The following is a 144,179-nucleotide window of genomic DNA, read 5'->3' on the forward strand; positions in this document are numbered from 1 at the left end:
TAATAGATCCTAATATGTAGAAGGGTTAACTCTTAAACTCATTAATCCTTAAGAACATAAAGATAGATATAACTGAATGTGTTACCCATCCTAACGTTTATTTCATTATAATAGTAAACAACAGCCTTTTGTCCAACTGAAAACATATACTTTATGAGTTCTTAGAATTCATTGAGTTGGATGGCAAAGATCCCTCTCTGGGGACCATAAAATGAATGAACTTACCAAAGGTGCTGGACTTTGATTTATTTCTCACGGAATTCCAGAATCCCAGTGGATCCTCTCATCTGTGTCTATTTACCCTACTCATTCTTAGATCTTGCTTTTTTTCTGTGAATGTCCATATTCCACCTTTATATCATTGTCTACAGCTATTTACTTGCTGTACTTTCAGTCAAGAATCCTTGTTAAGGTGGCACATTGACCCCACTTTATTTGCAGGTCTGTACAGAATTTTGGCCTTTGATTCCCATTTCCTCTTCAGGATTGTTTAAAATCTGACAACCAAAGTCATCCTCTTTTATCTTACAAAACAAGCTTAGAGAAAGTAAAACATATATTTGCTATGTATCTTCTTTCTTGTGAATATAAGCTTTGAAGAACAAAAAAGTTAATCATTTTCTCTGTGCAGTAAAATACTTATAGGGCTAAGCTTGTCAAGAGTTTAGGTGTTGTCCTTTTTGGAAATAACTTCATGAACAATCTGTGACATTAAGTAACTCCTGCCATATCAATAAATAAGAAATGTCACAGACATCAGCTATTTTGGAACATAATGCCTTCTGTCCAGCAGATGCTGCCATGCCCCTTCCTTACCCGCCACCCCCAGGATTGCTGAGAAGCTAGGGGAAGCAGCCATCTGCCACATTTGCCACTCCTTAAGGTGAACAAGGATTAAGGATGTAAACAATCAGGAAACAGGATTTGGCCCCCGAGAGTTGAGGTTCATATGAAAGGAATGAATTCAGTGAGCCCAGAGACTTGCATCTTCCCATACATAGAATGCTAAATTCCTTAACTTGATAACTTATTTCCCTTCTTCAGTTCAGTTGCGTCTGACTCTGTGACCCCGTGGTCTGCAGCATGCCAGGCCTCCCTGTCCATCACCAACTCCTGGAGTTAACTCAAACTTGTGTCCATTCAGTCGGTGATGCGATCCAACCATCACATTCTCTGTTGTCCCCTTCTCCTGCCTTCAATCTTTCCCAGCATCAGGGTCTTTTCAAATGAGCCAGTTCTTCGCATCAGGTGGCCAAAGTATGGGAATTTCAGCTTCAGCATCAGTTCTTCCAATGAACATTCAGGAGTGATTTCCTTTAGGAAGGACTGTTGGATCTACTTGCAGTCCAAGGGACTCTCAAGAGTCTTCAACACCACAGTTCAAAAGCATCAGTTCTTCAACAGTCAGCTTTCTTTATAGTTCAACTCTCACATCCATACATGACTACTGGAAAAACCATAGTTTTAACTAGATGGACCTTTGTTGGCCAAGTAATGTCTCTGCGTTTTGATATGCTGTCTAGGTTGGTCATAACTTTCCTTCCAAGAAGTAAGTGTCTTTTAATTTCATGGGTGCAGTCATCATCTGCAGTGATTTTGGAGCCCCCCAAAATAAAGTCAGCCACTGTTTCCACTGTTTCCCCATCTATTTGCCATGAAGTGATGGGACCAGATGCCATGATCTTAGTTTTCTGAATGTTGATTTCCCTTACCTCACGATGATCTTTGATGGTCAGACTGCCTACTCCACTTTGTTGTAAACTTGTATGACTTCCCCTCTTGCCTCCTCGGAGCAGTTTTCTCAGGTCTAGTGAATGATGCTGCTTCTGGGCTCAAAGTCCTTAACATTCCCACCAAATAAAATACCTCTCTACTTTAAGGTTGTGACTATATTATTTTTTTAGTCAACAAACTCCTCACTGAAGGGTGGGGTTGTCTCAGACCATCAAGCTCCAGTGTCTTTCCAGCCAGTTTCTGTCTTCCCCATTTTGCTCAATTCTTTTCTTGGAAAGAGACATCAAGGTTAATCAACCAAAGATTGTACAGGGGTGTGTGTGTGTGTGTATTTGTATGTGTTTAGGGGGGAGAGGTGGCAGAGGCAGTGTGGGAGGGGAGGTAAACTGACGAGGAATACATCAATAGTGTATAAATAGTATGTAAGTTCTTCCAGACCGAATATTTGGCCCTTTTTGCCTACGCGGTATCACAGCATCGCTGCTGTGCCTAGCACAAAGCAGACAAAAGTTCAGTAAGTGTTTGTTGTACTAGGCGAAAGAACGAACTTCTCACTTTGCTTTTCAGGGGAGATGCGGCTTGTTCTTGGAATCAGCCAGGGTCCTAGAGGAGAGGATGTCCTAGGGAACACCTCCGTTTCTCTCAACGAGGTGAAGAGTCTGGCGACAGAAGGTCCCACATCGTGGAGGCCCACGGGGAATGGGATCCGCCGTGACTCCCGGGAGAAGAGACCGCATCGCCACGACGCAGCCCCACCCTGGCATTTTAGTTCCAGCAGGTTTCTGCGCCTCTCCCGGGTATCCGTGTCAGATTTGTCACTGTCGCCCCGCCCCTCAAGCTCCGTCTCCGCCTATTCCCCCTCCCTTCTCTCCTCCCCTTCTCCAACCTCCGGGCTCCGCCGCGCCCCCGCCGGCCCCGCTGCGGTTCTGCGGCTCGGTCGCCCCGCCCTCAGAGTGGCCCCGCCCTCCAGCCCCGCCCCTCCCCTCCTCTCCTATCCTCTCCCTCCCGCCCCGCCCCTCTCCCTCCCGCCCCGCCCCTCTCCCTCCCGCCCCGCCCCTCCCCCTCCCTTTGACGTGGCAGAGGCGGCACCAGCCATGTTGGTCCAGCAGAGTTCTGTGCGCAGGCCGGGGGCGGGGCTGCGCGGTCCCGGATTGCGGTCCCACGGCCGCTCCCGCTCGGCGGAGAGGACGGATTTGTAAGGCAGAGGCTGCGACAGGCGCGGATCTCCTACGTGGTGGCACTGTGGTAAGGATCGACTTCGGGGCCGCGAGCGCTCACTAGGAAGCGGGGGAGGGGCGGCGGCGGGTCCGCTGGGCCGGGGTCTCGAGGGTGGTGCCCACTCTGCCCTCTGGGTGCCCCGGGCCAGGTGGGGGTGCGCTGGGGCTGCGACCCGGCCCAGTGGGGGCTGCCTTGAGCCTTGAACTTGTCACCTTCTCACCCACCACCTCTGCTTAGTTCTGTCAAGGCCTGGGAACCGGCCCCCTCACCCACCTCCCCCGGATCAGGGGTGAAAGATGGAGAGTCGAGTGAAAAACAGCAGTTGGGGCATCTCTCGCAGCACCCCACCCTCCGCTCTTGGCCGATCTGCCTTCCCCACCGCACCTCACCCCACCCCATCACGGCTTCTGGGTTCTTTGGCTTCCTGGGTCATTCCTTGCCTCATCCGAAGAGCCCTAGACTTTGACCTAAGGTGACTTCGTCACTCGTAGTTTGGCCTTGGAAGTTAAAGGGGAGAAGGAGAAAAGTGCCGGCTAGAACTCACACCTTGGGCCTTGATTACAAATAGACTTCAATTTTCAGATTGGACCCATTTTCCGTACTTCCATTCGGCCCTAAGTATTTTCCCGTTTTGGTGGTAAGGGAAAAGTCATCGTAAATCCGCTTGGAATCACTGGAGTGAGTTTATGTTGAATCCGTGTTTTCACGGGAGCTTCCCCAAGGTCCACGCCTCAATGTCGTGAATAACCAGCCAAGTGAACTTGGTTAAAAGAAGTTTTTGATTTAAACATAGATGTATGTTAAGTCTTCCTTTTCTGCCTTCTCCAGTAGTCTAACAGACATCATTTTAGAAGTTCAGTCATTTTTAATTGGCTCAGAATTTTAGATTTGGAAGGGGCCTTGTAGTTTTCCAACCCAAAACTCTCATCTTACCGATGAGAATTTGAGGATCTGAGAGGTTAAGCTATTTGTGCAGTATAATAAATCTAGTCGTGGGAAGTAGTTGAAGATACTTCAACTGAGGATTTTAGGACAGAAAAGTGGGAAAGCCACATTTAATTGTCTGAGAACAGATACATCTGTTTGGAAGGAACTCAAATTTTACTTGCAATTTACAGTTTTTTCACTTAGCTATCTATAAAATGGCTAATGGGCATATATCTGATGTGCTTGGTTACAGTGACTTAAAGTTTCTTTACTTTTAGTTATACCGTGAGAAAGTATTTAAAGTAATTCCCAATGATTATAAGTTGTGCTAAAAAGGAGACATTTCTTTAGAATGGTCTTTTATGTTTTGTACCACTTAATAAAATGTAATGACTAGTCTATTTTCTGCATCCTAGTTTAGTGTTTGAATTAAATTTTTTTAGTTTTATTCTTTTATAGAGACAGTACTAGGGGAGAGAATGCTTATCAAATAATGCCATTTCATAAAGAGCTGGTTTGCAAAAGGACTTTATTTCAGATATGATGTTGTTGAATATGGGACCAAGCCTGGCAGGATTTGTTCTAGAGTGAGTGATTTTAAGATTAATTTCTCCCTTGGAAAGGTGAGGGAATTTGGGGAGGTGTTTTGCATGTCTTTGTAATCAGACCAGTTAAGAAGAAAAACGTGGGACATTTTTCAGACTACTGTTGAAAAGTGATAATGAATAAATAGATGTGATTTAGAGAACAAATATGATCTTAGAGCAGAGCGATTGAGAGGACAAACAGTGAGGAAGAGGAGGGGAATTGTACTCAAATATCAGTCAGGTGATACTCAGTATGTCTCAATAAAAAGTAAGGATGTGGAGTTACAATCCAGGCTGGTTACCTCTTGTAGAAACTTAAACCTGGCCATTGCCTGTGTGTGGATGTCTTCATGATAAGTTTCATAGAGCCTTTCTCTACCAGCTTCCGTGCTTTTAAATTAAGCCCTAGAGTCCTAAGGAGGTGATTCTCAGGACCTGTTTATACTCTTAAACATTATTGAGGATCCAGAAGAAAAGAAGAAAAAAATAAGTTGCTCAGTCACGTCCTACTCTTTGCAACTCCATGGACTATACAGTACATGGGATTCTCCAGGCCAGAATACTGAAGTGGATAGCCTTTCCCTTCTCCAGGGGATCGTCCCAACCCAGGGATTGAACCCAGCTCTCCTGCATTGCAGGAGGATTCTTTACCAGCTGAGCTAGGCTTAATAGAAGACAGGTGGATTTTCAGATCTGCTTGCTGCTGTCTGTTTTGATATGTTGTCTGGTTGAATTGTATGAAGGAAATCTGGCCTCACATAAACACATAGTTGGAAAACTCTTACTGTTTCCTATGCTAAAACTGAGGTTGGCATCTTCTAACTCCCCTCTGATTATCCCTTTCAATAGCCATTTTTTCTTGAATGCTTATATTTTTCTCAAAGCTGTCTCCTATATTTAGCTTTAAAATAATCTTTTCTAAACAAATCTAGTTATCTTAGGATTTCTCTCTACCCTTTGTCAATCTTTGAAAAATCCATGATTGCTTTTGCTTAGTATAAAATTCCCCAATTGTCTCTGAAATTCTGATAGGAGGAATTACAGTGTCTAATTTTTATTTTCTTATTATATTTTCAATTAGGATATAATTGACTAATAACATTCTTATTTCCTTTAAAGAAGGGAAAGTTCTTAGCTGTTTAAGATACTTAGATTTGTTAAGCATCAGTTTCTGTAATTTGTATTATCAAAATATATTTGAGCATTTTTCTGAAAACTGTTATATCTAATAATACCTTGTCTTCCCTCACTTATATTTTAGTATCAGTTCTTCATCCCATCATTGTTCTTAGCAACTTCAGCATCCATGCTGGCTCTGTTGGTACCCTACCTTCATAATTCTTCAATTCTTGATGCCATTCATCGCTCCCACAAATCTTTTAGCCAGCCAGATCGTACTTGAGATTCCATCTTCTTAGACCTTTAAACTTTATAATTTCCCTCCATCACTAACCACTGTTGCAGTTTGAGAGCATGAGATAGACCTGTTTCCTAGGTAGGAGAGCTGGCATCCTAGTCAAGCAGTTAAAGAATAACAAGATGAAGATATCTTTTGATACCGGGCCCTAACCAGAATGGCATCTCCCTCTTCTGGTAGTGAGTTTAAATGATTATATTGAAATTATATATCTCAGATTAGAGTTTAAAATGCTCTCATAAGTTGGAATGTTAGAAGTATTCTGAATTGTTTCTGCAAAAGAAGTAAATGATGTATACATCACATGGAACACTTATCATGTATTTTACTACTTATCATGTATTTATATCTTGTGCCTCAAATGTCCTGTATTAGTATGATAAAAAATTGCCTGTCTAAAATAGAAGTACCTCTTTTAGAAAAATCTTTTTGTTGTGTACTCTTAAGCATTATCTTTAGCAAATTTAGTGGAAGCTTACTACCTTCTGGGTAGAAAAGCATGTGAGTTTTAGAATTTAATGTTTTTGGCAATCTGTTTATTAGAACGATGTAACTCATAAGGCTGATATAGAAAACTTAGGACTTGGATTTTCCCCATTTTTGACTTAAATCAATAGGACATCAATTTTATCATTTATTATTTTTTCTGTAGTTTTTTTCAAGAGTGAACGAAAAAAGGATAAAATACCTCATTTGGGGCTTAATGAGCTTTGGGTTCTGTAGAGCCATTCATTATTTTATTATAATTGAGGTCATTGTTCATTACTAATTTTTTTCTGAAATAATTATTTTCTTTCGTTTATGATTTCTAATGAATGAGTATCAGTGGAACTTGGAAAAACATACTTATTTTGAATTTTCTTAATAAGATTTAAAAATATCTTTAAATTTTGTTACAGAAATAAGAATCAAGCTCTACAATGACAACCTATTTGGAATTCATCCAACAAAATGAAGAACGAGATGGAGTCCGATTTAGTTGGAATGTTTGGCCATCGAGTCGATTGGAAGCTACAAGAATGGTCGTTCCAGTAGCAGCCTTATTTACACCACTGAAGGAGAGACCAGATTTGCCACCCATTCAATATGAACCTGTTCTCTGTAGTAGGACCACTTGCCGTGCAGTCTTGAATCCTTTATGGTAATTAAAGTATATGGAAAACACTAAAGTGTCCCTATGATTTAAAAATGTAGTTTCTTTCTTGTTCATTTATATAAAATGTTTTTGTTTATAGCTGTTTTTTCTTTTTTTTTTTCAAATATATACTTTATTTTTTTTTTCCATTTATTTTTATTAGTTGGAGGCTAATTACTTTACATCATTACAGTAGTTTTTGTCATACATTGAAATGAATTAGCCATGGATTTACATGTATTCCCCATCCCAGTCCCCCTATAGCTGTTTTTTCAAGTTAAAGTAGAACCAAAGAGCTATAAAATTTTAGACTCATACTAGTTGTAGTGAGTTAAAAAGAAACCAAATGCAAAACTGTCAGTATGTAAACTGTTAGATTCTATCAGTATTCTTTAGATACTGATGCTGGCTATCACCTCATTTTGTGTCATTTGAAAAGTCTTAAATGAGTGGTATGGTGTTTCAAAAATGTTATGATTTCTTGTTATATAAGCCAGACTCTGAAGAATCACCTTTTATTCCTCTTTCTACTCCTTCTCTTTCCACTCAATCCACTGGCAAATCTGGTGGATTCTGTCTCAAGAACATTACTGATCCTGTCTCTTACTCTCATTCTCTGCTAGTACATGGTGTTTCAAAAGATGGTGATCTTTTCTTGGGTGGCTTTGTTATCCTCCTAACTGTTCTTCTTGTTTCCATTCTTGCCTTTCAATAGTCTCTTCTCCACCCAGAAGAGTGGAAAATTACACTTATAATGAAAAATCCAAACCCCTTATCAAGACCTGTAAAGCTCTATATAATCTAGCTTGTGTATATTTCTGCCTTCATCTGTATCATCCATTTTCTTCATTTTCACCTACATTACACCTTATCATCTTTCTATTCTTGGATATACCTAACTTATTTCTACCACAAACTTTGTGCAGTAGCTATACATGCTGCCTGGATTGCTCTGCCCCCAGATTTTCCTATAACTGGTTTCTTTTCATTTCAGTTACATTTTAGTTGTTTATTAATGAAGGCTTTCCTTTAAAGTTGCCCTCCCAAATAACATTCTCATGTCTTGCTTTGGTATCTTTAGTTTTTATTACCACTATCTAAAAGTATCTTCTGCATTTATGCATTTATTGTTTATGGTCTTTCACTTCTAGAATATAAGCGTTAAGATATTAGGACCTTTGATCTCATTTACTTATCATCAGCACCTAGGATAATGGCATTCAATAACTGTATATATTTGTATTGAATATGTGTTTTCTAGAGCTGAGTTTAGAAGTTACTGAGTCACTTGGAGGAAAAAAATAGTATTATCTTAATTTATTGTTGGTATTTGCTGTATATTAAAAGTTACAATATATTCATTTTGGTGAGCTTGTATGTGTTAAAAGTATGCATTAAATATTGGCAACACCTAAAAATACATGGCTTTTAAAGATTGCTTTCACTGTCAATTTGAATTAATTCATTTTCAGAAAGAAGTTAATTTTATTGAAATTGGAATTACTGCACAGTTTAGCTGAATCATGAGCTATTGTATCTTTTCTTAAAACAGTCAAGTGGATTATCGAGCAAAACTCTGGGCTTGCAACTTTTGTTATCAAAGGAATCAGGTAAGAAAGCCCCCAATGTAGATGTTAATGTTGTAATACTAATGCTGATCTATATATGCATGAAAATACATATTTAAAAATAAAGATTAATTTTTTATAGCCTTAAATAATAAGTGATTAAAGTATCTTTTTAAGTAATTAAGTGATCAGGAAATAATTCTTTACAGTTTAAAATTTCATTACTTGGTAATAATTTCTTAAAATATTTTGCTTTTTTCTACCTGTAGTTTCCACCGACTTACGCTGGTATATCTGAACTGAATCAGCCTGCTGAACTTTTACCTCAGTTTTCTAGCATTGAATATGTAGTTCTGGTAAGAACATAAGAGTAACTCTTTAAGAAAGTTTAAAATATCCAGTAATTTAGCAGTACTACCAAAATTATTATTCAGTTGAGCTGACTTAAAAGGTTCATTCTTCATTCTCACATTGAATTGATTGAGCATTTCAAAGGTAAGAACTGTCAAGGTCAGTTTGAGCAAGGTAATTTCTATTGTAGTTATTTGAAAGGTGGTCAGGATTTTGGGTGGGGAGGTTTGATTTGCTGTATCGAGTAGGTCAATATATAGTAAGGAATCAATTTTGCTTTGTAGTTGGAAGGTTAGTTACAGATACTTGGTCAATATGATACTGGAGCTTAATGATATATCCCCAAATCTAATGATGAAACTACTCTTGAATTGGTTCTTGTTAGGAAAATAATTTTTCTTCCCTTTCTGAACAGCTTTACATAGTTTATTTTAATACTTAAGTATTAAGGTAATATCTTTTATGAATGTTGTAGAGAAAGCAGAATATGACTCACTTGAGTCTGTCAGTAATTTGTCCACCTGACTAGTTTCTAGTTCCTTTACAATGCAATTCAGATTAGATAATTATTTTATAAAAATAACATAATTTTGCTGTTAAGCTTTAAAGTTACTGTTTTCTTATTTTAAAAGAAATGTTTGTTGTAAGAAATGAAACTTCATGCAGTTAAGTAAAACTGAAAGTGAAAGTCCCCTTCGTGTAACATAACTAATGTTCATAAACTTAATTTTTCACTTGATATATTAGATATAGAATCTGTTTCATTTGTACAATGGCTTTATTAGAATTCCATTGTTAAACATATAATACATTATTTAATTAGTCCTCTATTGATTATCCTATGTATTGAGCTGAAGTGTTATACTTTTAAAACATTTTTTTATCACAATATTTTTTAAAAGCGTGGTCCTCAGATGCCTTTGATATTCCTCTATGTGGTTGATACTTGCATGGAAGATGAAGATTTACAAGCCCTGAAAGAATCTATGCAGATGTCACTAAGCCTTTTACCACCTACAGCTTTGGTTGGCTTAATTACTTTTGGGAGAATGGTGCAGGTTCATGAACTTGGATGTGAGGGCATTTCAAAAAGCTATGTCTTCAGAGGAACAAAAGATCTGTCTGCCAAACAACTGCAGGTAAACAACAAGAATGGTAGTTTGCCTGTCTCTGCATATCTTTCTATGTATGTCTAAAAATGCCTTCTAGATACATGTTTCCAGAAAATGTTATGAATGACTAATATAGTTGTCTTATAACAAAGCCTTTAAATTGAGTGTTGGCCTCAGCTTTCTTTTGTTTGCCTTACGCTGTAATCATAGAGATTGAAGACCCTTCACCTCTGAAGTATCCGTAAAACTTGGAGTGAAACTGAAGCTATTTTGCTAGAGATTTGAAGGCTTGTAGAAGAGTTATGCTGAGGACTGAGAGGAGGCAGCCACACAGTGTTAGCTCTTGTTTCTTTGCATGTCACTTAGGAGCTGAACACGTTGTGTTTGGCAAGGGAAGATATTTTAAGGCTTGAGAGTTAATAGGTGAACCGTGAATATATATATATTTTTATACACTGGGATATTTTTGTTTTTGGAGCAAATTAAAGCCTTGTCTTCCAAGGCAGGGAATTATGTGCAACATACTAGGATTATCTTGGTATATTTTTCAAAATCTTTTTCTGTCTAGATATTTTGATAGATCATGAGAGATATTCATATTACTTTAAATGAATATGTTCATCAATTGGAAGATAGTTGACAGGGCAGAGAATGTTCATATAAGTCAGAGAATTAAAAATCATAGGCATGCAAGATGTTTATTACATTATAACCCCCCTTTATACAATTCCTTATGGTCTATCCATCATATTTATTATTACACTTATTTAGCTAATGCTTTAACTTTTGTTGGTTTCACCAGGTTTAAATTTCCTTATAGTCAGGGACTATTTATATTTTTCACCATTACATACCTGGCCCATAACAGATACTTGAACTGTATAGCTGCTGAAAGGAATAAATGAATACAAGTTAAGAATACAGACATTCAAGTTACACAGTAGTTTATTTTGACTATTAATTAGAAATGAAGTATTCTGAGCCAGTTTCCCCCTTCTTTGCTCACATGGCACTTTGTACTTTGCTCTCTTATGATGTTTATTTCATTGTATCACTGTTTACCTGACAGTGTCCCCATTTGGAACTTTTGCTTTCAAGGGAAGAGATTTTGCGTTCTTTATTTTTGTGTTTCTAATGCCTATGGAAGCACCTTCCATGCCATAAATAGTTAGTACATCTTTGTAGGAGTAATTAAATGGACATCACAGAAATTATCTCTTTACAGGAAATGCTGGGGCTCTCTAAGGTACCAGTTACTCAAGCAACACGTGGTCCTCAGGTGCAGCAGCCACCTCCTTCCAACAGGTAATAAATACGGCAAAAAGAACCTCACAGTTTTACAGTTAATGCATCTGTCTTCACCCTTAACTTGAACACAGGCCTTCAGTGATACAATACTGTTAAATATTTTTAGAAAAATACTGAATTAGTATACTTTTTAAAGAGTTGAGGTAACATCACATCGCTGAAATGGTTGGTTTTTCTTCATTACAATGTAAGGAGTTACTTTAGTTTTGATACAGTCTTTAAAAATTTTTTTTAGTGTTGGAGTATATTTGTTTTTTTTTGATTTATGTGGGGCATTTTATTTACTTACTTGTTTGGATGGCACTGGGTCTTTGTTGTTGCGCGGACTTTTCTCTGGTTGCTGTGAGCAGGGGTTGCTCTTCAGTCTCAGTGCAAGGGCTTCTCACTGAAGCGGCCTCTGCCATTGCGGAGCACAGGCTCTCACGTGGACGGGCTCAGGAGTCGCGGCTCCCAGGCTCCAGGGCCCAGGCTCTCGCGTGCGCGGGCTCGGGAGTCGCGGCGCCCAGGCTCCAGGGCCCAGGCTCTCGCGTGCGCGGGCTCGGGAGTCGCGGCGCCCAGGCTCCAGGGCCCAGGCTCAGTAGTTGTGGCACAGGGGTTTAGTTGCAGCTTTTTCTGTTAAACTTACTAATCAGAGGTGGTATTAGTAAAATAGAGTTGATGCATCTTCTCATAATTAATTCAGTAACTTTAAAACTTACTAGATTGGTAAACAGAAGATTCAGCCTCAAAGTAATACTTGGTTTGAGTGTTTTCTTTACAGTAGTTGTACACACGCAGTTCCTCAGCGGTAGACAGCATCACTTGGGAGCTTACTTGAAATGCAAATTCTTGGTCACCACCCCAAACCTACTGAAACAAAACCCTGGAACCAGCAGTCTGTCAGTACAAACCCTCTCACTGATTCTGATATACACAAAAGTTTGAGAACCATTTGGTCTGCCATGTATTCAGCTGCTTTTTCTGTTTTTAAGAAGTGTTTGTTTCTTAAACCTTCACCCACAGACATTTATCAATAGCTTTTTATTTTATTTTGTTCTGTAGATTCTTGCAGCCAGTACAGAAGATAGACATGAATCTCACAGACCTTCTGGGAGAACTTCAGCGAGACCCCTGGCCTGTACCACAGGGAAAGAGACCTCTGCGTTCCTCTGGGGTGGCACTTTCCATAGCTGTAGGACTCCTTGAGGTAGTGACAGTAGCTTTATTTTGGAGTGAAATATGTACGTGTGTGTGTGGACTAATATGCACAAGATGATGCTGGGTGGAAAAATTAGGTCACGGGACAGCACATACATGATTTTATTTAAAGTTTGATCTGTGGTATATCCTTTTGTGTGTAGAGAAACTTCTGGAATGATGTTTTCCCAAATATTAAGAGTGGCAGGATAAGGAGAATTTTACTAAATACAATTTGAAAATTTTAAACTTGATATATCTTAGCTTTATATTAATAATTAGAAGAGTTTTTGTTAAAAAAAGTTTTTTTAAATTTGAAATGTTAACTAGAAAAGTTGCAAAGGACTTTTTTCTCTGAACTATTTGTGATTAAGTAATGTTCCCAACTCCATGAATACTTTAGCTGTATTTTCTATAAACTGAGATATTCTCCTATATAACCACAATACAGCTTTTAAAATCAGGTTTTAAAATATGTGATATATATATCAGTATATATATATATATATGCTGATGTTTTATACAATACATGACACTGATGTATTGTTGTGTTGTTGTTGTTCAGTTGTTAGTTGCATCTGACTCTTTGCGACCCCATGGACTGCAGCACACCAGGCTTCCCTGTCCTTCACGATCTCCCAAGAGTTTGCTCAAATTCATATCCATTGAATTATACAATACATAGCACAGATATATTACTGCCATCTAATTCTCAGAACTCATTCAAGTTTCATTGATTATCTCAATAATTTTTTTTGCTTAAAAGATTTAATTCAGAGGCATGTAGTGATTGGGCTTCCCAGGTGACACTAGTGGTAAAGAACCTGCTTGCCAATGCACAAGACATAAGAGACGTAGGTTTGATCCCTGGGTCAGGCAGATCCCCTGGAGAAGGGCATGGCAACCTACTCCAGTGTTTGTGCTTGGAGAATTCCATGGATAGAGGAGCCTGGTGGGCTACAATCCATGGGGTCATAAAGAGTTGGACACGACTGAAGCAACTCAGCATGCATGCACGCACATGTAGTGATTATGTCTGTTTAGTCTCTACTTGAGTACATTTCCTCAGCCTTCCTTTACTTTCATGACCTTGGCATGTTGGAAGATTCAGGCCAGTATATAGAATGTCTCTCAAATTAGGTTTGCCTTGATGGTAGCCTTACAATTAGATTGAGGTCTTGCATCTTTGGCAGGAAGATCACAGAAGTGATCTGTTCTTTTTATAGCTTATCAGGTGACACATGATTTTCATTTGCCCCATTATTGATGATGATCACTTTGATCATTCACTAAAATGTGTCTGGCAGAAGTCTCCACTGTAAAATTATTCTCATTTCTCTTCCCTTTATGATTAATAAACATTAGATGGTGAGGATCTTTAAAACCATGAAAATATCCCATTCCTCATCAAACTTTCAATTTATTCATTTATTTATTAATATCATTGTGGATTGATAGTTTCCTGTTTTATACGAGTTATAATCTGTTACTTTGAGTTTTTTTTTCTTTTAACTTTCTAGTTTGACATAATTCCAAACATGTGGAAAAGTCACAAAAATCGTTTAAAGAATTCCTTTATATCTTTTAACCAGATTCCTCAAATGTTAACATTTATTACATTTGATTTGTCCTTCTCTTTCTAGATACTTATATAGATAGTAAAACCATTTGAAAGTAAGTTACAAATATGTCCTTTTACTTCTAAGTACTTTAGTGTGTACTTCTTAATTACACAAGAACATTGCTTTTGTAATGCAGTTCATGTAACAGTCATGAGATAACATTGATAGAACACTATTTTCCAAATCTTTAAACTTTATTCAGATTTCACCAGTTATCCTAATAATACTCTATTGTATTCAGTTGTCATGTCTCTTTAGTGTCCTGTATTCTAATAGTTCCTCAGTTTTTCTTTGTGTTTCGTGACATTAATATTTTTTAAGAGTACAGCCTAGTTATTTTTTTATTTTAATTTTGAAATTTTTAATTGTAGGACAATGGCTTTGTAATGTTGTGTTAGTTTAGGCTAGTTATTCTGTAGATTGACTTTCAATTTGGGTTTATCTGATCTTTTCTCATAAGTAGATTGAGCTTTTGCACTTTTGGCAGGAATATTGCAAAAAAATGCAAATACTGATTTGCGATCTGCTTAGTGGAGCATCTCAGAAAGTCCATGATGTGACATTAACTTATTTTATTTCTGCTGGTTTACTTAGCTTTGTTCACTTGATCAAAGTAGTTTCTACCAGGTTTCTTCACTGTAGCATTATATTTTTCCCATTGTAAGTATCTAATGGGTAAATTCCTTGTGTACTCATCAAACTTTTACCCCTTTAGCATCCATTCTTGATTCTTGCTTGATCAATTATTATTGTGCGGGGGGGTAAATAGTGACTAATTCCATCATTTCTTCTACATTTATTGACTTTCTACTTGAGGAAGAGTGTTCTATTCTTCATTTATATGATTATATCAATGTGAATTCTTATTTCATCCAATGGAATATATTCCTTTACTGTCATTATTTATTTTGAAAATCAAATTGTCCAGATTTGGCCAATGGGAACCCTTTCAAGCTGGCTTCTGGGTCCTTATTATATGTCCTCATCATTGTTTGAACATTTACTTGCTTTCTAGTATAGTAAGATGTTCAAGGCTCATTTTACATGTTCCTTGCCCTTGACCTGAAATCAGCCATTTAAAAGCCCTGGTTTCTTTTAGCTCTGTTTGTTTTTGAACATAACCATGCTTCTACTTCTGCTTTATTGACTATGCCAAAGCCTTTGGCTGTGTGAATCACAACAAATTGTGGAAAATTCTTAAAGAGATGAGAATACCAGACCATCTTACCTGCCTCCTGAGAAATCTGTATGTAAGTCAAGAAGCAACAGTTAGAACCAGATGTGGGACAAAAAAATGCTTCCAAATTGGGAAAGGAGTACATCAAGGCTGTATACTGTCACCCTGCTTTTATTTAACTTATATGCAGAGTACATATAATGCCAGGCTGGATGAAGGACAAGCTGGAGTCAAGATTGCTGGGAGAAATATCATTAACCATAGATATGCAGATGACATCACCCTTACGGCAGAAAGTGAAGAGGAACTGAAGAGGTTCTTGATGAAAGTGAAAGAGGAGAGTGAAAAAGTTGGCTTAGAACTCAGTATTCAGAAAACTAAGATCATGGCATCTAGTCCCATCACTTCATGTCAAATAGATAAGGAAACAATGGAAAAAGACTTTATTTTTTGGGCTTCAAAATTGCTGCAGTTGGTGACTGCAGCCATGAAATTAAAAGATGCTTGCTCCTTGGAAGGAAAGCTATGACCAGCCTAGACAGCATATTAAAAAGCAGAGACATTACTTTGCCAACAAAGGTCCATCTAGTCAAAGCTATGGTTTTTCCAGTAGTCATGTATGGATGTGAGAGTTGGACTATAAAGAAAGCTGAGTGCCGAAGAATCGATGCTTTTGAACTATGGTGTTGGAGAAGACTCTTGAGAGTCCCTTGGACTGCAAGGAGATCCAACCAGTCAATTCTAAAGGAGATCAGTCCTGAGTGTTCATTGGAAGGACTGATGCTGAAGCTGAAGCTCTCATACTTTGGCTACCTGATGTGAAGAACTGACTCACTGGAAAAGACCCTGATGCTGGGAAAGATTGAAGGCCAGAGGGGAAGGGGATGACAGAGGATGGATGGTTGGATGGCATCACCGACTTGATGGACAAGAGTTTGAGCAAACTCTGGAAGTTGGTGATGGACAGGGAATCTGGCGTACTACAGCCCATGGGATTGCAGAGAGCTGGACACGACTGAGTGACTGAACTGATGGTTCATGTGTTCACTGTTAGCAGAATGTCATTGCTTTTATGTCCTAGTGAACAGAGCTAAGAAGTAAATATGTATAAGAAGATAAGTAGATATATCTATATGTATGTCTCTCTCTCTCTATAGCTGTATATTTGTATACATACACACATACCCATATAATTAAGTGTATGTGTACAGATGTGTGTGTTTATTTACACATATATCTACATTCGCCTGCTAACATCTATGTCTATCTCTATTAAAACCTTAAACACTATATATATTAAAAACCAAGAGTTCTTTCAGATGTATCTAATTCCAATTTAGTACCACAGGGTTTATTCTGTCCTTCCCACTTTGCATATTTGTAACTCCTTCTTTGACTGTGAGAAGCTGGCTGTGACTATTCAAAATATATTTACTTGTTTGCTCAGTCGTAGAATACAGATAGACTAGTTTTAGAATTTTTAGCTCATACCTCTGTGAATAAAGCCTAGGAATTAGGGCTCAAGGTTTATTTAACATTCTGAGGATATATGAGACAAAATATACCATACTCAAAAGTGAACTGGGTTAGTTATCCATACCCTCCCCCCACTTCGTGTGGTTATGTTTTTCATTTGTTGCACATTCTGTACATTTCTTTTTTTAAAAATCCCATTCTTGTTTTGCATGTGTGTATATGTATAGTGAAACATTAACATGCTTCCAAATCAAAGTTGTACAAAACTGTGTATTCAGAGTAGTGTCAGTCCCTTTGTTGTATGAAATTTGTCTTCTAGTAAATTTCTTAAGAAGATGTAAGGGTACAGAATCTCATGAACTGTCTAATGTTTAAACATTTCTTCTGAGGCTTTTTTATAGTTGAAGGATAACTTGGCAGGATGTAAAAAGCCTCGCTTCTAGTTTTTGAGAATGATCCTCTGTTGTTTTCTTGCTTTGATGATTTTGAGAAGACTGATGCCAGTCTAATTCTCATGCCCATGTAAATTATTTGATCACTTTGCTTGGAGATCTTGAGGAATTTATCTTTATTATCTTAATAGCATTAGTAGAGTGTCTTGTGGGTAAATTTTCTCTAGTGTCTGGTGATCCTTTTTTATATGTGTATTCAAATCTTTTGTTTCTATAAAGTTTTCTTGTATCATAATTTTAAGTGTTAGTTTTTTCATTGTTTTATCTACTTTAAGAACTCCAGTTACACATAAATTGGATCTTTGCTTGTTTTCCATTTCAGCCACTTTGTCTGTGCTCTTTTATTCTTCTTTACTTCGTTTTTATGCTCTTGGGTATTTTCTTGCTTTTCTTCAGTTTCCTTTAAGTTTTCATTTGAATTTGGCAGTTGTTCTATGCTGGTTGCTAGCTCCCTTCTTTTTCTCCCCTGTACTTTTCCCCAAACTGCGCTTGCTCTGTGTGAAGGTTTGCGTGGGAGATAGCTCACTGGGACTTAGTGTTTATTTTTTTCCTTATAAGTAATTCAAAGTTTAAATGTTTTTTGTGTTCTAGTTATGAAGATGTGTGGTTTGTATACTTTTATTTGTTCTTCTTTACTGATGTTTCAGCTTTACATGATTGCTATTACATCAGGAAGATGATACCTAGGATGAAAAGAGTACTTTTATTTATTAATCTAGTTTAAGAAAGTTATACAAGTAATAAGTATACCTAATTAAAACATTCAAACAATATATAAGGATATATGAAAATGAAAATTAAAAGGCAGTTTTCCTTGCTCTTCCCTAGATTTGTTAAGTATGTGATTTTTTAAATTATTATTAAAGTTTATGTCACTTACATTCTTTTCTGCACTTGATCTTAGCCAAAAGCCTGAGAAGTGTTATATTCTTTTCTGAATGTAATGAATAAGTAGCTTGAAAATGCACTCTGAGTTTTTATTCAATAACTGCTTATAGAAATTAAAAATAAAAGCATTTTGAATATGATATTATTCATTACTAATGTGGAACAAATAGAGTGCCCTATTTTCTTCTTCTTTCTGTACTCCTTCCTGTCTGTACTAGTTAAGCAGGAGGAACAACCTTGCTTATAGGGATCAGGTTTATAGATAATTTTAAAATTAGAAAAATAAAATAAGGAAAACATGGTTATTAGAATAGAATTTCAAAAGAAAGATATTAACATCTTGTGTTTAAATTTTGTTTTAAACGTTTGATTATTCTTGAATATGTGTGCTTTCCTGTTGTTTAGAAAGAATATATCAAAATTCACTATCAGAAATGTATATCCATGTTTCCCTTTAAACTCTTCTCACGGGTTACTTTTTCCTGATAGTGTACTTTTCCCAACACTGGTGCTCGTATCATGATGTTCATTGGTGGTCCAGCCACTCAGGGCCCTGGAATGGTAGTTGGAGATGAACTGAAGACACCCATAAGATCATGGCACGACATTGAAAAAGACAATGCCAAATATGTCAAAAAGGGAACTAAGGTAAGTTTTATTTTTAAGTCTTTTTGCCTTATTAGAAAAATTCATTTGATGAAAGAGGAGGAATATAATTACTTGATGATAAATCCGATATTGTGGTGATCCTATAAGCTGCCGTTCAGAATTAGAGAAATAGTCTTTTTTTCCTTGATAACTTAGGGTATTTTATTTTCTGGTTTTAAATATTTAAAAACTTAATTTTGTTGTTTAGTTGCTCAGTTGCGACCCTGTGGACTGCAGCACGCCAGGCCTCCCTGTGTATCACCAACTCCTGGAGCTTACTCAAACTCATGTCCATTGAGTCGGTGATGCCATCCGACCATCTCATCCTCTGTTGTCCCCTTCTTCTCCTGTCTTCAATCTTTCCAAGCATCAGGGTCTTTTCCTTTTTTTTTAATTTGTGAAGAAAGCTTTTTTTTTGTTAACCAGAGTTTTCTATTCATTGTATTGTCATGGGTTTTAACATTTAACAAGATTATCTTTCAGGAATCAGTTCGGATTTACAGCATGGTGGCTATAAAATTAAATACTGAGGTCCATGCTTATGAAGCTAATTGGCACATAATGATCAATATAATGACATTTTAGTAATTCCAAATATTTATTTTAATTATTCAAATTCTTTTGTTTGCCTTCAGGCTGAGCCTTTACAGACTGTTTTGCAGCCCTCTGTATAAAATATGTCCCAAGATGGACACCTATGAAGGAAATCACAGCTACAAGAAGCCAGTTCTTTCTGATCCAACTGCTATTTTTCATCTCTTCTTTCTAGCTCAAGCTCTGACTCAGAGCTGCTTCTTTCTGAAACTTGCAAACCTGTTACTTCCCTGGGAGGTGGTTCTTCTTAGGACTTGTAAGTGCCAGTGTTGTCCTCAGAGAGGTTGTCCTTACTAGGAATTTGGAAAACAGGGCTGCTTTTGATCCTGTGCCACCCCAAATGTATGAACCCAATCAGAGGTACCATAACAACCAGAACTTTGTAGTCTTTCCAGAAGTTCTGAAAGCTCATAGTACTTCAGCATCAGCGTGCCCTCCTCCAGTCTACCTGCCACTGCCCTTACGTTTCCTGGATCCTCTCTGAACACGCTCCTGCCCGCCGGCCGCTGCCCGCAGCCTCCGAGGCTGCACCCCGAGCCGCTGCCGCTCCCCAGGGTCTTTTCTAATGAGTCAGATCTTCGCATCCGGTGGCTGAAGTATTAAAAACTTTAAAAATTTAATTTTTAAATTAAAAACTTACTAGTGGACACCAGTAGGTGTCTCTTTAAAAGTTAATCCTGGGAGAAAACCTGTGTGTCTTTTTAATATTCATGTTAATGAACGTCTTTCCCATAAGGAAGAATTTCTTAAATTTTCCTATTTCTTGTTTCCAAGAGGCTGCCCTTTAGATGTGAGTATTATTCGTAATTTGAATAGTCCATCATTTTCTCATGAGTTGTTCTCTGTTCATGAAACTTCAATTTTACCTGGGTTTGTGACAGTACATTTTTACTACTTTTAATTCTTGACACCCTTGTATTGGTTCTGCTTGTTAATTCCCAACCATCCCCCCTTTAAAAAAAATTCTCTAAAGTTTACAATTTTAGCTTGGTTGTGCTGTATTGTCTCATATTTTTTTTTTGGTAGTCATTATTCAATTTTTAGTATGTAGTTAATAACAGATAATTTTTGTTACTATTAATGGATAATACTTTCCTGACACCTAATTTCTCTTTTGAGCTTGGAATATTTCTTAGAGCTGCAAAAAAAGTTTTATATTTGTTTATCTTAACGCTTTTGTTATTGTCTCTCTGTTTTTGATGTTACTTGGGTATAGATTTAGCCAAGAAAAATTCTTCTATTACTGATTCTTCTATTATTTTTATGTATGAAGAGCAAGATGTTCACTATGCTTTTCTTCAAGGTTAACTTGATTGAAGAGTTTAGAAAGAATAGCAGTTAAAGAATGTGAAAGTGCCAGACTTACTATAATGTATTGTATTATTTTATGAGACATTATAGAAAATTAAATTAGGACAAATCACATTTAAATTATTATGGACTCTGAACATTTCTTAGATCATCTTGACCTATTAATGGCAAAAGAGTTATAGGATGATGAAGTTTGTACATTACTTTGATTTGATCTTAAAAATTCTGTTGTAGCATTTTGAAGCATTGGCTAATCGTGCTGCTACCACTGGTCATGTAATTGATATCTATGCATGTGCATTAGATCAGACAGGTCTCCTGGAGATGAAATGCTGTCCTAACCTTACCGGGTATGTATTCACATTTTTATAAGTTTTACAATTAAAATTAATAATGAGAGTTTACAAATATAAACCAATGACAGTTTTGGAAAAAGTAACTGAGTCATCATCCGGCCACTCTCAGGCAACAGCTATTAAGTTCTTGATACTCCTTTCAGTGATGCTCACTTTAAATTTTTTCTAAAATACAGTTAAAAAGGCACAAGTTCTTTTTGAAAAGCTCATCTTGATACTCTTAAGTCATTGTTGTATTTTATTACTTTAGTGGCTTTTGTGAAATTTAATCAACATACCATAAAATTTACCCATTTAAAGCATATAATTTATTGTACTTTCTTTTGGCTGTGCTGCATGGCATGTGGCATGTGGGATCTTAGTTCCCCGACCAGGGATTAAACCAGGGCCCTCTGCATTGGGAGCACAGAGTCCTAACCATTGGACAGCCATGGAAGTCCCTAAAGCATATAATTTATTTTTTTAGTATATTCTAACTATCAACATAATTTAATTTTAGGGCATTTACATTATCCCAGCAAGAAACTCTGTACCCATTAGCAGTCACTCGCTATTTCTCCTTCCTTCCCCTCCCCTTTCAGCCTAAACAACCACTAAACTGCTTTCTTTCTGTCTCTATAGATTTGCCTATTCTTGATATTAGGGGGAAGCCATTTTGTCCTTCTCCATTAAGAATAACATTAGCTGTGGATTTTTGTAGATGCTTTTATCAGGTTGAATATTTTCCTATCCCTCGATTGTTGGATTTTACTTTGAGTGAGATGGGAAGTCATTAGTGAGTTTTTGGGAGAGGAGTGGTATGATTTAACTAAATGTTTTAAAAGGGTCATTGATTTCAGTTGTCTTCAGCAGTGAGATACAGGAATACCAAGTGGTGGTTTCACAGGTGGTGAGACATGGTTGGATTTTGGATATATTTAGAAGATAGAAGATTTGCTGATGGGTTGGATCTGGGGTTTGAGAAGAGCAAATGAGTCTAGAAGGATTGTGCTGTTCCTTATTGAAATGGGTACGACTGGGAGGAAGAACAGTTGGGGAGAAGATTAGGAGTTCAGTTCTGAGCATGTTTGGTTTAATATGCCAGTAGACATCCGTTGGAGGAGTTGAGTAGGTAGTTGGATATTAGAACCTGGAAGGCAGAAGATAGGTCTGGATTTATATCTGTAGATATAAATGTGGGAGTTGCCAGAATAGTACACGTTTTTTTTAAAGTAGTAAAAGTGGATGAGATTGTAAGATTGTGTAATTTATCACTGTGAAGGTCATTGGTGACTTTCCTAAGAGGTTGAAAGTTGACTTAGAATGAATAAGAAAAGGAACAGGAGAGGGGAGTGGGAGCAGCTGGTATAGACCAGAACTTCTCAGACTTCCATTTCACATTTACACATCAGCTGGATATCTTGGTAAAATGCAGATTCTGGATTTAGTATGCATAGGATGGGACTTGAAATTCTGCTTTTCAAACAAGACCCTTGGTGATGCTAATGTTGATGGATCAAGGGCCACACTGACTAGGAAGGTATAGACAGCTCTTGCATAAAAGTTTGTTGTAAAAGGGAGCAGGTAATAGGGTGCAGTATATGTTGCCATTAATTTAGGATGCTTAACTAGGTTTAGTATAACGTAGATCATTATAGATGGTATGTTTACAGAAGTAGAAAATCTGAAAGAATGTACCTGTCGACTGTAAAATCAGTATGTTAGGTTGTCAAGACTTCTAAATCAGAGTCAGTGTACAAGCTTCAATTATATTTTTATATACCAGTAACAAATACAGTAGACCCTTGAACACCATGAATTTGAACTGCACAGGTCCACTTATATGTGGATGTTTTTTCAGTAAATATACACTGAATTACTACACTATCCTTAGTTGGTTGAATCTGGGGATGTGGAACTGTGGATACAAAGGGGTAACTAAAAAGTTTTACATAGATTTTTGACTGAGCATAAGGGTCTGTGTCCCAACTCTGGGTTGTTCAAGAGTCAACAATAAAGAGCAAGCAAAATTTAACAACATACAATCTTTAATAGCATCAGAGATGACATAAATTAGGACTTTAGCAGTATCAAAAATAAAATTACTGTTGAGTACTTCCCTGGAACTTCAGTGACTAAGACTTCACACTCCCAATGTAGGGGGCCTGGTTTCAATCCCTGGTCCAGGAACCAGATCCTGCATGCCTCAGTGAAGACCTTGCACAGCCAAATAAGTAAATAACATTGATTAATTACAGTTTTATTCTTTTGCCTAATTTAATTTTTGATTGTTTTTATTATTTAAAAACTGCTCAAAATGTTTTTATTATTTAAAAACTATATAAAATGTTTATAAATGTTTGTACTCATGTTTATGAGTATATGTTTCCTCTTTTAATTTTTTATTAAAATTTTTTTTAATCCCCCATTTAATGTAAACAGAAATTTTACATGCCTTCCCCTACTTTGCATTTTTTCCTGCTTTGCATTTTTTACCCACATCCTGGAAATAGATTTATACAGTTGACTCTTGAACCATTTGAGGATTAGGGGAACTGACCGTTTGCATAGTGGAAAGTCTGAATATAATTTTTAGCTAGCCCTCCATATCTGTGGTTCTTCCATATTTGCAGTTCTACATTCTCAGATTCAACCATCAGTGAATAGTATGGTTCTGTGTATTTACTACTGAAAAAAACCCATGTGTAAGTGAACCCTTGCAGTTCAAAACCTTGTGTTGTTCAAGGATCAATTGTATATTACTCCACAGTGTGGATATACCATATTTTATTCAGGTAGTTTAACAGGTGATCATCTGGATTATTTCCAATCTTTTATTATTGTAAAAAGTACTTAAGTGAATAGACTTGTGTCTATATTTTGCTTTTTGTTTTTGTTTGCCCAGTGATCTTTGGGATGGATTCCTAACAGTGTGTTTGCTGGATTAAAGAGAAAATACATATTTAATTTTGTTATATATTGTCACATTCCCTTGCATTGGGGTTGCACCATTTTCCATTCCCATCAGCAATTATGAAAGTGCCTACTTTTTTGCCACAGTCTCCTCAACAGAATACATTGTCAGACTGCTTTGCTGATTTATTAGGGTGAAAATGGCATCTCAGATAGTTTCTGTTTGACAATTAATGTTTTTTTAAAACTTAAATTTACAGAAGTACGTGGTTATGGAAAAAAAAAATTAACAGTATTTAAGTGCATAAAGTGAAAATGCTCCCGAAGTATCCCTGTATTCTCATTCACTGGGTTAAGTTTGATGTGACACACAGAGACAAATACGTGCATATACACATACACATGTAGATATTTGTTTTTATAAATGAGAATGCATGCCATTAACTCAGCTGTCTTCACTAGCAGGGAGAATGGGTAACTGGGGTAAGAGAGACACATATGTTCAGTTCAGTTCAGGTGCTCAGTTGTGTCTGACTCTTTGTGACCCCATGAACTGCAGCACGCCAGGCCTCCCTGTCCATCCCCAGCTCCCAGAGTCCACCCAAACTCATGTCCATCGAGTTGGTGATGCCATCCAACCATCTCATCCTCTGTCATCCCCTTCTCCTCCTGCCCTCAATCTTTCCCAGCATCAGGGTCTTTTCAAATGAGTCAGCTCTTCACATCAGGTGGCCAAAGTATTGGGAGTTTCAGCTTCAACATCAGTCCTTCCAGTGAACACCCAGGACTGATCTCCTTTAGGATGGACTGGTTGGTCTTCTTGCAGTCCAAGGGACTCTCAAGTCTTCTCCAGCACCACAGTTCAAAAGCATCAATTCTTTGGCACTCAGCTTTCTTTATAGTCCAACTCTCATATCCAACACCTGGTACTGTGTACCCATTTGTGCTTTCTGAATTTTGTAATGTATGATGTATAACCTATTTTAAAAAGATTTTTAAAAAATGACTGAGGACAAATACAAGTGTTAGGGGCACTCAGGTACCCTCAGAATTGAGATTATTTGTGGGGAGGAATATTTTCATATAATTGAGTTTTTTAAATTAATGTTAATAAGCACATTTTAGGAAGTATCTTTAAAATGTTGTTAGTAGTGTTGAGAAATAATCTGCTTTTCTAGTTTTACCACATAGACCCAAGTATTCGCATCACATTGTTTCTTGTTCTTTTCATGCAGAGGATACATGGTAATGGGCGACTCTTTCAACACTTCTTTATTCAAGCAGACCTTTCAAAGAGTTTTTACCAAAGATATGCATGGGCAGTTTAAAATGGGCTTTGGTGGTACATTAGAAATAAAGGTAAGAGCTAAAACTTGACATGTGTGGTATGTTACTAAGAGAGAAATTTGTATGCTTGATCATAATTTTAAAATACCATCAGTCAAATTCAATATATACTTTAAAAATAGTGGTTATTTTACATTGAAACCTGGAGTTAGAGATTTTATTCACCATAATACTGTTCATTATTAAACATATAATGAAATTTTACTTGAAATCCATAGATAATTGTTAAAAAATCATGTAAGTAAAATTTCCTTTGACTCCATTTTTTGTTTATATAGGGTTTAACTTTTTAAGGCTAGGTATACCTCATATTGGGGGCTTCCCTGGTGGCTCAGAGATTAAAGCCTCTGCCTGCAATGTGGGAGATCTGGGTTCGATCCCTGGGTCGGGAAGATCCCCTGGAGAAGGAAATGGCAACCCACTCCATTATTCTTGTCTGGAGAATCCCATGGACAGAGGAGCCTGGTGGGCTACACTAGTCCATGGGGTCGCAAAGAGTTGGATACAACTGAGTGACTTCACTTTACACTATACCTTGTATTATTGTGCTTTGTAGGTACTGTTTTTTACAAGTTGAGGATTTGTGGCAACCCTGTGTGGAGCAAGTCTGTTAGCACCATTTTTCCACCAGCACTTGCTTATTTTATGTCTCTGTCACATTTTTGGTAATTCTCACAATATTTGAAACTTTTTCATTATTATTGCATTTGTCATCCATGATTTTTGATGTTACCATTAATACCATAATTGTTTTGGGGTACCATGAACCATGCCCATTTAAGACAGTGAACTTAATCAGCAAATGTATATGTTCTGATCACTCCATCTGTCTCTCTTCCTCTTCTCAGGCCTTCATATTCCCTGAGACAATAATATTTTAAATTAGGTCAATTAATAACCGTGCAATGGCCTCTAAAGCATTTAAGTGAAAGAAAGAGTCCCACATCTCTCACTTTAAATCAAAAGCTTACTGAAGAAAATAAAAACAACTTACTGAGGAAGCCATGTCAAAAGCCAAGACAGGCCAAAAGCTAGGCTTCTTGGCACCAAAAATTTAGCCAAGTTGTGAAGGCAAAGGAAAAGTTCTTGAAGGAAATTAAAAGTACATGAATGATAGCAAAAAGAAGGTGAAATAGCCTGATTGCGGATATTTTTAGTGGCCTGAATAGAGGATAAAACCTGCTCTAACATTCCCTTAGGCCAAATCCTAATCTCGAGCAGGCCCTAACTCTCTTCAGTTCTTGGAAGGCTGAGAGAGGTGAGGAAGCTGCAGAGGAGAAAATCTGAAGCTAGCACAGAGTTCGTTCATAAGGTTTAAGGAAAGTATGAGAGTGCAAGGGAAGCAGCAAGTGGCGATGCAGAAGCTACAGGAAGATTATCCAGATCTAGCTAAGATAATTAATGAAGGTAGCTAATTAAAACAAGTTTTCAGTGTAGGTGAAATGGTTTTCTACTGGAAGAAAATGCCACTGAGAACTTTCATAGCTCGAGAGAAGTCAGTGTCTGGCTTCAAAGGACAGTCTTGACTCTCTTGTTAGGGGCTAATGCAGTTGGTGACTTTAAGTTAAGACTCATTTACCATTTTTGAAAATCCCTGGACCCTTAAGAATCTTCTCTCCAAGCCCTTTAAGTGGAACAGCATAGCCTGGATGACAGCATATCTGTTTACCGCATGTTTACTGAATATTTTGAACCCACTGTTGAGACCTACTGCTCAGAAAAAAAAGGTTCTCTTTTAAATACTACTGCTCACTGAAAATGCACCTGGTACTCCAAGAGCTCTGGTATAGATGGACAATGAGATTCATGTTGTTTTCATGCCTGCTAACCCAATATCCGTTATGCAGCCCATGGATCAAGGAGTAATTTCAACTTTCAGGTCATATTTTTTAAGAAATATGTTTCACAAGGTCATGGCTGTCATAGACGGTGATTCATTTGATGAATCTTGGCAGAGAATTCACCATTCTAGATGCCATTAAGAACATATTTGATTTGTGGAAAGAGGTAAAAAATATCAGCCTTAACAGGCATTTGAAAGACGTTTCAAGCCTCATAGGTCTCTGAGGGGTTCAAGACTTCAGTGGAGGAAGTAATTACAGATATAGTGGAAACAACTAGAGAACTAGAATTAGAAGTGGGGAATTAGAGCTAACTAGAATTAGAGCCTGGGGACTTCTCTGGTGGTCTAGTGGCTGAGACTGTGCTCCTAATAAGGGGGCCTAGGTTCCATCCCTGGTCAGGGAACTAGGTCCCACATGCGGCAAATAAGAGTTCATATGTTGCAACTGAAAGAAGTCACGTGACACAACTAGAAGATCCTGCATGCTGCAGTAAAGATCAAAGATCCTGTATGCTGCAGCTAGGATCTGGCACAGTGAAATAAATAAATATTTAAAAGAAAATGAAGCCTGAAGATGTGACTGAATTGCTGCAATCTCATAATGAAACTTGAATGGAGAGGAGTTTCTTCTTAAGAATGAGCAAAGAAAGTGGGGTTTCTTGAAATAGAATCTGCTGCTGAAAATGCTGTATAGATTGTTGAAATGACCACAAAGGATTTAAAGTATTATATAAACTTAATTGATGGAGCAGTGACAGAGTTTGAGAGGACTCACTCCAATTTTGAAAGAAGTTCAGTTAATGGGTCAAATGCTGTCCAACAGTGCTGCATTCTACAGAGAAATTGCTTGTGAAAAGAAGAGTAATTTGATGCAGCAAACTTCATTGTTGTCTTATTTTAAGAAATTGCCACATATATCCAAAGAGCTCTCATTCAAAACGATGCTGATGTGGAGTCCACCAATATGGAGGGCTGACTGTATATTCTTATTTTGCAGACCTCAAGGGAAATAAAGATTTCAGGAGCTATTGGACCCTGTGTGTCTCTCAATTCTAAAGGACCCTGTGTGTCTGAAAATGTAAGTCATGACCTTTTTTTCTAAAAATCATTAATTCTCAGGGCAGATCCAATAGAGACCTGGGGTGGCAGTATGTAGCATTCCTTTCAAAATTACTGTGTGGGCTGCTTTTCAGTAGAATGTGGTTCAACTTCCATTGGTATACCTCTGTTTGTGGTTGTTGTTTCCACATACTACTTTTCCCATCTGTCCCTAAATTAAAACTTTTGTACTGTCACTAGCCTTCTATTTTTTATGCCTAAGTTATTCCTTGCCCCATTGTGCCTGGGGGAAGGAAAGCAACTATTAACGATTTGGAAAGTTGGAGATTTCTAGAAGTCAAAATTAATCCCCCCATTTTTTTCATTAATAGAGGTTCCATTGGAGTAATTAAATTAGATTTAAGATTTTGAAAGTGAAAGTGAAAGTCACTCAGTGGTGTCTGACTCTTTGCAACCCCATGGACTGTACAGTCCATGAAATTCTCCAGGCCAGAATACTGGAGTGGGTAGCCTTTCCCTTCTCCAGGGGATCTTCCCAACCCAGGGTTATAACTCAGGTCTCCCACATTGCAGGCTGATTTTTTTACCAGCTAAGCCACAAGCTGAATTAATTCCTTTCTTTACTATTATTCCATCTAGGAGATGTATAAGGTGCTTTGAAATGGTAGAATCATGTAGCTGTGAAGAAAATGATGGAATAAAATACAAAGTGTGCAATCATCTTTGAAATGACACTTTAAAAATTAATTTTAAGCAGTTTGCATGGTAAAAATTTATATCTAAGATGTTTTCTTGGGAATTAGACTGCTTAAATTACACAGTTCTGATCCAAAGAACCTGTATTCATATATGTATGTGTGTTAGTCACTCAGTCATGTCCAACTCTTCATGACCCCATGGACTCTAGCCCACCAGGCTCCTCTGTCCATGGAATTCTCCAGGCAAGAATACTGGAGTGGGTTGCCATTTCCTTCTCCAGAGGACCTTTCCTACCAGGGACTTTCCCGACCAGGGATTGAACCCGGGTCTTCTGCATTGCAGGCAGATGCTTTACTATCTGAGCTTCTAAGGAAGCCCTGTATTCATATATGCGTATGTTAAATCACATGGAGAAGGAAATGGCAACCCACTCCAGTACTCTTGCCTGGAAAATCCCATGGACTGAGAAGCCTGGTAGACTACAGTCCATGGGATTGCAGAGTCAGACACGACTGAGCAACTTCACTTTCTTTGGGCTTCCCTGGTGGCTTAGATGGTAAAGCATCTGCCTGCAATGCGGGAGACCCGGGTTCTATCCCTGGGTCTGGAAGATCCCCTGGAGAAGGAAATGGCAATTTTCCAGTACTCTTGCCTGGAAAATTCCGTGGACGAAGGAGCCTGGTAGGCTACAGTCCATGGGGTCACAAAGAGTCGGACACGACTGAGCGACTTCACTAAACCACTATCTCTTTAAGTGGGTTAAATCATTGGATAGAAGGATAATGTTAGTTGTAATTACTTCATTAAATTGAGTATACTTTTAATGTCTATAATATGAGGAACTTATGCTAATACTTTTATAATTTACTTAGCAAGGATTTGAGTTACTTTTATTTGTGTGAAAACTGCTTAATTTTATTTCATGGCATATTTATATGATCTTAAAAAAAATCTTAGACATTTGACATTTATTGAATTAGTTAGAAACCTGAAGTAAATTTTTTCTCACTGGTATTTTTTTCTAGTTTCCCACCTTTATATATATATGCATGTGTGTGTGTGTGTGTGTGTGTGTGTGTGTGTGTGTGTTCCCACCTTTATATATATGCGTGTGTGTGTGTGTGTGTGTGTGTCCCACCTTTATATATATGCGTGTGTGTGTGTGTGTGTGTGTGTAGTGGTAAATTCCCACCCCAGTACTCTTGCCTGGAGAATCCCATGGACAGAGGAGTCTGGCAGGCTACAGTCCATGGGGTCGTAAGAGTCGGACACGACTTAGTGACAAAACCACCACCACCACCAGAGATAAATTATATTCTCTAGCTTTCAAATATGCTATGTTTTATTTTTACAGGAGATAGGAACAGGTGGCACTTGTCAGTGGAAGATATGTGGACTCAGTCCCACTACAACCTTAGCCATATATTTTGAAGTGGTCAATCAGGTATGACTTTTATATTTGAATATTGAAATGTATATTTGAAAACATAATTTAGGCCATGAGTATTTCCAGAGCTATGACCAAAAGCTTATTCTGTTTTGAAATTTTTCTTTGTCATTTTCTATTTCTCAAGGCTATACTCCTTTGGTGAGAGGACATACTGTATAATAGAGATGTCAGGGAGAGCTGCAAATACCCTTGGGCAGCCCAGCTTTTGGTCTTTTGTTTTATAACTGTAGCATAAATAAAATCTTAAATTCTGTTCTAGTTATGCATTTTTGTAGGTGGGTATCTAGTTCCTCCTAGGTGTCACAAGGTATATACTGATATATGAGTTCTTTTGAAAGAAAGTTTAAGATATAAAAATTTATAGAAGAAGATTGGAAGGTAAAGATGCCAGTATTTGGAAAGATATTTTGTTCTGCTGCAGGAGAACATTATCATATTAAAGAATGATATAACATATAAATATTGATATACCGGTAGTTATTGGGCATAAAATGAACTATGAAGTATCAGTAGTGAGCCTTCCTAAAATAGATGCAGTAATTTTTCTTTAACTATTAAAATTTGTGAAAAACATAGTGGCTTTTATTGATAGACAGTAACAACAACAACAAACAAGAATGTCTGTTGTCAAAGGGCATGAAGAAAGTTTCCCTTTTGACCATCTTGTTTCTGAGGATTATTATCATATATTGCTGTTGGTCTCTTCTTGTTAATGGTTTTCTGTTGGTCATCTGTTCATCATGTGATTATCTTCCTAAAGTCTCTGTTTTCATCTTATGTACTTAGGGGAGGAGAAGTTAGCTCAAGTTCTTTTTCTTTTGTTGAATTGTACTCAATTTAAAATGTTGTGTTAGTTTCAGGTGTATAGCAAAGTTATACATATATATTTTTCTATTCTTTTTCAGATTCTTTTCCCTTATAGGTTATTACAAAATATTGAGTATAGTTCCCTGTGCTATACAGTAGGTCCTTGTTGGTTGTCTATTTTATATATAGTAGTGTGTATATGTTAATCCCCAAATCCTAATCCCCCACCCCAACCTTCCCCTTTGGTAACCATAAATTTGTTTTCTATGTCTGTGAATTTGTTTCTGTTTTGTAAATAAGTTCATTTGTATCTTTTTTTTTTTTTTAGATTCTACATATAAATGATATCATATGACATACATGTTTCTCTGTCTCTCTTACTTAGTATGATTATATCTCAGTCCATCCATAATGCTGTAAAAGGCATTATTTCATTCTTTTTTTATGTTAGTTCCGTTTCTTTTTATCCAGTTACTGTTAGGCAGAATTGCCTCACACATGCTTTTTTTAATCTTTTAATTTCTTTACATTTCTCCCTTCATTTTGCTTTTTCATGTTTCTCTGAATTATATATTACTTGAAATTGGTTTACTAGCTTGACTCAATCACCTTTTATCCTTCATAATTTTTTTCCTCTCCCCAATCCATTTCTCTTTCATGTGGCAAATCACCATTGTTCTGTATGCCCTTGAAATAAGCATCCTTCTGATAGATTTTAGAATGAATTGTTAGTGCTAGGATATGCAATCCATGAGTACATGACAACATTGTAATAGACTTTGCTTAGATTCTACTCTTTTATTTTTATGCAGCATAATGCTCCAATTCCTCAAGGAGGGCGTGGTGCAATCCAGTTTGTGACTCAGTATCAGCATTCAAGTGGGCAGAGACGTATACGAGTGACCACCATTGCTAGGAAGTAAGTTGTATTTGTTAGAGATTTAATTATGTGTCATGCTCCCAAAACTGGCTTCGTATTTTGAATGACATTTTGGAATGAAGTTAGTCTGGAAAGGATTCTTAGATGAGGTGAGTCTAGATGTGAATAGGCTTTTGGTCTACTTTTGTCTGTCTTGGACTTGATTGTCTGGGTAGGAAGTGTTGGTCAGTATAAACTTAACCTGGTCTAGGTATGGTCTAGAAAATGCACACTGAAGGAAGGCATCATAGCTCTTCTTTTATTGAAATGTATTTAAAGTCCAGCTTCATTTCTGAAAACCATGAGACTGTTTTGGTGAGTGATGGACACGGCCTAATGTTTCAACAGAGTGTTGTGTTGGATGACCTGTTAAATAGTAGAGGGCAGTGTGTAGAGAGATTAGATTTAGTGTCCTGCTATAACTTTCCTCTTTGAATGAATGTTAAGGGAATATATTATTCTTTTGAACAAAAAATGCCAATTGAGCTTTCCTTTATATTTGTTCAGATTTCATGCTACAAACTTTGAAGTATTGATTCCTGGCAAATAGGTCAATTTATTTGTGCCCCCTCAACATATACACATCCCACCCCCACATGCATGTATAGCTTAATTTGAAATTCAAAGTATTTGCTTAAGGAAACAACTGAGCATGTCAAATTGAGGGATAGTTTACAAAGCCACTGGTTCAGACTCAACAAAAATGTCTTAGAAGGCAAAGAAACTGTTAGTAACTTGTCCAAATTAAAGGAGACTAAAGAGACATTACAACTAAAGCCAGTATGTGATCCTGGATAAAATCCTGTCCGGAAAATTTTTGCTATAGGGACGTTGTTGAGACAATTGGGGAAATTTGAATTTGGTCTACATATAGGATAATAATATTTTATCAGGTTTTTTTTCCTTTAACCACGGACTTTATTGTTTGAATATTTGCAACTATTATTCTATACACAAATTTTAATTTCATACAAAAGTCTAAATTCCATATTGCTAGGTCACTTCACTTTCCATTTTATGCCAAGTTTCCATCAAGAACTATTTCCCCAAATCCCAATCTCCAGATTGTGTGGAGGTGGTGGTGTTCAGTTGCTAAGTTGTGTCCGACTCTTTGCAATGCCGTGGACTATAGCCCACCTGGTTCCTCTGTCCGTGAGATTTTCCAGACAAGAATACTGGAGTTATATCAGTGTTTAACTTCATTAATTTTGTAACTGGAGGTGTATAAGGGAGCTTTTTTGTTCTTAGGAGATACACACTGAAGTATTTAAGGAGAAGGTGATATATCTATCTTTAATTTACTCTCACAGAGTTTGGCAAAAGAAAAAGTATGTGTGTATGAAGGAAGAGAGAATGGCAAAGCAGAATGTTACAGTGCTGACAATTGTTTAATCTAGGTGATGAATATATAGATTATTCTACTCATTGCTTTTATGTTTGAAATATTCTTAAAATGAAAAGTTTTAAAAAAGAGGTTAATCTTTCAAGAGAAAGGGAACTTTTGTTGTGAGAAATTTTTCATGGATTTATAGATCTTCAATTTTTTTTTGCACCGAATTTTTGAGGCTATTTGTAGAGAGATACCATGTGTGTTTTGGTGCCATTTATATCATTGTGTCTCACCAAAGCACCCACTCCTTCAAATTAACTTATCCTGGCCATTTTCAATAATCAAGTCTTATTTTTTTCCCTTTATTTATTAGAAATACGACTTTAGGGGCTGAGGCAAGTACATTTGTTAAGTGAATAAGCCATATGAAAGTAAAGGACTTAAGTTCCTGAGATACAGTCAAGTTATCCTGTGTTGTATAGAAAAAATAGCTTTGATCTTGAAAGTTTGGTTTGAAACTAGTGGTAAGAATCATAGTGAAGGAGTATTGAAAATACAGAAGACAGATTTTGCAATGTGAACAAACCCTTTAAACTTTAAGAATAAAATTTTAAATTTATGGTTAAATAACTTTAGGTAGTAAATTTATATGTGTTTGCTTGCTAATGTATTTTTCACTGTTGAACTGTTATGTTTTCAGGAGAAAAGTATTTCAGCAAGTGAATATCATGGTCGTACAAGTTGGGGAAATTCCCATTTAAAACAATTTTGCTTTTGAGAATTCCGTGGTGGTCTAGTGGTCCTAACCATTGGTACTTCAACTGCTGTGGGCCCTGGTTCACTCCCTGGTTGGGGAACTAAGATTCTGCAAGCCCTGCTGCATGGCCAAACAAACAAGCAACAGCTTTGGTTTTAGTTCTATGTTATTTTTTTAGTTAAAAAGTAATTAAAGTAAACTATTAGTATGATCACTAAGTGTTTAAATTGCACTAAAAATAACCTTTAAATCACCAATTCTTATTCCTTTATTCATTCTCATTGTTTTCTGCTTCTTGGTATTTCATTAGACTGAGATAATCTATGGCTATAAGTCACCTGGAAAATATTAAACAATTATTTGTCTACTTGAAAAAAAATTAAAAGCAGAGGAAGAAAGAAGAATTTGAGTGTTGCTGCCTGAGTTTTCTTGGGATCCCTTCTTAGAGCTCTGAGTCATATAAAAGTGGTTCAGCTTTTCACAAAGCTATAAGTATTGCCAGAATTGCTTAAAGTGAGGTACTTTAGGAACAGGATCAGCTGAAGTATTAAAAAACTCTGCCTGTGAAATGTTAGACAAACAAACAAAAGCTATTGATGGGTCTCCCCTTTATCAGCTTGACTGGATTAGCTTTATAGTGCAGGTGAGTTTAATAATTTGTGCTATTTTATATATAATATCAAATGAATCACTTAGACTAAAATTTTACTTATTATTTTTGATTGGTTTTATTGTGTCAATATGGAGAGAAAAGAATACATAATAATTTTAATTAGATAATTTTTATTACTAATAATTGAATTAAAGACCAATGAGAAAAAATTCTGATATTTTATTCATTTTCCAGTTTAGGAAATGGTAATTATTTAGTCTGGGAGAAAACTTTATTTTTTGTGTTTCTGTTTTTCTGTTTTTATAAGATTGAAGAAATGAATTTTTAAAATCTGATATACCAACCCATGTCAGTTCAGTTCAGTTCAGTCGCTCAGTCATGTCCTACTCTTTGTGAGTCCATGGACTGCAGCACACCAGGCCTCCCTGTCCATCACCAACTCCTGGAGTTTACTCAGATTCATGTCCATTGAGTCAGTGATGCCATCTAACCATCACATCCTCTGTTGTTCCCTTTTCCTCCTGCCTTTAATCTTTCCCAGCATCAGTCTTTTCAAATGAATCACTTCTTCACATCAGATGGCCAAAGTATTGGAGTTTCAGTTTCAGCATCAGTCCTTTCAATGAATATTCAGGACTGATTTCCATTAGGATGGACTGGTTGGATCTCCTTGCAGTCCAACGGACTCTCAAGAGTCTTCTCCAACATGACAGTTCAAAAGCATCAATTCATTGGTGCTCAGCTTTCTTTATAGTCCAACTCACATCCATACATGACTACTGGAAAAACCATAGCTTTGACTAGATGGACCTTTGTTGGCAAAGTAATGTCTCTGCTTTTTGATATGCTGTCTAGGTTTGTCATAACTTTTCTTCCAAGGAGCAAGTGCCTTTTAATTTCATGGCTGTAGTCACCATCTGCAGTGATTTTGAAGCCCGCAAAAATCAAGTCTGTCACTGTTTCCACTGTTTCTTCATCTATTTGCCATGAAGTGATGGGACTGGATGCCATGATCTTAGTTTTCTGAATATTGAGTTTTAAGCCAACTTTTTCACTCTCCTCTTTCAGTTTCATCAAGAGGCTCTTTAGTTCTTCGCTTTCTGCCATAAAGGTGGTGTCATCTGTGAATCTGAGGTTATTGATATTTCTCCCAGCAATCTTGATTCCAGCTTGTGCTTCATCCAGTCCAGCATTTCTTATGATGTACTCTACATATAAGTTAAATAAGCATGGTGCCAATATATAGCCTTGATGTACTCCTTTCCCGATTTGGAAGCAGTCTGTTGTTCCATGTCCAGTTCTAACTGTTGAATTTTCCACAGTTTGTTGTGATACCAACCCGTGTATCTGTGTGCATACACACACAGATAGTTATGCTGTTATTTTTATGTGTAAAGATCTTAATGTTTTAAGGAATGTGTTTGGAAATCTGCTGCTTCTGTGGTGACACTAGTGGTCAAGAGCTTGCTTGCCAGTGCAGGAGACATAAGAGACATGAATTTCATCCATGAATCAGGAACATCTCCTGGAGGAGGGCATTGCAACTCATTCCAGTATTCTTTCCTGTAGAATCCCATGGACAGAGAAGCCTGGTGGGCTGTGGTCCATGGCGTCGCAAAGAGTTGGACAGGACTGAAGCGCCTAGGCACATGCAGTTATTTTAGAGAATTTTATTAGGTTTGCATGTATTTTTCTGAAAAACAGTGAGTACTATACTGAAACTACTATTAGTGATTTTTTTAACCTAATTTTTCTAGGTAATACTGGAATTTTGAAATATTGAAGTAATTTTCTGTATCTTTTAAATTTAATTCTGTGTAATAGCCAACTAAGGTATCATGAACATAATAATTTAGCAGAAATTCTGTGTTTTCTTCTTGTTTTTAGCTGGGCAGATGCTCAAACTCAGATCCAAAACATTGCTGCATCTTTTGACCAGGAGGCAGCTGCCATTCTTATGGCTCGGCTGGCGATTTATAGAGCCGAAACTGAAGAAGGTCCAGATGTGCTTAGATGGCTAGACAGACAGCTCATCAGACTGGTAAGAAATAAACATACTGTTCTAAATAGGTATGCATTTATTTATGGTCAATATTTCCTGATAATTTCTTTCAAAGGTATTTGACAGTGTAACTGAAGGACTGTGTGAGGGACTACTGATCAAGTTGCTGAGAAAGGCATAGTAATGAATAGTAGAGTTGATTGATCTCTTCCAGTAAATGAAAATGCCTTTTTTCCTTAAAATGAAGGAGTGACAGTTATATAACCTATTATTATTTTGGGGGACTGATATCAAATTAATTCCCAATTTAATTGCTGTATTTGTTTTTACTGTATTTTTGCATTTTTCCTCCACTGTTGTGGTTTTAATTTTCTATTTTTAGTTTAGTGGAAGTTTGAAGAGAAATTAATTAGGATATAAAAATTATACACATTAACATACAAAACTTAGACAAGTCTTTATTATCTGTATCTAGGCTACCAAAGTATATGTTAGTAAAGTTACTAAGAATGATAATTATACTTGGGCTTTAACGTATCAGGAACCCATTACTTTCCTTATGACCTAGAATGCTTAGTTAAGTTCTGTTCTTAATGCTTCCTATTTACTCAGCAAATTCTGGCCTATAATTCCCTTGAAAGTACTTCTTCAATTCTTCCTTGAGTTTGGAAACTGTTGAGAACTCTCTTTGCTAGGCTATCAAATTTCTTTTTTTAGCAGGAAGTTTTTGTGTTCTTTGTCTAAATTTTCATGTATATTTAAAACATTATTGAGGGAACTAGTATTTGTTTAATAAAGTTAACCATTTTTGTAGCATCATCCAGTGCTTTCATTCTTTCACTTTTGAGGGCATTTTTATGCTGGTACCTCTTTGTGAAGGAAGCAGTGTTATGACAACATCAGCCTGTCTTTTTTTGACAAGAGTCATAAAACCTCTCTTGGAGCCAACCATTAATTGGACATCATCAGTACAAATGCCAGAATAGTTTCTCCAAGGTAGACTTTGGTTTCCATATAAGAAGATCAAAACTTTAAATATGTTTTGTCCTTTGCTTATTTAGGGCAGCAGAAAAGTCCTCTGGAATTTCACTGTTATTTAGCAACTTGGCATGACATTGGTGAAATCTGTTGACTTGTTCGCTTGAATAGGGATGCTGTTATTTTTCAGCCTATTATACAGACCTCTTCAACATCATGTAACATGTCATGAATGCATTCACTTTTTATATTGTTTTACGATGGAACCTTTTTAATTTCTCAGACTTCATCTTATCCTAGCATTTTACTTACTGTAATTTTACATGTGGTCATTATTAGGTTCTTATTCACTGTGTGACTTTTACTTTTCTAGATAATAAATTTTGCTCTGAAATATCTTGTTTCCTGAGCTTTTTCACTGATTGTGACTATGTAATTTTAACAAATGCTTTACTGCTTTGAGAATCTAAAAACTGAAGTAATCAGCACATTTATTTATTATATGGCTATGATTTGTATGTAAAGTACTTTTTCCGTTTTGCTGGAGCTATCACTGCATTTGTAGGTTATGACATATGACATAAAATTGAATAGTACAACTTGGGTTATCAACCGGTGTAAAACCCACTGATAAGTAGCCTTCAGTGTGAAGCTGGACTTTTTATGGTATAGTAATGGGACCAGGCACTTTAGTTGTGCTGTTTTAAGGAGGACTGCTTCCGTTATTACCATATTCTTATAGAGGTTAGGCTTTGACCCTTTGGGCCCATTTATGTGGCTGGCTTTGTGCATAACTAATTGCTGAATTAAAGACTAAAGTTTTTAAAAGTGTTGTTATTTTCTCCAAGAAAATTGTGTTACTGTCGATTTATTTGCCCAATCTTACTACTACTAAATAACTCAAACAGTGGATCTTTGATATACCTCCTTTTTGCTTCAGTTTTTTTTTTTTCTCATTTGTTATAGTGTTCTGTTTGGGTTGTAAATAAGAACTACTTCTCACACTTCCAGTAATTAATGCTAGGGCATTTGAGTGTTCAATAAAATTTTAAAAATAACCCAAAGATTAGAGATTTATGTATGTGTAGATTACACAAAGTTTATATTGTCATCTGTGGCATAGGCAATATTTATAAAAAATAAGTTAATATGTATTTAACTTCTGGATGAAAAAGGACTTTAAATATGAAACATATAATCAGGAGCCATTAAATAAAAATATTAAAAGATTTGTTACATTCAAATGAGACAAAAGTCTGTGTGGTAAAAATACCAGTAGCACAATTTATTACCAACATTATTACATGTATGGCAAAATGTGAAAATTTTCATATGTAAGAGCTATTGCAAATCAGTAGTATTTGGGTAAAAGATAAGCAAAGGCCATGGACAAGGAATTAGCAAAAGAAGGAATGCAGTGACCAATAAAAATGAAAACGAAAAACATGAAAAAGTTACTGATCTTCTAATAAAATCAAATGATGTGTGACATACTGGCTTTTCTGAAGAATCTTTTCAATGTGTTTGATGTTCTGGATCTCAAGTATATTTTATAGTTTAGACCAGTCCTTCCAGGAGAACTTTCTACAGTGGCAGAAATGTTCTGTTATTGGCACTGTCCATTATGGAACTACTACCGACATGTGGCTCTTGAGTACTTGAAATATGGCTAGTGCAACTGAGAAGCTGAATTTTAATTTAATTTTAATTAATTTAAATTTTTCATAGCTAGTGGCTTTTCATATTGGACAGTGAAAATTATTATCCTAATCTATAAGTTTCATCAGTGAAATGTCACTGGGGCACATTGATGTCAGAAATACTCTTATTCCCAGATACCAAGATGTATTTTCTGAGGATTAGTGCTGCAACTGCAGCTTTTTTATCCTTTGGATAGCTGTGGTTCTGAAATGATTTTTCCTGAAAGCCAAAAATGTGATCAAACCAATTATGCCTTTTATGTGCTCTTACGGCACAGATAGCTACGTAAATGATTTAGTTGAACATTCTAGGCTACAAAAGCCCTGTACTACTTTCAGCAGTGAATCTTTTGTTACTTTTTGCTTGTTATTTTTGCCCTTGATCATATGCAAGTACTATAGATGTCGCCAGGAAGTAGACCAGTTACATAAGTACTATAGAAACTTTTCAGGTCAGAGACTTTGCTGAAGAACAGAGGAAGCTACCATTTACTGGTGCTTAGTGTCAGCCATTGTGCTGAGCACTTTCTCCTGTGGATTATCTCAGTTATTTTGATGCCTTTTGTTATATTATCATGGAGAGTTTACTTCCTTATTGCTAGAGTATGTGTCTCCTGTATTGTCTTTTAATTTCTGCCTTTGTGTTCTTTCTTTACTGGTTTACCTGTTTATCTTGATTTTCTTTTCCTCAGTAGCTCTTTCTTTTTGGTATTTTTTCGAGTGTACCCAATTTTATACCATCATCTTGCCTTTAGAGCCGCTATGGTATCTTGACAGTACATCTTTCTGTCTGTAGACTATTGTCTTTTTTAGGTAGGGTCTTAGGTGGCACATATTGAGCTCTTTGGGCCATCACCCAGAGCTCTTTATTTGCTATCAGAGACACTTAGTTTAAAAAAATTCAGACACTTTTTAGGTGAGTTGTTCTGCACTGAAGCAAATGTATTGTTTGCTTCCAAAATTCAAATTTTTGTCTTTTTTTATAATCATTATCTTGGTAAGTCTATAAATAATATCCCAGTTTTATCCTGTGTCAAGTATCTGCCTCCTAAAGAGAATAACTTTTTAAAAATAGAAAACACATAGGCAGAAGTTTAACTCTGTGCCAGAGAATGTATTACTAACAAGTTTTATTTTATTTAGTGTCAGAAGTTTGGCGAGTATCACAAAGATGATCCAAGTTCCTTCAGATTTTCAGAAACTTTCTCCCTTTATCCACAGGTGAGTAGACAGGAGATCTGTGTTCTTAGTGTTGACAGTAGCGTTGGGTCTCACTTTTCCTGTTGCCTTTATTACTCATCTTACAGGATTATTCTTTTGGTTAGGTTTTAAGTTTGAGATAGCTAAGAAAATAGTATTATGGTTGAATAGTTAGTGAAAAGTAAGTAGTATTTTTATGATAACCTTGCATATAACATTTATTTGTGGTGAGTAGAAATTTACACCAGAACCTTATCAGGGAGCACAATTTGGTATGAAGCAGATTAGCTTTCCATCTGATAAAAGGGATCTAACTAATTGCAGTACTGCCGAAAGGAAATAATTTTAACAATCTGCTAGTCTTATGGTATCATTGCCTGAGGACAACTTTATGGAGACATCCCAGATAAATAGAAAAGAACCTTTATCTTACAGAACCTTTCTACTTGGATAGTGGAGTCTATCTGTCTGTTGTTTTGGTAGATACTCTCAAAAGTATAGGTTTATATGATGAGTAATAGAGATAATATTTATTCAGCTGAGTATATACGAAGTGCAAGTGATTTAGGAGAATAAAGATGGTTGACATGGATTCTGTTTTCAAGGAGCTTTCATTTTGAAGGATGAGATCTGAAATATATGTAAACAATGCAGAAAAGAAAGTGAGATACAACACTACAAGAGAGACACAATATTTAAAGGAAACTTTAAAGAATCCTTCCAAATGGATTATTTGGTATATCTTTATGGAAGAAGTGGTATTTTATTTTACCTTAACCTGGAAGGATGATTAATATTGAGATACGGAAATTCAAATTTTTGCTCCTCACAAAAACTTTGTTTAAATCTTCGACCTTCTCTTCAGAGATACTCTTATTTTTTGAAAATACTTTATTGATCTGTAACCTAGAAACTCCATGTTTATAGGGGGAGACTTCCCCAAGTCTCTGGTTGAGATTTTGGAGAATTAGAATAAGGCAGAGTCTACTTGTCTTAATGGAGAAGGGAATGGCTATCCACTCCAGTATTCTTGCCTGGAGAATTCCATGGATAGAGGAGCCTGGCAGGCTATATATAGTCCATGGGGTCGAAAAGAGTCAGGTACAGCTAAGTGACTGTCACTCACTCACTCACTTGTCTTAAGGGAGGCAACCCTTTTGTGTTTTGAGAATTCTCAGACCTCACTTCATATCAGAAAATAGTAAGGGAATTGAGGGCATTAGTCTAAGTTATTGTAGTTTAGTCACTAAGTTGTGTCCAACTCTTTTGTGACCCTATGGATTGTAGCTCCCCAGATTGCTCTGTCCTTGGAATTCTCCAGGCAAGAATACTGGAGTGGATTGCCATTTCCTTCTCCAGGGGGTCTTCCATCCCAGGGATTGAAACTGTGTCTCCTCCATTGGCAGGTGGATTCTTTACCACTGAGGCACCAGGGAAGCCCTTAGTCTAAATATTTGACTTAGATCCAAACAAGGGGTTTTTGTCCCTAGTCTTGTTTTTCTTTTGAGTCATCTCTATTACTTTTTAGTTGTTGTTGAGTTGCATTTTTAAGTAACCGATAAATATCATGGGTAAAATTCTGAGAAATACAATTTAGAATGTTCTTATTGTAAGTTGTTTTTTGTATTAATGGTTGTAATCAAATGTGTTCATAGTAATAAACTTCTGTTGTTGTATTAAAATCAGTAAAAGCTATTGTGCATGTTTTATCTTGTAGTTTATGTTTCATTTAAGAAGATCTCCTTTCTTGCAAGTTTTTAACAATAGTCCTGATGAGAGTTCATATTATCGTCACCACTTTATGCGTCAAGACTTGACCCAGTCTCTCATCATGATTCAGCCTATTCTATATGCTTATTCTTTTAGTGGACCACCAGAGGTAAGAGGGGTAGAAAAAGAAATTGGTTTTGTTACTGTGCTGTGTGCTATTAAAGTAAAACAACTAGGTCTTTCTTGAAATATAGTTATTAAATGTGAGAATTTAATTCAAGCATGAATATCTTCTTATTCATATATACTCTTAATATTTATGAGTGTTTACTATATGCTAGATAAAATGCTAGGCTATATTAGGAAATTATTAAAAAATAAACAGCTAAGAGGGACTTTTTATTTATTTAGAAAATTTTTTAACAGACTTTTTAAAAGATCATTTTGTCTAGTCATTTGGTTGATAAAAAACCCTACAGGGCTCATGACTAGTCTTATGTCTTTACCAGTGTCTGCAGGTGATGTTGGTTCTAGAAACTGTATTCCAGAGTTTACTGTCTGACAGGGCATTCTGTCTAAACAAAGCCTCTTGTTTAATACAGTCCCATTATCCTATAGTCTTTTGGAACGTAAGATACAGTTGATTATAAAGATATACACTCAGAAAAATGATAAAGCTATCTATTTTGCCTTCTTAGCAAACTGTCCCAATTATTTTAACCTATTTTCAAATAGATAGTTTTTCTGTTTCATGATTAAAACAATTTGTTTACTTAAAAGTATGTAATGACTATATTTGAAAATAATAACTTTAGGAAGGGTCAGTATAAAGAGAATATAATATCTATTGATTAATGATCTCTAATGCTGCCTTTATTCACTTTTGTAAAAAAATGGTGGTTAAAAAGTTATATTTTGTTGCTATTTTTTAAAGTAATTTGTCATAGTTTTTACTTTTTTAGAAAATACATTTTTAATTGGTCTAGCTATATATTTGGTCTCACAGTTGTTTGAATGAGGAAAGTAAGTTTTAGAAATACCTTTTTTAAAAAATTTTTTTTTTCATTTATTTTTATTAGTTGGAGGCTAATTACTTTACAATATTGTAGTCGTTTTTGCCATACATTGACATGAATCAGCCATGGATTTACATGTGTTCCCCATCCCAGTCCCCACTCCCGCCTCCCTCCCCATCCCATCCTTCTGGGTCTTCCCAGTGCACCAGCCCTGAGCACTTGTCTCTTGCATCCAACCTGGGCTGATGGTCTGTTTCACCCTTGATAGTATACTTGTTTCAATGCTATTCTCTCAGAACATCTCACCCTCGCCTTCTCCCAGAGTCCCAAAGTCTGTACTATACATCTGTGTCTCTTTTTCTGTTTTGCATATTGGGTTATCGTTACCATCTTTTTAAATTCCATATATATGCGTTAGTATACTGTATTGGTCTTTATCTTTCTGGCTTACTTCACTCTGTATAATAGGCTCCAGTTTCATCCATCTCATTAGAACTGATTCAAATGAATTCTTTTGAATGGCTGAGTAATATTCCATGGTGTATATGTACCACAGCTTCCTTATCCATTCGTCTGCTGATGGACATCTAGGTTGCTTCCATGTCCTGGCTATTATAAACAGTGCTGTGATGAACATTGGGGTGCACGTGTCTCTTTCAGATCTGGTTTCCTCTGTGTGTATGCCCAGGAGTAGGATTGCTGGGTCATATGGCAGTTCTATTTCCAGTTTTTTAAGGAATCTCCACACTGTTCTCCATAGTGGCTGTACTAGTTTGCATTCCCACCAACAGTGTAAGAGGGTTCCCTCTTCTCCACACCCTCTCCAGCATTTATTGCTTGTAGACTTTTGGATAGCAGCCATCCTTACTGGCGTGTAATGGTACCTCATTGTGGTTTTGATTTGCATTTCTCTAATAATGAGTGATGTTGAGCATCTTTTCATGTGTTTGTTAGCCATCTGTATGTCTTCTTTGGAGAAATGTCTGTTTAGTTCTTTGGCCCATTTTTTGATTGGATCATTTATTTTTCTGGAATTGAGCTGCAGGAGTTGCTTGTATATTTTTGGGATTAATCCTTTGTTGCTTCGTGTGCTATTATTTTCTCCCAATCTGAGGGCTGTCTTTTCACCTTGCTTATAGTTTCCTTTGTTGTGCAAAAGCTTTTAAGTTTCATTAGGTCCCATTTGTTTATTTTTGCTTTTATTTCCAATATTCTGGGATGTGGGTCATAGAGGATCCTGCTGTGATTTATGTCGGAAAGTGTTTTGCCTATGTTCTCCTCTAGAAGTTTTATAGTTTCTGGTCTTACATTTAGATCTTTAACCCATTTTGAGTTTATTTTTGTGTATGGTGTTAGAAGGCGTTCTAGTTTCATTCTTTTACAAGTGGTTGACCAGTTTTCCCAGCACCACTTGTTAAAGAGGTTGTCTTTTTTCCATTGTATATCCTTGCCTCCTTTGTCGAAGATAAGGTGTCCATAGGTACGTGGATTTATCTCTGGGCTTTCAATTCTGTTCCATTGATCTATATTTCTGTCTTTGTGCCAGTAGCATACTGTCTTAGTAATACATGCAAGTTGTAAACATCTGGAAAATGTCAAAAAATGTTTAGAAGAAAAATGGAATCCCACTGCCTGCTCCTGTCATATTTCAAACTCTCCATTTAAACCGTGAATCCCATTCATTTCTTTAGGCTTTGCATTTGAATTTATCCTTTCTCTTCTGCATTGTCACTTCTCTCATCATGATCATTCTCATTAACATAGAAACCTTAGTGTCACTCCTGTTAAACAAAAGCCCCTGGACTTCACTTTGTCTCTAATTGCTGCCTCATTGCTCTGGCCCCAGTCACAGCTAAATGCAGAGAGTTATTTGTTGTGTATATGTTCCCACGTTACATTCTCTTCTCAACCTAGATTAGTCAGACTCTTGTCCCTGAGATTATTCTGAAACAATTCTTATCAAGGCCACCAAGCCCTCATCTTGCTGGAACTCACAACAGCGTTTACCCAGTGAGGACTCTGCTTGAAAATCTTTTGCTCTAGGCTTCTCCAAGGCCTACAGCACCTACTGGTTTTCCTCCTCCTCATTGCCTGTTCCTTCTCAGACTCCCCCTGCTGGCTTCTTGCTGTCTGAACGCTAAATGTTGGTGTGCTCTGGGCTCCCATCTCTGGCTTCTCTAGATTCCCTTGAAGCAGTGCAGTCTAATCATAGCTCTAATTGCCATCTTCATGCATGTGATACCCCAGTTTATGTCAGTTCAGGCTGTTTCCTTCTATTTCATATTCAGAACTGTGTTTCCATCTCCAAATGTTGTCTGTCCCAAGCCTTTCCCCTCTCACTCAGTGGTGCCTCACAGCATCAGACTTAGGAGTCATCTCTGATTTCCTATGACTAGACTCTAGTTTCAATTGTTATTTCAGTTTAGTGATTCCTCAGAAAATTAAATTGAAACATCCTTTAAGAATTCATAATAGCAAGAGGTTTTAAGTAGTAAGATAATGCATTTTAAAAATTTAAAAGATCCTCAAAAGATGAATTTTTATTTTTAAGTAATTAATTTTTTCTTCTTCCTCTTTCATTATTATCCTCACATCAGCCGGTTCTTCTTGATAGCAGCAGCATTCTTGCAGATCGTATTCTCCTCATGGATACGTTTTTCCAGATTTTGATTTATCATGGTGAGGTAAGATTCCCTTGTGTTTAAAGCTATGCGCATAGTTTCAGTAAAGTCTTTTAATTCGTATTGTTAGAAGCTTCCCTCCCTTTACTATATGACTAGTGTCTCTGTGGTAAGTAAGCTTTATTTCCATTTTTATTAAGTTACGTGTAAAATGTGATTCTTCCTTTTGTGAATTTTTCAACTTAATTTGCAGTTGACCTGTCTGTGGTTATTTTGTCTGTTTGCACATAATTGGAGAAATGAATTTTATACAAAGCATAGCTGTGAAAGTTGGGTTTTACCTGAAGACATTGAGAAGGGAAGAGTCAGTAGGTGGGCTTTCCTTTTTCTTATTTCCTGTGACCATTTAAAAAGTGTTCTGGGGGAAAAAAAACAAACAAAAAAAAATAAAATAAAAAGTGTTCTGGGACTTCCCTGGTAGTCCAGTGGTTAAGACTCTGTGCTCGCAGTGCAGGGGGCCTAGGTTTTCTCCCTGGTCAGGGAGCTAGAGCCTGCATGGTGCACCTAAAACCCGACACAGACCCCCTCCCCACCCCCCAGATATTCCACAGGAAGTATTTAAAGTAAAAAGAAGTATTTCAGTTGATCTTAAAGATTCATTTAAAGCACAAGGTAATTAAAACTTATAACTTAATTGGATTGGTAAATGATTGAAAAGAGCAGACTATTTGAGTAGCAATTGAGTTTAATCTAGGTTATTTAGCGTAACTCTATTCATTCCTGTATTTATTCATTCAGGCAGTATTTAAGTGCTTCCTCTGTGTAAGAAAGCACTGAAATCTAGGTGCTTTGAGAGATACAGATCTTCTTTTTCATAAACTTATACTCAAGCTTATAGTCTAGTATTTAGGTAACTTGTGCAGATATATTTTTCCAGTGTTATAACTGTAAATGATTTTAGATTTGCACTGTAATAGGGAACGGGCTTCCCAGGTGGCGCTAGTGGTCAAGAACCCACCTGTCAGTGCAGGAGACATAAGAGACATAATCCAGGGTTTGATCCCTGGGTTAGGAAGATGCCCTCGGGGAAGGCAAAGCAACCCACTCCAGTATTCTTGCCTGGAGAATCCCATGGACAGAGGAGCCTGGCGGTCTGCAGTCTATAAGGTTGCTAAGAGTCAGATGCCACTGAAGTGACTAGGCACGCATGCACTCAGGGAAGACCTTATTCAAAATATCACTTTAAATATATGGGACTTTTAAAGACCTATTGATGATTATTTTTAATTGATACCAGTTACTAGAGCTATTTAACTTTTAAAAATAATGCCTCTGATACTAGCTCTGTGACAGAGCTAGGTTTTTTATTATTTCTTTTGTCTTTCGGTGGTTTTATTTCTTCAAATAGCTCATTAACGTGCATAAATGAGAAATCAGAAATTCAGATGACTGTTCCTCTGTTAAATATAGAGATATAAAGATATGCATTGATTGACTCAAGTAACTTAGAAATCAAGCCAGGTTAAATCTTTGGATGATTTAATTAAATGGTGTTTTGGAGTCATTTACCTTAATAAAAGTTGATTAATAAGATCATTATTTTTGCCTTAAAAATATTGATTCAGATGCTCTTTTATAGGTATATTATCTTTATAATATTATTGCTATTATTATTAGAGTTTTTACTTTTATATATCTTGAGAGAATGTAACTCCATTCGTAAAGATTCATAATAAGAGGTAATTAATTTGAAGTCTCTAGGAAATCTTCTCTACCAGAAATCCCCTGTGCTTATCATAAGCTTAGGTAGATACCTTTTTGTTGTTGTTCAGTCACTTAGTCATGTCCGACTCTTTGTGACCCCATGGCCTATAGCCCACCAGGCTCCTCTGTCCTTGGAATTCTCCAGGCAACAATTCTAGAGTGAGTTGCTGTTTCCTTCTTCATGGGATCTTCCGGACCCAGGGATTGAACCCTTGTCTCCTGCATTGATTTGTGGATTCTTTCTGAGCCACCTGGGAAGCCCAGCGATACCTTTTAGCTAACTTTAATATGACAAATGTAGTGTTTTAACATTTTTCTTCATTATTATTTCTTTTTACTTTTAAAGAAGAAATATCCTAATTTTGATCTGTTTACTCAAGAATACTGAAATTAGTATTGTAACTTAAAAATAAATGGGATAATATTCTATGATTTTATTACTTTCTGATGATTGTTTCATTTGAAAAAAAAATCTTGGTTAGGTAAGAAAAAAAGTAATAATTCCTTTAATTGTTTTAAAATTAGACCATAGCTCAGTGGCGCAAGTCAGGATACCAGGACATGCCAGAATATGAAAATTTCCGCCACCTTCTGCAAGCTCCAGTGGATGATGCCCAGGAAATCCTTCACTCCAGGTTTCCAATGCCGAGATATATTGACACTGAACATGGGGGCAGTCAGGTAATACTCTTTATTTGTTTGCATGTGTGTTGCTGATTTTGCAATGAGTTGTTCCTATTTGCCTTCTGATGTTAGTTTGAATAGACTGCTTCACCAGGCAAATGAAAATGAAAGAGATGGGCAGATGGTTTCCAGAGGAAGGTGTGCTTTCTTCTTGCCTCAGTTTGAGAGCAGAGCAGTTAGATCATTGACTAGCTGACTACAGGTGGTGGTTTCTCCCATCTTCTTCCTCCAGCTCAGCTCTAGTAAAGAGCCAGGGTGGTGTTTTGGTGATATGCCAGCTTTAGTTGAGCAAGTAGATATGAACAACTTAGGAAGTGATTTAGTGTACTTTTCTCAGATCTCTTTGTTTACTGACAAAGTCTATGAATATGAAGTTTGTGGTAACATAATTTTTGTTTTCCTCATTCTGTCATTTCACTTTTCTAAGAAAATGTCATGTAATAGGAAAGCATTGGCATTATAAAAAGGTGTGTAATTTTTAGAGTTAATGAGGGTTAAATAAGGTACATATTCATATAGCCCTTTTTGGCCTTACAGAAGACTCAATTAGGACCCCATACCATACACTCATTTTTTTTTTATGTTTTAAAAAAAAATTTTTTTTATTTATTATTTTTGGCCACACTGGGTCTTTGTTGCTACACAGGCTTTTCTCTAGCTGTCGTGAGCAGGTCCTGCTCTGTCGTTCTGGTGCACAGGCCTCTCATTGAGGGGCTTCTCCTGTTGTGGAGCATGGGCTCTAGCGTGTGCAGGCTGTAGTAGTTGGGGCACATGGGTTTAGTAGTTGTAGCTCCCAGGTCTTAGAGCACAGCCTCTGTAGTTGTAGCACACAGGCTTAGTTGCTCCGTGGCATGTGGGGTCTTCCCAAACTGGGGATTGAACCCATGTCTCCTGCACTGGCAGGTAGATTCTTTACCACTGAGCCACTAGGAAAGACCAACTCTTCAATCACTTTTACTGCTGCCTTTTAATTCTTATTAGAGGTATATAAATTAATTATAGGTCATTGTAAGTTTTTTTCACTTGTTCCTAGAAATTACAGACCTTGCTTTGTTTATTGATATATCCCTAGTGCCTAGCACAGTATTACAAAGTAGGAAGTAGATATTAGTAACTATTATTCAGAAATGATAGCAATTATTATTAGGGTTTTACTATATTTATAATAGAAGCTACTATACCCTATTGAGAATTTGCAAAGTTGATAACACTTTACATAACTTCTCTCATTTGATTCTCTAGCAGTCCTATTATTATTTCCATTTTACGGATAATAAAACTGAGACTTAGGTTACTTGTGGCCAAGGAAAACTGTAAATGGAGAAATTGGGATTTGAATCCAGGTGTTCTTTAGAAGTAGAAAAAGATTTTGTATGGGTACTAAATTTCAAATGATAGGACTGTCTTGTTCTTTTAATGTGAAATAATAATTTATGAATTATTCTCTCATTGATGTCTCACCACATGTAGTGCTATATTCCTTTTTAATTTTAGTTATTATTTCATGATGATAAGGCATAGTGGGTAGATGGGCAATGTGTCGGTCAAGTGCTCTCATGGAATAGCCTACAGTTTGAAAAAGTTTGAGAGTCATTGTTTAAAGTGAAAGAACATGTAGAGACTTTGAACCTTTGGAGATTTTGCACCTTTGTTGATGTTTCAGACAAGGTGTTCGGCAAATGTCACACTAACTTTGTCATAATTGTTGCACACATACTCTCTATATGCTGAGTTTTGAATTCTACAATTTGTATTTGTTACTGTAAATGTTATTATGTATGTTTGATTTGGAGAGGTTACACTTATTTGTAACATATAGTGGCCTACATATTTCAAGATTTATCTCATTTTTTAAAGTTTCATTTTAATAAAATTAATTTTATGAAAATATATTACATAGAATTGATTTTATATGGCATAATGTATTTGTTTAGCCTGTATTGACCAAATCTTATATTTGATGGATAATATTATTTCTTCTTTGCTTTTAAGGCTCGTTTCCTGCTTTCAAAAGTTAACCCCTCACAGACTCATAATAATATGTATGCCTGGGGACAGGTAAGTGTAAATAGCAGGTCGTAGAAATTATTTCTTTGTGTTTTTTATAGTTCGTTATTTTAGTGAAAGCTACATTTTTTGCCTTTGTTTTTGGCAATGGTTTCTGTTGGAAAAGTAATTTTAAAAAAAAAGAGGTGAAAATAGAATTAGCATTTGGTGGCACCACAGAAAATACAAAAGTGATTATATCAAATATATAGAACCCTTTCATATTTCAAGCTTAACATGTTTCCCTTGAGACAAAAAACAATAAAGTGTATAATAAATGAACTAGAAGGTGATGATTCAGACTTAATGCTCGGCTGTGAGCCACAAAAGGCCACAGTATGCTCGGAGTGATCAGGGATTGTGGTTGAACAAGAGAGGCTGGAGGCCTGGACATCATTATTAATATATTTTAATTTGGTAGAGATTCTACCTCTTGATACACTATTATCACCACTTAGCAAGTGTCCAATCTGCAGGACTCTATATTGGTTTCTTCAGGATCCCAGCTCTCATCCCTGCCTTTGAAGAGCTTGTAGTCTAGTATTAGAAATAAAACACATACCTAAGTCGTTAAAAATACAAGGCAGATTGAGTTGTGTGCTTTTAGGAAAATTTAAAGTCTTACGGGGAGATAGAGGAGAAGGAGGGGAAAGGGTCACATGATGGCAGAAGAAGAGATGTTTCCTTTAGAGTGCTTATTATTACAATAAGTAGAAATTGTGTGAGGAATGGAATTCTAGGTAGGCGACAGTGTGGACTAAGATAAAGAGTATATGTCAGGATGAATAGTAGAACAATAAACTGGAAATGTAGTTGTGCAGTCAGTTATGGAGGCTCTTGAATACCAGGCTGAGGACTGAGGAGCTGAGTCTGTATTTGCTAAGTTATGGAATGTCATTGAAGGTTTTTGGCCAGAGGGCCAGTTTTGACTCTTGGATAATATAGTTGAATCTTAAGATTAATTGGAAGCAGTCTGTAAGTTGGAACTTTCTGCTGAAGTAATCCAAGTGAGAGAGAAAGAAGATGAGATGGTGAAAAGGAATAGATTTGAGTTATATTTCGAGAGGAGACTCAGTGAGATTTGATTAGCAGTTGCAGGAAAGTAAAGCTTACTCTGGGGCCAGACAGCTGTATGCAAAATCTGAATTCTGATTGGATTCTGGATTAGAGCAAACAGCTTATAAAGAACACAGTTAGGATGATTTGTGAAATATATAGACTGTATGTCAGATACTAGTATAGTAATAAATTTCTTAAGAGTAATAATGGTGTTGTGGTTATATGGGTGATTGTCCTTGATCTTGGGAGATATATCCTAAAGTGTTCAGGGATAAAATATTGTGATGTCTTCAACTTGCAAAAATGATTCAACAAGAAGAAAAAGAAAAGGAATAATAGATACAAACATAAAATGTGGCAAAATGTTCATCATTGATTTTAAGTTTAGCACTATGTTGGTATTCATTGTACTTTTTTTCTAAGGTTTGAATTTTTGAAAAGTAGTTGAGGGAGAACAAGGTAGTAAGGAGTTTTGAGCCTGGGTAACTGAGGAGAGCATGTGCCAGTAAGAATGAGAGTGAAAAGAAAACATTTTAGACCTTGAGTTTGAGATACCATCTAGATGCCCAAATGAGTAGGCTGTTGAAAATTTGGGTTTGGTGGTCAGGGCAAGGAGTAGACAAGTGGTACTTAAAGCCATCACAGTGGATGGTTGTCCTAGGAGAGACCACAGAGGCAAAGGCAGGATGGAAGCACAGGTGGTAGGAGTATTTTATATGTAATCAGAGAAGTGGAAGGAAAACGGGAGGAACGCCATGTCTTAAATGGTGAGGGAGCACTTTATAGAAGGAAGAAGAAGGGAGTAACAAACCCCGAGATGCTGCAGGTTCTTGGTTTGAGGCAGTTATTTGTGCCCTTGCCAAGCAGTTTTAATGTAGTCATTGTGTAGAGGAGAGATTGTTAAGGAATTAGTGAGTGGTGAAGAAGTGGAGGTCATTAAGTATAAATGATTCTTTTGCAAATTTAGCCTGAATGAATAGTAGAAGGATGATTGTTATTAGAGTAAGGGCACAAAACTTATTTGTAGACTAAGTGTAAGGAGCTGATGTCGGGGAGACACAGAAGAATGGTGTATGGATGTTTAAAATCCTCAGAAGGAGACAGTGTGATCACATTATGTGGAGTTTAAGCACTGGTAGGGAGGCAGGACATTTCTTTCTGCAAAAGCGAAGAGTGAGAAAAAGGGTGAAGACGGGAAGATTCTGAGGTGCAGAGAAAAACTCATTGGAGAAGCCTGTTTCTTTTCAGTAATTATTTCCTGGAGTGAGAAATGCTGGGGTTAAGGACTAGATAACAGAACAGGTTAAAAACAACTATAAGGAATATAAGAAAACAATAGAGGATGAATAAAAGACTTACAGCAGTGATGAGGGTCCATTTTGTTTACTAACAATTTCTTGAGCATGGTTCCATAATGTTCTTTAGCCATGCTGTGTAGTTAGGCATTGCATCAAAGATGAAAGAGCTGGGGCTAATTTAGGACTAGAGGTAAGAAAGATGACATAGCAAAGAGAGTAGAATATTTGAGAGCATTGTTAAACAACTGACTATGGGGCCCAGGCTGGTTAGAAGAGAAATAAAGCAATAATTGGAATTCAAGCCCTTTTTTTTGAATCGAGTGAGTGAGTGAGTGAAAGTCACTCAGTTGTGTCTGACTCTTTGTGACCCCATGGACTATACAGTCCATGGAATTCTCCAGGCCAGAATACTGGAGTGGGTAGCCTTTCCCTTCTCCAGGGGATCTTCCCAACTCAGGGATCGAAGCCAGGTCTCCTGCATTGCTGGTGGATTTTTTACCAACTGAGCTATGAGGAAAGCCCTTTGAATATAGAGGTGCCTCAAAAGTTTGCCTTGAATTCTCTACATTTTAGAGAATTTTCTCTGGGTGATTGCATCCATTCCTGTGGCTTCAGCTTTCATTTGAGTCTAACTTGTAAGTCTCCATCTTTGATTTGGCTTCACAGTGACCTGCAGACTGGAGTTTCTACAACCACCAGGTGCGGAGCACTTGAGTTTCCTGTAGACATTTCATACGCAGCATGCCCCAAGTTGAGCTCTTTTATACCATCTTGCACTTACTGACTTGCAGGGTTTTTACAGAGGAGCACACCATTCTCTCAATTGCCAGGGCTTGGAACTTTAGTTATGTACATTTTCTCCCTTCTGCCCCTAATTATTGACTTATTTTCCCTGGCCATTCCCTCCTTTCCCCGCCACTAATCAAGGTCAGGCCCTTGTTACTGTCCACATAGACTGTTGGAATTACCTGCTGGCACGGCTTTAGCCGTTTCCTCCCATCTTGGCACTGGTCAGAGTGGTCTCCCTAAAACAGTTCTAAGTCAGAGCACTGTCTGGAAGTCTTTAATAACCCCCTGTTGAGTTACTGAAAACTCTGTATTGCTATTGAGGGTCCTTTGTGGTGTGTTTCAACTTTGCCCACTTTTAGCTACTATTTAGTCTTCTTAATCAAACTAATCTTCTTACTGCACTCTGAGTATGCTTAGCATGTAACTTGCTCTGTCACTGCTTGTCACACATCGCAGCCATCCCTCAAGGCTCAGTTTACTAGCTCCATGAAACTTTTTCTGTGATTGTATGACTGGATATTGTGGAATATCCCTGACCCTTCATTCCCCCTCTCTTTCCCCATTCATTTCTGATGCCACTTATTTTTCCTGTTAGAATATAAATTACTTGAGGGTAATAACTGTGTCACTTTCATTTTTTACTTTCCACAGTACCTTAAACATTAGCACATATTGACTATAATACATCTGGACAGGAAAATAGAGGTTAGAGTAAGGAAGTCTGTGGAGATGCTTTAGGAGTTAAGAAGCTTTTGTGATATAGATAGGTAAATTGAGTCCATGGTCTAAAAGTCCTGAAAAGTGAGGAGGTTTTTTTTATAGCAAGGAAAGGAACTTACTCCTGGAAACTGTTCAAAGGGTACATAGCACATGCAAGAAAAATTTATCTCCACCTAATACATGTATGTATAGATTTTCAGTATCATCCCTCACCGTCTTCCACTTGGCGGGAGGGAACAAAAAGCTAAGTATAATACTGTGAGGTGGAACTTTGGACTACAGCCTGTCCATGAGTTAGCCTTTCTTTTATACTTTAGTCAGTTGAGTATTGGTTTTGGTTCTGGATCCCACAAGTTAAGAGGAACTTCACAAGAAAAGAAAATCACAAGAATATAGAAAATATAGCACCAACAAAGAAAGTTAATGAAATTCAATAGTAAATAATCAGTATGAAGGGGAAGTTAAAGGATACTTTAAAACAGTATTCATCAGGGGTCATTTATCAATTGCCCGTAGGGATTAGGTGAACAGATGAGTGAAACTGGCTGCATATAAGAGACCCTGTCAGTCTCAGTGTCAAAAAGCAATATCTGAGGGCAGGGGGCTATGGCAGACTAGGGTTTATGGGGAGAGTCCACAGATCTTTTTCTAAAGGGAGTAGTTGTTCCTCCCCTCCAGATGACTGTTGGTGTTCATGTAACTCAATTAACAAAGTGTTGTGAGCTCACGTTATGAAGTCCAAATAAAACATATCTCCTTGTGGCTGAATTTCTGCATTAAGAAAGCATGGTTTAGTTCTTGGAAATAATGACTTGTTCTTTGTTTTGGGGGATTTAAATTACAATGTGGAGATGTAGATGGAAGGCTTATAAAGAACCTGTTGATCTGGCTTAAATGTTAGAGCTCTTGTTTATGCCTCTAATGTTCCTATTTCCAGGCAGTAATAATTAAGTTCCAGTTTAATTATTATAGATTATATTATTATAACCTATGGGCAAATTGAGGTGAAAAACCATCATGGATGTATTTTTAAAGAGAAAAAGGGTACAGTCAAAAAATTGAGATCAGTCAACTGGAAATATTTGATAAGATTGAGTTGAGCATTAGTATTTATCATTTCAAATAAGATCACAGTATATAAATTAGAAAACCCATATATATTTTGTCTGGTCTAGGAGAAATAGATCTGGGACTGGGTGAATTGAGGTGGAAAGGCATCAATCCATGTGTCATTCTGAGCTGGTAGTTGAAAATTCTGCAAGTTACTGAACTTCCCTATGCCTTCTTTTCCTTATCTATTATAGTGTTTAATGACACATACTTGATATGCCCAGTAATAGTCAGTAAATATTAGTTATTAGTTTTCCTTGTTATCACTGGAGAAAACAGTCTCTCTCTAAAGATATTTAAGATAGGAAAGAAAACCTAAATAATATAACCTATAATAATTAAACTGAAACAATTATTACTGCCTGGAAATAGGAACATTAGAGGCATAAATAAGAGCCCTAACATTTTAAGCCAGACCCTGAAGGAAGGAGATCATTTCATTGGGTGAATATGATGGAGAAGGAAATCCCAGGCCAAGGAACAAACATGCATATTGTTTATCTTATTCATTCACTCATTCATTTATCCATCCACCCATCCATCTATTCAATTTTGAAAGCCATCATCTTTGGAGAAACTTAAATATGCTTAGTTGTCATTAAATGAGTTCTTTTTATTCATTTGATAAAACCTTGTTTAAATATTTGCAATCATTCAGTTAAATTATATCCTTACACTATGTGGTGGTTTTAATTACGTTATCAGGTCTGTCTCTCCTTAGGTTATTTTATAAAGATTTTTCCTCAAAGAGGCAGTTAAAAGCAGTTTGGATTTCTTCTCATTATTACATTTTAGAAAATATAATAATCTTTTCCAGAAATGCATCTGGTTTAGGAAAATTTAGAAATTAGTCACAGTTATACCTTTGGGGGAAGCTGGCATTTGATCTTATCTTTTATGAATAGACTCTTATGAAAACAAAACAAACTCCTTTTAGGTTGGTTCCAAACTGTTTGAGAGATCTTTCAGTCTGTGTTGAATTAGTTCATGTGTCTAAAAACAATGAAATTTTGGTCTGATGTATTTTTTAATTTTTTTTTTGGTCTGATGTATTTATATCAGTGTTTCTCAGTCTTTATATTTTGTTAAATTTGAAAGCATCCCTTTTTTGTAATGCTGTTTGAAATGTCAAAATTAAATAAATGTGATAATTATAAGTAAGAAAGAAACCAAGAGACTAAGGTTTTTCTTGACAATGACTTTTATAAGAGAAATTATGTTAATTTTTTAATAGATAATAATAAACTGAATCTACACTGTTTTACTCATTACACTAAGATTTTCATAAACTCTTATTTATGAAAACACTCTTGTGAGGTGAGTACTGTTAATGTTATTTTTCAGAAGAGGAAATTGACACTTAAGTAGATTAAGTAACTTTTCCCCAAATCACATAAACTGTGACAAGGGTTTGGATTTGATCTTAGGTCATTCTAACTCCAGAATATGAATTTTTAACCATTAAGCTAAATTGATGATTGAAATTTAGGGAGTTAACATGATAGCCAAGCATTTTGCTAAAAATGATGAAATCTAATACCTTAGTTTTCTTTTTGTCAAGAATCCAGTGTGAGTATTATCCATGGATGACCTGAAGGGGGCGCCGCCGCAACACTGCTTCTGTGGTGGTGCTGGAGGCCTCTGTTGCTGTAGTGCTTCATATACTAAATGATGGAAAACTTGGCCCTTTCTGCCCAATCCTGGGTGTATGTTAAAGAGAAAAAGGGTACACTTGAAAAATTGAGATCAGCCAGCTGGAAATTTTTGATAAGATTAAGTTAAGCATTTAGTATTTATCATTTCAAATAAGGTCACAGTATATAAATTAGAAAACCCATATATATTTTGTCTTTACTAGGAGAAGTAGATCTGGGATTGGGTGAATTGAGGTGGAAAATGTGTAAGGTGGAAAAAAAATCAGGTATAATTACAGGAAGAAGAAAAGGGAGCTATTGGCTTATTACTAGTTTAAGTCATATTTTTGATACCTTACTTCCTGTGTTAACTAGGAGTGTAGAATAAGAAGTATTTCAGCCTATAAAAGAATAGATTTTCTAAAATAGATACTAATGTTTAGGCCAGCTGCATGTGTCAGGTATTGTTCTATTTTCTTTATACACTTTCTTTATACACTTTAACTCATTTAATCAATAAAACAACCATGTGCAGTAGATTCTGTTCTTACCTGTATTTTACAAACAAGGAAACTAAGACTCAGAGAGGTTAAGTCACTTCTTCAAAGTCATACAGGCAGTAAGCAGCCGAGCCAGGATTTGAGCTCAGTCTGTCTGGCTCCAGTCTCTAAGCTCTTAATTCCAGTGCTGTTGTCTCCCTTTGTTATGTAGTTTTTCAAATTCTTATGAATTCACATATGAAAACATAATAAAATTGATTTTCCTTTATTCAGGAGAGGTTATGGCATGTCTGTGGCTATACCAGATAAGAACCACAAGAGCTGTAAATTCTTATCTCATGTTTGCCACTAATTTGCTGATATCCTCTGAAAATTACTTAATTTCCTTATTTTAGACTTTTATATATACCTATAAATAAATTGGATATCAGGTGAAGAATTTAAAAATCCAGATATAAAATACTCCAGGAAACTTTCTTGCTACAATAAAATTTCATTATTAGTGGATTGGATTACTAAGATCATTTCATCAACACAGTTTTTATTAAAATAGAAGTCAGGAATTTTCCCAAACTCTTGTTAGTTACATAGAACCCACAAGAATCAATAAAAATGACTTGAATGAAAATATATGTATGTTTTATTTAAAACATGATATAAATTCTCTTCCTTCCAGCTGGCAGTTCTGCTAAAATATGTGTAATTGAAATTTTATTTTAGTAAACAGGCAGCAGTGAAGGAGGCTTACTTCTTAGTAGAGATAAAAGCACCAGTGCATTCAAGACAAATTAACACGTTACTACTTTAAAGACTAAATTGGATATGGAGCTGTTCTAATGCCAACTGATGAATTGCAGTAAAAATCTGACTCTGACCTCTTGGGGTTAGTGCAGACCCCAAAAGTTAAAGGACATGGTCCACCCAAGACCTACCCTACTTCAGATGCCAGCCAAAAGTCGAATCCCAGGTTATCCACATTTCCGACCAGCTGGCTCAAATCTATGTGTGGAGGGTGGTGAGAAAGGGAGAGTGGTAGGATGGGAGATGGGTGGGTGGGGTGGATAAGAGGTTCCCACAACCCCCGTCAGGTTTGGAAATTCCCTAGAACAACTCACAGAACTCAGAAAAGCACTGTATTTATGATGACAGTTTTATTATAAAACTGATAATATTGTAAAGTAATTAGCCTCCAACTAATAAAAATAAATGAAAAAAAAACTGATAGTAATTCCTTTTCCCATGGAATTGGGGTTTGTCACCCTCCCAGTTGATGTATTGATGTATTTATTCCTCAAATAGGAATCTCCACTTGGCTTTGGTATCCAGTGGGTTTTTTTTTTGCTTTTGCCTTTGTTTTGTATGATGGATTGAAAATCTAGCCGCACCCCCCCCTCCCCAGCCCCCGCCCCCTCCCCCCACCACTCCATCCCTTCCTCCCTGGAGGTCAGGCTCTCTTAAAGCCCAGCGGTCTAATTACATGGTTGATCTTTCTGGTGACTGGTCCCTATCCTGAGTCATCTCATCTCACAGCATAAACTAGTGTGATCTGAGGGCTCATGAATAACAGATGCTGCTGTCAGGTGATTCCAAGGATGTAGTCTCCCTCTCAGGAATCTGGGACAAAGACCAGTCAGATTCTTTATTATACAAGAACGTAGACATTGTTCTGCTTAAAATGATTTCCTTGTCTATTTTTTTCTTTTACACATTTGCTTATACATTTTAAGGTATCATCCTGTGTTTTTAATTATATAAAATATCTTCCTTTTCTTCTAGGAGTCTGGAGCACCGATTCTTACAGATGATGTTAGTTTGCAAGTGTTTATGGATCACTTGAAAAAACTTGCTGTGTCGAGTGCTGCTTGATGTGCTGAACTTATTAAGATTGAGAAGATGAACTAGTATTTATTTCTTTTTTTCTCTTCAGTCAATCTGTGGGAATCAACAGAGAGATCTCTGTAGACTCTTTTTGTATTAGTATGGTTTGAGACAGCATTTGGAAAATGTTCATGTTTGTAGATTAAGCTAGAATATAAGAGCAATACGAACAAATTTGTTTTCCTTGCCACAGTATTATAACTGGTTTTAGAAATTTGAGGTCTTTATAACTTAATTATGCTAAAAAGTAAAAATAGTCTGCCTTGCACTACAGGGATATAACTCATTTGTATGTTTGGAGACAAATTCAAAGTGGCACTGAATGTTCCTGACTCTGAAAACTTGTTTCTTAATTTTAACCAGAAAGTAAACAAAATCATCAACAATAATGATAAATGTGAACATTTTTCATTGAATATTTTTCCATGATATTCAGCACTTATGTATACACTTCTGTACTTACTCTGTTAAGGCAGATTTATTTTTATGATGACTTGTTTAGAAATTATTTGACTTTATATATGGTAATTTTCATGAAGATAATTTAATGTTTTTGGCCATTTGAAAAAAATAGTTTAGAGATGAAAGTTTTTTTGGGTGACAATTCCATAATTGATAACATGTGAAATTCCCACAAAGGACCCAACTATGTGATTAAACATATTTTTTTTAATAAAGGGAAATAGAAAAGAAATAGTTTCGTCACAGTACATTTTAGAAAGGCTTTGCAGTAAAAAGACTATTGTAACTTCTAAACCAAATTTAATATTCATTGCATGCTTTTGTTTTTCTGAGGTAAGTTTTTATTATATCCTTCAGTATTTTAAACTCTTGGGAGTTTACACACTACTTTCTGTTTTTGCTTCCATTTTGTGAACTGTATTAAGTTGTAGTTCTTATTGAAACAGTATTATCTAATATTTTGTTGAATTTTATCATGTGATGATGCTCAGTTCTCTTTTGATTTATTCATTAGTATCATTCACTTTTACCTTTTAAAGTTTACTTGTAGCAGATGTTTACATTGCTAAAGCCAGATATGTTTGACGATGAAATTTACATCAAGTACTGCAATAAAAGGTGGTGCTACTATATGGGCTTAGAAGGACTCTGCAGTGATTGTATTTGCATGGACACAATCATTTGATGGTAAAACAGATACTTTAAATGGATTGTTTATATGTTTTATTTGATTAGAGTAAATAAATTGCTCTGTTCCATTTTATTTGAACTATGATAGGTCTAAATACCAATAAAATATACATTTTCTCTGTTTTCCCGCTTATTTTGAAATCTAGTAAGCCTGAAAAGCCTAGTATAAAATTAAAGCATTTATAAAACCTGCTATTGATGGATTAAAAAGTCGCTTATTAAAAAAAGAATAACATTTTTATTGAGTTTTAATTCACCTCACACAATTCACTAGTTTTTAAATATTCATGGAGTTGTGTAGCTATAACCATAATCAATTTTAGAGCATTTTCATCCCCCAAGTAGTTATTTGTTTTTGCTGTCAGGCCCTGAGAAGAGTCCCTGTGATGATGATACATGTTTAGTTGGTCTGCCCCTTTAACTTGGGTCCTTCAAGAATGTATTGTTATTTCTTCTCTTGAGTGATGAGTTGGTACTTACCCCTAAACTGTCCTCATTACAGCTCAGAGAACTAAAGTGTTAATACCTCTGTATTTAAGGGGTAAGGATGAACAAATATATCACCATATCCTTTTAACTTACCATTTGATAGAAATCACCTGGATTATTTTTTAGCTATTACTAAATTGCTAGCTATTTAAATAGACTTGAAGGAAGAAATGTTAACCCTTTCTATGAATTTAGAGTGGATTGTGAATATTTGCTAAATCATGAGCAGCACTGAGAAGCTTTGGTGTGTCCAGAACTGTTTGGGAATTCATTCTTGAACCTACTTACCCTTGGTGGCCTTATCTCTAAAAATAAATTTAGATCTCATCTATGCACAGTTATAGTTTGTTGTAACAGAATAAATTTATTCTTTTATTGGCTGATTGCAAAAGCGATCTGATATTTTCTCTATCCACTTCTCCACTTAATAAACTTCCATCTCATATTTCCTAGCCCAGACTGCATGTAAGGAATGTGCTTGTTGTCCAGAGCAGACCAGAAACCAAGGAATCATTTTCAACTCTTCCGCTCCTCAACATCTTTAGTAACCAGATTGTACCAATTCCAGCTCTTTAGTATCTCCCTAATCTGTTTTTTTTTTTTTAAGTTTAAGTGAAGTTGCTCAGTCATGTCCAGCTCTTTGCAACCCCATGGGCTGTAGCATACCAGGCTCCTCCGTCCATGGAATTTTCCAGGCAAGAGTACTGTAGTGGGTTGCCATTTTCTTCTCCAGAGGATCTTCCCAACCCAGGGATCAAACCTGGGCCTCCCATATTTCGGGCAGGCGCTTTACCCTCTGAGCCACCAGGGAAGTCACTGTTCACTGTTCTCCATTTTACTGCTATTGTGCCTTCATCATATCTCACCTGGTTTGGTGAAATAGTTTTCTAACCAGTCTGCTTTCCCCAGTCTCTCTTTCTCCATCTCTTCAGTTCACTGAAACCTGGGTTATGATTATGTCATTCCCTCTGCCCTCCTAATAAAATCCAAACACTTTGACCTGTATACTATATACCAAAACTATAGCTCTCCCTAGAAATAGTACAAAGGATGCAATTGAAAAGGTAGGGCTGGAGGGTGGTCTCTAGTTCTACCTAAGCTTTAGTCTTTAGGTGTGGTGTTTGGGGTCAGTACAAAGATGGGAGCAGATGTGTTCTTTACTGGCAGCTACAGATTAAGTGCTATGGCTTATTGCACTGGGCTTAAAAAAAAAAGAACATATTTTTTTTGTTATTTTTCAAGCAATACTGAAAAATTAGGATTGTTTTCTAATGTCTATATTTTCCCTGTTTCTGATGTACATGCATACATACTTCTTGTACTCTTATATACTTGGTTTGTATTCATTTTGAGCATTTTATCAAGTAATTTCAGAGATATTTCTATTTTTTGTTTGCTTTTTAATAGTCTATGAAATTAATACCTTCTCCTTTCGTATGTGCCTTGTCCCTTTTTTGTTAAACATATTAAAACAAAAGCTTGTCTAAGTTTAACATATTATCTGGTGACTATAATAATAGGCATGCAATAACACGTATGTAATACTGAAGTTGGAGAAGGGAATGGCAACCCACTCCAGTACTCTTGCCTGGAAAATCCCATGGACGGAGGAGCCTGGTAGGCTGCAGTCCATGGGCTCGCTAAGAGTCGGATGCGACTGAGCGACTTCACTTTCACTTTTCACTTTCAGGCATTGAAGAAGGAAATGGCAACCTACTCCAGTGTTCTTGCCTGGAGAATCCGAGGGACGGGGGAACCTGGTGGGCTGCCGTTTATGGGGTCACACAGAGTCAGACATGACTGAAGCAACTTAGCAGCAGCAATACTGAAGTTACATTGCTAAATCACATTTTTTCCTCCCTCACCCCTACCTATGGCTAATACTGAAATAAAGCCAAATTATTTGGGTTAAGAATGTGATACTTGGGAAATTGAGGATTTTTTTCCCTAAGTAAACATAGAAAAACATATATAGTAATTAATACATCTGAAGTGTTTGGAAGATGGGTAGAAATATTAACTTTAGGCTTTGTTAAATCAACATGACATTAGCTATGTATTTTTAGAAGTTAAAGGTAACAAAGATAAAACCAGGATACATACTTTTTAAGCCAGATTTAATTTCCAAACAAGTAGAGGAAAAGAAGCAATAAAAGTAATTTGATTGATCAAGTAAAAGCAAGAAAGATTAAGAAGGCAGCAGGGCAAATGGGAAAGCATGGTAAAGGAACACAAAAAGAACGAAATAATGGATTAATACTTTCTTAGTGTATTTTATGAAAATGGAAAAATACTAGCCTTTCACTATAATAAATAATAACATCACATGTACTGTTTTTGAACATTCTGCCAATGTGTCTTGGACTATAAAAACTGGTGTTTTCATATACCCTACAGAGTATAGCCAGGTTGGTCATTCTTTATTCATAGTTGAGTGAATAACTGCTTTATTATTTAAAGCAACAGAAACACAAATAGGAAAATAAAGATAAGTTTTGTAGATATTCATTAATATTCCATTTCACAATTCCTGGATTCTTAAAACTTCAGGATCTATCCTAGTGACTTTCAAAAATGCTTCTTGGACTAAAAAATTCCACTAATATATATAAACCAGAGAATTCAAGATAAATTCCTTTTAAATCTGATAAAAATCCTCCAAAATTTTTCTTTTGCAAAAATTGAGAGCAAATAGCTCAATGTTGGTGAACATTGACATTATTTGATCCATTGATTTAGAACAAATGTCCATTTATGGTGAAAATGATCAAGGCATTTGAACATTGCTCTTTTAATTTCTTCTGATCATTCAAGGCCAACATCTTTCTGTCGCTTTCCTGGCATTCTTCAAATTTGATTATTCAGTGTAAATGCATATCTTAACATTTTTGTCGTGGCATAGCTGATAGTCTTCTCTACAACTGCTGTGTGCTGCTCTTCACAATTTAAAAATGGAGGAGCAATTTAAAAAATGTTTTACTGTACACTGTTTAGTTCTGTTTAGACTGCAACTATTTTCATTTCCGATTAACCTCATCAAAAACTTTGCACCAAGGAAAATTTCTAAGTTGTGCCATTAATGTAATGTTTTATTTTCTTGGTCAGTCCTTTAGTTTTAAAACAGTTCAAAAAGAAAGTTTTAATTGTAAAGATACTAAAGCTCAGTAAAGGTTTCGATATGCACACTAAAATTCGCACTTACAAAAAGATTACACCTCAAAGTTCACACTGTTTCACTGTTTTAAAATTTAACCACAAACAAAAACTCTGGGTGGCCATATAAAGACTGAGTGAATTGTTTCCTCATCTTTGTAATTACCACTGTTTAATTGAACCTACTGTTTAAACACTAGGATACTTTGAACAATGAATATTGAAGACCAAAAAAAAAATCTCTTCAAGGGATATGAAATGATTCAAAAACTGTTAACTAACTTAACCTTCCAAAGGCAAGGGTGTCCTTATGTTGGGACTGGATTGTATGGGATTTCTCTGAATTAAGTTCTGAGTATGGGACAAACACAATGTTTATGAAAGGATAGGTAGTAACAAGGTAATAATCAGAAAGTTACACACATATTATAACTAAGGGATAGCCATAGCAATTGTATAGATTGTAGGCCAATAAAAATTGTTTCAAGCTGGAGTATTTTATCATATTATTTGGAATTGCTGGGATATGGCAATAAAACTCAAGCCAAGTGCTCTGGCCTTGTTACACTGCTGTCTTGGAAACAAGGTTATTTTCTCATGAGTTACATAAGAAATTTCAATGAAAATTATAAAATATTTAGAATTGAACAATAAAAGTACTCTATCAAAACTTGTGGTATTGAAAAAAAAGATTACTAGAGGGATATATTGTTTTAAAGGCAACTGGAGAAAAAAGATTGAAAAATAAATGAACTTTGTATTCAGCTCAAGAAAATGAAAATGAACAACAAATCTAAGGAAAGAAGGAAAAAGGAAATAAAATAAGAATTTTAATGAGATAGAAAATAAATGGAGGAGATGCTTCATAAAACCAAAAAGATAATAAGCTTTGAAAGTCTTAAATGTACTTCAAAAGCGAAGAAGGAAATTGAGTATCAGCTCATCTTCTGAATAGTTTTTTAATGGAAATCTTAAATGAACAATTATTCAAATTTTTTTGGTCCAGGCCATTTAAGAAGCATAATTGTTTAGTTTTTTAATTACCAAGCCATCTAAAATTTGTTCTCTAATGAATTTCAGGAAAAACTTGATGTTAAAATAGTATACTTACTCCTTATGAACGTAGATATACTTATGAAGTTGAGAAATTATAGAGTCCACTGAGATCATTAAGTCCTATTTCCTTACCCAGTTCAAGAATCCCCTCACAATATCCCTGATGGTTGATTGACCTCTCTAGATCACTTGTAGTGACAGTTAAGACAGGAGAGCTATAATTGCTGACCCCTACAAGTGACTTAAACTTTTAAAGAAAAGATAGTGAACTGGGAAGGATTAGTATGTGACATACCAAAAAGAAGCCTTGACCAGAATTTGATGGCGAACCTTTAAATCTGTTTCACACAACACATTCTGAGGACCATAACCACTGACCTACAAAGCCTTCTGGCCCTCTGATACTGTCGTTAAATGAGAGCGGGGCAGCCGGTAATGCAGGAAGTCTGTGCTAGTTTAGAAATACGCTTTCCAAGCAGGACATCATGTACCTACTTCCCCAGCAGAGCCCTGTGTGTTTCCCAACTGCAGTAACCAGAGTACACTTCTAGGTAGAGACAAGGGCATGAAAAGCCAGGGGGTGCGAATCTGTTTCCTAGGGAAAATGTGGCCTGAGCTGCTGCTGGGAAGAATTCTATTTTCTGATCTGTGTCACGATCTTGCTCAGCTGCCTTAACGGGGTGAAGCAGCCACAGAAGGATCCTATGTGTACATTTAAACTTGTCTGAGGACTGCACTGTTTGTTTTAGCAGAACAGGGAAATCCATAAAATCAACAATTTTTGTAGGGGTTAGACATTTTTCTAAGGATAACAAATCTGTAGGTTACTTAGGAGTTACAGTAAAGACATCATTTGAAGTGATAAGCGTTCTGATTTGAAGAACCTCCAACGAGGGAGGATCACATTTCACTAGATTTACTGGTTTGGGGCCTTCCTGTCGTGAAGGCAATTTAAAATTAACAATCTGCAGAAAATTAATCTTCATAAAATCCTTGTGAGATGTTGATAGGTCAAGTATTTTGCCTGTTTGAAAACATCTGGGAAGAAAAATTCAACCGAGATGAGAGAATCATAGCACAGTGCTTCTCAAGCTTGACCAGGCATAGGAATCACCTGGTGATGATAAAATGCAGATTTTGACTAAGTGCTAACAAGGTAGGTGGGGAATACAGAGTCAGACACAGTCCTCCTCTGCTGAGCCCAGGTTATTACATCCTGTATGATCTCTTGAAATGTATCATTCTAAAATTCTATTTTTAATGAGAACATTAAGCCAACTGATTTATCAAATATCCCATTTCAGCAAGTATTTCTATTTAAAAAGTTATTAAGTTACTGAAATATTAATGGGAGTATAGTATCATGTACCTGAAGGGAATGTGTTCATTGAATCTTGGGTTTTGTTAATACCTGAAATCAGCTTCTATATTTAGATAAAGGTGTTGAGAAAATAAGATTCTGAGTAATAGACTTTGGAATAGCTTTAATTATTTTAGGGAAGATGCATCCCATTTTTTAGAACAGTGAAAGCGAAGGCATGTTACGAAATGTTCTTCACTAGGTATATTTATTAGTTGCTTAGACAACTATTATGGGTTAGATAGACATGGATATCCGGCGGCTCAGACAATAATATGCCTGCAATGTGGGAGACCTGGGTTCAATTTCTGGGTCAGGGAGATCCCCTGGAGAAGGGAATGGCAACCCACTCCAGTATTCTTGCCTGGGAAGTCCCATGGGTAGACAACCTGGCAGGTACAGTCTATGGGGTCACAAAGAGTCAGACATGACTGAGCAGTTAACACACTAGACAACCATTATGGGTTAGACAAACGTGGATATTCATGGAATTAGAAAAATAAATTCAACAGTGTGAACAGTCTTTACACCAACAGACTACTGTTCTGTGTGTATTACGTCGTCTCCTTTTTAAAAATTTTATTTCTTTAAATTTATTTTCAACTAGAGGATAACTGCTTTATAATATTGTGTTAGTTTCTACCATATATCAACACAAATCAGCCATAGGTGTACTGATGTCCCCTCCCTCTTAAACCTCCCTCCCACCTCCCACTCTATTGTATATTTATTTACAGTAGTATTTTCAATTATGTTCACTTATTGAGTATCATACAGCTTTTGATGTGGCTTGTTGTAAATGACTCTAATGATTAGTTTCCATTTGGAGTCTAAAGTCCAGCATGGTTTCAGGGAGCTCATGCTTTGTTATTGCAGGTTCTCTGGCAAGAACATTCACGGCGCCCATTGTGCTTACTCAGCCTCTGTGGGAGACAGCTACATCTGCTTCTCCATCTGCACCTTTCAGTTTTAAGTCCATATGTCCATATCATTAGCTGTCCAGCTGTCTAATGAAGGAAATTAACTGGATTCAAGCAAATCTCCACCTTTCTGCAAGACCTTCCACAAAACAAGTTATGTGGAACGCTGCAAGGATTTCTTATGATTAAATAGATCATGAAACTGTGATGGCTGAAAAGAGATACGTTTAAACATGACCAGAGTTTACTTTTATTTGTTAAGAATATAATCACAAAATATGTTTAATAATGAAGTAGCCATGCTACATGTTATATATGGCTCTGCACCTGTCATAGATAAAACCCACTCATAAATAAAATCTAAGGTTGCCACTACAGGGTAAGAAAACCAAATCCTTAACATGGTATTCTAGACATATCAATCAGCACGCCTGTAACACTCAGCAAGTCCTCTGCTTGCATCCCCTCTGCCGAGATAAGCAGTCAGTTCCAGTTTCTTCCTTAAACAAAGGTGTGGGATCATTTAAAGTCATCTCTAATCTGCAGACTGGCTGCTAACCTATAAAGTGATTTGGCATAAAAAAGTTTTCCCAGTAAATATCAGTTCAGTTCAGTCACTCAGTTGTGTCCAACTCTTTGCGACCCCATGGACTGCAGCATGCCAGGCTTCCTTGTCCATCACCAACTCCTGGGGCTTGTTCAGACTCATGCTCATCGAGTCGATGGTGCCATCCAACCATTTCGTCCTCTGTCATCCCCTTCTCCCAACCAACCATTTCATCCTCTATCATCCTCTTCTGCCTTTGATCTTTCCCAGCATCAGGGTCTTTTCCAATGAGTCAGTTCTTCGCATCAGGTGGCCAAAGTATTGGAGTTTCAGCTTCAGCATCAGTCCTTCCAATGAATATTCAGGACTGATTTCCTTTAGGCTGGACTGGTTGGATCTCCTTGCTGTCCAAGGGACTCTCAAGAGTCTTCTCCAACCCCACAGTTTAAAAGCATCCATTTTTTGGTGCTCAGCTATCTTTATAGTCCAACTCTCACATCCATACATGACTACTGGAAAAACCATTGCTTTGACTAGATGGACCTTTGTTGACAAAGTAATGTCTCTGCTTTTTAATATCCTCTCTAGGTTGGTTATAGCTTTTCTTCCAAGGAGCAAGTGTAAGGATGCTGGCAATTAATTAGACTATGTATACTTCCTTTTCCTCTAAAATTTGAATAGGAAAACTCAGACAGCAGCAGCTCTTCTGTAATGAGAGGAAAAATGATAGAGAAGAAACAAAGAGTGGAAGAGGCTTGTTGATTGTAGAACCAGAGGGTGAAGGTTCATGAGCCGTGGCTGCGGGAGGGTTCCGAGATGCCCTTGAACTTTGAAGCGTAGCTCTTTATGGAATCCTTTCAGCCTTACTCCCAAATTGTCGTTGTTGCTGTTTAGTCGCTCAGTTGTGTCCAACTCTTTGGAACCCTGCGGACTCTAGCACGTCAGGCTCCATGGGGATCTCCAGGCAAGAACACTGGAGTGGGTTGTCTCTTCCTTCTCTAGGGGATCTTACTAACCCAGGAATTGAACCCATGTCTCCTGTGTTGCAGGCGGATTCTTGAACCAGTTGCAAATGTGCCCTTACATCAAATCCCCACTATTGAAAAAGAGTTAAACTTGTTGGTGAAACAACGGTCACAGTGACAATGATGATACTAACTTTTCACCTGGCTGTTGGAAAGAAGAGGGATTCAGCATTGAGAAGACTAATCAGACAGTGAGGTATGTGGCACATTTGAGTCCCCGAAGATGCTTTATCTGCTCACTTGGAACAGATAAGGTTCACCTGGTTTGGGTGTCTTTCTAACACTATCTAAGAGGATCCCTAACTTAGAGCTTTCTGAAGACAACAAAAAATCTTAATATCAATGAGTAATGGGAATTACACATGACTCACTCCACGTCTTTATAATTAGTGCATTGAATGAGCAGGGATCAGGGATCATGAACCATAATTTTGAGAGCTACTGTATCTTTATCTCTGTCCCTTTAAACTTGTTCAATGTGTGTAATTTTCCATTTATCAACCACTTGCGGAAGACCCTAGCAGGTTGATAATTTGGGTGTCACTTCTACCTAATAGATCTCTCTTAAGTCATAAACATAGTCCCACTTAACAATAGCCAGATTCTTGCTAGGTGGAAAGCATTCATCATTTCATTCACAGTTCTGCATGCAGTCTATCTTATGGCTCACGTTGTATTCTGCTATCTATGTTATCTTAGTCCAAGTCACTTGTTTCACTTTTATCCACAAGAAGAGTATAAACTATACATACACAGAGAATTCCATTGTCAGTCTCTGGTCCTTCTCTCAGTGAAGCTTCCTAATCAGCCTGTCTTGGGAATAGTTCTATTCTCCACATACTCTTTTCCCAGGACCTGGAGATTGCCTCCTGGGTCTGACCTGTTCACCTCTTCCTTCCCAGCGTTTGCTCTGTGATACACAATTCTCACTTTAGGACCTTTATTCCAAGTCACAGGATTTGCTTATAAACAGCTCAGAGTAAACCCGAAGAGACAAATCTTTATCAATGAATTCTAGTGGAAGGCTACATTTGCCTCTCAAGTGCTAGACAAGGCCATCTGTCTGCTTTTCCTGTTAATGAAGGTGGTGAGCTGAGGCGTGGCTTTGTGCAGAATGGCGGTGGTTGTGTTCTCCTCTGCCCACTGGGTCTGCTCTGCTGATGGGCCTTCTCTGTGGGCTGTAGTCATGGGAAGGGTGTTTCAGTGACGAGAGTCCCGCCCTGGTGGGAGTCCATGCTGAAACTGGACACTCCTTTGCGCAAGTCTATGACACCTTGTCTAACACCTCCTCTAAGTGTTTCTCGGTAATTGTCGCTAAAAAATATCTCGGAGGTACTATCATTCACTCACTTTATATGCAATACTATGTAGGTTACATAAGTGCTGATAGACTAGAGATGAAAATTATTTATAGAGCAGTGCCTTGTGCTAAAAATATCAGTTGCTGATGATTCTAGAAAGTTAGAAAAAGAACTAACCTACCAGTCAGATATATGCAGGGAGGGAGACATGAAGTATTTTATCGTTTATCCTTCCTGTAAAGAAAATTATAATTCCATTTCAAATAATCAATGAAAAATGTCTATGTGTTAGATGATTCATACATTAGAATATATCTGTCCTTTATTTCTGACTTTTGTACTTAAATTAATACTAAAATGTTTCTTGCCATATCTTCTTTACTATTAGATTTTAGAAGGACTGAAAAACAAATTTGTCAAGAGACAAAAATTATTCTGTGCTTTTTTTTTTTCTGTTAAGGGCTGTGTCATTACATTTCTCTGTATTATTTTCACTTTCTATTTATTTGTAGAATTACTGAACTAGTTCTTGAATTGTGTGAAAATTTTAATTCACTGTGGTTTTTTTACGTTAATATTATTAGACCTTCAGTAAACAAAAGAGAAAATGACTAAGGGAAGAAAATAATGACATAATAAAAATAACAAGGGAAGAATTTCAGAGAAATGTTAGAAAATGTTGAAGAAATTTCAAACAAGAGGTGAAAATAGCTTAAAGGCACTAACACTTCTTCACCACACAGGGGCAGCAGCTACTGCATAACTGAAACAAGTCATTTTTCATATTTCTCCACTTTAAATTCTGGACATTTCTAGCTATTTTTTGTGATTTTAAAAATATCAATGCTCATGCCTTAGTGTATGATTTTTGACAGCTAATCCCTACTCTTGTCTAAAATAATTGGACCCCCAAAGTAAAAATATAGTTTGTTGAAAGTGTACAGAATTGGAAAGTTTGAGTTAATGTCCACATCATGCATGGAAAACTTAAAAAATCCAAGTTCCCAGAAGAAAATTACAAATACATAAAATTAAAAATTTTCTGTAAATCAATTCTTTTAAAAGTAGCAATTGTGAAAAGAAAAAAGTAACAATTGTGGACTCTGCAGCACAATTAAGAGAGACTGGGAGGGGAGTCCAAGGTCACACATAACCCTAAAATCTCCAGATGGACCACGTTTTTTACCTATAATTTCTTGCAGAATATTTAATATTTTAGTCATGTTTCATTTGGTTACCATATAAATATAGATTTTTAAGTATGATGTTCATTTTTTAAGCAAAAGCACAATAACCATAACCAGGAGAATTTGTGTAAGAAAGTTATATTTAGTAGAAGATCCTAAAATGTCAAAAATTCTCCGACTCTTATGTTTCCATGTTCGAGTGAATTACTTATCACATGAGTGGAGATCTGTGGGGATAAACAGCTTTGGTAAATGTTAGATATAGTGGGTGTTTCAGCTATTTTTAAACATCAAGGTTTAAGCATTTGCTATTTCCAGCAGGAGTAATCCAACAGAGTTTAGATTAAGAGGTGCTTTCTTCTTTATTTTTCTTTAGTATAATCAGTGTTTGTCTATCTAGGAAACAGGGGGAAACAGATAGTCTATCTCTTTTAAGAAGAAGAATCCATGGGTGTTGATATTAAGCACACACGTAGGGGACTGAGGTTGCCGAGTGAGGTGTTTGAGTCCCAACTTTGCCACTCCCCAGCTGAATAGCTTTGGGCACGTTAATCTCTCTGAACCTGCTTCTCAGCTGTAAGATGGGGAAAATCACAGTACCTACTCCTAGGGTTGTGTGAGCATTAAATAATTAAGTGCCTGTAGCATGCTTAGAACAGTGCCTGGCGCTTACTAAACGCCCTGCTCTAAGTGTTGGTTGTCATCATCGTCATGGAAGGCTTTACTCCTCTCTGCCTCTTCATTGTCTGTTGGGCACCCCATGTTATTATCTGCCTTTTACAGATAAAGTAACTAAGACTTAAAGACCTTATAAAAGTGTGCATGGCTGATAAGTGGTAAAGTACATGGATTATATTATACTGATTGTACACAAACACACCATGAACTGTAACTGAATAACAAACTTAATAGTAATTAATAACGAATTGCACACTCACTTTGTGCCAGGCACTGTTTTATGTGCTAAGGATAACCTCTGAGACAGGCACCATTATTATTTTCATTTTGTCAATTGAGGAAATGAAGGCACAGAATGATCAAATGACTCACGCAAGATGGCATAGCTACTTAGTGATAGACTTGAGTAAGTCCAGGTAATTTGCCCCAGAATCCACGACTTATTTTTGCTGTTTTCCCTAGGGGTGATTAAAAGTTCCCATGGAGCTTCTATGGAGTCCTGAGATGACGGAAGGGTATGGGAGGAACTCATTGAAAGGATGTGACCGCCAGTTGCATGGAGAACTGGACCAATACAGCTAATGCTCCTCACCCCTGCCCCTGTCCTTGGAATGATGCTCTGCCCATTGCTCCCAAACTAGAGGCTCTTTCAAAGATATAGCCTTAAAAAAATAGATGTTGATGAGACCATCTGAATTGAAAAGGTGACAGAATCTAATTAAAGCCTCTATATAAGCTTTTAAGGTTCTGGTGGGTGAGTGCAGAGATCAGCTCATCTAGCGGCCACCCAAGACAAGTCTTGCATGCAAATTTTCTTGTTTATTAAAACTGTCACCCACCAATCTGGAGTGGTCTGCCCCTTTCCTCAATTCTTCCTTGCTCTCAGTATATGGGGCCAGTTGAACCAACAAAGTGTCATTTGGTCATCACTGGCTCTGCTGGAAGGCCATTCCATTTGGTGTTTGGTCATCAGCCTTCCCCTCGCTGCCTGTGGCCCCTGTATCTTGAGGACTGTCTCTCTTGGTGATGCTTCAGGAGAGCCCAGCCAGGAGCCCCTGCTGATCAGCTCCCACGCCTGCTCGAAGGGGTCCTACTGATCTTCCCAAACTCAGTCGGTCCACACTTTGGCCACTGGCTGTGGGCTTCCATCACTGCCCCATGCTGCAGTGACCTCTTGCTTGGTATACTGATTTGTGATTTTCCAAGTAACTTCAGGATCCTTCATTAAAGTTTCTGAAAACTTCTGTTGCTCTCTCTAGCTCTCTGCCTACATCCAGGTACACCTGAGTAGGGGTTAAATGCAGTTCCCATAGACCTTCTCCACACTGCTGTCTCCTTTATTATAATTGCCTGTTAGAATAAAACTCCAGGCAGGAACAAAGACTCAAACTCCTATTGATTTGGGATTTACACTTATCAGAACTCTTTACTACTTATCTCCTCCACCGCAGGTGCTTTGATATTGAGTTGAGGTGCTCAACCTCATAAACATGTCCTAGATATCCCTCTTTTATTCCCATCCACCTCCTACCTACTTTCCTCTCCCTTTCTACCCAGACTCCTGATTTCTTTAATTTAAATGGAGGTATAATCTATTTCCAGTACTATCATTACTACAAGCATGTCACCATCACTGAGAATATACAGCAAATTCCTAGGCCTGGGTATTATATTAGGGATGTGTTGCAAAGAGACTGTTGGAACCTGCAAGAAAATCTAACTTACAGGAATCTAGGGGGTTATTTCAATTGGGCAATATCTGCTTCTCCAAGTTAATCCACTGGGAAGATACAGTAGATGAAACAGCTGAGATAGACATGGGTCATATATTGAGAGGCCATGTAAGCTAGGTTAAGAAGTTTAGATTTTATCTTAAAGGCACTGAGAATCCCATGGCAGATTTTAAGCAGGACAATGTATGATCGGAGTGGACAATCTGGAGGTTGGTAAGGCTCAGTTCAGTTCAGTTGCTCAGTTGTGTCTGACTCTTTGTGACCCCATGAACTGCAGCACACCGGGCCTCCCTGTCTGTCACCATCTCATGGAGTTTACTCAAACTCGTGTTCATTGCGTTGGTGATGCCATCCAACCATCTCATCCTCTGTTGTCCCCTTCTCCTCCTGCCTTCAATCTTTCTCAACTTCAGCATCAGTCCTTCCAATGAATATTCAGGACTGATTTCCTTTAGGATGGACTGGTTGGATCTCCTTGCAGTCCAAAGAACTCTCCAGAGTCTTCTCCAACACTACAGTTCAAAAGCATCAATTCTTCGGTGCTCAGCTATCTTTATAGTCCAACTCTCACATCCACACAAGACTACTGGGAAAACTATAGCTTTGACTAGATGGACCTTTGTTGGCAAAGTAATGTCTCAGCTTTTTTTTTTTTTTATTAGTTAGAGGCTAATTACTTCACAATGTCTCTGCTTTTTGATATGATGTCTAGGTTGGTCATAACTTTTCTTCCAAGGAGTAAGCATCTTTAATTTCATGGCTGCAGTCACCATCTGCAGTGATTTTGGAGACCAAAAAAATAAAGTCTGTCACTGTTTCCACTGTTCCCCATTTATTTACCATGGAGTGATGAGACCAGATGCCATGATCTTAGTTTTCTGAATGTTGAGTTTTAAGCTAGGTTTTTCACTCTTTCACTTTCAGCAAGAGGTTCTTTAGTTCTTCGCTTTTTGCCATAAGTGTGGTGTCATCTGAGATTATTGATATTTCTTCCTGAAATCTTGATTCCAGCTTGTGCTTCATCCAGTCCAGCATTTCTCATGATGTACTCTGCATATAAGTTAAATAAGCACAGTGACAATATACAGCCTTGACATACTGCTTTCCTGATTTGGAACCAGTCTGTTGTTCTATGTCCAGTTCTAACCGTTGCTTCTTGACCTGCATACAGATTTCTCAGGAGGCAGGTAAGGTGGTCTGGTATTCACATCTCTTTCAGAATTTTCACAGTTTATTGTGATCCACACAAAGGTTTTGGCATAGTAAATGAAGCAGAAGTAGATGTTTCCCTGGAACTCTCTTGCTTTTTTTGATGATCCAGTGGATGTTGGCAATTTGATCTCTGCTTCCTGCGCCTTTTCTAAATCCAGCTTGAACATCTGGAAGTTCACAGTTCACGTACTGTTGAAGCCTGGCTTGCAAAATTTTGAGCATTACTTTGATAGCGTGTGAGATGAGTGCAGTTGTGCCATAGATTGAGCATTCTTTGGCATTGCCTTTCTTTGGGATTGGAATGAAAACTGACATTTTCTGGTCCTGTGGCCACTGCTGAGTTTTCCAAATTTGCTGGCATACTGAGTGCAGTGCTTTCACAGCATCATCTTCTAGGACTTGAAACAGCTCAGCTGGAATTCCATCACCTCCACTAACTTTGTTCGTACTGATACTTCTTAAGGTACACTTGACTTGGCATTCCAGGATGTCTGGCTCTACGTGAGTGTTCATACCATCATGATCGTCTGAGTCATGAAAATCTTTTTTGTATAGTTCTTCTGTGTATTCTTGTCATCTCTTCTTAATATCTTCTGCTTCTGTTAGGTCCATACCATTTCTGTCCTTTATTGTGCCCATCTTTGCAAGAAAATTTCCCTTGTAGTCTCTAATTTTCTTGAAGACATCTCTCGTCTTTCCCATTCTATTGTTTTTCTCTATTTCTTTGCATTGATCACTGAGGAAGGCTTTCTTATCTCTTCTTGCTATTCTTTGAAACTCTGCATTCAAATGGGAATATCTTTCCTTTTCTCTGTTGCCTTTTGCTTCTCTTCTTTTCTTAGCTGTTTGTAAGGCCTCCTCAGACAACCATTTTGCCTCTTTGAGTTTCTTTTTCTTGGGGATGGTCTTGATCACTGCCTCCTGTACGATGTCATGAACCTCCGTCCATAGCTCTTCAGGCACTCTATCAGATCTAATCCCTTGAATTTATTTGTCACTTTCACTGTATAATCATAAGGGATTTGATTTAGGTCATACTTGAAAAGGACAGCTGAGAAGTATTTGTGGACATCTAGGCAAGAGGGATGATGTTGGGAGAGGGGTAGTGAGAAGGATAGAATTCAGAGACTGATGTGGGAGGGAGAAGAGACAGGCTGCCTCTGCCTGGAGTTATTTCAGCTAGAAAATTCATACTTATTCTTTCAGTTTTTAAAACAATTTTATTGAGATATATTTGACATAAAATTGTATATATTTAAAGTATTCAGCTTGATGTTTTGATAAATGTGAAAATATCACCATAATCAAGCTATGTAATTTATAAATGAGCTTTACACAGTTACAATTGCATGTACAATTTTATCTTGTGAAGATTTAAATTGAGATCAGTCTTCTTAGCCAATTACAAGTATGCAATATAGTATTGTTGAAAATGTGAAAAATATGTATATACGTGTACACACACACAAAGAGAAATATTATTCAGCCTTATAGAAAAATCCTGCCATTTGAAACAACATGAATGAACCTGGAGGGCATTATGCTAAGTGAAATATGCCAGAGAAAGACAAATACTGTATATTTGTCCTTAAAGAGCACCCCAGTTAAGACTTCCCTTACTTCTCATGGCTTGCTCCCATAGCTTACCTGTGCACATTTGATATGATAATTTTTTTTTTTTTTTTTACTGTGTCTGTCTTTCTCACTAGATTGTGCTGTCCCTAATGAGGGCAGTAACTTTCCCCCAAAGTTTTTGTATTCTCAGACTTTATTCCGTTTCTTGATACATAAAAGTCTGTTAACTATTTGGTTAACGAATGGATGAATAAACAAATGAATAGACCTATCAGACTACTAGGTGTTACTCTGGAAAGTTATGCCATGTTGTACCTTGGCACCCAAATCCCGTGAGTCAACATGAATGAAAACACCTGGATCCTACAGTGCAAGAGTATTGACCCAGACAAGGAGACTGGCCCAGAGCTGGCACAGCAGGAATGTCAAGGAATGAAATCTGAATATTGAGCACAAGCGAGGCAACTTGACTTCTTGCAAAGCGAAACCTAAGTCCGGATTTTAATGTATCTTAGGGTATAAAAAAAATCAGGGACCCCTCCAGTCTGTACTTCTCTAACATGGTGGACTGGAATTCTAGTGTGGCACCATGAAAAGCCAGAGAAGTTACAGGCAGCCACATCCACCCACCTGCATCATACCCTTTGCACTATTTGCTGCACTGGCAGCAGATCAAAGGAAAAGCAACTGTTTAAACTACTTGGTGTCTCTGGTTTTCCCTGCCCTCCAAACCAAAGCAGCTCTTGGCACATGCACCACACATGTGCAACACTGGTTAGATTTTTATGATTTTTGCTAGACTAATTGGTGTGAAGCTGTATTCCATTGTTTGATCAAGATTTTCAAAACTTTAAATCTTTTACTTTAAAAAGTTTCCCTTATCTAGATTCTTGATCCTCTGTAACTACTTTCTGTCTTTGCTTTCTGATTAGAGCCAACAGAAATTTGTCCTTTTTTTTTTTTTAATTTTAAAGAACCATCTTTGGGGTTATCATTCTGATATTTTTCTATTTTCGTCTGTCTTCATTACTTTCTTCTCTTATTAATTCCTTTGTGCTTACCCTTGACTTGCTTTATTGCTTTCTTAGAAGTTCTCAGCTCATATTATGATGCTTTCTTTGAGTGTTTGTGAATATTTCCCTCTGGGTACCTTGTTGGTGATACTGTATTCTTTAATGTGTAGTGTTCTCATTTTGGCTATTTCTAAATTTATCTTAATAATTTTTGTTTTACTTAGGAGGTTTATCAGTTTGTTGTATAAACAATATGATACACATATCCAATAAATTGATCTTAAGTATTTCTTGAAATATCATCCTTTTTTTTTTTTTGCCTCTATCTGATTGGCCAAGGTGCCGACAGTGTCAAAGTTCTCTACTACTATTGCATTGCTGAAAATGTATCTTTGTATGTCTATGGATATATTTCCTGTGTGTGTTTTTGATACAATCCTAGTTGGCATATAAAGATTTGACTGTTGTTCACGTACTAAGGACTTATTAATGTAAAATAATCCTATTTTAATATAATCCTATGTAATGCTTTTGGCCTTATATTCCTCTTAATTAGTTATTAGTATTTTCATCACTGCTTCTTTCTCCTGTGCCCTTGTTTTTCATACATTTTCCTTTCCTTTTACTTTTTTCCTTTTTATGTCACTTGATATTATATGGGGCTCTTAAACTCAGCAGTTTGGGATCTGCAACCCTCTGACTTCAATATGTTTGGTGTTACCTGTGATCTTGTTTCATGTTTTGTTTTCCCATTTCTGTGCGTTTCCATTGTTTTGAAATATGGATCTCATTTTCTTTGCTTTTATCTTCCTTCGGAGATAGTCACACACATATTTGAATTTTGCTAGTGGTACTTAGCTTAAAAGTTTTTCAAAAGCATTCATAAATTTACATTTCTGTAACTCCCAAAGAGTAAAACCATATCTTTGATTACCATTTAGAGCAGTTTAAACTCCCCTCCGACTTCTCCTTGAGGATCCCTGGGGGTTCAATGGTAAAGAATCTGCCTGCAATGCAGGAGATGTGGCAGAAGCCATAGGTTCCATTCCTGGGTTGGGAAGATCCCCTGGAAGAGAAATGGCAACCCACTCCAGTATTCTTGTCTGGGAAATCCTGTGGACAGAGGAGCCTGGTGGACTACAGTTCCTGGGGTCTCAGAAGAGTCAGACATGACTTAGCACCTAAACAACAGCCACCACCTTCTCATTGCTTATTACTTCTCACCCATCCAGTTCTTCTTAATGAAATCTGAGTTTTAAAATTTAGATTATTATACAAATTTTAAAAATATTTTTTCTTTCAAAAATGTTTATTTTTAATTGTAGCATCAGGAATGTTTTGATACTGCTTTAGTTTCTCTTTTTAAACTCTTCCTAGATGATTAAATCCATCTTTTAGTCACTTTTGGAGCTCTGGAACACTTCTATGTTTACCTTCTTCATTTTTACCTCCTTCTAGGCTTCTTCTCTTGGCCAGTGGAAATTGGTTTTCAAATGTATATTTTTTTAAAAAGGTTTTAGAAATATGAGTGGGTATAGTTTCTGGAACAGCCGAGTCTGTTTTATTGCTTTCACAAGTATGAGACAACTTGGGTGTATGGATGAGAAATGCTGCCTGCCATACCAGTTAGGGAAGGATGCCACGGCCATCAAGAGAAAGGCCACTACAGCCACGCCCAACGGTGCCCTCTGAGGGGATCCAGGATGGACAAAAAAGGACACTCGCCCTAGACAGCCTATCAAAGACGGGATTTCAATGAGCCCAGACTCTTGCATCTTCCCCTACAGAGAAATGTGCTAAATTATTAACTTCAGATGTCCGATTTTCTTTCATTAACAGTGATCTTTTGATGTTCCAACTACCTGGTTTTTGTTGCAAAGCTTATATATACCCTACCTCCTCTCTAACTTCTGCTAAACAGTCTCTTCCAGCTAGCTGAAAGCTTGGCTTAAGTCCTCAGGATTTCTTCAGAATAAAACACAATTATCAAATTTAAGGCTTTTTCTTTTTTTCCCCTTAGTCAACATCTGTGCACAAAATTCTTGGATCACCAGGAATTTCCCCTCAAGTGTAGCAGGGTGGAGACAAGGTCGTGCACACTTGTCATGATGCTCCTCAGAGTGGCGTGGTCCCTGAACTGGCGCCATCGGTGGCCAAGAGGCCCGCCCGGTTGCTGCCTTTTCCCCAGCAAACACCTCTGCACTGACTGGGCTTTGTCCTTCAGGCTCCAGCACTGAAGGTGAAGAGAGAGCAGAGAGGGTTTGTGGAGGACCCGGCCCCTGACTCAAGATCATCTGCGTTCCCTGGGGGACGACTGTGCAGGGCACGGCCCTGGTGGAGTCCCTGTGGCGCCGGGTCACCAGGGCCCAGCAGGCGGCCGACTCCCTAACGTCGTCTGAGCGCTTCGCGAAAAGCCGAGCACGACCCACGTGTGGATGACGTGGACGACCCACGTGCTGATGACGGGCGCAGAGTAGTAGTGGGCTCTGTGGAAGGCTGAGGCTGTGTGCGGAGCCGGGCTCTGTGCACCTATACCCCCCGGCGCCCCGAGACTGCAGCCCCGTGGCCAGAAGGCCTGTCCGGAAGTGGCCGTCGGCGCTGCACCTGCAGAGCCCACTCGCCGCCTGCGCTCCGAGACGTGGTCCAAGACCCTCTCTGCCCCGCCCGGCTGCTGGGTCTCAGTTCCTGGTCGTGTGCGCAGCTCACGTGCAGTCCCCACGTGCCGCTGGTGACGCAGGTGGGTCACAGGCAGCAAGTGGGTCACGTGTGGCCCCTGCGGCCAACCAGGAGCGCGGGCCGGTGCCCGGCGGTCAGTGCAGCTGACGTCCACCCTCAGCCTCGCCTTGCGCCCAGGCTCGGCTCCAGTGGTGAGTGTTTCCTAAATATAGGATGGCTTTGATTGTTCATTGTTTCACAACCTAGTTATATCCTATAGAGATGCATGATCTACTTTGAAAGGCTTTTCCGGCAAAAGAGGGTTAAAAAAAGATACGGGGTCATACATTCTGAACAAAATAACTAAAATAGCATAATATTTAAGGGTCATTGTCGTTGGTTATTTTGTACCTTATTCTGTAGAACAAGCGCAAAGAACCTGGAAATTAATTAGTGTTTCTAAACAGAGCGTGTGATTGCTACTCCCAGTTAGTACCTGTCAGGAAGCATTTAACAAGAGGCTTCCTGTGTGCTGTTTTGGATCTGTCAGGAATCCTCTGGTCCTTATTAATTCCTGAATACTCAAGAATTAAGAGGAGAGGCACGCCTTTCCCGGGTCTGAGGAATTCAGGCATTTCTCATTATGGTGATAAGTACCCTCTTCCTTTTTATGAACCATAGGGTAAAAAGTTTTTGTTTGCAACTCTGTGATAGGGATTGTGTTATGTTTTGTAAGTCTGAAATTTTAATCTTTATCTTTGCTGAGAATAACTACCTTGTAAGACAGTATATGTGCCCACACCATGTTGATTAAAACACCTTTGCTCCATCAGAGCTTGGGCTCCCTGTGTCTTTCTTTCTTTCTCTTCCTCTCTTTCTCTTTATCTCTCTTTCTGGCTGATTCTCTGGAGTGTGAAATCCGGCTGCGTAACCCAGGGAATATTACCCTCTTTCCGTCTTTCACTCTCTCATCGTTGACTCGGGACCACCAGGTTCTGGTCCAATAAAGGACCAACAAGTACCAAGTTAAACTTGACTTTCTTTTTTAGAGAACATTAGGTAGAAGGTGTTTTTTCCCCATTCAAACACGACTTATTTAAAGTTTTTTTTTTTTAATCAATTTTGGACTCTGTAGTAAGTATTGAATACGTCTGGTTTTGTAATAAATGACTCATAGTTGTTGGTTCAGGAAAATCTATATTTTTAATTCTGTTTAGTTTGAATAAATGCTTTTTGTAATGAGTGCTCATGTTTAGAATTGGATTAAATGAACTCTGGAAAAAAACGAACAGAAAAACCCAGCCGAAAAACATGCCCAAACAAATAAATAAACAAACAAATGAAAAATGAATTTCTCCTTAAATCTTTTAAAGGATTTTTTCCCCTCTGTCCTTTGGCCTTGAGTATTACAGTACATTTTAATCTAGGACAGGAAAAAAGAGGGGGCAGTATTGTATAGTGTTTCAGAGGACTGACTTTAGTACTTCACAGAGGTTTAAGGTTTCTGTCTGCCACTTACCTGCCTACCAGTTACCAGTCACAAGATCCTGGGTAAGTTAGGCTTCGGTTTTCCCACTAGCATAAGGAAGAAACCCAGTGATGGTATTGAACCTCATAGTTATGGTAAGCATTCAGTGAGTTAATTTCTATATTTAGCCCAGTACTTATTGTTCTGTTCTGTGCTGTGCTAAGTTCCTTCCATTGTCTGACTCTTTGGACCCTATGGACTATATCCTGGTGGGCTCCTCTGTCCGTGGGATTTCCCAGGCAAGAATGCTGGAGTGGGTTGCTATGCCTCACTCCAGCGGATCTTCCTGACTCAGGGATTGAACCTGCATCTCTTAACATCTCCTGCATTGGTAGGTGGGTTCTTCACCACTAGTGACACCTGGAAAGCCTTCAGTACCTATTACGTTACTCGTTTATTTACTTGATTTTCCCTTCTGTCTGTTGGGGCTTTTTCCTAGAGATGTCAGTTGTCTGCATTTCAATCTTTCCTTTTCTTTTTCTTCTGCTGTCATCATGTTACCTCTTATTGTTTTATATTTTATGAGTATACAAGTTCAGGAACTTCCCTGGTGGTCCAGTGGCTAAGACACTGTGCTCCCAGCAGTGGGCCTGGGTTTGATTACTGGCTAGGGAACTAGATCCCATATGCTGAATCTAAGACCTGGCACAGCCAAATAGATAAATACTAAAAAAAAGGTATACAAATTCACTCTCATTTTTCCTTTTATCAGACCTGCATTTTCTCTCAACCTAGATTTTAATTTTGCTAATAGGTTTCCAAAACATTTTAAGTCATGAAATGTCATGCACATACGGAAAAGTATATATCCTAAATGCACACACTGAGAAATTCTAAGAGGAAGGAGCTTGGAAACAGAACATGGCGGCATCCCAGGAGTCTCCACATGCCCCATCTCTAGGGACAAACTCTTTGTTCCTTTCAAAGGTAATGGTCTTCTGACTTTGATGATAATCACTGCCTTGCTTTCTGTTTTTTAATCATTTGGCAGCCTACATATACATCCCTCAATATCACAGTTTAGCTTTTTAACTTTATGTACAAGAAGTCAGCTAGTGTGAATTGTCTGTTTGGCTCCTTCCATAAGTCATTGTATTTATGGCACTCATTTGTGTTGGGGTGAGTAGGTGTGGTCTGCTTCATTTTCATTTCTCTATGGTAGATATCTCATCGTTATGTACATCGCCATACTACCCTGTCCATAGGGGTTGGGTTGGGTCCACATAGATGGGATGACTATGGTCTTTGGCTACTAAAAAAATGCTGCTATAAGCATTCTCTAAAAAAGTACAAATTATATATATTTAAGGTACATACCATGATGATTCGATGTACATAAACATAGTGCAATAATTACCACAGTCAAGCTAATTATCATATTTTTCCTTTGTATATTTTCATTTTTTAAATGATTAGAGCACCTGAAATCTAAGCAAGTTTCCAGTATCCAATACAGTTTTATTAACTTGAAATTTGTATTCTGGTGCACTCTGTGATATTTCTTAGGGTAAGTATTGTATGTCCACTAGGTTTGTTGGCTAATAGAGCACACAGATAATCAAGTCTAGTAGATATTTTCAGACCACTTACCGGAACAGTACCGTGTGCTATGGTACTTTTAATTTCCTTAATTAAAATTCCTAATTTAAAAATTTTAAAAGTAAATTAAAAATTTTTAAATTTAAAATTTTAAAATTCCTAATTAAATTTCCTAATTCATTTGACCTTCTCATTTCACCCTGCTCTTTCTTTGTCCAGATTCTCTTCGTTAGATCAGATGTCTTTTGATATTGTTCTTGAAGACTAATCAGAATTTGGAAATTTTTTACTGGAATATAAAGAGTTTATTTTCAGACATTAGCTCTTTTTTTCCTGGACTCTCATATATGTTGTTCTCTTTTTCTTTATCCTGTATTTTTTCCCCTCATAGACTCATGTTGGTTTTTTCTCCTTTTGTTTCCTTGAACAAAGTGAGATGAATCCAAACTCCGTATTTGTCATCAGATAGGGTGAGTAGACTTTCTCTTACCTCCTCACTCATATCTTTAACAGACCATATTGGTGTATTGATATGGTTCAAAGATATTTAGATATGATCTCTTTTTCACAGGACATGTGAAGGGCAGGTTGATGCATTGCGCTTTCAACCCAGTTTCCCTTTTCTAAGCGGGTGTTTGTTCAGTTAACATACCGTTTGTCTCTAATGCTTGATTCTGTGACATGTGAATCGCTACGGTGCACACAAGCTTCGATCCTCAGCATTCGGTGTTCATAGCAGAGAACACAGATGTCACCACTCTCTTCCTGCATCTCCTGCCATCTTTGTACACATTACTTACTGACCCACTACTTTCTGGTGTTTACTGTCTCTGCCTGGATGCAGAGATTTGGAGGAGTGAGGTAGGGAAGGGGAGTCTTGTGTGGTTTTGTGTTTCACATATAGAACAACACCCAAGGGGCATGGAGGGCTTTGTCTCTGTTTGCTACATTCTTCTTTATTTTTCTTTTGGGCTGTGCTGGGTCTTCCTTGCTGCCCTGGGTCTTTCTCTAGTTGTGACAAGCAGGGGCTACTCTTTGTTGTGGTGTGCACAGGCTTCTCATTGCGATGGCTTTTCTTGGTGTGGAGCACAGGTTCTAGGCAAGTAGGCTTCATTTTTTTGGACTCTGAATCAGGGGGCTGAAAGTGGGATAATATAAATACCTTTTTTGAATTTTAATTGAAGCTACAAACCTTGGTGTGGGGGTTAGTGGTTGGCAGGAGCCTGAGGCAACCCTCTGGGCAGCTGGTATTATTGTCTGTTGATCTGTATGCTGGTTACACAGACAAGTTTGGTTTGTGAAAATTCATTGAGCTGTATGCCCTAATGATGCACGAACTTTTCTATATGTTACTCGAATAAAAAGTTTTTTTAGAGGTTAAAAATAATTTTTGGTCGTGTATTTTTTTTTCCTGAAGTGGCTTCTTTTTCATGATTCACACCAGAGTATGTGGTGTGGTGAAGAGCAGTTAGGTTTTTCTCAGTGTATTTTCAAATGCCTTGGGCTTTGTGTTGATTCCACTGATTGTGGCATGAGGTTATTGATCACTTCATTGTGTGTGCGGTGGATTTAGTTTTATATTTCCATGGGTTATTAGTGCAGACATAGGAGCATCTTTTTGGAGGCTATTAACCAGATTCCAACCCACTCCAGTATTCCTGCCTGGAGAATCTCCATAGACAGAGGAGCCTGGCAGGCTTCGGTCCATGAGGTCACAAAAGAGTTGGACATGCCTGAGTGACTAATCACAAAACCAGATTCCACATTGATCTGGAAATTATAACACGTTACATTTAATTATCAAAGTAGAGAAATATGAGGGCAAGGTATATATGCTTAAATCTACTGTGCTATATCAGCTGGAAACATTATACTAAAGATGTATTAGTATCTGTTCAAAGAACCAAGCCTAAATCTACTTTGTTGTTTTATGGGGTAATGGTACCAGTTTTAGACTGACTGCTGAGATTTAAAAACTCACCTTTTGAGATACTAAACTGATTTTACACAAGTCGGCATTAAAGAAGATGGTTGATGACATCTAGTGAATTGAAGATGTCAAGATAGACAGTCCACATAATTAAAAATGTATCATCTTTCACATACCATTAGTATGACATGTGCTCTGAAGGGTAAAAACTAACAGTTTTTCCTGAATTAGTTATATTTTTAAATGGACCAGAACAGTGGTTTTCAAACCTGACTGTGCATCAGAATCAATTGGGGATCTTGTAAAAAGTACATATATTTTTGCTGTTACACCAGACTTACTGAGCCAGCATATACATGGATGCACCTGGATATGGGTCAGCATTTTGATGCATTGGATCGGGGCACATAACTTCTCTTCTTGCTTTTCTAAGCTTCTGGGATGTTATTTTTTCTTTTTTCATGCATTCTGCTTTTTCTCAATCCACTCTATGAGTTTTTTTTAAAGGTTTATTTTATTGAAGTATAATTAATTTAGTGTTGCATTAATTTTTACTGTATAGCAAAGTGATTCAGTTATACATATTTTTGTGTACATATATGTACATTCTTTTTATATTTTTTCCATTATGGTTTATCACAGGAAATTGCATATAGTTCCCTGTGCTATACAGTAGGACCTTGTTGTTTATCCCTTCTATACATAGTAGTTTGCATCTGCTAACCCCAAACTCTCAATCCATTATCTTTATGAGTTTTTAATGTTATATTTGTTGCTATGGAAATTCTGTAGTAAAGCAATAACAAATCAAGAATTTCATTCAGTCATTAATTTACTCAATCAACATATATTTTCCAGGTACCTTTTCCCAGATATCTTTTATTAGATCATAAATCTGAAACTTTATTTGCTTAAAACAGTAAGACTTAATTTCCTTTTAGTTCTGCAATATGGGGTCACCTGGAGAGTTCTGCTGATCTTGCTGATGGTCACTGCGGTGGCTCATTCAACTTGTAGGTCAGGTGGGGCTTGGATTAAATCAGGACACGAAGATGACGGGGCCTCTCTCCAGCAGAGTCGCCCAGCTTTCCACGGGTTCCATGGACTCAAAAGCAGAAGTTCCAGGTTTTCTCAAGGCTTAGCCTGGGAACTGGCACAGTGTCACCACCACTGTATTCTGTGATTAAAGCTAATCATGAGGTGTACACTAATTATGGGGAGGGAAGCACATGAGTATGTTTAAATCAGGAGTTTTGGGTCACTGGGAGCCACTGGTGTATTAATAATAGATTATCACAATTATTTCTGCTGTGGTAGATATTGACAAAGGGGTGGAGATAGAAGGAAGTGAAACTGATGTTGAAAAGTTACATTCTAGTTGGAAATACGGTGAATATACAGGTGTTGTTAAATAATGCTGAACTAAGGCTATAAGACCTTAGATGAGTGCCAAATTCATGCTAACAGGGGATAGTGGGCCTGGCAAGGTCACAGATATGTGGTGAATGAGGTAGATTCTTGATATACAGGTAGGAGTTTCCCTTGGAGGAAGAAGGTAGGTTGTGTGCCTAAATGGTCATTAAGCTCTATAATAGTTCACACTCCACAGCTGCTTTGTTTTAGAACCTTTCTAAGCCACGAATAGTCCACAGATGCATTTCAGCTTGTTGGACAGGGGTTAGCTCAGGAGGGAAAGAAGAGTGGGCACGTGTGTGGTCAGAACAAAAAGGATAAAACTTGGCAAATCAGCGTTAGGGTTATTTTAGGGTTGGTCTACCTTTAGAAGAACTTGCATTGTAGCTTTTGCAAGAATGATGCCTGTATTTTCATTGTTGGAGTTTTCGAAAGGCCCAGTTTTCCTAAGGCTATCTTTAGTTCCTTAAATATTGAGGTAGCACTGGTTTATAACACTGTTCGTTTCACATGTACAACACTGCATTTCAGCTTCCGTAATGGTTACAGGGCGCTCACTGCCAAAGCTTTGGTTTCTGTTCGTCACCACACAGTTCATCCTCTCTATCCATTTTGTCCCCCACCTCCCTTTCCCTCTGGTAACCTCTACTCTGCTGTATCTGCTTGTTTGTTTTTATGTGGTTTGTTTTGTTCATATAGTTTGTTTTTCTGTTTGTGTTTCCTTTTTGCGTTTCACATGTGAGTGAAATCATATGGTATTTGTTTTTCTCTGTCTGATTTATTTTACTTAGCATAGTGCCCATGAGGTTCATGTTGTCAAGAATGGTGAGATTTCATCTTTTTTTTTTTAATTACTGAAAAGTATCATCTTTTTAAAGATTGAAAAGTATAATATACACACACACACACACTGCACCTTCTTTACCCATTTACCTGTTGATGGACATTTATGTTTCCATATTTTGTCTAACAGTAAACAGTGCTGCATGATCATAGGGCTGTGTGTATCTTTTTCAGTCTGTTTTTGTATTCTTTGGATTAGAACTACTGTATTATAGTTTTGTTCTTTTTTAAAGGAGTCTGAATACTGTTTTCCATTGTGGCTGTACCAATTTACATTCCTGTCAGTAGTGTATATGGGTTTCCTTTTCTCCTGACACTTGATATTTCTCCTCTAACACTTGATATTTCTTGTCTTTTTTTATCTTCTGTTTTAAAATACTGTTTGCCTCACAAGGTAGGGTTTTCAATTTAAAATTCTATTTTTGCAAAGAGACCAAGAGTCTCACTGTTCTGTATCTGACATTATATACGGAGCTTAAATTTTTAGTCACACTATGGATATTTGATTCTCATAAATGACCTGACTTGACACACAAAATCTCCATCCTTGAGCAAGTGTCATGGAAAGAACAAGCATTTAGTGCCAATGGATCTAGGTTCAAGTTCAGATGCTTTAAGTTCTTTAACTGCTCTGTCTTTCTGTTTTCTTAAAGTGAAGTGCATTTCAATAATAATATAAACTTTCCTAACTAACTCATCAAGTTGGGAGAATTAAATGACATAATGACACATAAATGACACAATTATTCTCAAAACAATTTGAAAAAATGAGTACCATATATATGTTTTTTAGCTACCTCAGTTCCATTATAGAATAAGAGAATATTCATTGCTATTGTTATCCAGTATCTGAATGGTGTTAACTGAATCAATGCACAAATTTAGAAAAGCTCCCCGCCCCTGGATCAACTGGTTGTTTGATCAATTTGAGGCTGGCTAAATCGTAATGTAACTGTTAGCTAAATTAACCACATGTGTATTGGTAATCTAAAATTCAGTATGCTAGAGATAGACTTTTAAATCTGCAGAAGATGTTTTCTTGGTATCAAGCGTCAATGGCTTCAGTTCTTAAAAACCCCAGTGAACATGGCTAAATGTTTTTTTGTAGGCTGTCAGACTGAGAACAGCTTTGAAAAAGCTTAGTACACTGGTATACTATAACACTGAAAGCTCAACTGGTTATCACCTTTCAAAAAGTTAACCTCCCAAGTGGAAGTTTAAACTTGTCTTATTTACTTTTTGTTTTTATCTTATTCCAGTAAATTCAGAAGAGGGTCCTTCTTAAAAAACCTGGAATACTTTAGAACAAGGGTTGGCAGAGTATGGCCCCTGAGCCCCTTCTAGCTCCCTGCCCGCTTGTGTATGACCTGCAAGCTAAGAATGTATTTCTCAGTTTTAAATTATTGAAAGAAAGATCAAAAGAAGATAATACTTTGTGATACATGAAAAGTATCTGAAATTCAAATTTCAGTACCATAAATAAAGTTCGATGGGAACTCAGCCATGCACATTCATTTATGTGTTGTCTGTGGCTATTTCCATGCTGCAGAGTTGAATAGCTGCAGTAGAGACCATGTGGCCCACAGAATCTGAATTTGTACCATCTGCTCCATTACAGATAAAGTTCACTGGTCCTGCTGTAGGTTCTTCAGAAAGGAAGCCAAGCATCTGGGATTTTCCCTACAGCATAAGGAGTGGCTGACATTTGGGATTTCCAGATAGGGAGTAAGAAGCATCTGGGGTCTGTTGTCCCCAGAGATGGAAATTTTCTCCAATGTTGATGGAAGTATCCAGCTCTGTAGAGCCTCTGACGCTTCTACAGGGCTTCTCTCTCTCTCTCTTTTTGTAAAAGGAATTTTCTTATTCAGTGAGTGTGTGTAGAATATTCACTAATGATGTGTTTCATGATAGGTTGGAAGATGAAGGATAGTGAAAGTCTCTGATTTTCAAGAACTTACTGTCTAGGTGAATGACGCATATAAATCGTCATTATTGACAGTATTGGTGCTAACTTGAGAGGATGACTTTGTGTGTGTGTGTGTGTGTGTGTGTGTGTGTGTGTGTGTAGCACTATTGGTTTTGGTGTCAGAATCCCTCTTCTTTTTGGGATTCTCCCTTCCTCCTTTGCAGTGCATGGATTTTGGGTAGAACTGATCTTGATCCCTGTTCCAGAGGTGAGCATCTAACTCAGGGCTGGGCCTCCTACCAACAGCCCTAGGACTTCTAGAACTCTGGGAAGGAGAGTCCTTTTCTCCTGGGATTTTCAACTGTTAGGATTATATAAGCCACCTTGTAGGGAGAACTTGCTTGAAGAAAATGCACAGAGGGATGGAGCCAAAGGGATGGAGAAGGAGGCAGAGAGTCCAGTGACACTGATTGAACCTCTAGACACAGCTAGGCCTTAATTCCTTTTCTTTTCTGCCTTAGGAACCAGTGCAGTTCATTTATTAGACTTCTTGCCATTGAAAGAGAAGAGAATGTGGGCTTGAGTGCCAAGATGAGTTTTATAAATAGAAAGAGTCAGGGAGTCAGAGATCAAGATGGGAGGGAGCTGTGCATTCTGGGGAAGTTGATGTTGAAAAAGTGGACTTAGCTGGGCTGGGAAGGATGAAGGTGTAGGCTGAGAAAAGGAGGGATGGAAGGGCAGAGGAGAAGTGTATGGAAAGAAAAATTTCCTCCATTAATAAAGTGCAAGCAATAACATGTGAGAGGGAGTAGATTAAAGCAATCTCAAAGCCTACTTAAGTCTTACAGAAGTGGAAGTTAACTAGACTTCTTATCCCAAATCTTCATGCCTTCAAACAGTTCTTTTTCATAGCAAAGGCAGGCTAAATTTTCTCTCTGAACAGTATTTGAAAAGAAAAATGAAATGGAGAAAGAGAAAGACAGTAGTTATTAACTAATTCTTCCAAGGAGTGGTCTGGATAATAACAGCAACAAAATGCTTTACATCCATCTAGGTTGAACAGGGCCCCTCTTCTGGGTTCAGTCCAGCAAGTCTTACAGACACAATAACATCAGGTACAATAATGTCAGATCTGGCCTTTAGCATTTAAAAGGGAAATTTGACCTTTGAATTTTAAAGGAAATGAGAAACAAAGGGATTACATAATTAAAAATCTGTTTCTGTCTCTTAAAAGCAATTCAATTTAGGTCAGGAGCCAATAGACTCCCTTTCCCTCTAATTGTTTTGTCTTGGCTCCTGGTACCCAGTTCTTGTTTCTCCTGTGACTAGCTCATTAGTGTTGGGCAGATGTTCCCATTGGGTGCACCATGTTAAGGGGAAATAATAGAGGCAGTGTTGTCATCCAAGAGATGTTAATACTGGCTCCAAAATAGAATGATGAACGAGAACGTGGCCTCTTTCATGCCTCTTAGCAGCCAACCCCCAGCTAGGGTTTGTTTTCTATTTGACCTTTTTGGTAAACCTGCTATTAGGAAACACTGGGCAGGGACTTTCCTCTCAGTCCTGTGGTTAAGACTCAATGCTTCCAACACAGAGGATGAGTTCCGCCCCTGGTGGGGGAACTAAAAGCCCACATGTCATGTGCTCCACCCCACCCCCCAAAAAAGAAAAGTGTGGGGCAAAAATATTCAGTCCTATTCAGTTGGTAGGATGCTGAGACTGCCCCCACCTACCCAGGTCAAAACATTCAAAAAGAGAGAAAGTAGAAATATTAAAAAATATCATGGAGATGGATATTTGAATATAATTAATATTAAATCAAGAGTAAACCACTAAACCAATCACTTATAATTCTGAGGATACATGACAAGTCATTGAAAAGTATAAAAGATTAATTAAAGTTTTTATTTTTGACTAGGTAATAAATTTACAAGTTTCAAATGTAAAAAAACATGAAGAGGTTTATCTCTGACCCCGTCGGCTCAGTCATTATTCCCCACAGGCAAACACTGTTAAGTTTCTTATTTACCCTTCCAGATAATTTTTATGCACATGGGAGCCAATCTGATATATCCTTTTGTGAACAATTGGCTGCATACTTCATACATTTTCTGCTTCTTCATTTTGCTTTTTCACTTAATAACACATTAGAGCTGAGAAGCCTGATGGTTTTAAAAGAGCACTATATGTGGACTCTGGAGGTTTATGTACAAATCTCATCACTGTATCTATAGCATAACATTGCCTGCTTTTAGAAAGAGGCACTAGTACAAAAAAAAGCAAATGCTGGGTAACTACTTGAATGATAATCTTCAGCCACAACTGTGGCTGTTTTCTTTATGGCAGTTTTCTTTGTGGCAGCCTTCTTTACTTTTTACATTTGTAAGTCATATCTCTTACAGAAAAATAATTGAAATAAGCAAGAAGAAAGAAGCCATTCATAATTTTTGCCTCTCAAAAATATCCATTTTCATCTTGGTGTTAATTGAGACGCTTCCCTTCCTCTCTCTTTCTCCTGTAGTTCTCTCCCTCCTTCCCTGTGTACACATATACATTTATATGTGCAAAAATACATATTTTAAAAAGGAGATCACATTGTACATGCAGTCTGTGATGTGATTTTTTCTTCTAACAACTGACCATGTCAATGAAAATAGGTGTATACAATGGCTTTAAATCACAGCCAGTTACTCTAATGCATGGATAATCCATAAATTATCTTACCAGTTAAAGTTCAGCAACTTCAAGTATTTACTATCGTAAACAGCTTCACACTCTACAATATTGAGTGCTTAATGTCTTATTGACAGGAGATTTTCAGATACTTTGCCCAAACACATTTATTCCTCCTTCGTTCTGTCCCCCCCCCCCCAACTTCTTTTCCTCCTCTCATTCTCCTGTCTCTTTCCTTTTTAAGAAACACTTCTGTTAGCAATGTATTTCATTCTGTTCTGGTTACCAAGCGTGAATCAGGGTGGGCAGCTGGCTAGGGGGCTAAGAGGATGCTTTAAAAGCTGCCGGTAAGAAAGAGGTTTCTGCCTTGCTTACTCCCCATGGTCATTAAGGCAGTGTGCAGCCCCGCCTTTCCTCACGCACCCCACAAGCTGATGCATGTCAGCCTTCTCTGATGGCGCCTCTTTTCTCTTTCAGACTTTGTCTTGACACAGTATTTTCATGAAAGCTCACTGGTATAAAAATGCAGCCATGTGACCTAAATAGTTATCCTCCCAAGGTGACTATTTAGAAAGACAAGACTTGTTTGGATACAGAAGTTCTGATATGTTTGTTGGAAACAAGAAGCCTCACTATCTTATACTAATGTGAGACATTTCACCGAGTAGAGTCCATAGGCTGCAGGAGTTGAGACTTATGGGAATTAGACAAAATAAGGACCACTTTACCTGAGCCTGTTGGAGAAGAAAAATAACATTGGAATAGCGTGAGAACAGTCATAATTATATCAACATTATGTCTTAATTTGCATCTCATCTTCCAGGCAGGTCATGCTGGGTAGTAGAAACAATTAGCATTTCATAATGTAGTAATCCTGTGTTCTAGAAAAACAATCTACGTGTGAAAGCCAGATTAATTCACAGAACATGGTGCTGAACTCACCGGCACCGTGTTTGGTTCCGTTAGCGCATGGTTTGTTCTTGCTGAGGCAGGGAAGCAGAGTGTTGGAGATAAGGGCTTCCCTCTCTCGAGGAGGATACATGCTAGTATAGTAATTTTCCTTCTGCTCTTTCAGTGTGGTGTTGGGTATTTGTGGGTGTTCACATCTGTGCTTCTGGGCTCAATTCTCCATTCTTTTTCGGTTAATTAACCGTTTCTGTGAGCACAATATCACAGAGGCAGGAGGCTTTGTTGCCGACAAAGTCTGTATACCTGAAAGTAACACAACACTGTTAATTACTTATACTCCAATATAAAATAAAAAGTTAAAAAATAAAATAAGAAATATGGAGGAATTTGAACCACTTAACAAGAAAGAGACATCCATTAAGTTGCTTGAAGTGAGAGACCCGGTGGGTCTACTTATCCCTTTGTGATAACTGACTTATTGTCGTCTCCCAAATCACCTGGCCTTAAGGTTTGAAAATTGGGGTGTTATTTCCTAGCTATGAGTTATTAAAGTAAATAATATTTCTCACTTCAAAGACAACTTAATAGATGTCTCTTTCTTGTTAAGTGGTTCAAATCCTCCATATTTTTTATTTTATTTTTTTTAACTTTTTATTTTATATTGGAGTATAAGTGATTAATTAATGTTATGTTAGTTTCAGTGTACAGCAGAGTGATTCAGTTATACATATACATGGATCTATCCTTTTTCAAATTCTTTTCCCATTTGGGTTGTTACATAACATTGAGCAGAGTTCCCTGGGGTATACAGTAGGTCCTTGTTGGTTATCCATTTAAAATAAAGCAGTGTGTACATGTCAGTCTCCAATTCCTCCATATTTCTTGAAAGAAGTACTATGTATGTAAATGAGTCACTGATACTCCAGACCCCATCTTTCTAACCATTTTAACGTGGCATAAAAGTGAAAGTGTTCGTCACTCAGTCGTGTTCGACTGTTTACGACCCCATGGACTTAGCCAGCCAGGATCCTTTGTCCATGGAATTCTACAGGCAAGAATCCTGGAGTGGGTAGCCATCTCCTTCCCCAGGGGTGTCTTCCCGATCCAGGGATTGAACCCGGGTCTCCTGCATTGCAGGCGGATGGATTTTTTACCATCTGAGCCACCAACTGCATCTGAGCACAAGACTTTTCTGGAATTTAATTTTAAAGGTTTTCAAGTCTTCTGGCTAGATAGCCTGCATTTGCTTCTCTGGATTCCCTTTCCACTCTTTTCCATTCTGCTCCACATCCCAGGAGGGTGACCTGTAGAAACCCTTCAGTGGGCTTCTGTGACTTCTGGTTGGGTTCAGCCCTGGCAGGAAGTTGGAGGGAGGGAAGCTGGGGTACTTACCTCCCCAGCTGTCTCCCTGCAGACCACAGTGTTACAAATCGTGATGGAACAACTGAGTGCCTACTTTAGATTAGGACCTACTTGCCACCACTTCCCAAAGATAAAGAAAAAGCAGAGCCTTTTTGTTGTTTCTTTTAATGTTTCTGTTGTTAATTCCTATGGAGAGTGACAAAAGTAAATGACATTATGAAAGTCTAAGAAATCTTCTCTAGGTCTTAAAGCTGTTGTCTCTGGGCTGTAGTTCCTGACTCCTTTTTTCTTAAGTTATAACAAGATCTTCGTGTTTACTCATATTGAAAAATTATGAAGAATAGCAATTCATTTCTAGATTGACTTCTATGTATATTTAATTTTAACCCCAATAATAGTAACATACAGAATGTGTCGCCCTTGGCCCAGCTAACATGGAAAATATGAATGGACATATGTGGCATGGTTGCAATATTCAATCTGGTCTTTTAGCCATCAGTTTGAGACTTCATGAAATCGATTTAGTGGAGACAGATATTGATCATAAAGACAGCTAATGCAAAGACATCAACTCTGCCCATTTCTCCTCATTTTCCCAACAGCTCCTCAAGGTCAGGGAACATATCTGCTTCTTTCTGTAAATCTTCATTAGGTGTAGGACAGGGCTGTCCACAAAGGGAGCCCTTCTAGGTGCCCTTGAGAGAAGAGAAGCTATTGAAGGACTCGGTGAGTTGTTTTGACTAAAAGTGAAAACAGCATCTTGAAATAGTGGCTGGATGAACCTGACTGAGAAAAACATGCATGTGAAAATGTGGGAGAGATGAGATTTCAATTGTGGGTTGAGAATAGCCCAAGGAAGGCCTGGAAAACCAGGTCAGAGAGCTGGAACTCTGTAGAAAATGAAAAGGGATTAAAGGGAATTCCAGATGCATTTCTCTTCCTCATACTGGAAGGAAGCTACAGGGAGCTTGGGAGGGAAGAAATACAATTTAGAAAAACTGTCTTTTCTCAGTTCTCGTCTGTCTCATGTCAGTTCCATGAGGGCAAGCGACATATGTTTTGTTCCCTGCTGCACCCTCAGAGCCCACTGCAGTGGCTGCACAGGATGGGTCTTCTGGAAATGCCCATCTCCCCTTCTCCTTTTCAGTTGTTTATAGAAAACTTAGAGTAGGAAGAGCTAAACTCTCCTCCTATTTTTTTTCTACTTTTATTTTTAATCCCAATCAGGTAACATTCTTTGTTTTTCCACTGGGATGCTTATAATCTCCTTGATAGCACCTTCATCTGATTATTATATTTTTCTTTTTTATTTACACTTAAGGGAATGCATTTGATGTAGTTTTGCATTTAATTTTTATATTTGAGTTTTGATACTAAATATGTACTTCCCTGGTGGCTCAGACAGTAAAGCATCTGTCTGCAATGTGGGAGACCTGGGTTCAATCCCTGGGTTGGGAAGATCCTCTGGAGAAGGAACTGGCAACCCACTCCAGGACTCTTGCCTGGAAAATCCCATGGATGGAGGAGCCTGGGGTCTCAAAGAGTCAGACACGACTGAGCGATGTCACATCACACATCACATTGTTCTCATAATGCTGTTTTGTGACATAATGTAAAAGCTTATTTTATTTTGCTTTCTGTTTTTTAACTTTTCTAGCTTTTTGCCATGGGTAACATGCAGGATCTTAGTTCTCTGACAATGGATCAGATGCATCTCCCCTGCTGTGGAAGTGCAGTGTCCTCACCCCTGGACTGCCAGGAAAGTCCTAAAAGTTCATTTTAAAAAAGGAAATAAATTTACTTTGTTTAAAGCTTAAGACATCACATTTTTATGTTAATACATTTTGTATATACATATGTATTAATGTCTTGTGTTAAATTCCCAGGGGATTACATCTGAAGTAAAACCCTCAGGGATATTTTGTGTGTTAAAGATATAATTATAGTGCCAGACTACAAGCAAATCTTTTACAGTCTAACCAAGAATGGACCTCAGCTTATATTTTTCATTTTGTTTCAAGATATATTAGTTCAGTAAAAACTCAAGGAATTAAGATATTCCAAAATAGATCCTTTTTTTTTGTTTACTAAAGCATCAGAAGCCAAAAATTATTGTATGTTAGTGATGATAATTTATCTACTCAAGCATTTTAGTCAGAGATGATTAGAGTTTCTGAAGAAAAGTTTCAAAATTATTTAAAGAGTAATTCATCTTAAAAACCATATTGAGAGCACTGACTGTTTTTACCTGTCATTTGCATTTTACTTGCCTGTCACTCACACCATTAACCCCGCTGAGACATATGTGCAAAGATGCATTTTCCCTGTGACCATCTGGTACTACCACACTGACAGTCACTTACCCGGTTACTAACCATACTGTGTGGGTGTCACATTTTTTCTTGAGAATTAGCTTGATGGGCTAATTTTTAAGATTTACCAATAACGTGGGCTAAATTACAAGTTGCCACTAAAATAGCAAGTCTTTATAGGATGGAACCTCTTTTTCTTGCTACAGAATCTCTCTTTAATGGGTGTCTTCTGCCTGGAATGTAGGTCCCGTTCTTTGTCTAGTTCAGTCTTGCTTTTCTATGTTGCTTGACACCCAGCCCACATCAAAATATTTGTTCATTGAATTAATATGTTCAATAATTAACAGGAGAGGAGATTTTAAAGCCTGAAGAAGCAGCAGAAAATAAGTTAGTATAAATGTGTCCATTAATATGACACACCAATTATATTCAGATAGGATAAAGTTGTTAGGAGGCTAAAGGGAGCTGGTAGTGTTTATTTTCTCAACACCAAGGAAGATAGAATCCAGTAACTACCAGGGTCATGTTGGGGGGGGAAACATACCAGAGTAGAAGAGACACTGTGAAAACATCAAAGGATGCTTCTTTTCTCTCTCCCTCCTGCTCCTGTTCATTCATGCTGACTGCTGAAATTGATCAGGACCCATGCTTGGGGTCTTGATAGTGGTGTCTGAGATGTTAAGTGGGAGTTGGTTGTCACTGATTTTGTGAATTTGCTTAATCAGATTTCATTTATCCTGTAGTATATTTGCATATGTGGTTGTTTAGAAATAATAATTTATCTTTTTAAAAAAGTGATATTGATCCAGTGTCTTATTTATATATGAATTTTGATTATATATTGTAGAGATCATCAAGCTTGTCACTGAAACTAACAGCAGTAATCTGGGACTGGAGAAAGTATTCTTAGTGAGGATCTTAATATTAAATGCGAAAATCTTAAAAAGAAGATCAGTGATCCCTAGGATTAAAAGAGACCAAAGTCCCCAGTGGGTGAGACCATGGCCTCTGCTGTTGGCTCTACACATAGTAGTTGCTTAAAAAATGCTGCTGTTATTTGTATTTCCAAGTGCTGAATTTTGAATTATCTTTGGGTTATATAATTACAGCCTCAAAAATAATATGACTATTTGTAGATTTTAAAAAGAATATTAACATTTCTATTTTTTTATTTATGGACGGGAAATAAACCTCACTCCTTGTTTTTCTTCTTCCCCAAAGCTAGGTTACTCTTGGTAACATTGGATACCTTGGGACTATTTGTTAAATTCTATTTGGGCTCTTATTGGTTGGCAGGAGGGCAGGGGTTATGGTGCATCATTTTGAAAGAAACCTAGTAACTCTTGACCCTGGGTTGTGAGCAATGGTTTACTCTGTTTTCACTTGGCCACCACTGTTACTAGAAGCACAAACTATCTTTCGAGTAAAAAACAATTGTATGCATCTTGATTATATATTAATTTGTCCAGAAGATGTCAATTTGTTTTGTAACCTAGGTATTGAGAGGGAAGGATAAATCTGTGGAGATAAAAGTAGTATTTGAAATAAAATTTCTTAAATTCACTAATCTCAGCTTGTCATTCTTATTTGAAATGATAAAAAATTACCTTAGGGAAGAATGCAGATTCTGACTAATGATTAAATCTGAAGGCAGCATGGGACAAAGGAGTTTGAAACTCATATCATTTTATTATTGTCAATAGCAGTCACACAGACAGACAGGAACACCTAATAGATACCTCCTTCAGTAAATTTATGAGCTAATCTGAATTAATCCTTATAAAATCCTGTGATCCATCTATACCTGGACACTCCACTGAGCAATCCATGAGAGGCCACATGGCTTTGTCGTAATTAGAAAAGAGAGTTGGAGCCTGGTGTACTCTATGCAATCATAAAGAAGCCTCAGTGCACTCTGCTGTGATTAAAACTCCAAGATATACAGAGAAAGAACAAAAGGCTCTATATTAGAATTCTCTGGCATGTTTAAGAATGAGTTGAGTGGCTCAGACCTAAAGCTATCATACAGAACATTGATTAGTCAAAACACAAATGTGAGCAGACCCCAGGCTGCTGTTAAGAAGAACAGAATAGCACCAACCCTGTACTGAAAGGGTTAAATTAACTAAACTATGAGGCAGGCAAAAATGTGAGACTCAGTTTCCTTGTCTCCAAAACAAGACTTTTGGATTTAGATGATCTGATAAATATCTTTTAGGTTTAAAATGTCATGAGGGTATAAGTCTAAAATTTAGGGATTCTCTATTTTCTTGGGTTGTAAAATGTCTTTTTGGGCCTCCTTGGTAATTCAGTGGTAAAGAATCCGCCTGCCCAAGTTCAGTCCCTGGGCTGGGAAGATCTCCTGGAGAAGGAAATGGCTACTTACTCCAGTATTCTTGCCTGGGAAATCCCATGGACAGAGGAGCCTGGTGGGCTACAGAGCACGGGGTTGAAAAGAGTCGGACATGACTGAGCAAATAAACGATAACAGCAAACAACAAGCTGTCTCTGGGGCTCCTCCTTCATCTGTGAGATGTCAGCCTTTCTTCTCCATCTCACACCTCTCTAAGGGGCCTCACCAAGATCTGTCTCTCACTCGGCCATGGAAGTTTTTATTTCCTCTGTGCTCTCTCCTCTCATAGATTCTTCTGCTTTAGGACCTCCCAGGCCAGAAACCTAATTTGTTCAAATGATGACTTTAGTATGTTACCTCTTCCATAATAGATCTCCATTTACAGAGGGATGTATGCATGTTTCCCTTTCTTATTTCCTTTAGTACTTTCAGCATTAAAATTAGACAGTGAAGCTGAATTCTCTACTCTCAGGGAAAAGATGTATACAAACAAGTAAAGAGAGAAGGAAGGACTTCATTGAGTTTCTTTTGAGATTTAAACAAGAGCAGCAATGACACTATAAGGAATAGGCACAGAATTCCTGGATTTTAATAGCAGGTGCTAGTTTCTGCTTCTGATAATGGCTTAGAAGCTCCTGTCAGAATAGCCTTTCCACAGATAACTATAAACACCACATAAAATGGAAAACACGATCATCTGAAGGCATTAGAGAGCAAACCAAAGTAGGCACATTTGTATGTGTTTTATATGGACATTTAGAGGAAGGGGCCCCACTGAGTGGGTTTTCCACTTTCTCATATTAATAGATTTTAGCCTGAAGGAAAGTCCCAGGCTGGCACACTCGGAAACCAAACCATGGATAGTAAACCCATAGCCTTACTAAGGATAGGGTTTGAGATAACTGTAGCCGCTGAAGAGTAAGGCAGGAAGTAAGAGAGAGCCATGGAGAGGGAGCCCCAAATTCTTTGCATCAGTTGCCCAAATATCTAGATGGGTCTTGAATGACACATAAAGAGCTGAACTGAGATTTCAGTTTCGAGTTTGAGTTCAGCCTAGGTAAGTTTTTGTCAAAACAAAAAAAAATCTCTCTGGAGAAACATAACAGTAACCAGAGTCTCTGTAATGTATCATTTATCATATCCAGGTCTGTTTAAAATTATTAGACATGAAGAGACCTGAAAATATGACTCACACTGAAGAGGAAAACTGACCCAAAGATTGCTGGATGTTGGATTTAGCAAACAAAGATTTTAAAGCAGTGATTATAACTATGTAAAGGATATAAAGGAAGATACTTCTGTAATGAATAATGATATCTCAGCACATATACTGAAATTACAAAAAAGAACCAGATACAAATTTTAGAACTGACAAGTATAATACGTGAAATAAAAATTCACTGAATGAGCTTAATACTTGATTGAAAATGACAGAAGAGTCAGTGAACTTTAAGATAGATCAATAAAAATTATCTCTTCTGAAGGACAGATAAAAATGGTTTTAAAAAATGAACAGAGATCACAGACCTGTAGGGCAGTATTAAAGTAGGTTGAAAATAAATGGATGGAAAAAGAGATACTGTGTGAATTATAACCATAAGAAAGCTGAGTAAACTGTATTAATATCAGATAGACTAGACTTCAGGACAAAAGTTATTATTCATGTTAAAAATGTAACAGTCATAAGTAAGTGTGTACCTAATAGCAGAGCTTCAAAGTACATGAAACAAAACTGGACAGAATTAAAGGTAATAGCAACCACTAGGCACTTGAGAGTTTTCTAGATCCGCAAAGCTTTTCTTACTGTTATTAAAATTCAGAGTCTGATGGACTAAGTACAAATAAAATGAACCTGAAAATAGAAAGGATGCAGGATGTGGAGCATAAAGATTTGTGCTGTATTTCCCATAGCATGGTGTAGGAAGATGGAAAGCAAAGGATAGAGAAATGGATAAGCCTAGGGAAGCCTCACGTAGTCCTCAGATTTTCTGAGCCTGCAGGGCCTTGCAGAAGTGCTGAGAGGGCTGGTAGGCTAAACGAGGGCCCAGGTCTGATTGAGCAGGTTTCAGAATATGCTGCTTTCAAGATTGGATTGGAGTTGAGGCAGGAATTGAACTCATATTTATCAGACACCACTGCATGATGCCCTGTGACCAGATGGGTAAGCTAGATGCTACTGGACCAGATATGTCAGTTGCCAAGATTTCTTGCAACCACCTCGGGAAATAATGTTATCTTCAGTGGAGAGGGAAGATGGAAGGGAATGGGAGACTCTTGAACTGATATATTACCCAGTGAGACAGGTATAAATCAAAAGTGGCAAGACTAAGGAATTAAAAAAATTTTTTTAATGTTGAAATTGAACAGCTTGTAAAAGTACATATCATGTATGTGTACAGCTTAACAAATCATTCAGATTAAGAAATAAGACATTGTGAGTATTTGAAAATCTTTTAGTATGTTCATTCATGGTCACAGCCCCCTTCCTTCCTCTTAATGGTAACCACTATGTTGATGATTGGCTGTTGTTTCTTTTTTTTAAAATAATTTTACTACTTACATAAGAGCAGTCATGCCATGATTATTCTTGTATGGGGCCGTAATTACACACACACACATTTCTATAGTATGTATAACTAGGAATGACTGCTGGGTCACAGGATATGAACATCTTTGCCATTACTGAATTTTGTCACACTGTTTTCCAAGTGGTTCTACCAGTTTTCATGTCCAGTAGAAGGAAATGGCAACCCACTCCAGTAATCTTGCCTGGAAAATTCCATGGACAAAGGAGCCTGGTAGGCTATATATAGTCCATGGGGTCGCAAAGAGTCAGACACGACTGAACAATTTCACTTTTAGTGTATACAAAGAAAAAGAAAAGCCTGAAGGCAAAGTGGTTATCTGTGGATTCCTTGCAAAATAGTTAAAGACAGAAGAGAAGTGATAAACAAGGGAGAAAGAGAAAGTTATATTCAATTAAATGAAGATTTCCAAAGAACAGCACCAAGAGAAAAGAAGGCTTCTTCAATCAGCAGTGTATAAAACTAGAAGAAAACAACAGAAGAGGAAAGACTAGAGAGCTCTTCAGGAAAGCTGGAAATATCAGGGAACATTTTGCCCAAAGATGGGCGCAATAAAGGACGTACATGGTGGAGACCTAGGAGATGCTGAAGGGATCGAGAGGAGATGGAAAGAATGCACAGAAGAACTGTACAGAAGAGATCCAAATGAACTGGATTGCTCTGATGGTGTGGTCAGCCACCTAGAGCCAGGTATTCTGGAGAGAGAAGTCAAGTAGGCCTTAGGAAGCACTGCTGTTAATAAAGCTAGTGGATGTGATGGAATTTCAGTAGAGCTATTCAAAACCCTCAAGGATGATGCCATCAAGGTGTTGCATTCAATATGTCAGCAAATCTGGAAGACCGGCAGTGGCCACAGGACTGGAAGAGGTCAATCCTCATCCCAGTTCCCCAGAAGGATAGTACTGAAGGATGTGCTAACCATTGGACAGTTGCCCTCATCTCCCATGCTAGTAGTTCAGTTCATTTGCTCAGTCATGTCCGACTCTTTGTGACCCCATGGACTGCAGCACGCTAGGCTTCCCTTTTCATCACCAACTCCCAGAGCTTGCTCAAACTCACGTCCATCTAGTCAGTGATGCCATCCAACCATCTCATCGTCTGTTGGCCCCTTCTCCTCCTGCCTTCAATCCTTCCCAGCATCAGGGTCTTTCCTAATGAATCAGTTCTTTGCATCAGGTGGCTGAAGTATGGTTGTGCTAGTAAGGTCATGCTTAAAATCCTGCATGCTAGGCTTCAGCATTATGCAAACCAAGAACTTCCAGATGTCCAAGCTGGGTTTAAAAAATGAAGAGGAAGCAGAGATCAAATTGGCAGCATTCATTGTATCACAGAGAAAGCTAGGGAATTCCACAAAGATATCTATCTCTGTTTCATCGACTACGCCAAAGCCTTTGACTGTGTGGATAATAAACTGTGGAAAGCTTTTAAAGAGATGAGAATACCAGACCACCTTACCTGTGTCCTGAGAAACCTGTATGCGGATCAAGAAGCAACAGTCAGAACCCTGTATGGAACAATTGGTTAGTTCAAAACTGAGAAAGAAGTACAACAGGGCTGTCTGCTGTTACTTTGTTGGTTTAATCTATACTCTGAGCACATTATGAGAAATGCTGGGCTGGATGAGTTATAAGCTGGAATCAAGATTGGTGGGAGAAACATCAACAACCTGAGATGTGTGGATAATACTACTCTAATGGCAGAAAGCAAAGAGGAACTAAAGAGCCTCTTGATGAGGGTGAAGGAGGAGAGTGAAAGAGCCAGCTTAAAACTAAATATTAAAAAAACTAAGATAAGGCATCCAGCCCTATTACCTCATAGCAAATAGAGAGGGGAAAAGGTGGGAGTAGTGACAGATTTCCTCTTTTTAGGCTCTAAAATTACTGTGGATAGTGATTGCAACCATGAAGTCAGAAGACGTTTGCTTCTTGGCAGGAAAGCTAGAAGAAACCTATACAGTGTGTTGAAAAGCAGAGACATTACTCTGCTCACAAAGGTCCGTATGGTTAAGGCTGTGGTCTTCCCAGTGGTCACATATGGTTCTGAGAGCTGGACCATAAAGAAGGTGAAGTGCAGAAGATTTGATGCCTTCAAACTGTGGTGCTGGATAAGACTCCTGAGAGTCTCTGGGACAGCAAGGAGATTAAATGAGTATATCTTAAGGGAAATAAACCCTGAATACTCATTGGAAAGACTGATGCTGAAGCTGAAATTCCAGTATTTTGGTCATCTGATGCACATAGACAACTCATTGGAAAAGTCCCTGATGCTGGGAAAGATTGAGGGCAGAAGGAGAAGAAGACATCAGAGCATGATGAGATGGCTGGATGGCATCACTGAGGCAATGGACATGAACTTGGGCAAGCTTCAGCAGATGGTGAGGGACAGGGAGGCCTGGCATGCTGCAGTCCGTGGGTCACAAGGAGTCGAACACGACTGGGTGACTGAACAACAAGTGTATGCAAGTTTCTGTTGTTTCACATCATTGACAGCTCCTTTTTCTGGTGTGTCAGTCTTTAGTACTTTTTTTTTTTTGCCAGCAACGCTTGCAGTATTTTGCAGTCTTCATTCTAAGATGATGACTTTCCTTTCCACTTCTCTGAGAAAATAGAATAATCAGAAGAGATATGCCATGTTGCCATCACTACTTCTACCTGCATACATGCATCAGTGCCCCTGCAGCTTGCCTTTCCTCCCATTATTGTGGAGGAACTGCTCTTAACTGTGACAGTCATCCCACTTGTGCCCTGGGTCCCATCTTTTGTATTTACTCAGGGACATTGCTCCATTAATTCTGTCCTCTTTCTTCCACACCATCATTTCCCTTTCCTCTATTGGATTGTTTCCATTAGTAACAGATAGGCAACTATTTCTCCCAACTTAAAACAACAACAGCAACATAATGATAATTAACGCAAGTGCCAGCAAGTGCTCCATTTTCTACTTTCCTCTATGAAACTTCTACAGAGTTGCTTCTGTTTGCTCTCCCCAATTCCTCACTTCTCATTCCACTCTTGTCTGTCACTAGTGACTGCCATATTGTTAACTCCAGTGGTCACTTCTCGGTCCTTATCTTACTTGATCAATTAGCAGTATTATTATCACTTTTTCTTTAAATTTCCAGGATACTTGTACTTTCTTGATCTTCTTTGCTGGTTCCTTTTCATCTTTCTCATCTCTTAACATTGGATATTCCAGACCTCAGTACTTAGATTTATTCTCTATTTTTTTCTTCTTCACTGATAAACTTAGCCAGTCTCATGGTTTTAAGTAGTATAATTAAGCTCACAAGCTCCTAAATTATATTTCTTTTCTGAACCTGTTCAGGGAACTCCAGATTTGTTTATTCAGTCACTTGAGAGATTAACTTGGCTGTCTAATAAATCCCTTAACATGCCTGAAACCAAACTCTCAATATTTCCTAGAGTTGTTATACATTTGTTTTATGCTGATTAGAGAAAGACTTATCTTCTCTAAACAGAAACTCCCTGTGTAGGGTGCACAGCTTTGGCTCTCCCCCACTTTTTTTGCGACTTTTCCTTCCCCTAGTTTTCTTTTCAGCTAACAGCAGTGCCATCTTTCTTGTTGTTTTAGTCAAATATTTTTGAGTTATCCTTTGCTTCCTTCTTCTTTCCAGCCGTTTCCAATTAACCAATATGCCCTGGTGGATATATTCAGTTGGAGAAGAGGAAAGAGATTTGTAGCTAAAGGAAAGCAGAAAGACAAGGAGGCCAAAGAGCATGAAGCGTGTTTGAGGCAGCGCTTCAGCCTTGCCGAGATTCCAGCCTTGCCACTGGCAATGTCTTCCTTTCTGTCTTTCATAGCCCAACTCATCTTTTATGGCTCAGCTCAAATAGGATCTACTCTGTTGAGATTTCTTTAACACTGTTTTAGCACCAAACTATTCTTTTTACTACTTTTAATCCTTTGTGTCAGTTTGGTTTTTGCCTTGGTTTCCTTACCTGTATGTACAATGCAGGTATTAAATTACCCAATTCATAGCTTTATGAGATTAAATGAATACTTATAAAGTGCTTTGGATAGTGCCTGGCCCATGGGTAATATCAAAAAAAGTTAGCTCTTTGGATAATGCTGATGATGTCACTGTCTTTCTAGTAGATTGTGTGTCTCTGAGGGGTCCGTGATGTTATCTGAGTCACCTTTGGATGCCCGGCCTTTTTTTTTTTTTTTGCTTGAATTTATTAATTTTATGTGAAAATCTCCTAAATGCCCATATTTATACAGGTTGGAAAAAGCCCTTTTTGAGGCCACTTAGACATATGACATTCTACAATACACTTTTCAACATGAAAAAAAAGTATACAATATTTTGAGTCCAGTGCCAAAAAGTTAACGTTATTGTTTTCTCTGATGGGGTAGTGCTTTGCAGTTAGCCTGGAGAGCAGCTGTAGTCTCTGTTTATGGGACTTATCATTGCAGTTGTCTCTCAGTATCTGGGTATCTGTGGGGAACTGGGTCCAGGCTCTCTGTGGATACCAAAACCTGAGGATACTCCATTATGTGAAATGGCATTGTACGGTCAGTCCTCCGAGCCTGTGGATTCTTAATCCAGGGATTCAGCCAACCGGAATTCTGTCTATGGTTGGTCTAATCTGCTGATGTGGATACCTTAGCATGCTGTTAGGCACAGAATAGATGATCAGTGTTTATTGAAGAGGTGGATTCATAGTATTGGCCATGCAGATGTGATTGCATAGACGTAGGTACATGGAGGCAACAGCAACAGCGGTGCACTGGAAAAAGTGATGGAATTAGATTTTATGGCAAAGCTCTGGCTCAGACTTCATCAGTTGCATGACCTTGGGCAAGCCCCTTAACCTTTCTGAACCTTAGTTTCTTCAGCAGAAATGAGAGATATGTCTCAGGATAATATTTTAAGGACCACTGGAGTTAATACATAAGAAAGTACTTGGTAATCTATAGCTTATGATGCAAATTAAGTTTGGTATTAAGGTTTGTAATTCAAAAAATATACCTAGTGTAATTATAGAGCAATGAGACTTAGTGTAAATTGTATAAGAAAATCAGTCCTGTCATGTTATGCTTATCTATATGGATCTCTTTACTCTTCGTCTGGAAAGGTGACAAATAGCTTATGGTTACTTTTTGTTCATATAGTGGAGGCTGTGAGAACATTTCCACACTGTGTTCCCAGAAGGTTATTATTTTTTTTTGGCTTGCTTGAGTAGTCACAACTGAAGTCTGTTGTTCTTTCCTACATGGCTTCTTCGTTTGCTCCCTTAGAAAATCAGTTTGTGAAAAATTATGTAGGTTGAGCTCAATCAAACATTTTGAAAGTAATTTGTAGAATTACAGTTTTAAAAACCTAATTATTAGTCAGTGAGATTATAGCTTTTTTTTTTTTTCCAAAATAAATTGCTGGATGAAGAAATCTACACGAAAACCCCTGACACTTGAATAGCTTTCTCCTAGGTGCGTTTTTCCCAGTCAGTCAGTGTACAGTTGTGAGTGGTCTTCTTGAAAGCTTAGTCAGATGGAGCCCATAACACCTGCATTCCTCACTGCTGTGGCCGCCTGTGCTGGTGTTTCTCAGCAGATCTCAGCTCTTAGGTCTAGTGCAGTCTTCGAGCAGAGAGGGGCCGCTCAGATACAAACTTTTCGCTCCCGCAGCTGCATCTTATCCCATTTGTTAAGGGTTTCTTCAGTGTCTCCTCACAAAAGTAAATAAAGAACTGTTTTTGTATTCTACTGTTATCCTTTTAAACCTGGCCATGTTGAAACATAATAAGCCTAGTTTCAATGTTGTAGTATTGATTACATTTCAGGCCCTGGGTATTGGTGATCTGTCTCATCGTGTAGTGCTTAGCAACACTGATGACACTGCTCAAGGAGCCGTGTATGTCATCTGTGGCAGTTGCAGATTTTACAGTCATACTAAGGCTTATATCTTACCATTTTTTTTTTTCTGAAGGATGTGACCCAAACATGACTCCCTTGCAACTCTGTAAGGTATTTTATTGTTTTTAAACTTATTTTGAGACTAACCGTAGTTATGGTGGTTTCAAGAATATCTCAGTGTTGTTAGAGTAACTCTCAGTTGAGATTCATTCATTTCTTCATTTCACTCAAAGAGTTATATAGAAGATCTCTGCTTATTCTGTGTGAGAAAACAATATCTAATGTGATTGAGTACGTAGTTTTTTATTTTTAAAATTGAGTCGAAGTTCTCATATATTCTGGGTAATTCAAATTTGTGATTAGGGAAAGCAACATGATATCCAATTTCTATTTATAAAGTCAGATGACTCTTTAGTTCCTGTCATGTGTACATGTGTATGTATATATATAACACTCCTTTTCCTGGGGGCGGTGAAGACCTTTGACTCAGAAGAGGAAAGTCAGGAATCAGCAAGGAAAATTAGCTTATCTTTCCACATAGGTGATATTGCTTGCAGTGCCATTGGCTACAAAGAATATCCTGGAGGTCCTCCTGTAGTAAGTGGCAGCTTGGCCTGTTTTGAAAGATGAGTGAGAGTGAACCGGATTCAGAAGGTGGAGGGTGATACTGCTGGTGAGGGAGGAGTGTATAGAAACATAGCAAGAAATATCACATGTAATTGGGGAATTGTATTTGGTCTGGTGGGATCAAATAGAGAATGTAGGGGAATGGTGGGAATGAGCCTAGACCCACAATTGGGCAAATAATTAAGTTGCTGAAGTAATTGTCATCAAGATCATCAGTAACATCATCACCACCTTACCCTCATACCCACCGCCATTGTTATCATCCTGACAAGTTGCATACCAGGCTACATTAAGGAAGTGGCAGAAAGGGAGATGTTGGGGCAGTCCAATCTACAGGATTTGGGGACTGATTTGATGTGGGGTGACTTATGCATAGATGGGTTGTTGTATTTGTACTGCTTGTGGGACATCCAATAGAGCTGTCAAACAGAAATATGGGCACGTGGGACTGGAATTCAGCAGAGAGGTCTGGGACGCAGATGCACTTTAGGAATCATACTTGAAGCCTTTCTTCTTGTGTATCTCTTTTAGAAACTGTGTAGGAGAGGAAATAAGGGAAGAGAGAGCAAGTTATATTTTTTGGGGGGGCTTGAAAAAAAATGTTAATGTTATGAACAGAAAAAGGGAAAGAAGAGAGTTCATAAAGAGGACAAAAAGGACTAAAGGGGAATTGGAGAAAATATGAATAGCAGAAAGAAAAAGAAAGTTCATTTTTTAAAATTTTTACTGAGTGCCTGTTGTGCGTAGTCGTGTGCTAGATACTGCAGAGACAGAGTGAATGACTGTGCTAGGCGTTACAGGCAATGCACGATGAGTCTGAGAAGAGTCTGTGTTCTCGAGGAACTCATAGTATTTCAGTGAGGAGAGGCACATAAGCTGCTAACAAGAAGTAATAGGAGGGAAAATGTAATGGCACAATGGTAATAAGTTATTCCTGGATGGAACTGGAGAAGGCTTCTTGGAGATGATAACATTTAGGTGGACACTGAGTGGAATGCCTCTCAGGGGAAAAGAGAGGGAGGACCTTTCTCAACTGGTGATAGTGCATGGGTGCTATCTACTAAATTGTGTTCCCACCAAATTCGTATGTTGAAGCCATAACCACCCCGTGAGTGACTATATATTTAAGGAGGTAATTACGGTCCATTGGAGTCAGAGGGTGGGACTCTTGGAGGACAGATGTCTTTATAAGAAATGAGAGAGACACCAGAGCTGTCTTCCTCTTCATGTGCTCACAGAATAAATTCATTTAAAGGCATAGCAGGAAGGTGGTTGCCTGCAAGTTGCAAAGAGAACTTACGTAAGAATCTGAATTTCCTGACACCTTGATCTCAGAGTTTTTGCTTCCAAAACTGTGAGAAAATAAATTTCTGTTGTTTAAGCCAGCAGCCTATGGCATTTTTGTTGTGGTGGCCAGAGTAGACTAGAACAGTGAGCAACTCATAGAGACACACAGTGTATTTAAGGGAAGATGAGCAGCTCTGTGAATCTGGAGACAAGGACGTAGGAGGAGGTGTGGTGGGAGATGAGAGAGTTAAGTGCATTCTTTGAGTAACTGTATACCCTTGAAGGCAAATGGCCAGTTGGCCTAATGCCGCTTGGTTTTGAATACTGATAATAGGGTCCTGTGAGCAAAAGGAGGAGAACTGGGAAAATTTGAGGGCTCCTTACGGAGGCGCAGAGCTAATGGTCAAAACAGATTTATGTCACAAAGGCAGTTGGAGTAGTCACCCTTTATAATGAAGACCTGAAAAGTTAAGATTGAAATTGAAGCATGAAACATTTCCTACATTTCCTAATAGACAAGGCCTGTTACTATATAGACATTAGAGATGATCTGCTTCATTTTGTGATTTTCGGATCTTTGGTTAATAGTATTTGAAAATCAGTTTAAGGGTAGCATTGAAAGCACCATCCAGGTGACTGTATTCATTAATTTTGTTACTGTCAGTGAATGGAATGCTTACACAGGCAACCTCACTGAACCGTGGTGAAAATATTCCTTTTCCGTTGTGTTGAACTTGTGAGTTTCAGTGTTGATATGTTGGCTGGTTAATGCTAGTCTGGGCCAAGTCAAAATCATGTACAATGCAGCCAGCATTCTCTTGAATAATCAACTCTCATTTAGAAGGAAATGGAAAGTTGTTGTAGATTAAACATTAAAGGGAAAGTGGTGACAGATGTTTAATTGGTTGCTTTCTTGTCACTTCTTAATGTGTGAGATGCCCTTATGAGAAGGGCTAGAGTAGACAGATTGAATGGAAACAGCCATTTAACTATTCTCTGACTCATCCTTATGATAGTATTCATTTCTCATTTTGTTTCTAATGTATTCACTATTTATTACAGTTTTCAGCATCTGATTATAGACAAGGAGTAACTGCCCCCCATATATTTATCATTGTTTGGAAAGACAATATCGAGTGAATTTTATACTCTCTCATCACACATGAAGTATGGAAAGCTAAGCATGGCCCAGCCTTGAGAAGTTCAAAGAACTTGTTGCTTTCATCCTGCACCCTTCAGATACTTTTGACCTCCTTACATGAAGTCTGTTGTAACACACAAGCCAGGCATGCTGTTTGAGCTCATCAAGACTGTCAACAAGTTCTCTTCCTGTTTCTATCTTTAATTTTTGATCTACCCCAGCCTCTGAAACCCATCTTTCTGGCTGTGACCTTTGGCATGAACTTGGGATTTGTTTTCTGGCTTTATGCAATAATAGCTGCTAGTAAAAGTATACTTCGGTCTGTGGAGGGGACTGACTGGAGGATTCAACACTCAAAAGTCACCTGCTGAATGGGGTTGTATACATAGAAGTATTGAGCATGGAACCTGGCATCAGGTAATGCTATATATTTCAGTAAATGTTAATCCCTTGCAAGTTTTCCATGCTTAGCGTTTTCAGATGTCAGAAGAAGAAGAGGATGGTAGAGGAGAGACTTAGGCTGCTTGCTGTACAGAATCAGAATTGAGAAGGGAGATTTCGGAATGTGAACATTTTTTTTTCTTTCCTTTGATCCATCACAAGATCCAGTGTCATGTTAATTCTTCCTCCTAGGCATGGCTACTGAAGTTGGAAACATGTTCAAATCAAAACTCACTAGCTATATAACTCTGAGAAAATTACTTAATGTCTGTGTGCCTCATCTGTAAAATGGAGATAATAATAGTACCTAGCTGAGAATTGTTGAGATAAGTAAAAGACATAACATGAAAAGCACCTAGAAACGGAGCCTGGTTGTTAATGCATGCTTAGTAATATTAGATACTACTATTGTTCCTATTATTTTCTTGTTACCCCCAAAAGTCCCTGCCATGTAGAAATTTTTTGTTATGACTATCATTATTATTGTTACCCACATTAGTTATTTTTGTAGACATAAGTGAAACAAATTCAGGGGTACTGTTTCATGCATTATTTGTCTTATTTAAATGGCACATGCATTTATTCATGTATATGTTACCAGATCAATAAAAATGCACACTCTTATTTCAGCTTTTATTTTTGGCTTCTCTTTTTCAGAACCACCAGAAGCCATCTCCTAGACAGGTGAAGCCACTTATCTCTTTGCAGCTGTGTGCAGAGACTTGGCAGCCAGCATATGAGATGCTTGGCTGAGACAAATTTTGTATCAGAGTCAGATTTACAACATGATGCCTTGACTGCTGATGCCTTGAAATGACCCATTTTTCTCCCCAGGCTTTGGATCTGTTACTTGCTGGTACTGGACCTCTGCTCGTTGTTTCCCCAACGTATGGATTGTTCTCCATGAATTACTGCTTGCCTGTCTCTCCTCTCACTGTGAATTGTTTTGAGTCCTAGCTCTTGTCTGTAAAATCTCATCCCTTTTCCTGTTCCTGGGTTCAAGTAATTGCATACTGTTTATCTTGCTGGCCTGGAGGCTGACCCTTCTGTCCTGACTTTTGATTCTCACCTGGCCTCGTATTATCAGTAGCCTCTCAGTCTAAACATCTTCCTGGTCCTACTGACCCATTACAACTAATTCTGCCCAAGTGACCAAAGCCTTTCCTGAAAAATTGCTGTGGCTGATATACACCATGCCGGGTTTAGTTGCTATTTGGTAGTTTGTTCTAGAATATCCTGAGAGAATTCTCTGCCTTGCCTTTCATGAGAAGTGAGTCAGTGTATATTGTTCAGGCACAAATGAAAAGTGGGTTTGAATTTTTATCCTTGAAAGTGGATCCTTGCACTGTTGGGGGAGGGGTATGGGTCAGAGAACAGTTCCTAGTGACCTGGCAAACCCATACACTGTCTTTACCCCAAATAGTGGGCATTTCTTGTTTTGTTTCCTTCTACTCCCAAAATATATATAGTGCTGCATACTTTTTTGAGAGAGTAAGTTTTGTTTGTGTCACAGACTCAGGGAGTCCTTGATGGCTTGTTGACAGGTATTGAAAATGATGGGATTGGAGCTCTGACAGGTGACTCATGCATATGGATGTCTTCTGTGATTATACATAGCACTCTATCTGGGGTTATTTATGGTAGCATTGTCATGGCGATCAATGAGCAGTAAACAAGACTCTCAAAGCCATAGGGAGATTTTTTTTTTCATTTATTTTTATTAGTTGGAGGCTAATTACTTCATAACATTGCAGTGGGTTTTGTCATACATTGACATGCATCAGCCATGGAGTTACATGTATTCCCCATCCCTATCCCCCCTCCCACCTCCCTCTCCACCCGATTCCTCTGGGTCTTCCCAGTACACCAGGCCCGAGCACTTGTCTCATGCATCCCACCTGGGCTGGTGATCTGTTTCACCCTAGATAATATACATGCTGTTCTTTTGAAACATCCCACCCTCGCCTTCTCCCACAGAGTCCAAAAGTCTGTTCTGTACATCTGTATCTCTTTTTCTGTTTTGCATATAGGGTTATCATTACCATCTTTCTAAATGCCATATATATGTGTTAGTATGCTGTAATGGTCTTTATCTTTCTGGCTTACTTCACTCTGTATAATGGGCTCCAGTTTCATCCATCTCATTAGAACTGATTCAAATGAATTCTTTTTAACAGCTGAGTAATATTCCATGGTGTATATGTACCACAGCTTCCTTATCCATTCATCTGCTGATGGACATCTAGGTTGCTTCCATGTCCTGGCTATTATAAGCAGTGCTGCGATGAACATTGGGGTGCATGTGTCTCTTTCAGATCTGGTTTCCTCGGTGTCTATGCTCAGAAGTGGTATTGCTGGGTCATATGGCAGTTCTGTTTCCAGTTTTTTAAGAAATCTCCACACTGTTCTCCATAGTGGCTGTACTAATTTGCATTCCCACCAACAGTGTAAGAGGGTTCCCTTTTCTCCACACCCTCTCCAGCATTTATTGCTTGTAGACTTTTGGATAGCAGCCATCCTGACTGGCGTGTAATGGTACCTCATTGTGGTTTTGATTTGCGTTTCTCTGATAATGAGTGATGTTGAGCATCTTTTCATGTGTTTGTTAGCCATCTGTATGTCTTCTTTGGAGAAATGTCTGTTTAGTTCTTTGGCCCATTTTTTGATTGGGTCATTTATTTTTCTGGAATTGAGCTGGAGGAGTTGCTTGTATATTTTTGAGATTAATTCTTTGTCTGTTGCTTCGTGTGCTATTATTTTCTCCCAATCTGAGGGCTGTCTTTTCACCTTGCTTATAGTTTCCTTTGTTGTGCTAAAGCTTTTAAGTTTCATTAGGTCCCATTTGTTTATTTTTGCTTTTATTTCCAATATTCTGGGAGGTGGGTCATAGAGGATCCTGCTGTGATTCATGTCGGAGAGGGTTTTGCCTATGTTCTCCTCTAGGAGTTTTATAATTTCTGGTCTTACATTTAGATCTTTAATCCATTTTGAGTTTATTTTTGTGTATGGTGTTAGAAGGTGTTCTAGTTTCATTCTTTTATAAGTGGTTGACCAGTTTTCCCAGCACCACTTGTTAAAGAGGTTGTCTTTTTTTCCATTGTATGTCCTTGCCTCCTTTGTCGAAGATAAGGTGTCCATAGGTTTGTGGATTTATCTCTGGGCTTTCTATTCTGTTCCATTGATCTATATTTCTGTCTTTGTGCCAGTACCATACTGTCTTGATGACTGTGGCTTTGTAGTAGAGTCTGAAGTCAGGCAGGTTGATTCCTCCAGTTCCATTCTTCTTTCTCAAGATTACTTTGGCTATTCGAGGTTTTTTGTATTTCTGTACAAATTGTGAAATTATTTGTTATAGTTCTGTGAAAAATACCGTTGGTAGCTTGATAGGGATTGCCTTGAATCTATAGATTGCTTTGGGTAGTATAGCCATTTTGACAATATTGATTCTTCCAGTCCATGAACATGGTATGTTTCTCCATCTGTTTGTGTCCTCTTTGATTTCTTTCATCAGTGTTTTATAGTTTTCTATGTATAGGTCTTTTGTTTCTTTAGGTAGATATACTCCTAAGTATTTTATTCTTTTCATTGCAATGGTGAATGGTATTGTTTCCTTAATTTCTCTGTTTTCTCATTGTTAGTGTATAGGAATGCAAGGGATTTCTGTGTGTTAATTTTATATCCTGCAACTTTACTATATTCATTGATTAGCTCTAGTAATTTTCTGGTAGAGTCTTTAGGGTTTTCTATGTAGAGGATCATGTCATCTGCAAACAGAGAGAGTTTCACTTCTTCTTTTCCTATCTGGATTCCTTTTACTTCTTCTTTTGCCCTGATTGCTGTGGCCAACACTTCCAAAACTATGTTGAATAGTAGTGGTGAGAGTGGGCACCCTTGTCTTGTTCCTGATTTCAGGGGAAATGCTTTCAATTTTTCACCATTGAGGGTAATGCTTACTGTGGGTTTGTTATATATAGCTTTTATTATGTTGAGGTATGTTCCTTCTATTCCTGCTTTCTGTAGAGTTTTAATCATAAATGGATGTTGAATTTTGTCAAAGGCTTTTTCTGCATCTATTGAGATAATCATATGGTTTTTATCTTTCAATTTGTTAATGTGGTGTATTACATTGATTGATATGCAGATATTAAAGAATCTTTGCATTCCTGGGATAAAGCCCACTTGGTCATGGTGTATGATTTTTTTAATATGTTGTTGGATTCTGTTTGCTAGAATTTTGTTAAGGATTTTTGCATCTATGTTCATCAGTGATATTGGCCTGTAGTTTTCTTTTTTTGTGACATCTTTGTCTGGTTTTGGAATTAGGGTGATGGTGGCCTCATAGAATGAGTTTGGAAGTTTACCTTCTTCTGCAATTTTCTGGAGGAGTTTGAGTAAGATAGGTGTTAGCTCTTCTCTAAATTTTTGGTAGAATTCAGCTGTGAAGCCATCTGGTCCTGGGCTTTTGTTTGCTGGAAGATTTCTGATTACAGTTTCGATTTCCTTGCTTGTGATGGGTCTGTTAAGATCTTCTATTTCTTCCTGGTTCAGTTTTGGAAAGGTATACTTCTCTAAGAACTTGTCCATTTCTTCCAAGTTGTCCGTTTTATTGGCATAGAGCTGCTGGTAGTAGTCTCTTATGATCCTTTGTATTTCAGTGTTGTCTGTTGTGATCTCTCCATTTTCATTTCTAATTTTGTTAATTTGGTTCTTCTCTGTTTCTTAATGAGTCTTGCTAATGGTTTGTCAATTCTGTTTATTTTTCTTATAAAATTTATGGATTAGATCTTTTTATTTGTGTGCTTAATAAGTTTTCTGAATATAAAGGTACAAGTTATATTAAAAATTTAAAAAATAATTTTGGTAACTTTAAAAAAATTAATTAGTTTTAATTGGAGGCTAATTACTTTACAGTGTTGTAGTGGTTTTTGCCATACATTGACATGAATCAGCCATGTATGTACATGTGTCCCCCATCCCCAATCCCCCTTTCACCTCCCTCCCCATGCCATCCCTCATGGTGGTCCCAGTGCACTGACTTTGAGTTCCCTGTTTGATGTGTCAAACATGGACTGGTGATCTATTTCACATGTAGTAATATACATGTTTCAATGCTATTCTCTGAAATCATCCCACCCTCACCTTATCCCACAGAGTCTAAAAGTCTGTTTTTTATATCTGTGTCTCTTTTGCTGTCACGCATATAGGGTCTTCATTACCATCTTTATAAATTCCATATATATGCATTAATATACTGTATAGGTATTTTTCTTTTTGACTTTCTTCACTCTGTATAATAGGCTCCAGTTTCATCCACCTCATTAGAACTGATTCAAATGCATTCTTTTTAATAGCTGGGTAATATTCCATTGTGTTTAATTACCACAGCTTTCTTATACATTCTTCTGCTGATGGACATCTAGGGTGCTTCCATGTCCTGGCTATTATAAACAGTGCTGCATTGAACACTGGGGTACACGTGTCTCTTTCAGATCTGGTTTCCTCGGTGTGTATGCCCAGGAGTAGGATTGCTGGGTCATATGGCAGTTCTATTTCCAGTTTTTTTAAGAAGTCTCCACACTGTTCTCCATAGTGGCTGTACTAGTTTGCATTCCCACCAACAGTGTAAGAGGGTTCCCTTTTCTCCACATCCTCTCCAGCATTTATTGCTTGTACTTTTTGATAGCAGCCATTCTGACCAGCATGAGATGGTACCTCATTGTGGTTTTGATTTGCATTTCTCTGATAATGAGTGATATTGAGCATCTTTTCATGTGTTTGTTAGCCATCTGTATGTCTTCTTTGGAGAAATGTCTGTTGAGTTCTTTGGCCCATTTTTTGATTGGGTTATTTATTTTTCTGGTATTGAGCTACATGAGCTGCTTGTATATTTTTGAGATTAATTCTTTGTCAGTTGCTTCATTTACTATTATTTTCTCCCATTCTGAAAGCTGTCTTTTCACCTTGCTTGTAGTTTCCTTCATTGTGCAAAAGCTTTTAAGTTTAATTAGGTCCCATTTATTTATTTTTGCTTTTATTTCCAATATTCTGGGAGGTGGGTCATAGAGGATCCTGTTGTGATTTATGTCAGAGAGTGTTCTGCCTATGTTCTCCTCTAGGAGTTTTATAATTTCTGGTCTTACATTTAGATCTTTAATCCATTTTGAGTTTATTTTTGTGCATGGTGTTAGAAAGTGTTGTAGTTTCATTCTTTTACAAGTGGTTGACCAGTTTTCCCAGCACCACTTGTTAAAGAGATTGTCTTTTATCCATTATATATTCTTGCCTCCTTTGTCAAAAGATAAGGTGTCCTTTGGTGTGTGGATTTGTCTCTGGGCTTTCTATTCTGTTCCATTGATCTATATTTCTGTCTTTGTGCCAGTACCATACTGTCTTGATGACTTTAGCATTGTAGTATAGTCTGAAGTGAGGTAGGTTGATTCCTCCAGTTCCATTCTTCTTTCTCAAGATTGCCTTGGCTATTCAAGGTTTTTGTATTTCCATACAAATTGTGAAATTATTTGTTCTAGTTCTCTGAAAAATACCGTTGGTAGCTTGATAGGGATTGCTTTGAATTTGTAGATTGCTTTGGGTTATATACTTATTTTCACTATATTGATTCTTATGATCCATAAACATGGTATATTTCTCCATCTGTTTGTGTCATCTTTGATTTCTTTCATCAGTGTTTTATAGTTTTCTATATATAGGTATTTTGTTTCCTTAGGTAGATTTATTCATAAGTATTTTATTCTTTTCATTGCAATGGTGAATGGAATTGTTTCCTTAATTTCCCTTTCTGTTTTTCATTGATAGTGTATAGAAATTGGAGAAGGCAATGGCAACCCACTCCAGTACTCTTGCCTGGAAAATCCCATGGATGGAGAAGCCTGGTAGGCTACAGTCCTTGGGGTTGCAAGGAGTTGGACACGACTGAGCGACCTCACTTTCACTTTTCAGTGTCATACATTGGAGAAGGAAATGACAACCCACTCCTTGCCTTGAGAATCCCAGGGACAGAGGAACCTGGTGGGCTGCTGTCTCTGGGGTCACACAGAGTCGGACACAGCTGATGCAACTTAGCAGCAGCAGCAGTGTATAGGAATGCAAAGGATTTCTGTATGTTAATTTTATATCCTGCAACTTTACTATATTCATTGATTAGCTCTGGAAATTTTCTGGTAGTGTCTTTAGGGTTTTCTATGTAGAGGATCATGTCATCTGCAAACAGCGAGAGTTTCACTTCTTCTTTTCCAATCTGGATTCCTTTTATTTCTTTTTCTTCTCTGATTGCTGTGGCTAAAGCTCCCAAAACTATGTTGAATAGTAGTGGTGAGAGTGGGCACCCTTGTCTTGTTCCTGACTTTAGGGGAAATGCGTTCAGTTTATCACCATTGAGGATAATGTTTTCTGTGGGTTTATCATATATGGCTTTTATTATGTTGAGGTATGTGCCTTCTATGCCTGCTTTCTATAGGGTTTTTGTCATAAATGGATGTTGAATTTTGTCAAAGGCTTTCTCTGCATCTATTGAGATAATCATATGGTTTTTATCTTTCAGTTTGTTAATGAGGTGTATCATATTGGTTGATTTGGGAATATTGAAGAATCCTTGCATCCCTGGGATAAAGCCCCCTTGGTCATGGTGTATGATCCTTTTAATATGTTGTTGGATTCTGTTTTCTAGAATTTTGTTGAGTATTTTTGCATCTATGTTCATCAGTGACATTGGCCTGTAGTTTTCTTTTTGTGGCATCTTCGTCTGGTTTTGATATTAGGGTGATGGTGGCCTCAGAAAGAGTTTGACAGTTTACCTTTCTGTGAAATTTTTCTGGAAGAGTTTGAGTAGGATAGGTGTGAGCTCTTCTCTAAATTTTTGGTAGAATTCAGCTGTGAAGCCATCTGGTTCTGGGCTTTTGTTTGTTGGAAGATTTTTGGTTATAGTTTCAACTTCTGTGCTTGTGATGGGTCTGTTAAGATTTTTCCATTTCTTCCTGGTTCAGGTTTGAAAGGTTATACTTTTCTAAGAATTTGTCCATTTCTTCCAAGTTGTCCATTTTATTGTCATATAGTTTCTGATAGTAGTCTCTTATATTCCTTTGTATTTCTGTGTTGTCTGTCATGATTTCTCCATTTCCATTTCTAATTTAGTTGATATGATTCTTCTCCCTTTTTGTTTTTTTTTTTTTTGATAAATCTGGCTAATGGTTTGCCTATTTTATTTATCTTCTCAAAGAACCAGCTTTTAGTTTTGTTGATTTTTGCTATAGTCTCCTTTGTTTCTTTTCCATTTATTTCTGCCCTAATTTTTGTGATTTATTTCCTTCTTCTAACCCTGGGGTTCTTCATTTCTTCTTTTTCTAGTTGCTTTAGGTATAAAGTTAGGTAATCTATTTGATTTTTCTCTTGTTTCCTGAGGTAAGCTTGTATTGCCGTGAACCTTCCCCTTAGCACTGCTTTTGGTGAATCTCATAGGTAAAACCAGTTTCTTGATTCCCTTCATTTTCCAGTGTTCCCATTTTGGTAAATTATACTTTTTAGCCAAAATCTTTTTACTTCAGAGTATGTATATGACTATATTATATATTTATATATATGTTTTTTAATCTGTCTCCATTTCCAGTATGTTAATTCCACAGGAGCAGGCAGCCTAACTGTCCTGTTCATAGCAGTATTGCTAATACCTAGGGTAAAGACAAGCTCATAGCAAGCACTGATATGTATTTGTTGATTTATTGCATGAATGACTACTTAAAATGCATTAAACAGAAAAGGATGCATAAAGTATTACCACTGATTAGCTCTTGAAGGCAGAATAAGGTGATATTTTAGAGCTGTTCTATGTGTGTGTGCTTAGTCACTTAGTTGCTCAGTCATGTCCAGCTCTCTGTGGCCCCATGGACTGTAGCCCTCCAGGCTCCTCTGTTTATGAAAATTTCCAAGCAAGAATACTTTATCAGGTTGCCATTTCCTCCTCCAGAAGATCTTCCTGACTTAGAGATTGAACCCGTGTTCTCTTATGTCTCTGCACTGGCGGGAGGATTCTTTACCACTAGCACCACCTGTGAAGCCTGAGATCTTCTGTTTTCCAATTTTCTCACTAGTTATTAAAATTGGTATAGAGAGACTGATTTGTAAATTCACTGAATTTTAGAAAGCCATGTGCACTGTTATTTTTAATAGAAAGAAAAGCAAAGAATGAAACCGAATAGTGTGGTATAATAAAGTTTCACTTCAGTTCAGTTGCTCAGTCATGTCCAACTTTTTGTGATCCCATGGACTGCAGCACGCCAGGCTTCCCTGTCCATCACCAACTCCCAGAGTTTACTCAAACTCATGTCCATCGAGTCGGTGATGCCATCCAACCATCTCATCATCTGTCGTCCCCTTTTCATCCTGCCTTCAGTCTTTTCCAGCATCAGGGTCTTTTCAAATGAGTCAGTTCTTCCCATCAGGTGGCCAAAGTATTGGAGTTTCAGCTTCAGCATCAGTCTTTCCAATAAACATTCAGGATTGATTTCCTTTAGGATTGACTGGTTGGATCTCGTTTCAGTTGAAGGGACTCTCAAGAGTCTTTTCCAACACCACAGTTTAAAAGCATCAGTTCTTCAGTGCTCAGCTTTCTTTATAGTCCAACTCTCACATCCATACATGACTACTGGAAAAATCATAGCTTTGACTAGACAGACTTTTGTAGGCAAAGTAATGTCTCTGCTTTGTAATATGCTGTCAAAGTTGGTCATAGCTTTTCTTCCAAGGATCCAGTGTCTTTTAATTTCATGGCTGCAGTCACCATCTGGAGTGATTTTGGAGCCCAAGAAAATAAAATCTGTCACTGTTTCCATTGTTTCCCATCTATTTGCCATGAAGTGATGGGACCATGGCAAGTGATGGATGCTGTGATGTTAGTTTTCTGAATGTTGAGTTTTAAGCCAACTTTTTCACTCTCCTCTTTTACTTTCATCAAGAGGCTCTTTAGATCCCCTTCACTTTCTGCCATAAGGGTGGTGTCATCTGCTTATCTGAGGTTATTGATATTTCTCCTGGAATCTTGATTTCAACTTGTGCTTCATCCAGCCCAGCATTTCACATGATGTACTCTGCATATAAGTTAAATAAGTAGGGTGACAACATACAGCCTTGATGTGCTCCTTTTCCTATTTGGAACCAGTCTGTTGTTCCATGTTCAGTTCTAACTGTTGTTTCTTGACCTGCCTACAGATTTCTCAAGAGGCAGGTGAGATGGTCTGGTATTCCCACCTCTTTAAGAATTTTCCACAATTTGGTGGAGAGTTCTGACAAAATGTGGTCCACTGGAAAAGGTAATGGCAAACCACTTCCGTATTCTTGCCTTGAGAACCCCATGAACAGTATGAAAAGGCAAAAAGATAGGACACTGAAAGATGAACTCCCCAGGCTGATAGGTGCCCAATATGGTACTAGAGAACAGTGGAGAAATAACTCCAGACAGAATGAAGAGATGGAACCAAAGCAAAAACAACACCCACTTGTGGATGTGACTGGGAATGGAAGTAAAGTCTGATGCCGTAAAGAACAATATTGCTTAGGAACCTGGAATGTTAGGTCCATGAATCAAGGTAGAATAAAAGGACTGTATTATTAATACATCATCAGAAGATCAAGCAAAGCAATCGTAAATATTGACAGCAAAGAAAATTATTTAGTTCAGTTATCACCCCAGAGAAATAACTCCTCTTAAGATGGCAGTGTACTATTCTTGGAGGTCTTATTTCATAAAAACTGGATCAATATGGTTAAAATCACAGAGTATCTAATTTTAGGAAACTTTGGTTCCAGTTTCCTTCATTCAAGTTGCATTTGTTTTTACCTTATACTAAATTCAGTTTTTGTTTTTCTGATTTTAGAAAAATAGTTGGTGGAATTCTTTATGAGATTGAAATTTCTATTGTGTTGAATGAAGCTGAACTTATACTTTGGAGATCTTGTGTTCATTCCACAAGGTATATAATATGATGTTAAACTCTTTACCCAAAAGAAGTCTTTGTACCTCTTTACACCAAAAAAATTCTCATCCTATTTTCTGTATTTAAATTGTTTTATACTGTTATAAGTTCCTAGTAAGCTAACTATACTTTTGTTATTAACTTTGGTCAAGTACCATTCACGTCTCTATAATTAAAAACGGTTACCTTAAATAAATCTCAACACATGGAGAATGGGAAGGAAAGAATAATTTACAAGGAAGAGTGGAAAACAATCCTTTCATGATACATTGTTACTGCATGTATACCGTGGGGTACTAAATATGAAACAGCTTTGATGGTACATGTTTGTTAAATCCAACAAATAATGACATATGTGTAGTTGTAATGAAAAAAGAACTGCTCATTTTAATAGCATCACTGAAGTAATATTACCTCCAGCATTAGAAACATGATATTTCTCTGAGCATATGCAATTATTTTATAGAAACAAAACTACTGTTCATGGATGTTAATAAGATAGTTTCTGTCATGTACCTTGTCTTTTTAATATTCAGGTAAAAGTCTTGTTAAAATGACTGAAAACATGAGTATTTGGTTATTAGTTAGCATTTGAAATTACAGTAGGTATTCATGATAATTCTTTGGGGCTAATTTAGGTACAATTATGGAATCTTTATTACTGTTCATCCTAAACAGCACATTTAGTCAAATAGATAGTTATGAAACAATTCTAATAGGGCAAATAGCAGCATCGGCATTCCTGTCTTTATTCCACAGTATGTCATGGTGTTATTATATGCTTCCAAAGGGAACTAAGAACTGTTAAAACTGTGGCAAGGATAATAACATGTCCTTAAAGCAAAGCTCATGCAGCAGATTTGGTTTTCACTCAGTCTTTCCTCCCTTCCTCCCTCTCTTCTTTCCTTCTTTCCTTTTTTTCCTTCAGTAACTATTTTTGGAAGGCCCACTCTCCATTACATGCTATACTGGCTCCTGGGAATAGAGTAGGGAATAAAACCTTTCTGACATTGTAAAGCTTACAAACTAGGAGAAGAAACAATTACTCATTGATTTAACACATATTTATTGGGTAGCTAGTCTGTGCCAGATACTCTGTAGTAAAAACTACCGACAAGGGCAGTGAGGTGGAAAGCACTTGGTATGCTCCAGGAACAAAAAGTAGGCAGACATGATCAGTGGGTTGGATTGGGCCAGAGTAGAAGAAGAACATAGGTCATTGCAGGCATTGAGGTGAGAGATGATGATGGCTGGTGCTAGGGTAGTGGCAGAGCAGCTGGAGAGGGGATGTTGATATATGATGTTGATATAATATAATTTATAAATACATATGACTTCCCTGGATGGCTCAGTTGATAAAGAATCTGCCTGCAATGCAGGAGATGCACGTTTGATACCTGGGTCAGGAAGATCCCCTGGAGGAGGAAATGGCAGTCCACTCCAGTATTCTTGCCTGGAGAATCCCATGAATAGAGGAGCCTGGTGGGCTATAGTCCATGGGGTTGCAAGAGTCAGGCATGACTTAGCGACTATACTACCAACCACCATCATAAATGTATGTATTTAAATCTTTAAACCTAAAAAATATAAGTCAGTGAACAGTTAAGGATTTTGTACAGGTACTCTTTTCCTGGGGACTTTTTAAATAGAAAGTCACCTTTCACTGCATCCTGGCACTATTTTTAAAGAGAACATTTGTCAGGACACAAATCATAAAAAAGGAACTGAACTAGGGCTTCCAGAGTAAGTCATTCTATTTCCTCTGCAAGTTTTATCCTGTCTTTTATTTAGAACTTGGATAAGCCATCAGATATTCCCAGTATAGTAGAGTCATAGCACTAAGCAGACTTAAGGAAAGGAGGCTTTATTAACTTCATCTTGCTTTTTGCTTCATTTATACACATTGATCATAATTCCCTTTTCCTTGAAATCTCTTTTGGACATTATTCTATACTTGGTGAAAAATCACTAAAGAATTGTTCCTGAGAATCATAGGAATAATCTCATGAGCCCTCAGCAAGACAGTTTTAAGGTGAATAATACCAAATTCTCTGCTTCAACAATAATGTTTTATCTTCTGTTGAATCTTCATCTCAGTGATTTGCAATGGTAGTCATCAAATAATATGATGGAAAAAGGGATGTGGCTGGAGATGAGGCCAAAGAAGGATGGATCTTGACAGATGGAACTAACTTCAAAGAAAGGAAAAAATTGATTTTGGTTTGTGCCAAGTGTACTTGGAAATAGAAGGTTGTAGTCTTTATCCCATGAGTATATTAGTCTTCATATATCACTAAGTCCCTTGGGTAAAATGGCTACTACCACTGAGGTGCTTGTCACATCAGATTTATCTAATGCATTTGCTGTAGAGTTTTATTATCCTTGGTCAATGTGGCATATGAATCCATCTTTTTTGTGTGTTTTTAAGGCCTTATCTTGGTCAAAAAAAATCTGTATTAAAGTCACAAAGTCTCTAGAGCAAACCTTGGAGAAAGGTGCGTGCGTGTTGTTCCAGGTTGATTGTTATTGGAATGTAGATGCAGGACTTCCTATTGTGAGCTTAATGAAGAAAATCACCCACCATTGCCCACATTACTTTGCAGTTTATTCTCTCCATAATGGAGAGAAGTAAAATTCAAAGAACAGCAAAGAATGTTTAAAGGGACTCACTGGAACTGATGAAATAGTAGGACTTATACATGAAATCATAAAGGTTAGATCTGCCCGAAATCTTAGATGCCATTTAGGTCTGTCTTTTTATTTTACTGAGAATCACAAATCTGGATAAAATCTCCTTTACGCCAGAGTCATAGCCAGCATCCCTTTTATAGGGGCTTTGTTAGTTTAGAGCTGGGCTGAGACTCAGGGAGGGTCATGACTCTCCTTATCCTATTCTTTGTGTCACCCTCATCTATCTTGAAGCTTAAACTATTATTACTTATTGAAATAATCTGTAAGGTGCCTTCTTGTCTAACCTACTTCCTGTCATTTCTTGCTACACCGTCTCTACTTTCTGGTGGGTTTACTCTGGGACCAGAGATGCCTCAGCTTGTGTTGGTTCTTACATTTGTCAGATTAATGCTCATTTCTTGAGAACTCATGCCCTTCCCCTGCTCTCAGTCTACAGTCAGCTGCATTTGATGGCCTCTACTCTGCCCAGTCAAATCCCACTTAGGCCACAGAGATTTCCCTTCCTGCTCAGTCCTGACAGATTCATGGTTCCTGAATTCCTAAATGATTTGTAGTTTCTAACTGTGATTCCCAAAGCCCAGCCAGTCTTCAAAATCAACTGGAAAGGTTTTTTAAAAAAATTATGTAAAAATTTATTTTAAATATAGATTCTTGGGCCCTACTTCTAAAATTCTATTTTGAGTAGCTCTGGAGTGGAGCCCAGGAATCTACTAAAAAAACCCCTCAACTCCGCCCCCTCCCCAAATAACTTCTGTGTGATTTTCATGAGCAGGTAGATTTGGGAACCAATGATCTGAAATACTTACTAATTTAAAGTTTGTCCTGTGTGAAGGTTTTTTTCATGTGAGTTCATTTTAAATTCCAACCTGCAAGGTGAGCCTCAACCTGCAAGGTTGAGGATAGTGGAAAGGGAGGAGAGTGGTCAGATCTGTTTGTAAAAGGAAGTGAAGTTTTTTTGCGAAAGAAGTGGTGGGAAGGAAGCAGGCTCCTTGAAACCATAGCTTACTATCTATGATATGACAAATCTGGTGAAAATTAAAATGAAGGGAGACTCCTAAAGGTATTTCTTCCACAAAGCAGCTAGTTAATAAGCATCACTTGGTACTGTGAAAGGGAAAAGTGCTTTAAAATCTAGCACAGCTCATAGTTTCAATGTATATATATTCAGTTTGGGCCTTAGCAAACACTTCTGGGGACCATTTCAGTATTGCCTTTACTTTGTTCCTTTACTATATTTCCTTGATTCTCAAATTTCTGTATGTGTCAGAACATCCTGGGGCCTTGGTTGAAACTCAGTCCTCCGATTCGGTAGGTCTGAGGTGGGGTTTGAGATTAGCGTTTCTAACAGGTTCCCAGGTGATGCTGTTGCTGCTGGTTCACTGCTGTGGGCTTTTTGTTTTTCGCTTGACTTCTAGGACTGCTTCCTCTTTCTGCCCTGGCCAGTCCTTCTAGGTGTTCTCTGCTGAACACTCCTTCTTTCTTAATTTGAAGTTGTGTCACAGTATTGGGAGTGCTCAGGTCTCAGACTTCTTCTCTATGTACACTCACTCCCTAGGTGTTTCTTTCCATTTTCATGGATTATACACCATCTATATAAGCTCAACTATATGCCTGTAGCCCATCTTCTCATTTGAATTCCAAAATTCTGTGTTCACTTGTCTACAAGATATCTCCACTAGGGGTCAGATGGGCATCTCACAGTTCACTTGTCCAAAACTTAGCTCCCGATTCCACTCCCCAACCTTCTCTTCTTCCTGCCCTCTTCATCTCAGGAAGACACAGTTGTTCAACAGGCTACAAATCTTGGAGTCATCTTCAGTCATCTCTTGTTCTCCAATCTCATGTCATCCAATCCTATAAACTTGACCTTCAACATATATCCTAAATTTGATCACTTCTCACTTTCTGCCCCAAGGTGTAGCCCATACCTGAAGCGTTAACAAAGAATCTTAATCTACTCATCTCTCATCTGGATCAGTGTGGTCGGCTGCTAGATGATTCTCTCTGTCTGTTCTAAACATAACAGCCAGAATTCTTTAAAAGTATCAAGTCAGATTATCTCAGTCACCTGTTAAAAATCTCCAGTGGTCCTTAATCACACTTGGAGAAAATTCCAAGTCCTTATTGTTTGCCTCCAAGGGCATGGGTGAATTTGCCCCTGGCCACCTCTCTGACCTTGGCTCTAGACCATACAATGTGAATTTGCTGAATGAATACATTTGACAACATGCATTTATGATAGATGGGTTTGGAAGTTTGCGTGAATGACAGTAAGAAGACTTTAAATAATAAGAAATGGCTTTACGGGTAATAAATGGCAATGAAGATTAAACTTGGAAACACAGTACACAGTCTATATAGATCAAGGACATAAGCTCAAAGGCCTTTGGCATCAACAGGCCATGTGGAAGAATAAAGTTGTTAGGTAAGACCTTAGGCAGTGGCAAAGATGCTGGTGGACTGGGCAGTGTATCCTGGCCCAAAGGTATTCAAATCCATTAACAAGAAACCATGCATGCTACGTTAGCCAAAGCCAAAACCAAAAACACTTCTAAATGCAGAGCAGAATTCTGCTCCAACTGTCAGTCTGAAACTGCTGACAGCATACAAATACTATGATAATGTAATTGTAGTCCTTCTAATTACTTTTATAAATGTAAACATGTGGTATAAGTCACAGAAACTGCACTGAACAGGAAAGGTGTTTAGCCTTTAGGGTTCTAGAAGATTCTCATTGGCACATCTGTGATTCTGGACTAATTAACTGTTGGGGGATTCAAGTTATTCATGTAGATAAAAGTGTCTCTCCTTCGGGTACAAACAGATTTATGTTTTTAATTCCCTGGTATGCAGGTGCCTTTTAAAGTTAAAAGTAATTAATATGATATTTTAAAGCACTTGGACTTAGAAAAAAGTCTCTTTTTGCATGTATTTTATTTTTCCTCCTTTTTTCTGCCTAAAGAAACATAAGCATGATTTCAGCCACATCGCTCATTTTAATCCATGTGCTGTCCATAGGAAATGCATAATGAATGTATTGATGAATTACCATGCAAGCCGAGAAGCAGCATGCTGGTTTGCTTGAGGATTCAATTAAAATTGAACAATGTTATTTTGAATAATCAAATGCTGTTATGAATAAGAAATTCAAGTAAACAGTGCAGTTAGTAAAAAGTGATGTTGATGAAGCTGAGTTAGGTCTACCTTTATATATTTATATTAAGTATAATTCTTATATATATCTCAAAATTTCAGAATTGAAAAAATAATAGCTTGTGGGAATGGAAAATTTATATTGGAATTAATAATATATTTCTGAATAACAGCCAAGATATCTTTTTAGTTTGCAGTAAGTATATAACTTTCCTTGATAATACAGGTTTAATAAAATTTTAATGTTTTTATAGTGCTATGTTTGGTGATAATGTTGAAGATTATCCCCGCCCAGTAGGCTGCTGTGTTACATGTATATCTGTAAATAAATAAAATGTATGTCAATCTCTGTCCTCTCCATAAGACTATTACACTATACATATGATCTGATTTTTTGTTCAAATAGGAAATTTTTGAGCTAAGACCTGAAGATTAAAATTCACAGACATAAGAAATATGGGTGTTGGGATGTTTGTGAAAAGCAGAAATGGACATTTTCGTCGGACTTGACTAGAAATGTGGCCAGGGAAGGATAGTCAGTAATACCTCAGGGCAGAGAGTCCCAAACAGAGGATTTGAGTGGAAGGGAAGGGCCGCTACTGCCATGAGGCAGCCTTTGAAGTCACCTCATTGTCTTGCTGCTTTCTGCCCACCTCTGCTCTCTTCTAAGCCCTGCCCACCTTCACTCTTTTACAGTCCCTGCCCAGCCCCCTCCCTAGGTCTTGAAATGGTAGCATATCAGATTGTGAATGACAGTTTGAATCTAGTCATGTCTTTATTAAATGAAAGTTACTGATAATATTGAAAAAAAGACCAACTTTTCCAAACATTGTGGGATGTTTGAATCGTGCTTCTTCTGTTAGTCACTCAGTCATGTCCGACTCTTTGTGACCCTGCATAGCTCAACCAGGCCCCTCCATCCATGGGATTCTCCAGCAAGGATACTGGAGTGGGTTGCCATTTCCTTCTCCGGGGGCTCTTCCCAACCCAGGGATCGAACCCAGGCCTCCCACATTGCAGGCATGCTCTTTACCATCCGAGCCAAGAGGGAAGAAATTTCTATAGTTTATGATGTATAATTATATCTAATAGTTGACTGTTGTATAGCTTGGTTATTAGCAAACTGGTCAAGGTGCCAACACTGAGAGCACTCCAGGTCATAGGTGGTTCTCATGGTATCTAAAGTGATGATTGAGCTAGAGCCACAGACAAAATGGCAAAGTAGAAGTTAACTTTGGTTCCCACCCACTACTTCTTTGGTTTACTTTTCTAGCAGTCAGAGGAGAGGATAGTGATCTTCATACCAAAGTCGTCTCCGATAGGTCTGGCTTGGAGTTAGGTGGATGATGGAGTCACAGAAAAGCAGAGGGAATATGATGGTGGCATGTCCCAGACATGGACAGTGACTTTCTGAAAAGGTGGAGGAGTCGTGGTTTAGAAGAGCAGCTGTGGAGTGAGGAGGCTCCTGCACCCTTCTCAGCTCCGAGGGATCTGGAATGATGAGCAGCCTTTACCCAGATGGTTGTTAGAGAAGTGGAGTCCTTAGTGGGGAGCCAGGAGAAGCATGTGGGGTTCAGAGAGACTGTTTCTGCATGCTTGCTGAAAGGGAAGCGAGCCGCATCTGGGTCTCAGCACGCCAGCTGTCAAGGGTGAAGGGAGAGGATTTTCCAGGCAGTCACTGGTAGTCTGGGCTCTTACTCATTCTCTCTGGGCATTAGGTGGAGGTGCAGATAGCTAACAGGCAAAGCTGTTGTACGGATCTGCTATAATTGCCCTCCTTGGACATACCCTTTGTTTCAGAATAGTTTCCCAACCCCACATCATAATATAAAAGTTTATTCCTGAAGTGTCTCAGATCTCATCTATGGGAGATAAAAAGATTCTTGGCTTCTGCTTTTCCCTTTATTGTTGCTCTCCTTCTGCTGTGCTTCAGAGTGCTTAAAGAAAAGAGGTCAGCCACTTGACTACCCCATTCCTGAACTATTGCCAACTGTTGGTAGATGCACAGCATCGGCAAGAACTTCCAGGGCCTCATATACTTTATAAAACCTTAAAATCACTTAGTGATGCTTGTCAACAGCTAATATTAATGGATAATTTTGAAAGCCACAGATGTCTTCCCAGAGCTGACAGCATGAAATTAGTGTAGATTGGGCCTTTTTCTTATTAGAGAATGTTCCTAAATCTTCATAAATGTTTTTTATAAAGTGGTTGTTTATAAAAATTGTTGCTAAACAGGCCACAGAAAATCTGATAGATTTGTTTGGATTGTGTAGGCACCAATCATCAAACCGTCATCTTTGACAATGAGATCAGACACCTGGAGTGAGCTGAGAGAAGAAATTGTGCTATATGTTTACTCTGAACACAGTCAATACTGATGGCTGCTTTGGTTTTATTTTTGATTTTGGTTGGAGTCAGAAAGTTTTGTCTGAACAGCCCTTGATTGTTAAGAACTCCCAGTCTGGATACATATAGCAGTAAATATTATATTCTTTGAAAATTTCTGGTTAAATTTAATAGTATTTACCCAAGTACTTATTACACATAAAGCTCTTCAAGCTAAGCATTTAGTGGGATATATATGTATATACATTTATATAATTATGAAATATATATATATATATATATATAAATTTCAAACTTCAAATTGAATCTTAAGTGTTTCTGAATATATGTATATATATATGGTGGTGGTGGTTTACTCCCTAAGTCATGCCCAGCTCTTGTGACCCCATGGACTGTAGCCCACTAGGCTTCTCTGTTCCTGGGATTTCCCAGGCAAGAATGCTGGAATGGGTTGCCATTTCCTCCTCCAGGGAATCTTCCCAATCCAGGGGTTGAACCCACAGCTCCTGCATTTTAGGTGGATTGTTTACTGCTGAGCTACCAGAGAAACCCATGTACATATGTACACAGACAGACAGACAGACAGACACACACACGTATATGTATAAGCACCTGTATCTGTGTATATATAGAATAGCAGAAAAGCAGAAATACTATCATTTAAAATAGCTGGTGCAGTAATTTTTTTAAAGAGGCTAATTGCTTTCCCTGAGGAGGAAGTCACTGATCATCTTCTTGAGGGATCTAAGCCCATATTGTCAGAGCTGAGTGAGAAAAGGAGGCTGGGGCTCCCTTGTGCAGAATTCCTTTGTTTTAGTTATACCTCAGTGTTACCCTTAGCTTTGCTTGGAGCTCCTCCAGTTTAGCAGTAAACTTACCTTCTGCTTATCCCATGTTTGCTGGAATTTGACGCTATTCTTGATGCAGTGTTTCAGCAAAGCCCTCCATGGTTAGCCCTGTGCCACACTTCATCTATGAGGGAGACTTCGTTTCTCGTTTCTGAAAGTCTCTTGACCATCTGCTTATCAGTTTCCAAAGTTTGTTGACATTATTTACTGTCATTTCCTTTACCAGACTTCTTAGTATTTTGGGTTTATTAGTGTTAATTCCTTTACTTTTATTTTTTGGGCTTTTGAGAAGAAGCAGAGATAATCCCTTTTACACAAAAATGTGTGCAGTTACCTATATTTAACCCTGTGGGATCTTTGAGCACAGCCTCAATAACCGACATCTTCACAGCATTGTCCCCAGACCTTTGCTTGTGTCATGTGTCGGTTGGAATGATTCTCAGCTTATCTCATCTGTGCTGCATATTGACACGATCAGAAATTTCCTGTTAAGTAGCACCTGCCGTATATCAAGTCTGAAGGACAGTATGTCACTCTGTGGGGTGTTTTTGGGTCATCATATGCTGTAGTGGCCTTGGTACCTTCTCTGAATACTCCAGTGTGGAGAGTACTATCTGAAGTGCAATCTAAGATTTAAATAAGACACTCAGGTAGCTTTTAAGGAGTCTGGACTCCAGGTACTCCACTGAGGGAGCTAAGAACGCACATCAGTAACTGTAATTCAGCAAACGAAATACGAAGTACTCCATTACTAGTAAGTCTTGAGAAGGTGCTCTGAGAATTCAGGGGAGGGAAAAATTATTTGTGATGGGAAAGACATGAAGATCAGTGATAAGTGGGCATTGTACCTGGAATAAAAAGATGAATAAAAAAGCTTTCCAGGAAGAGGGGGAAAATGTAAAAAAAAAAAAAAAAAAGACTGGAAACATGAACACTTGAGTATTGCATTTACTAAAATTCTTTGCTTTTAAGATATCAGATGTTGAAAAATAATCAACTGTTTTATGTATTATTAGGAAAGTAAAAGCCCCACTCCCAATTAATCCATGATACCATGTATTTTCTTCATAATATAAATTTCATTCTCATCAAGAGGATTCTTTTAGATTTATATAGACATGGATTTTATCATATTTTATTGTGCATTCATAAAAAGTAAAATATAAACAAATTAATGAGTTATTTCAGGTAGGTTTTAAAATCTAGAATCCGATTCTTCTGAATTATTAAATCATGTGGCGTTTTTGTGGTCCATATTCTTTCAAAGAGTGTTATCCTTGTGTCTTCAGGTGCTTCAGTGATACGGCAGTTCTTAGCAGAGTGCTTTACTTACTCTTGTCTTTGTATTTTATTCCAAGTCACAAATCCCAACTTCTTGAGTTTTGATTCAGGTCTCATCTTGACTTTATCAGGAGATATCAACAGGAAGTGCCTTCTTGATCTTACCAAAAGGTGTTAATGGAAGATTTTCTCATAATGACCAGGACTTTCTTTAAATGATTCTTCTGTAATTTGTTGTCTGAAGTGTTGAGGGGTTGCCTTTTTTCCTGGTCATGCCACTAGGAATAATGACTGAGTTCCTGTATGTGCAGGCAATGAGAGTTTGCCATGACTGGCCTGACTGACGGTGGTTGAAAGAGCACCATTAGTATGAGGCATACACCCTGATTGTAGAAATGTTAATATATGGAAAACTTAACATCTTAGAATTAATGAGATGTACTGTGATTTGAAATTAAGAACTTCTTTGTTGTAATTGAGGAATAGCTGTTTCCCTCGGCTTTTGTAAGGTCAGAGGTGTCCTGTACACCATTATATGCTCAGAGCCTAGCATGATGCATGGCCCAGAGCAGATGGGCAATAAATACAAATGGAGTAAATGAGTAAAGGATAAGAAAGGACTAGTGGGTCTCTTCATCTAGAGATCCACTGTCTAGTATGGTAGCCACTAGCCACATATGGCTATTTAAAATTCTATTAATTAAAATGAAGTAAAACTCAGCTTTTAGATCTCAGTTGAACCAGTGATACTTCAGGTGTACAATAGGCATAGATGGCTAATGGCTGCTGTATTGTATAGTGCAGTACATTTGCTTCATCACAGAAACTTCTTTGGATAGGCCTGGTCTGGAACATAAGGAGCATGGAGGAGAGTACTGAGAAAGGATGGAAAAGGATTTTGGAGATTGATAGTGATCCTGGGAAATCAGACAACATGATGCTCAAATAGTCAATTGAAACATGAAAATACACGTCTGGAATATACTTAAAATAGTGTGCCTAATTTTTTTAAACTGAATTTATCAGATACAGGAATACTGAAGCTCTGCAGCATGAATCTTTCTAAGCTATTCTTAGATTCTTCTATCTAGCAATAGGAAAACCCAAAGAACTACTGTAATCGCTATGTAGCCAGGATGTATTGTAGTTTGTAAATTGCAGTTGTCAACTTTTGCTTTCTCCTGTGACTTACTCAGAGGCTTTCAAAACTGTTTGAGGCAGGGTTGTGTGTATGGTAGAAGATTTAGAATCTTATGCGCAAATTAGCGCCAAGAGGGATATAGTAGAGATTAGAGGATCGAGTGGATATAGTAGAGATTAGAGGAGATGGGGAATTCAGGGAACCAAATATGTGCTTATATTAGGAAAAACGTTCAGTCTTTCCCTTGTGAGTGGGTCCTGCTCTCCACCTCATGTGTCTTTCTTTCCTGAGTGTCTCCTTTACATTTGCCCGACTGCCACACCCAACTCTCACAGCACTTCTGACCTCAGACGTGTGGACTTTTTTTCCCCACACCAAATCATTCTGTGACACCAGCTGGGCATCCTGCAGTTTAACTCAGTTCTGACACTTGCTGGAAATAGTGTCAGATCACCACATTAAGGGCTCAGTCCCACAAGACTGTCCCCACTTCAGATGCCAATTGCAAGTCCAGGTTGTCACCTGTGCTTCCGACAGATTGGCTATAACTTAGAGGTTCAGATGACCCTTTCCTGGGGTTGGATTAATTTATCAGAGTGGCTTATAGAACTTAGGGAAACACTTACTTATGTTTGAAAGTGACCGTGTCGCTTAGTCTCACAGTTTTCTCTGTGTAGAATTCAGATTTACTTTTAAGCTAAATGGTTCTCTAAATCATTTTTGTTGTTGTTGTTGTTTGTTTTGGTGAGTGCTGAGAAAATTTATTATGCATTGTTTTTTGTTTGCAGGTGAAAAGCACACTTACCCTAAATTAATTATCAAATTAGGACCCGTCCATAGCTCAGCTAACTTCTTCACATAACTCAAGGCACTAAATAAAATGGGAATTTCTCCTTTTTTTGTACTCTGTAAGGTGTAATCAGCTATTCCAACATCTAAGCAGCAGCTATGAGTATTTCAGCAGCTAAACAGCAGGCTTCTCTGAGGGCTTTGCTTGGGCAGAGCGGCAGTATGACCTTGGGGCTGAGAGCATGGACCCTGGAGCCAAGTGGACTGGGTCACATCCTGGCTTTGCAGCTGTGTGACTTCAGACAAGTCATTTATCTCTCTGTGTCTCAGTTTTAGTCTGTAAAGTGGGGATGATAGCAATAGTAGTTCTGTTGCATGACTGTTATGAAGATTAAGTGAAAATATATATAAGATCATTTGATAAAATGAATAAATAAATAAAATGGTAAATAAATAAACAATAAAAGCTTAGAACAATACTGGGAGCAGAGTAAGCCCTATGTACGTGTTTGCAGTTATTTTCTGATGTCATTCCAGGTGTCTTCTGCGAGGCTGAATCATTGAATGTCTTTTAGGCATGTTGATTTTCATTCCCTTCATAGGAACTTATATCTGGTATGACAGTATGATCTGTGCATGGAGATAGCAACAAAGGAAAGTTTTATAAACACATTTTCTCTACCCTTTGGGGAGAATTGAGCCCAGAAGATAGCAGATTTTATTGTGATAGTTTTCTGCAACAGAATATTCTGGTTAACAGTTTAGTTCACAGTTGTTTTGGGGGATGATTTGACATTTGTAAAGTGAAGTACAGGAATGTCACTTGAAAGACCACATGGTGTGTGTCAGAATCTGCCAAACAAAATTCTAGACAATTGGAATAGACATGGAAGGATACAGAAATGTCTTTGTACTTTCATGACCCAGGTAGCCTTCCCACCTTTTCTGTTGTAGCATGAGCAGTTACTTACAGCCCAAGTATGTGACTCTCTGTGTTAATTTTGTGAATAAAAATAAGAAAAAAAAAGGTGGAAGAATTCTGTTGGAAATCTAAATCTGTATTGTACTATCTCCCTGATTTAGTAAGTCTATCCCTTTTATTTAGTGATTATAAAATAAACACTTGTAAAAGTATTTGCAGCTTCTGGGTAAACTTATCAAAATACATTTCATGAATTCTTTATTGAAACGGAAAGCAGATTGGTGGTTGCCAGGGTCCAAGGGGAGGGTGCAGAAGGGAGTAACCGTTGAATGGGTACAGGGTTTTGTTTGCAGTGAGGAAGATGTTTTAAAAATAGAGAGAGCTGGTGGTTGCATATATTATGAAAGTACTAGATGTCACTGAATTGTTCACTATAAAATGGTATGTTGTATGGTATGTATTTCACCTTCATAGAGAGAAAGCAAAAACCAAACCAACACACACACACAACTTTCAAGTCCCAAGTTTTCCAGGCTATGGCCTCACAAAACAATATGCCGTTTGCTTGAAAACAGAACAGAAAACAGAAGGGTAATCTTGTTGTTATTTAACCTTTAAAATTGTTAGTTGTGTTTATTACTTTCCTGGAAATCATGGTTTATATTGCCACTTCTGAGGCTTTGTGACGGCAAGTATTTGCTGACTTAAGGGAAATGTCAACAGTTCTGTTTTCTTATGTCATCTATACAGTGTTTGTTCACCAGTATGTTGTTTTAACTTGATAAAGGATATTTTTACCTCTATAAGTATAGATTTGATTGTGTTAGTATGTTTCCTTAACCTTGGCTTATGGTGACACAGGTTTTAATAACTTGCACTGTATATATTTTTTGGTTTACTATTCTCTCCTCTATCATGTTATGAGTATATATTTGTTTAATTTGAAAAATGTAATTTAGCATCAGTGGCATGCATCCTTTTGGTGTGGTGATCAAACAGACTTGTCTTATAGCAATAAACAAATTGAGACGTGAGTGCAGTATCTAAGCTAAGCTGCTGCTGCTGCTGATTTATATTGGTTCATGCTTAATCTATGGGAAAATATGCTAGCTTATACAAGAGTGGGGTGATCAAACAGACTTGTCTTATAGCAATAAACAAATTGAGACGTGAGTGCAGTATCTAAGCTAAGCTACTGCTGCTGCTGATTTATATTGGTTCATGCTTAATCTATGGGAAAATATGCTAGCTTATACAAAAGCTTTTAGCAACTAATATTGCTTTAAAAATCTTTTAAAGTCCTGTGGCTTAGGATCCTTAGGCCCACAAAATGATGCTATGTAGACTAATGGTTTTTGTAACCTAAGAGTCTGTGTTGAATCTGCAATTTATTGCTGCATTATCCAGTTCAGCTCAAAGTATTCTCAGTTTATGGGAGAGCAACAGATGTTTAACAGAAGTCTTTGGCCTATCACCATAGTCCATCTGAAAAAGAGACTATGAACCTTTGAGCCTCAATCTCCTACTTGACTCACTCTAGGTTTTTAAAAAATATTTTTTATTTGTTCAGATCTTAGTTGTGGCATGTGGGATCTTTGATCTTCATTTTGGCATGCAGGATCTTTTTTTCCCCTCAGTTGTGGCATGCAGGATCTAGTTCTGTATGTGTGTGTGTGTTAGCCGCTCAGTCGTGTCTGACTCTTTGTGACCCCATAGACCATAGCCTGCCAGGCTCCCCTGTCCATGGAATTCTCCAGGCAAGAATACTGGAGTGGGTTGACATTTCCTTCTCCAGGGAATCTTCCTAACCCAGGGATTGAACCTGGGTCTCCCACATTGTGGGCAGATTCTTTACCATCTGAGCCAACCTAGTTCTCTGATCAGGGATCAAATCTAGGTCCCATGCATTGGACTACCAGGGAAGTTCTACTCTAGATTTAAATCCAACTTTTTTACCTACTGGCTGTGTGCTTTTTGATAAATTACTTAAGCGTAATCCTTAGGTACTACTTTAGCATTGAGCTAACAGAAGTACCTCAAATGCAAGGGTACTGCTCAGATTTTATGTGATAAGTATAAACTACTTAAAGTGAAAGTGTAGTCATGCAATCATATCTGACTGTTTGCAACCCATGCAGGCTCCTCAGTCCATGGAATTCTCCAGGCAAGAATACTGGATTGGGTAGCCATTCCTTCTCCAGGGATCTTCCTGACCCAGGGATCGAACAAAGGTCACCTGCATTGCTAGCAGATTCTTTACCATTGAGCCACCAGGGAAGCCCAACTGCATATTAGCTTCCTTCGTGACTTGGATGGCAAAGAATCTCCCTGCCAATGCAGGAGACCGCCTGCAGTGCAGGAGATGCTGGTAGAATCCCTGTTTTGGAAAAATCCCCTGGAGAAGGGAATGGCAACCCATTCCAGTGTTCTTGCCTGGGAAATCCTATGGATAGAAGAGCCTGGTGTCGCAAAAGTCGGACATGACTTAGGGACTAAACAACAAACAACATTGTACAATTAGCACTTGCTTTATTGTAGTTGGGCTTCTGTGGTGGCTGAGCTGGTCAAGAATCCACCTGCAGTGTGGGAGACCTGGGTTCAATCCCTGGGTTGGGAAGATCCCCTGGAGAAGGGAGGGGGTAATTATTTGTCTATCTAGAAATCTGGTCTGTATTTCAGTTCTGCCCTGTTGGTCCTTTGCTAATTGGTAAGAGATATGGGTGTTTTATCCTTGCTTTTGAGACATTTGGCACTTACCTAGAGGTCTTTCCCCATTTCTGTATTAGAGAATCTTGAAAGATGAGACATTGATAACTGAACTCTTAAATTTCATTGCTAACTCAGATGGAATATTTATTCTAAGTCTACAACTGAAACTAATATAGGCAGTAATCATATACATCAGAAATTAGTCTCACTCTTGTCTGGGAAGAATGGGATGGGGGCTTTTAAAAGACAGTCTGGTTTCTAGAATTGCCAGTCTACATCTTATTGTTATTTTTCAGCTTTTAACAGCAGATAGAACTTGGAGCAGCCATCCTATAACCTTAAGGGAGAAAGTCATACACCAAGAAAGGCAGAGCAAAAATATAGAAGGATCTGGGTCCTTGGCAACATACCAGCTAAGTAGAGATTCCTTTAAAACTTGCGGCTGGAAATAACTGAATCCCTCTTGAGTGACGTAGGCTTTTGGTATTTGCCGCTGAATGCAATCTTAACAAATTCTTAAGGTGTTTTCTAGTTACATTTAGTTAGGGACATTTAAAAAGGTGTGATGATTTAATTCCAAAGAGTGACTCTCATGGTGGGCATATTGAAAATAAATTTTGCTGGGACTTGGTGTCCTTGAGCCTTCATCCTGGCTGAGTAACCAAGTATAGAGCTAACCTGCTGCCTGTACTGACTCTGTGGTTGCCTCCTATTAATTTTTAAAATTTATTTTAAATTGGAAGATAATTGCTTTATACTGTTGTTGTTGGTTTCTAGTATACAACAGTGTGACTCAGCCATAAGTCTTCGTCCCTCCCCACCCGCTTGAACCTCCTTCCCACCCCTCTGGATTGTCACGGGGCACCAGGCCGAGCCCCCTGTGAGTACGGCAGCCTCCCACGGGCTGGCTGTTCTTCATATTTCAGTGCTAGTCTCTCAGTTTGCCCACCCTCCCCCTCCCCTGCTGCGTCCGCGAGTCCATTCGCTACGTCTGTCTCTCTGTTCTGGCCCTGCAAATAGGTTCATCAGTACCAGCTTTAAAAGATTCCACCTATGTGTGTGTTACCATGTGACATTTGCTCTTCACGTCCTGACTGACTTCACGCTGTGTGACAGGCTGTAGCTTCCCCACAAAATGGAGTGAATTTGAGTCGGTTGAGCTGCGGTTGCCTCTTAATGTCGTTGTGTTTCTGTGGTGAAGCTAGCTAATGGAACAGGGAGTCGGTTGAAAAATTATATGAAAAAAGAACCCTTTCACTTTTCACACAAAAAGAATCTTTCTTGTGTATTTAAGCACTGCTTTTTTAATTGAGATATTTAGCTTGGTCAGTAGAAAGTCTAGTCCTTTGTAGTTAATGACGTTAAAATTTTCTCTTTTTACGCAATTATTGTGTGTCAGTGGATCTGTTAGTCAGCTTTTTCTTTGCATCGCCCCAGTATCAGGTCACTGTTTTGCTCCAGAGGCACTGTTGTGTTCTATGGGACTTGTGCCCTTAGAACTTGGCCATAGCAGTGCTTCTTCTGGGGGAAATGATGGCTTCTGCCTTGAAACCACTTATTACAGTGGCTTTTCCTAAAGTATTTCTCTTCTTTGCTTATGAGACAACAAAACTTTGCCCAGCTCAGCCTCTCTTGGTTCCACTTATTCGTTATTTTTGGAAACGGTCTATTTTCTGGCAAGGATACACATTAATCTTAGGCAAGTGAAGCTTTTAACATCTGGGCATCTTTAACTCTTTAATCATTTAATCAAATGGTTGGAAAGAGTATTGATTACACCTTCTAGCCTGGAGAAAATTAGGAGTCCATCATGGTTTTTGGTCAGCAGTTCTCAGAATTTTTTTTCCACTCTGCATTTTTCAATGCTTTCATTGTTTGCTGTTCTATCTCATTCTTAAGGTAGGCAGATTACTACTTTTTTGGACTAAAGTGAGACTCAAGTAACTCTGAGTTTCTAATTATTATTGTGAAATATTTTCATTATCTTCCATGATTTTCTCTTCTACAGAATAACTGCCCTGAGTTTGTCAAAACTATAGATTTTAAAAAAAAATTGGTGTCCCTTGTTTGTTATTTAACATTAAATAACGTGTATTTTTTTTGTTCTTTGACAGCAAATTGTTTCCCATGTGTAAGCTTTGTTCAGCTTGCACTTAGCTATTTTTCTTATTCCTGCCTTCTGTTCATCAATTTAGTGTAGAGTTATTGGAAAGAACATAATGAACTATACTGGAATTCAATTAGAATCTGTATTTTAACATGTTATGCCTCCCTATTTTGACAGGTTTCTTGCATGCACAACAGGGAATTACTATTTCACAAATGTACAATATGCAATTTTCATATATTTGATTGAAAAGTTAATTTTTATGTTGTAGGGAAATTTCAAGATAGTTGCATTTGGTAAATACTACAACTATTATTGGATGAATCTCTTTCACGTGATAAGATGGAGTCATCTTTATTATTTAAGAGATAGTATACATCTCATCAGTTACTATTTTTAACTATCATTAAAGATAGGAATTAAAAATTTTATTTCTGTAATAAAATACATGTTTAATATATAATAGTAAAAATGTGGATGATAATAATGAAAAAACAATGGTTAATATAACCATACAGAGATATATTTTGATATCATTTTAGTCTGTATGTACTTGAGTTTTTAAAAATGAATGTGTATCATACTCAATGGTAAAAGGTTGATGGCTTTTTCTCTAAGGAACAGATAAGGGTATCCACTCACCACTCTTATCAACACACTACTGGAAGTCCTAGATAGAGCAACTGGACAAGAAAAAGAAATAAAAGATATCAGAATTGGAAAAGAAAAAGTAAAATTGTTTCTATTTGCAGATGATATGATTTTATATACAGAAACTTATAAAGACTCAACCAAGGAAGTGTTAGCTCTAATCAATGAACTCAGTTATGTTGTAGGATACAAAATTAACATATAAAAATCAGTAGCATTACTATATACTAACAATGACATTTCTGAGAAGCAAAGAAAGTGATTCATTTATAATAGCATCATAAATAATACTTAGGAATAAGTTTAAGGAGATGAAAACCTCTATGCTGAAAACTGTAAGACATTGATGAAAGACATCAAAGGAGACACAAGTAAATGGAAAAGTGCCATGTTTATGGGTTGAAAGAAATAATATGTTAAAATGTCAATACTACCAAAACCATTTCTATAGATTCAGTGCAATCTCTGTGAAGATTCCAATGGCATTTGTTATAAAAGTAGAGAAAACTCTCTTAAAATAGTCAAAGAAATCCTGAGAAAGAACAAAGCAGGAGATTTCACATTTAGATTTCAAACTCTACTATAAAACTATAGTCATCAAAATAATATGGCTCTGGCATTTGTTGTTGTTCTGTTACCAAGTCTTCGTGACCCCACGAACTGCAGCACACCAGACTTCCCTGCCCTTCACTATCTCCTGGAGCTTGCTCAAACTCATGTCCATTGAGTCAGTGATGCCATCCAACCATCTCATCCTCTGTGGTCCCCTTTTCTCCTTGTTCTTAATCTTTCCCAGCATCAGGGTCTTTTCCAGTGAGCTGGCTGTTCACATCAGGTGGCTAAAGTATGGGAACTTCAGCTTCAGTACCAGTCCTTCCAGTGAATATTCAGGGTTGCTCTCCTTTAGGATTGACTGGTTTGATCTCCTTGCTGTCAAGAGGGCTCTCAAGACTCTTTTCCAGCACTACAGTTCAAAGCACTGACATAAAAATAGACAAATAGACCAATGGGGCAGGATCAAGAGCCCAAACATACATGGTCAACTATAGCATTTGACAAGAGAGCCAAGAATACTCTGGAGAAAAGTTAGTCTTTTCAATAAATAATACTGGGATAATTGGGTGTTTATGTATAAATAAATGAAACCAGACCCATATCTTATACTGTTAATAAAAATTAATTCAAAATGACTTAAGACTTAAATGTTAGACCTGAAACCATGAAGCTCTTGGAAGAAAACACTGGAGCAAAGTTCCTTGAAATGGGTCTTTGTAATGATTTTTTTTTTTGACACTTAAAGTATAAGCAACAAATGAAAAATAAACGAGTGAGCCTATATCAAGCTAAAAAGTTGTGCATAGCAAAAGAAACCATGACCAGTTAAAAAGATAACCTACAGAATGAGAAAAATATTTTCATATTTTGATAAGGGCATATATATCTAATATATCTAACCCCATATATCTGATAAGGGGTTAATATCCAAAACATAAAGAACTCATAAAATTCAATAGCAAAAACTCAAATAATCCAATTAAAAATGGGCAAGGACCCAAATAAAAGATTGAAGAAAGAAGATACGTGAAAAGCCAAGAGGTACATGAAAAATGCTCAATATGACTAGTTATTGAGGTAATGCAGATTAAAACCACAGTGAAATATCACCTCATGTCTGTTAGAATTGCCATCACCAAATGGATAAGAGATGACAAATACTGGCATGGATGTTGAGAAATGGAATCCTTGTGCACTGTTAGTTGGACTGTATTTTTTGTCACAGCCACTATAGAAAATAGTATGAAAGTGCCTCAAAAAATTAAAAATAGAACTACCATATGATAACAGAAGTTTCACTTCTGAGAATAACACTGCTTTATGAATGTATAAAACTTGTTAAGAGAATAAATCCTAAGCATTCTTATCACAAGGAGAGAATTCCTTTCATTTCTTCTTTATTAAAAAATTATATCAATAACATATTAAAATATAAAAAAATTATATGTATGTCAGAAGATGGATGTTAGCTGAACCTATAGTGGTAATCATTTAATAATGTATGCAAATCAAATCATCATGCTGTATGCCTTAAATTCATGCATTGATGTATGTCAATTATTTTTCAGTGACACTGAAAATGTGTATATATGTCCATCTTTATAAATAGTATATTTATATTGTTTTATATGTGCATTTCAGTAAATTGTATGTATAACTTTTATTCTATAGACATAATTCTTAATAATTATGCAATGATTATACAGTACATGTACATTATTTTACATGCTTTCATTGACCTTGTATGTATGTCAGTATATGTTCAGTTTCTGTTGGGTAAATTGTAAGGTTTTTGACAGAGAATGTCAAAATACTCTTGGAAAGGTTGTACCAGTTGACACTCTTGCCAGCAGTCTTTGAAGCCTCTTCGTACTTCATGTCCTTACTGTCACTGGATTTTTCAGAGTGCCTTTGACTGGAGCTAACAGGAACCGGGAGATGGTATGGATGCAGCATAGCTTGGTTTCAAATCTTGGTTCTGATACTAGTTTTGTGACACAGAGCACCCCAGAGGGCTTCCACTTCCTCATCTGTAAATTCAGCTAAAAATGCCCATTTTACAGAGTTATTCTGAGGACTAAATGAGATAGTAGATATAATGCATTTAGAACTGTCTCTGACAATTAAAAAGCAGTAAACAAACATTAGCTGTTTTATTAATTACATATTTAAAATGATGTGTTGATACATTGGTTAGATGTTGTCATCTTGTTGGTTTGTTTATTGTTGCCTCTTAATTTGTTATAAACAAAATTTTTTGTTTGACTCTTACCATCTTAAAAAATCATGCCATATATCTGCTTTATTTTGTAAATCTTGTATCAGCCCCAAACAAATCCTGACCTAAACTATGAAATGTAACAGCACCATAGGGACTAATCCTGCATACCTTATAGAATGAGCTGCTGACATTAATCATCTCTTGCTAAGCTAATTAATTCAGGGAAAGGAGAGCAGCTGGAGAGCATTTCCTTTGTAAAAGTTTTAACAGCCACAACAATACTTTATTTGCAGAGCGTAATTGTGGACTCCAGAATCTAACTCCGTCCCTCTGAATACATGGCGGCACATCTTTCAACAGCATGAGGTAGTTGAATGTGGAGAAATAGCCACTGGCAGACTCAGCAGGCACAGAAGTTTGTGTGGGTGGGATGTGTTTTCTTTTTTTTTTCAATATGAAATATACCACATTCTCAAACTTACTTTATTATTTTTTTTATTTATTTTTATTAGTTGG

General features: G+C 37.7%; 1 protein-coding gene and 1 long non-coding RNA gene across 2 annotated transcripts; both read left to right on the forward strand.

Annotated features, from left to right (window-relative positions):
* The first annotated feature begins 2,805 nt into the window (after positions 1-2,805).
* On the forward strand, positions 2,806-60,757 carry SEC23A (SEC23 homolog A, COPII coat complex component). The gene is made up of 20 exons (XM_020916574.2): positions 2,806-2,979; positions 6,783-7,024; positions 8,571-8,628; positions 8,856-8,942; positions 9,840-10,076; positions 11,275-11,354; positions 12,399-12,543; positions 18,638-18,796; positions 20,936-21,051; positions 25,185-25,308; positions 28,137-28,217; positions 30,252-30,341; positions 31,967-32,073; positions 36,661-36,814; positions 40,597-40,674; positions 42,371-42,532; positions 45,977-46,063; positions 48,290-48,445; positions 50,441-50,506; positions 59,381-60,757. The coding sequence occupies exons 2-20, from the start codon at positions 6,804-6,806 to the stop codon at positions 59,468-59,470; spliced, it is 2,298 nt and encodes a 765-aa protein (XP_020772233.1). The 5' UTR covers positions 2,806-2,979; positions 6,783-6,803; the 3' UTR covers positions 59,471-60,757.
* Positions 60,758-63,335: 2,578 nt separating this feature from the next.
* LOC139038717 (uncharacterized) lies at positions 63,336-79,874 on the forward strand. Its single transcript, XR_011491803.1, has 2 exons — positions 63,336-69,380; positions 72,813-79,874. It is a non-coding gene; the product is annotated as an uncharacterized lncRNA (long non-coding RNA).
* The last annotated feature ends 64,305 nt before the right edge of the window (positions 79,875-144,179 follow it).

The sequence above is a fragment of the Odocoileus virginianus genome, chromosome 16 (assembly GCF_023699985.2).
Source record: "Odocoileus virginianus isolate 20LAN1187 ecotype Illinois chromosome 16, Ovbor_1.2, whole genome shotgun sequence".
NCBI classification, from domain to species: Eukaryota; Metazoa; Chordata; class Mammalia; order Artiodactyla; family Cervidae; genus Odocoileus; species Odocoileus virginianus.

Bases quoted from the DNA above. Each gene is read 5' to 3' on its own strand.
- SEC23A (XM_020916574.2), top strand. From the start codon at position 6,804: ATGACAACCTATTTGGAATTCATCCAACAAAATGAAGAACGAGATGGA. The intron at 12,544-18,637 runs GTAGTGACAGTA...TTTTCCTGATAG, and splicing joins TAGCTGTAGGACTCCTTGAG to TGTACTTTTCCCAACACTGG. The intron at 30,342-31,966 runs GTATGACTTTTA...ATTTTTATGCAG, and splicing joins ATTTTGAAGTGGTCAATCAG to CATAATGCTCCAATTCCTCA.